The 144179-nt window shown below is 37.3% G+C and overlaps 3 protein-coding genes and 2 pseudogenes across 5 annotated transcripts in view; 4 read left to right on the forward strand and 1 right to left on the reverse strand.

Moving 5' to 3' along the window:
• Window positions 1-14723: 14723 nt before the first annotated feature.
• On the reverse strand, window positions 14724-82675 carry GMPS (guanine monophosphate synthase). Of its 2 annotated transcripts, none has more exons than XM_020285642.2 (16): window positions 82537-82675; window positions 59107-59288; window positions 55091-55205; window positions 50035-50132; window positions 46652-46755; window positions 42994-43187; window positions 42568-42733; window positions 39083-39234; window positions 37703-37876; window positions 35552-35657; window positions 31109-31224; window positions 29220-29345; window positions 25820-25935; window positions 22705-22835; window positions 21567-21739; window positions 14724-20151 (listed from the first exon to the last, which is right to left on the reverse strand). In XM_020285642.2, exons 1-16 carry the CDS (start codon window positions 82579-82581, stop codon window positions 20050-20052), a joined length of 2100 nt encoding a protein of 699 aa, XP_020141231.1. In that variant the 5' UTR covers window positions 82582-82675; the 3' UTR covers window positions 14724-20049. The 2 variants fall into 2 exon arrangements, with proteins under 2 accessions (XP_020141231.1, XP_020141227.2); XM_020285638.2 differs by lacking the exon at window positions 82537-82675 and adding an exon at window positions 80670-80953.
• A 13630-nt stretch (window positions 82676-96305) lies between these two features.
• Window positions 96306-97279, forward strand: LOC105876676 (large ribosomal subunit protein mL50 pseudogene; annotated as a pseudogene).
• Window positions 97280-99569: 2290 nt separating this feature from the next.
• On the forward strand, window positions 99570-117062 carry SLC33A1 (solute carrier family 33 member 1). Of its 2 annotated transcripts, XM_012774358.2 has the most exons (6): window positions 99576-100852; window positions 108016-108206; window positions 111662-111846; window positions 112119-112236; window positions 113821-114036; window positions 115958-117062. In XM_012774358.2, the coding sequence occupies exons 1-6, from the start codon at window positions 100078-100080 to the stop codon at window positions 116123-116125; spliced, it is 1653 nt and encodes a 550-aa protein (XP_012629812.1). In that variant the 5' UTR covers window positions 99576-100077; the 3' UTR covers window positions 116126-117062. The 2 variants fall into 2 exon arrangements, with proteins under 2 accessions (XP_075860587.1, XP_012629812.1); XM_076004472.1 differs by lacking the exons at window positions 108016-108206; window positions 112119-112236 and having other exon boundaries at window positions 99570-100852.
• Window positions 117063-120668: 3606 nt separating this feature from the next.
• Window positions 120669-125022, forward strand: LOC105876657 (large ribosomal subunit protein eL34-like; annotated as a pseudogene).
• A 9917-nt stretch (window positions 125023-134939) lies between these two features.
• C1H3orf33 (chromosome 1 C3orf33 homolog) overlaps window positions 134940-144179 on the forward strand; it is a 15142-nt gene continuing 5902 nt past the window's right edge. The window contains exons 1-4 of the mRNA XM_076004477.1: window positions 134940-135106; window positions 137140-137199; window positions 140697-140844; window positions 143972-144132. Coding sequence (XP_075860592.1) covers window positions 134993-135106; window positions 137140-137199; window positions 140697-140844; window positions 143972-144132 — 483 coding nt within the window. The 5' untranslated portion in view covers window positions 134940-134992. The remainder of the gene's footprint in view (window positions 135107-137139; window positions 137200-140696; window positions 140845-143971; window positions 144133-144179) is intronic.

Genomic DNA, 144179 nt, shown 5'->3' on the forward strand with positions numbered 1-144179 from the left:
CTTCCCAAAGTGTTAGGATTATAGGCATGAGCCATGGTGCCTGGCCCTGAACTGTAATTATTGAAATGCTGGAGGCTCAGTGTAGACAAATCTGAGGTTAAAAACTTTAGGAGGGTCTCAGAGTTTTGTGAGTTTTAGATCCTGGAGCTCTACAAGTTTCTTACAGTGAATATCAAAGAAAAATCTCCTTGTGCTTCCAGCAAGGGGAGGGGAAAAGTAACCATCTTGAGAAATGCCAGAGCATTCTGTTCTTTTTAATAAGACCTACCCTCAGGAAAAACTATTTCATCAGAGCCTGACCTACTGGAGTTTGATCAGAGCCTAACCAACATGAGGGAAGGGAACTACCCAACTTCAGCTTCCTCTAGCCATCTTGTTCCACCTAAGATAAGGAGAGTGGGGCTGAGAAACAAGTGTTACATTCACAGTCCAGAGGTAAAGGGTCCCTGAAAGACTAAGCCCTAATCATAGGCCTATGGAAGGGCTCCCCTCCCCAACACTTTACTACCATATCACTAAAGGCCTAGTTACTGAAGTTTCTTTCACTCAGTCTATCATGTCTGGCTTCGACAAAAAATTACAAGGCATACTAAAAGGCAAAAAACACAGTTCGAAGAGACAGAGCAAGCATCAGAGCCAGACTCAGATATAGCAGGTATATTGGAATTATCAGACTGTAAATTTAAAACAACTGTGATTAATATGCTGAGCTAGTCTAATAGGAGAGTAGATAACATGTAAGAACAGTCAGGTAATGAAAGCAGAGAGATGGGAATTCTAAGAAAGAATTTTTGTAAACTGCTGGAGATCAAAAACTAACAAATGAAGAAAGTCTTTGGTAGGTTCATTAGTAGACCAGACACAGCTGAGGAAAGAATTTCTGAGCTTGAGGCTATAATAAAAGTTCTATTATTTGGAGCTTTTAAATATAAAAATATAAATATATAAGACAGAAACATTTTCATTTGGAATGAGTAGAACCTGGCTATTTAAAAGTTTATACATAAATTACTTTTTATAGTGTTTAACTTAATAGACTGCATCATATGGGTATTTCTGAAAAGGAATTTGAGTTTGGGTAGTACAGACCCACTGGCCTCATCCCACGTTATTCTTACTGTACTTGGGAATTACAGCTACGTGACCCAGCCACACACAACTCTAATTGAACAAAGTTGGGTTTAATGGTTTATCCATAAGAGCAGAACGCTGTGAGACCTATTAGTAAGAGTTCCCTAGCAAGTGCTTACTTTACAATGTGGGCTCATGTTTGATGGATTGTGTTGGAGATTTGATGAAGCATGGTTTTGTTCTGGATTTGGGTGCTCTCACATAATGGGGGCAGTTCTATATCTGGATATCTTGATAATTTTTATGTAGCAGGCTGGAATTAATGCCATAATTGACAGAGAAGCAGTGGTCACTCATGTGAGCCAGGTGAGGGGATGTTTAATATTTTTGCATTTTGCATAATGTTGTTTGTCTGTGCTCAGACATATTTACAGAGTGGTCTCATTTTTGTCTCTCTCCATCATGGACACAGAATGACTTTGTCAGATGTTGGTGTTCTGTGAAATTGCTTACATTCAACAGGAGAACACGAGGCCAGCTCCCAGCTGACAGATATCAGGGGCTGCTTTCTTCTTTCTCACTTAGCTGGGGCTCAACTTCATATCTTCTGATGCCAGGCCCTGTGCTCTTCCTACTTCATGGCTCTGTCCCCCAGTCTCTGGGATCTGTAGAGCTGCAGTGGTTAAAAGACATCACCTGACAGTACCAACCTCTTTTTCCTTCTGTTGTAATTCCTTCTCTCACATATTTTCATTTTATTTTCTGATTATGTTGTATATAGTTCCTTATGATGAAAAATCATAATTTCAAAAGGAAAACACAATTCGTACAATATAATCACTCATAAAACCACCTTCCTAATACACCCCCTGCTTCAGTTTTATACTCCCTTCGAGATCTGGTTCACCAGCCTCCATATTTTTCTCCAGACATGATGATTGAGTAAATATAATTGGGTTTTTTTTCATTTTGTGCTATATAATAACTTTCTTTTCACTCTATAAGAAAATGACGGCTGGGCGTGGTGGCTCACGCCTGTAATCCTAGCACTCTGGGAGGCCGAGGCGGGCGAATTGCTTGAGGTCGGTAGTTCCAAACCAGCCTGAGCGAGACCCCGTCTCTACTAAAAAAAAAATAGAAAGAAATTAATTGACCAACTAAAAATATATATACAAAAAATTAGCCGGGCATGGTGGCGCATGCCTGTAGTCCCAGCTACTTGGGAGGCTGAGGCAGAAGGATCGCTTGAGCTCAGGAGTTTGAGGTTGCTGTGAGCTAGGCTGACACCACGGTACTCACTCTACCCTGGGCAACAAAGTGAGACTCTGTCTCAAAAAAAAAAAAAAAGAAAAGAAAATGACATAGCATAATGAATAACAGCTTTGAATAACGAAGTGTATCCTTTTTTTTTTTTTTTTTTTGCACTTTTTATTTCGGCATATTATGGGGGTACAGATTTTAAGGTTTCAATAAATGCCCATTCCTCCCCTCCCCCCACAAGTCTGAGTCTCCAGCATGACCATCCCCCAGATGGTGCACATCTTACTCATTATGTATGTATATACCTGCCCCCCTCCCACATGCCCAATACCCTATTACTGTAGTACCTATGTGTCCACTTAGGTGCTGCTCAGTTAATACCAATTTGCTGGTGAGTATATGTGGTGCTTGTTTTTCCATTCTTGGGAAACTTCACTTAGTAGTATGGGTTCCAGCTCTAACCAGGAAAATATAAGATGTGCTATATCACCATTGTTTCTTAGAGCTGAATAGTACTCCATGGTATACATATACCACATTTTATTAATCCATTCTTGGATTGATGGACACTTGGGCTGTTTCCACAGCCTTGCAATTATGAATTGTGCTGCTATAAACATTCGAGTGCAGGTGTCTTTTTTGTAGAGTGTCATTGGATCATTTGGGTAGATGCCCAGCAATGGGATTGCTGGATCAAATGGTAGATTCAGTTGTATCGCTTTAAGGTATCTCCATATTGCTTTCCACAGAGGTTGAACTAGTTTGCAGTCCCACCAGCAGTGTAGGAGTGTTCCTCTCTCTCCGCATCCACGCCAGCATCTATTGTTTGGAGACTTTTTGATAAAGGCCATTCTCACTGGAGTTAAGTGATATCTCATTGTGGTTTTGATTTGCATTTCCCTGATGATTAGAGATGTTGAGCATTTTTTCATATGTTTGTTGGCCATTCTTCTGTCTTCTTTAGAAAAGTTTCTGTTCAAGTCCTTTGCCCACTTTTTAATAGGGTTATTTGATTTTTTCTTGGTGATTTTCGTTGAGTTCTAAGTATATTCTAGTTATCAGCCCCTTATCGGATGCGTAGGATGCAAAAATTTTCTCCCATTCTGTAGGTTGTCTGTTTACTTTCATGACTATTTCTTTGGCTGTGCAGAAGCTTTGAAGTGTATCCTTTTAAAGGATTTTCTCTTTTTGGGTGTTTGTCAGTGGGATTCTATGCCCAAGATGAAAAAAAATGAGATGGAAAGTAAACAGACCTAGTGGACCTAGTGGGTAGGGCTGAGTAGAGTTGGTGATTGGCTGAATGACCTCCAAATTCCCACACTTTGGAGATCACTGTAGATCCCAGTATTCCGTAATTGTTTTCTTGAGCTCTATCTACCCTATGGACCCTGGAGCAGATCTGTAGGGATCTGAGAGTTCAGCAGAGGCAAGGATAACCTGGGGATCTTTTCTCCTGGCTCAGACAACATCAAAAGGAAAACTTAAGAGATGATTGCTCCCCTAACACCAATCCAGAAGAGACTGAATAAACTGAGTGAGCTTAGACTAGGACCACTGCTGGGAAACCTGATAAGAATTGGCCTTGCCCATATGAGTATAAAAATGGAATACAGAGTCATGGGATCTACTAGAATCCAGTAGCCAGAAAAACTATGCACCCTGGGAACTGAAAACAGGACCATGTGTTGAAAACCAACTTTTCTAGGAGAGAGTCCTCTCAGAGGGGTAAGCATGTCCCATAGTCATCTTCTGGAAATGTGCCTGGCACTACAAGCTTGGGACTGAAGCAGTGGTCTTGGTATCTCTGCTTAGCTTCCTAGCTATCTTTCCTATTGGGATAACAGAACCGATAAAGACTGATTTCTTTTTAATCAACAATTAATGGAGGGGGCAGCATATCTAGCTAAGAAACATTATGGGGTTTGGATTGATAAGGATGGTTGAAACCAGATTCAGTGTGGCTAGCCCAGAGCCACAATCCTCATGAAGACTGCTCCAGAGGAAGGGAATTCATGGAAAATATTGGACTCATTGCAAAATATTCTAATTTCAATTCACTTCATAATCTGGATGTGTGTATATAGTGGTTTATATACTTAATGACTACTTTAGCTCTGACTGATGTAGAAGATCTTTAACTTATGAGAGCTGAGATTTCTAGGTGCCTCTTCTCTATAGAAGGAAGAAAAATTCAGAGGCTTGAGCTGAGTATTGAGACATAAAGAAACATGAGACACTGCATATGGTATAGTTAAGGAGCTCTCCTCTCTACAGAAGGAAAAGCGTTACCAGCCTTGGGACAGGGCCTGGGGACTGGAGCTCCAGAATCTTAGGATTTCCCAAAAGAAGGCAGAGCATGCCACTGCCAAAGGTAGATTTGTGGAATGGCAGGGCCACAGGGTAATTTCAGACTCGGCAGCAGTAGGCTGGGTCCACGGTGGGGGGATGGAGTGTCTGAGTTTTTTCTTTGCTCATTTGATAAAAGAGAAGGTAAAAGGGTGGCAGAGGGGGGTGAAATGTGGTTGTCATAGAACCACATGAAACAGCTGAAGCATGCACTTTTGGAGAGCTGGTCATTTTCTTTTAAGGCTGGGATCAGAACATCAGGAACTGTTCTGTTGAATTTGAGAAAACTGGCACTCTTTTCACTCTAATGGAGTGATTCTCCGGTGTCACTTCAGAAAACCATGTAGACAAAGAGAAGGAAAGATATAGGAGTGTCATAAAGCAACAAGATAAGAAAGTATGAGGAAAGGGAGAAGCTGTCAGACAATGGGTATATAAGAGGGGTTCTAGTTTTACCTCTTATTGAGTAACACCTTTGGGAATACTGACAGGATACCTAGAAGATAGGAATCATCTGGGAACATTGAGCTGATAAGTGTCAACACTGGTGGGTTGATTTCTGAGCACGAGTAGGAATATAAGGACAAAAGCTGCGGTGTTCGACAGGGAGTCCTCTTCAGTTTACAGGGAAAGAGTTTCTTAATTGGGCTAAGAATTGGGTCCTGGGATTGCCTCTTTAAAATAGTATCCTTTAGTCCAAAGAGCCAGGTGGGGCCAACATTGGTGAGAACTAAACCCTGAGAAGTGTTGGCCCTCATACTACTGATAACAGCAGTAGTGTAAAGAAACTACTGAGTAATGTAGAGTCAAAGTGTGGTAAGACAAAATGTGGGTGACCAATCTTAGTTAACAGGAACAAGCCAGAAAATGTTGGTTCCTTTGTTGATGATAATTGGAAGTGATTTAGGTAACTATGGAGGGGCCTACAATGAAATATTTGGTAAGATAAAACTAGACAACCTTTATCCATAGGGAATAGCCTAGTTGTGTCCACATCAAATGAGCAACAGGGTGTGAGAAAAAGGTTGGTCCCTTTGTTGATGATAAATGGAAGAGCTTTAAGGCAACTAATGAGATTGGAATCAAATAGTAGGCAAAACTTGGGTGGCCAGTTATTCATAGGAACCAGCTAGTATGCACACAGGGTAAGGGTCTTCGACCCTGAAAACGTTAGTTCCTTTGTTGATGGTAATAGGAAAAGCTTTATGGTGACTACAGAAGAAGCTAAATTGGGTTAGGAAAAATCTAGATGGCCCATTTGGATTCAGAAGGACAAGGTCGGAAAAGAACTAATTTCTTCAACCTATTGAGCCAGTGGGCCCTACCCCTGCCCCTGCCGTTGGTCAAATGATGTTTTCCATGTGGTCTGATTCTTATAGTTAAAAAAAATTTTTTTAAGATAATAGGTTGAGACATACCATGAGTTCATCATACAGAAAGAAGCTTCAAACAAATGGAGTTGATATTGAAAATAAAAAAGAAACGGAGATGTAGGGAGAAAAAAGAAAAAGTAAGATTAGTGGTATTGAAAATGAAATGAGAAAGGGCAAGGAGACAAGAGAAAACGAGTGTCAGACATGGAAGAGAGCCAAAGAAATAAAAATAAATTTCTTTTTCATTAACTCCTGCCTGCCTTTCTTTTTTCCCTCTTTTCACAATCATGGAATGCCTGCCATGTGTCAAACTAAGTATTGGAGATAAACTATAAATAAGACTCACTGTTTGCTCTGTGGGTCACTGCTTGGGACTAACGCTTGGAGAGTACAACAGTAAACTGCTAGTCAGAGGGACATTGAACTTCTGAGAGGAATTAAGAAGGGATGGCAGGCCCAGCACGGTGGCTCATGCCTGTAATCCCAGCATTCTGGGAGGCTGAGGCAGGTGGATCGCTCAAGGTCAGGAGTTCAAAACCAGCTTGAGCAAGAGCGAGACCCGGTCTCTACTAAAAATAGAAAGAAATTAATTGGCCAACTAAAAATATATAGAGAAAAATTTAGCCAGACATGGTGGCGCATGCCTATAGTCCCAGCTACTCGGGAGGCTGAGGCAGAAGGATCACTTGAGCCCAGGAGCTTGAGGTTGCTGTGAGCTAGGCTGATGCCACGGCACTCACTCTAGCCTGGACTCTGTCTCAAAAAAAAAAAGAAGGAATGCCAGAGAGTGAGGAGCAATCATACAGCCAAGGATTTAACTATCAGGGATTTCATCCCTGATGAAGATGGGAAAGTGAGCCTGATAAGTAGAAGTGTCAAGGTGAGCAGGGCAGATGGGCAGCTATGAGAGCCACATCCCAGGCCCTAGAGGCTCTGAAGGGCCAGTCTTGATTCCTACCACACACCCTGAGGTCAACTTGCCAGTAGCTGCCATTCCTAGGGTAAAAATGCTGAACTGCCTGTGCTCAAAGACCTGGCCATTAACCTTCCAGGCATTACAACTGCAAATGACTCAGGTCATCCCACATCTAGTGGCTTGGGAGGCCCAGGAAGCCTTTACACATGGGGAAGTTCAAGAGGATCACTGGGACACCATAGGGTGTAGGTGTCAGGACAGAGATTCCATACCCATACTTAAGTTTGGGTTTAGACTAGGCCAGCTGGAGCATCACCAAACCCCAGCCTGGAACAAAGTGAAGCAGGTACACATATTATATGGAATTTTCAAATGGGTTGAAAAAAGTCCATTTTTTTAAGCATTACCAGATCAGATAAAGTTATTCTTTACTATATTATTCATTGATGTTCTGCTTCCAAAAGGCTTTTAAAGTAGCTTTTTATTGTTCTCATTTTCATTTAATAGGGAGGAAAGCTCCAGGAGAAAGAGAGAGGGGCAAGTAAATTTTGATGGGAGAAAATGCAGCAATAAATCTGAAGTATTAACATACAATGGAAGACCTTCATAAGTTACAAGCCACTGGAGAAGAGAAGCGTGTGTACCAGAACACTGCTCAGATGGAGGAGTGGGAAAAAGATCTTCAAGAGGAAGACATTTTTTCTTCAGTTTTGCAATATTCTATCCACCTACACAAAAGCCAAGAAACATTGCATGCCTAGTGTGGACTTCAAAAATAATATAGAAATGGAAATAATAATTCTCTTAAAAGCTCCATTATACAGAATACAGAGTAAAATGTTCATGCTCAATTCCTCTCCCCTTTCCACTCACCTACCCCAAAGATAACTACTTTAGAAAGTTTATAGTTTTTCTATGTATTTACATATTTTTCAAATATAAATGATTACATATTTACATTATCAGCCCATAAAGCTTTTTTTCTCTTTAAACAGCTACATGTATACTAGATTATACATGAACCCTATTTGGCCACCCTCCTTTGGATGGACAATGGAGGTTTGCTATCTGTATTATTAAAAACATTCTTCCATGATCATCCTTTTTTAAGTCAAAGCCCTGTATGTCCATGAATCACTACATAAACTTAAGAAAGGAAGACAAATAATTAAAGTTAACTTAATGAATAGTTTTCCTTTATAAAGAGAATTGTGAAATGTACCAATGGAATTAAGACCGAATTAAAACACACTTTTCAATAAATATATGAAAGTATTTTTCAAAGTAGACATCACTTCTCTAATATGCATAAGGAAGACAGTTTATAAAGGGAGAAATACTCTGATCTTGAACCTGGATCAAAAAAAAAAAAAAGAAAGAAAGAAAGGGAGAAATAGGAAAGAGACAGATAAAATCTTTATGCTTTCCGAAGCTCAGTAACACAGTATTAATACATTTGTCAATACATTTTCTAAAACAAAGCATCTCAGCTTTTGAAAGTTCAAAAATTATTGATTTGGGTAAATTTGCCAAGTTTAAGAATTTGCCAAGTTTAAGAATTATTACTTAAAATATAGTGGCAGAAACTTTCTTCAGATCCTCTAATTTCTTAATTTCCAGCGAAAAAAATATTAGCTCTGTAGACTACACAGATTTTAGGAACCAGAAGTTAAATTTCATAGAATAATACCCTTGTCCTACAATCCCCTAACTTCTAGAATATTGTTACAAAATACTTTTGAAAGTACATTACATTTTTTATCCATATATATGTGGGTCAACTTATATTAAGTCAAGGCAGAGATCAGATATAGGGGATAGTTCATCTTCTTTTCCCTGCTCCTACAGTAAAAGTCGCCAAACTTGCAATTCTTTTAAGACTCTATGAAAAATGTGCAGTATCCAGTGATCAAGGAGCTGAGGATCTGAATTTAATTATTAATCTGGAAAATAACTTGACATTAACAACCATCTTCACTCCTCAGATGCTGAAAGACTCAGAAGCATGGTTTCAAAGCACAGAAAAGGTCGCAGACACAGTATGGCCTCAATTAGCTTGTTAAATCTTTCAGTCCTTTTTATGTATATTTATTTAACCAATACTTATAACTTTCTATAGCTCAGGCTTGATTCTAAAGGCTTTGCACTTAGTGCCTGTTTCTTGTCTGCAAACTGAAGATAATAATAATGATATCCAATTCATAGAGTTGTGAGGTTATATGAGGTTAAGTAAATTTGCCCGAGGCCATATGTCAACCAGATGGTAGAGTCATTTAGCCATGCTTCAGCTCTGTTACAGCTGGTTTCACCCTATTTCCCTTAACTACTGGTGCACTCAGTCTCACAAGTTTACTGCAGTGCATCATAGAGGTGAGATGGGACCTAAAAGCCCTATCCTATCCCATCTTTACTAGCCTTCAATTTTCTAGCATTTGTTCTTCAAGAGCGCTCAGTTGCAATTTTTGATTTAGAAAAATATTTTAAATATTCACTTAAATATTGATTTAAAATCTCATCATGAATACCAAACCTAAAAGAGTTAGTAGGGCCAGAAGAAGAAACTAAGGAATTTTAATAATTGAGAAATTATAAGAGTTTCTTCTCCTTAACTTTCATTTGACAGCAAAATTTGACATTTGGGATAGAAAAAAGTTTCACCAAGCTTAGGTTGATTTGGATGAATTGTAAGCCAGTTTGTGTTTTTTATAAATAAATTTTCCCAACTGCGTAACTATTAACATGTTAATTAGTAACAGTGACCCAATATTAAAGTCAAGAAACTAACCAAAGATAAAACATGTCAGAACATGTCTTTACGTATATACCTCCCCTACACACACACCCATTCCTCCTCATGTGCACCTTTCAAGAGTCACTGTTTGCTTTCTATGGAATGGACATTCATTGTGGATAAACCATGAAAACATCATGCTTGGTGAAAGCAGTCACAAAAGACTACATATTGTCCAATTCCGTTTACGTGAAATGTCCAGAATAGACAAATCCACAGAGAAAGAAAGCAGATTAGTGGTTGCCTAGGGAAGGGGAATTTGTGGGGGGAAATTGGGAGTGACCACCAATGGGTACAGAGTTTCTTTTTTGGGGTGATGAAAATGTCCTACAGTTGTGACAATGGTTATACAACTCTGAATATACTTGAAACCACTGAATTGTACACTCTAAATGAGTGGGTTCTATGATATATGAATTCTATCATAAAACTATTAAAAAGAAAAAAAATGAATTGAGGTACATTCAACAAAATACCTGACCAGTATGCTCAAAACTGTCAAAAGTAATCAAAAACAAGTCTTAAAAATTGTCACAGACAAGAAGAGGCTGAGGAGACATAACAACTAAATGTAATTTGGTAACCTGGATGAGATCCTGGAACAGAAAAAGGACATTAGGGAAAATCTAGTGAACTATGAATAAGATGTGCTTACTTTACTCATGCACCAATGTTGTTGGTTCCTTAGTTGTGATAAATGTACCAAATAGTAATGCACCAGGTCTGTCTGACTCCACAGTTCATGTTTTTAACCACCAAACCACCCTGCCTCTCTGTAATCCTAATTATGGGAGCTTATCCTTGTTCCTGCTTGGATGCTGCTTCAGTCTGGGATCACCTCTTATACTGAAGTTTGGATTCATGGACATTTTGGGCTAGGGATAGTCTAAAGCCAAGTTAGGTAACCTCACCCTGGCACTCATGTTGGAGGCTTATCGCTGTTTTATTCTGGCCTCTCACAGAGATCCCAGGATGCTTCATCAAAAAGCCACATGAGTTAAAAAAAAGAGACATCACTTCCTTCATAGCTCTGCCAAGAGATAGATTAAAATATAAAGCAGAATCAAAGTACCTGCGAACCATGTTATGATTCTCTTCTGTTTGACTATTATGAGATGACTGAATATGCGAGTGGGCATTCAAATGTTGATTAAATAAACATTTTGAAGGTATTAAATTTGTCTTTGCTTCACACACTGTAAGATTGAAAAATCAGTCACTATGATCTGATACCGGTTAGCTTGAAGGATGAAGAAAAGCTCTTGCATGTGGTGGTTTTCTCAATAAAAACTCTGGTCTTGCTTTCTAAGACAGCAGAATGGATTTCTTATTTTTAAACTAAACTTGACAGGGGGCAGGGGCACATAAATGACACTGCAATGACCCAAGACATAGGCAAGCATGACCAGTGGGAAGAGGCACCTGCTTTCAAGCATGGCGGGAGGGGCCTGGCTCTGTCTTACAATTAGGGTCTTCAGGGCAGACAGGTAGTCTGATGTAGTGGGAAGTGCGCCCAAACAGGAGTCCCAGCATGGGAGTTCTCCAGGCAGCTCCAGCTTTAACCTGCTTTGCAACCTTTCCACTACTGGAGTCTTTGTTGCCCAATGGGATAAAATAAAACTTTTTTCCAGGGTCCTTACCCATTCTCATCTTCTAGAAATCTGAACGAACTAGATAGAGATCAGCCTCAAATAGCCTTGAGGCCAATAGTATTTCCTCCTCCACTCAACCTCTCTCTAGGCTGAAGTTTTCAAGAAATAAAATTACCTACAGTCATTCTTCGGTATACAGGGGGTGTTGGTTCCAGGACCCCCATATATACCAAAATCCGTGAATGAAGAGTTTTGTGCCTCACTGAGGTGCTGGGAGGAGAGAGAAGCTGAAGATCTGGGAAGTGTTTAGCCCCTGTTGTGTAAAGACGACTCTTACGTAAACCTTATTTCTGAACAATTAGGCCAGGATGATGGATTTTAGTAGCTCAGGGTTCCACTGCCTAAACTGCAAAACTGAACTAAGAGTTTTCCCTCTGTCACTCAACTTTAACACTTGAAGCCTCATTTTGTTCATTTATTGTCAACTATAAATTGCATAATCTGTGGATCTCTCGTTGCCTTCTGGCTTGGTTCTTTTGGGTACTAATGCCAAGTTCCTGCCCATCAAAGGAGTCATGATTAGGATCCACCAGCCCCACACCCTGTACTCTAGTGCCCCAAGTGATTATGTTTGAGCCTCCCAGGGAGAACATTGCTCCTACCATTCCTCTTTGGTGCTAAAAGGACCTAGAGAAAATTTTTACATTTTATACAACAGTCTTCTTCTGAGATTCTGGGTAGAGAAATGATACAAAGGTGAAAATACAAAGAGCTATGCTTCTTTAGGAAGTTTTTTATTGTAAGTTCAACTTAGTTCCAAACTACTGTGAGCAGTGCTGATTCCCTCTGCCTTACTGAACATCTCTAAACTCTAAAAACAAAGGATGGCCATCACTATGTACTTAACAGAAAAAAATTTTTAAAAACCATATGCAGTGACCATTCCCCCTTGTTTTACATAGAAAAATCAATATAGTAACAAATCTGAAATTGCACCTTTGGCATTTTCTAAATCCAGTAACTTAAAATATTTGCTTCTATTATATAGTATAAAAAGTATAAGATTGTTTTAAGTCTCTGTAGTAACAGCAGTTACCTGATAAAGTAGGCTTCAAAGTAAGTATGCATCAAACTTGGCTCTAGGCACATTCTATACATGTTATGTAATATATGGTATGTCTGTTTCTCTACTTCTAGGAAGATGCAACAAGAGTCTTCAATATATTTTTGTAAAATATTCCAACTCTTAAATGCCAAAAGAAAAGATAACTCGATATTAAGGACACAAATGATATACCCCTCAAAGTTAAGAAAAACTAAGAAAAAAAAAACTTAATACTCAGACATCATGGTTCTCAAAGTACGCAGCAAGGCACCCCAAGCCACTGCAAGAAATTCACAGAAACAAGCTGAACTACTAGCTCAAAGGAAGTCAGTTTCAACACAGGATCACGTTCCATTACTTTCAATGATGTCATATCTTTGCGAAGGTGAGTTTTCCGTGGCACTGTGATAAAACATCAAGTACTGTGCAAAACTCAGCATGGAACATGAGGATGGCAATAGTTTGATAAGCTATACAGTATTAATCCATTAGTAGTTAACCTTAGTTTTTAAAAAATCAAAAGCAATTTCTTTCACCTATGTATAATCTTTTTTCAAACAGCTACTATGTTGTTAGAACATACTTTTTAAGTTGTTTGAACATAACTAGTATCTAATAAATGCAACTATTAGTTATTTTGGCTTAATGGAGCTATAAAAAAATTACAAAGAGAATTGTAAAAGCTGAAAGTTTGGGAACCTGTGTACTAAATTCGCATCAAGTTCTTTAAAAGCCTGACCAGAAAATGGAAAAAAAGTAAAAAAGATAATTCAAAACGTTTCTTAACTCAAGGTGAATTCTTAAATTTCTCTTTAAGCAAAAATCTGATAGAAAATAGGCTAGGAAAGCAGCATAAGTATTGGATTATTTTAGAATATAAATACTCCAAGCTATCTCATTTATTTAAAAATCTCTGGGTACTTATTACCAACTTTTGGGAAATCTCAATGTGTTATATGGTTAACTCAGTCATTAAAGAATCATTCTAATTCTTGAATCTCAGTAACAGGAACATTGGGAGTGCTAATGGCACTATTCTGTGTATGCTTGAAATTTTTCACAATTTTTAAGAGCACTGAACACACAATAGTCATATATATATATAATTCTTGGTACTCACCCAACCCCAAAATAAGCACTATAAATTAGTTCACTTAATTACATCCTCACCACCCACAACGAAATAGAAAATGCAGAAGATGAAATTTTCTTGTACACTTTTTAGTCCACTGAAATGTTTTCCTTAGAGCAAATATGTTAATGCACTTAACATCTTGACAAAAGACTATTTTCCATCATTTTATTTAGACACATCAAGTGGGAATGTTAAAAAAAAAAAATTGTCAGCGAAAACTTTTAAAGACTGGGTCTCACTCTGTTGCCTAAGCTAAAGTGCAGTGGTGTGATCATAGTTCACTGTGACTTCAAACTTCTGGGGCTCGACATCCTCCTGCTTCAGCCTCCCTAGTAGCTGCAACTACAGGCTCATGCCAACACACCCAGCTAATTTTTTTGTGGGGGGGGGTTATAGAAACATGGTCTCACATGTTGCCCAGGCTGGTCTTGAACTCCTAGTCTCATGTGATCTTCCCAGCTCAGCCTCCCAAAGTGCTAGGATTACAGGTATTAGCCACTAAGCCCAGTCATTTTTTTTTTTAAGAATACATTTTAGCAGGTTACATATTGTCAATATGTATATGCATATGAACAATAATATATGCATGTGGACTAGCATTCTGAAATACGAAAAAAGCATTCATAATTAAAATTTGACACATTATGTGATAACAGTGTAGTTAACGTGGGATTCTTAGCTGTTTTTCTTAGCATCTAATTCACTAATAATTTACAAAAAATTACTTAACTGTGGTGTTAAATATAGCTTTTGATAAAAGGAATATTCTAAAAGGTAGAATAGTTTCAAAGATAAATATTTTTATGTGTTAAAACAGTAAAGTTTTCACAATACAGTTGAATTAAATACAGTCTCAGCAGAAGGCCAAATCAGGGCACTGATCCAAAAGGAAACAGATCAGAGCAAAGCAGCTACCTGAAAGTAATTACAGAATTTAGTTTATAAACATTATTTCCTCTACTCTTCATACCGGTGACTAAACATTTACTTTGATGGGTTTGATCAACTCTGATAACATAGTTCCAAACAATTAAAAGGAACTGACCTATATATGAAATAAAGGTTAATTTATGTTTTGAGAAACTGATAAAAGATTTGATCAAATATAAATGAATATGCAAGAAGTCACATAAGTCTGTATGTATATATGAAACTTTAATTTTGGAAACACGTGTACACACACACACACACCTTTAGCTGACCATTTAAAAAGCTGCCCAATGTTTTATTTCCATCATGCCTACTGTTAACACTCTAGGTAAAATACCAACACCCTCCTATAAATGGAAGGGAAGTAGATTAAGTTTATTATCCAGAAACCCCTGGCACTACACACAATTTTTATTTCCCATATCCTGATAATGCCTATCCTCTTCACGCTTGCTTCTTGGACTGTCTCATAAACCCTGAAGCCTCATGACAAATTAGGAAAATAATCATTTCTTCCTTTATGAAGTATACTGAAGACAAAAGGGATTAAAGTCACTTCACATTAACTTAGCAAAGCGATTTTATGCCAACATTGTTACAACACAAAATAGACACTGTAATATACAATGAACAATTACATAGTGTTTCAAAACAACTATACTACTTAGTCCAATTAACAAAATATTTCTCTATAAAAAATATGTTCAAAAGGAAGTTTATATTCACTTCATTTAATATCAGGTTTATAATAATGGCCATACTAGATGCAAAGACAGAAAATTATTTACCTTAAAAATCTGTATTCTCCAAAGGCATATATATACTCTACTTGGATTATTCAAGGTTTAAGATTCCTGGACAACAGACTTTGGAGCTACGAAACGAAATATACCCAAGAAACAGCCAAAGTTTCATGATTTTGCTAACCAAGGGCCCTTAATAAAGTCAAAAGATGCCACAGGCTTCATCACTGAACAAAGATCCTAATGAGTAAATTAAGATGGTGCTGCTCAAATGATTCTAATTCAAGAAACTTAGGTTGCAGATAGGTAATTTCTAGTTCTCTAAAGAATGACACCCAAGGACACAACTGCAGAAGAATTTCTATACTGGTGCAATAATAGCTGTTTCATAACCTAGCTAGAGTCAGAATTGGAGAATTGGCTGCAACATAGAGGTGGATTTCTCCTCTTAGAAAAACAAAACAAGCAGGAAGAAAGGATGAAAGGGAAGCCTGTATAGCTGTAGTGCAGATCTTGATATAAGCAACAATTATATCAGCTGCCCTAAATATTACCAAACATGCCCTTGGAGTATCTGACTTACAACATAGTATAGACCGAATAAGTTCCAGAATTTGGTCCTTAGCTCTGAGAACTTCAGCAAGGCAGTCTCTATGGCCTGTTTGTCACTTGTAGGTCTAAGATTTTAAGCCATAACTAGATAGGCCAGGTATGTCCCTCCATAGCAGTTTATTATGGCTGGGAGATTTGAAACTGTAAATGCTTGGGTTCCACCCCAAATTCTAATTTTATTTAACTGGCAGTTTGGTCATTGTATTTTTTTTTTTTTAACTCCTCAGGTTGTATAATAATAGATATCCAGGGTTGAAAAACACTGACAAAAAGGTTAGAGTTTCATGGAATCTGGGCCTCTTCAACTAGGGTTGGGAGCTGCCATCTTAACACTCTGTGGGGGAGTCCATCCACATCCCTTCACTTGTCATTAATGTAATGTTCAGGTTCCTGGTTCCCTCTCTCACCTGGTGTGGTTAAACTACCTCAATAAGGACAAACCAGGTGCTTTCTAAAGGTTGGAGACATCCAACCATATTCATTTCCCCACTACACTCTGGATTTGGGCCAATAAAAGGCATCCAATGAGCTAAGGCATGTCCTTGCCACATAACAATGAGAATTCTAGAGAGCCAGGAAGAGCGTGGGGAGTAGTATAGAAAGGTATGAAGAAGGCTGTAACACTGGGCATGAGGATGTCAGAGAATTTCTGAAAGAGAGTGCTATCTCCAGAAACTTGTGTATTTTAAATAACAAGATAATTAACACTTTGGAAGTATGTTTTTTTCCCATGATAGTCAATTATATGCTGAGAACTTCCCTTTTTTAAGCTTTACCTTGAAGGGTCTTAGAACATTACCTCTTCAATGTAGAGAATCAGAAAGCCTGAATTCTAGCTCCAGCTCTGCCAACAATTAGCTGTACATAACTGACAGGAAACTTTTCAATAGTCTTAAAGCCAAAACATATTTTCTGTCAGCTTTTTCAAAAACACACAGTAAAGAGATTCCTACCAGGAACACTGTAATGGGTATATTTCAAGTGTCATCTCATAAGAGGATTCTCAAGTGGTCAAACCTCATTGATATACCACAGCTTCACAAAAAGGTAATCAGTATTTGATTTTATAATGCATTGTGACGTTTACCTTTGATTAGGCCATATCTGATGCTAAAAGAACTTTAAAAGAAAAAAAACTATCCAGTTTCTCCATTCTATCTCCTTCTGTGATTTTTTTTTGTTATTTATAAAATAAGAGTTTAAATTTCTAAATCAAATCCAGCCCTAGTCTAGTAGCCACATCTTACAGATAAAGAAACAGAAATGACATGACCAAGTTCACATAGCTGTTCAATGGCAAGGCAAAGCACTAAAGATGGACAGTGCTGCCTATCATAATCTGAAAGCCCTCATTCCCTAAAGGTTAGGGTCAAGTTATTCAATAAAATAAGATGTTGGGAGGTAAGCACACAGTGAGAAAACAAAGTTTGGCTACATGTATGCAGCTATCTCAAGATTAAGAGGCAAAAAAAAAAAAAAAAAGATTGGGAAACAGTGTTACTCCAGTAACAGTGTAGATTTATCTCCTGGATAAATCTACAGACCTGTCCTTAGAGATTATGCCAGGCCATGTTATTTCTAACAGAACTGATGATCATAGATGGGGCAAAGGCAGAATTGGGTATTTGGTTCTTGAGAATTTTGTGCCTGCCAATCTTATAAATCAATGACACCTTCACTGATATGTTTTCCTCCTTCTACCTAATAGGTACAAAGAAACAAAATATACCTAATCAGAGAGCTGTCCCAGGTAGTTGGTAAGCAATGGGAATGAAGTCACAATCTGCCCAGGATAACCAATGACAGTTATTAGCCAGGTAGCCATTATTCTAATCTTGGTCAAAAATAACCATCCCATAAGTTTATGTAATTTTAGGTGTTAGAATATATTTAATGAGACAGTTGGGACTAAGGAAACCTGAAATTTAATTCTGAAACTCATTAGGCAACCATTCCTAAGCTGAGCTTGTTTACCTATAATGTGGAAGTGCAACCTTCACGTTCTCAGCAGCGCAGATGATACTATGAAAGTATAATGTTATATGGTACAAAAAAAAAGTGCTGTCCAAAGGAAGACAGTACTAAATATTAGGAAATTTCTGAATTCCATACATTTTAGATTTTTAAAAAGTCTGTACCATCTAAAGGTATGTTTGGAGAAATCATTTTCCTACTATATTACAAAGTATATATTAAAAAGGACTATGTAAAAAGGTGTTTAACTGACAAGTATCAGGAAAACACTAAATTAAACAGTGTTTGTTTTTAATTTCAAAATTTCTCAGAGCTTTGAATATCATGTATATCACACATCTCCAAAATGGAAGGACAATGGAACAGCAGTTTCCCAAACTAACATGACCATCTTACTCTTTTTTACGTGGACCATCTCAGAGCAGCTATATTCCAAAGGACACACCTTCAGGGAAGAAACATTACTCTCAATTTTTCCTAGATTCCTACTGTTTGCTTGAATACAAAATCATAAGACATTCTGGCTAGAAATATTTTCATATGAACATAAATGTGTACTGATACACATGGTAGGCATTTCATAGGCTATCTATTCTAGCTCTAAAACAACATGACTCTAAATCTGTTATGACCAGATTACTAACATATTCTCTTTCCAGAAGGCCATTTTGAGTATCTCCTTATCAGGGCAAAGAATGAACAATCCAAGTTTTGTACAAGTCCAATAGTCCTTTGTCTTGGGTACAATTATCTGTTCAATAGACAGAAGCTCTTTCCTTGCTGGTCCAGCAGCAGTTTTCTTGTCCTCTGGACCAGCCAAAATGAAAAAATGACTTCTGCCATGCATCATTTTATTTATCTAACACTGAATCCCAAACAAAATTTTCTATCTAATTAACAGAAAAGACCATTTAAACAAGGAAACAGGCAGCAATCTGAGATGGAATTGGTAAGAGAAAAACATACCACACTTTGCTAAAATATTAAGAGAAATGGCTACCGAATTTAAGTCTACTACTACTATTTTTATAGTTCTCACGTGAATGTTATAAAAGATCTGTTAGAAACTGGTGGCAATGGCAACAAGTCCTGCACCAGTCTTTAAGTCCTCTATTACAGTTGGTAGAAAGGATTCCAAGGTTTGGCAAATACTCTGCATGCAGCAAGACTGGTCATAGACTTTTGAGCAGCAAGTAATAAATCTGTCTACAGATTAGATTTAAGAGTTCAATTTACAACTCTTTACTAGATGATATAAGCACTTTTCCTCTCCCATTTGTAAGCTGTAGACACGCATCACGGCTTCCATGATCTCAGAGCTGTTCCTCTGACCAGCCAACAAGAGATTAACACTCTCCTCTTAAACTCTATCTGCACTACACCAGAGACATCACTGAGCCAGTTTCTTCTGGGGAGAGAACAGAAACTTTCTATGCAAGGCTGTGGAAGCTGGTAATATAAGGCCAGGAAGATAAAGCTCCTTTACTAATGAACAAGCTGACAATGAGTAACAGAGCATCTACACAGAACATGGTTTGAGAACATTTTAAGACTATTTATAGAAATTTGAGACCATTCACAGTTTCTTCCTCCCATGGCTGTGATACTATAAAATTCTAAAGAACTTCAACAAATTCCTGGTGCTTTTCCATTTTAAGGTAGCGTACGTTTTATAGCCCCAGTGTCCTGCAAAAGCGGCTCAACAGCCAACCTATACCTTCATCTGATATGGTCTTTTCCTCACCCTTTGGAGAAATGATTACAGGAAAATTCAGATTCTCCAAAAGGTAGACAGACATAGCAAGTCATACTATTAAATAATGGGTGTTTCTAACAGTTCTTAGAAACTGCCAAAGAAACCAAAGCCCATTACTACCTCTAAATTCACCCATCTTCATACATCTTCATAGACAGAGACATCAATAGCAACAGTGAGTTTATACATAAAGAATAAGTGAGGCAAAGGCAAAAGCATATCAATCCGTCTGTGTAGGCAATGGTGCTTTGATTATTTACCCGTACAAACTCTTCAGTCCCTTTTTATTATCCTAACTTAGCTTTTAAGCTGTAGATTTTTGCTGTAGAAAACTCAGATGTGATGCAGCTGATCCAGTAATTCTTTTCACAGTACTGCATGTCAATAATGGGAATGATTTCTAATCAATTTAAACTGCACACGGTACTTTAATAGAAGAAGTTTATTACTCCCACTCAGTTGTTCCTGGGGGCTTTGATGTTAAGTCATACATAATTCGAGAAATACCAGGAATCTTCTTAATCTCAGTGACCATCTTTAACACCACCTGTTATAAAAAGAAAAATTATGTATAGATGAGCCAGCATCCAATGCATGTCCAACAGTCCTTACATTTGTAATTCAAAATTAAAATGTGCTCTATTTACACTATTGTCCTCCATATATATGGGATGGTCTCCAACTAATCTTACATAGTGAATTTATTTTCCTCTATAATAGATATTAGTAACTTAAACTCAAATACTACTCAAAGTCTGATCCACAAACAGGTACTAGTCTACAAGTTGTGTTTGTTACTGGTCTACAAGTGCCTCAGAACACTTATAGCAATTTGACATTGCTGTGGCATCCAAATGTGATTTTATATATTTTAACCAATCCTTTGCAAATTATCTGTGGCTTAAACATCCAACTCTGAGGCCACCAAGGTGGTATACAGTGCACTATAGTAATCACTGTCAAGTATATAAGAGGAGAGAATGGCCTGGTCACTTGACTAGCCAAAGGTATGGCAAATTTGAGTCTTTAGGGAAAACAGACTCTAAGCCATATTCCCCAACCCAGCTAGCTACAGTGAAACAGTGGTACAAACTAATAAAGTCTCACTTTGATTTTCATGTGCTATTATGTAAATAGATCATTTGGAACATTCTGGTGGAGGTACAGAAGAATAGAGAAAAGGTAATCAAAAACGAAACAGGAATTGTTAGTAGGAGGAACATAAAACAATTCTTGAGGGCATGGCTGTAAAGCCATCAAATATCATCCTTATTTCTAACTCTTCTTCATTCCTAGAGTTTTCTTCTGGGGAATACTATTTATAAAGTAGAGGCTGGCAAGATTAGATAAAATTATAGATTACAACTGGTTACTCTCTACATAGTAATCAGACAGTTGGAGGATATATTAAACTTAGGGGCCGGATGCGGTGGTTCACGCCTGTAATCTTAGCACTCTGGGAGGCCGAGGCGGGCAGATTGCTCAAGGTCAGGAGTTCGAAACCAGCCTGAGGAAGAGCGAGACCCCGTCTCTACTATAAATAGAAAGAAATTAATTGGCCAACTAATATATATATAGAAAAAACTAGCCAGGCATGGTGGTGCATGCCTGTAGTCCCAGCTACTTGGGAGGCTGAGGCAGCAGGATTGCTTGAGCTCAGGAGTGTGAGGTTGCTGTGAGCTAGGCTGATGCCACGGCACTCACTCTGTCCTGGGCAACAAAGCGAGACTCTGTCTCAAAAAAAAAAAAAAAAAAAAAACAAAAACAAAAAAAACAACTTAGGGACTTCTTCTGTTGCAGTGTATTAAATAGTCAAATGTGTGCAGATTAAAAAAAAGCCTACCTTATGAACAGAAAACCAACCCCAGAAATATCAACATTGTCATTGCCTATTCCATTTGCCATATTGTAAAATATAAGAGGTATTGAAAATGTACATTAGAAAAAATACATATAAATCACCTCTACAGGGATCTCATTGCCAGGTGTTGCAGGTATACCAGTCATGAAGTCACTAGTAATAAAGGTTCGAATAACCACAGATCTCTGACATGAAGGCTGCTTCTGAAGTGGGTCCCGATCAAAATGTAATGGTGTCAAAATCACTGGCATCTGGCTGATTTTCCCAGCATAACCTAGAGAAAAGAGAACATGAAGAACCAATCACCACACCATGGTAAATCCTCCCAGACAATATCTAAAATCACATATACGAGGCTGTCCGGAAAATACACAGCCATAATTTTCATCATTTTTCACATTACATGGCTGGATATATTCTAGACAGCCCATGTATACAAACACACCACAGTTAAGACTGTTGTCATGCATCAATTTCAGCTACTCCCATAGCATTACAACTTGATCACTGCAGTGATGTCACAGAGATGTGCTCTAAAGAGAAAGAGTCAATTCTCATGATTCTCAGTAGTTATATTGCAATTAGTGAATCAGCAAATATAGGGTTAGGTTCCTGGCAAGCCTCTGGTTGAAATATTTTCATCAACAGATCAATAGTTCAATACCTAACTTTGTTTTATGTGCACTTCTGTTTAAACACATCTTATTTAATATTTATTACAGATTCATCAACACTGAACTCACAACCAATAATATTATAATTCATGCCTGAATAAAACTTATCTCACACACAGATATTTTCCTGTAAGGTACTTCACAGCCTTCTTGTGCTTAGGAACTCAGACAGCACTTCAGCACTATGTTTGAGGGCCATAATTTTAAACAGCAAAATCACCAACAAAAAGCATAAAAATACAAGAAATATGGCACCAAGTTCATCACGAAAAGGACACTTGTTTATATTATGAGAGGAAAAAGGCAGAGTGTCAATCTGTTCAACTTCATCTGGAAACATGTGAGTCTTGCAACTCAAATTTTTTGCCACTCTGCACATGTCCACAAATAGCCACAAGGTGAATAAATCTTATTTAGAAGGCAACATCACAGAACCATCCATAGAATTAAATAATAAAAACATCTCAAAATTAAATCAAAAGCCACATCCTCCTGCTAGAAATATTAATGCCAAGCTTCCAAAGCTAGTTACAGCATGCAGTGATAAACAAAATGAGCAACTTACCAGACTCCCTGAGAATGTTATGGGCCTCAAAATCAGCTTGGCGTAAAGTACTGAGCACCCCTGTTGTCAAGAAAGTGGGAGTGACATCTGTAGGAGGTTCTTTAACTGGTGGACCAAATATATAGACAACTCTAGAAGGAAAGAGGTAAGAATTATAAAGAAAATACATTTTAGTATGAGAAGCAAGGCACATAGAATAACATTCTTTCCATTTATTTTTAGGCTCTTCTCCTACCCACGTCAACTCCCCAAATAAGTAGGACAGGATATAAGATTATAAGAAGGTCTATCTTCTATGTACCTTCCACAAAGTGCATTCTCTGGAATACCAAATCGTAGAATGTCAAAGATAATGTGATTATTACAATCTTCTTTTCACCTAATGTACTGGACTGAAGAATGTCTCCAAAAATTTACGTCCACCCAGAATCTAAAAAGGGCTTTGTAGATATAATCAAGTTTAAATGACGTTATACTGGATTAGGGTGGGCTCTAACCCAATGACTAATGTTCTTCCTAGAGCAAGAAAATTTGGGAACACAGACACATACAGGAAAGAAATCCATGTGAACATGGAGACAGAGATTAGAGTTATGCAGTCACAAGCCAAGAATTGCCAGCAACCACTAGCCATTAGGAAGAAGCAAGCAAGGATCCTCCCCTAGAGCCTTCAGAAAGAACATGGCCCTGTTGACACACTGACTTCAGACTTCTGGTCTCCTGAACTGTAAAAGAATAAATTTATGTTGTTGTCACAGCCTCCCAGTTTATGGCAATTTATTATGGGTAGCCCTAGGAAACTAATAAACATAGTTAAATAAAAAAATAGGTGTCTTTTTGATAAGACTTTAGAAACTGTAATATGCTGACATGACCTAGAAATATCTAAGATGAAATTAGTGAATTTCCTAAAGTTGGTTGACCACTCAATATTTTTTTTTCCATTCTGAGAAATAGTGATCCTAGAGAGAGAGATTCTCATTTATAATTCATTAAAAAGATCACTGAAATAGTACTTGGTATCCTACTATTTCCTTCTTAAACAAATGAATTGCTACTACTTTAAGTAAATGCAAGTTTGAAAGACAAGAAGATACAATGTTAAGTGTTAATAAAGTAGGGTTTAGAACATAACTTGAAGCAACTAGAATCAGACAATTGTAACTTGAAGTGTATCTTGCCACTGGTTTGAATAAATCTATTTCACAACCCTCATCTAGAAAACAAGAGGGAGTCAGGTAGAAATATGAATGCTATCTAGCGAGCTCTCCCTACTCCAACCTCAGCCAGTAGACAACTGTTCCTTTTCCTTAGCCCTATCTTTAGCAAAGAAAGTAAGTCTTCCCTGGCGACTACCACAGTGAAGTTTAATAAAGTTTTTTCCCCCTTAATATGTATGTGGGAGTAAAATACCCAAAACAGTATTTAGAGAAAAACCACTACTACCACCAACTTCTTCATTGCTTCCTTTCTAACATACTGTACCAGAAGGTTTTTGTCCCACATATAAAAAGTATGCCATACTTCTCAACAATATAGTCCCCTAGAGCTCATAAAAGATCTTTAGAGGAGAAAGTGACTAGTTAAGCGAATGCCGTGAACCTGCCCTTTTCATCTTCTCATTTCTTGTGAGAGTAACCACTACATTATACAGGGACAGGTAGTCATTCACATTGTGCAGAATAGTAAAACTGGAAGAGTCCCTTCCTGTACAAAGATTCCCTCATCCAAATTAAGGGGGAAAAAATGGAAAAATATTTTTAAATTCCAATACCCAAAAAGGACCCCGACGAATCTGAAGTCCACCAAGATTCTTTTAAGGGATTAAGTCCATATTTTAAAACTGGTTTTCTGTTTGCTGGTTATTAGGCTTTTGATTTTTTCTTTTTTGAGGAGTGAGGTAGGGGTAAGGAAGGAGACAAAAATGGGGACAAAAAAAGAGAAAAAACAGCTTAAAGTTTAAACAAGGGTGTGTGTCCTTTGGCAAAAAGAAAAAGAAAAAAGAGAAAACTAAGGATGCTGTGAAATGAAAAACATACTAATCATGGAGAAGAAGTAGTGGAGTTAAATTTAGGGAAAGGGAATTTTCTGTATGACATATAGTTTTAGTTAGGTATTAGCATTTCTTAGAAGATGAATTATGAACAATTGTTCTAACCAATATAATTATCTCCATTCAAAATAGGCAATTACAAATTTATCTTTGTTTAAGATACTAATAATTTCTTTTTTCAGTATATTAAAGGTACTTAGGTATTTGGGGGCCTTCAGTCATCTGAGTAAGCTTTTCAATGGACATGTTTCCATTATTAAAAACTTGGCTTCCCTGTGACACCTTATCTCCAACTATCCACTCTGCTAGGTTAACACTAACAGGCAGGTTTCTAATTTCTGTATAACTGAGTAAAATGAAACCTCAAGTAATTCTTTTCAGTTAACTGCCTAATACCCTTGAAGAAAACTGAAGAAGGTGAACAACTGTGAAATAAGAACATTTAATTAGCAGTCTGATACAAAACAAGTGAGATTTTTGAACTGTATATGGGACAATGAAACTGACTACTAGAAATAGATTATAAATCAACTGTTGATATAGCTAACATGAGCAATTAATAAGCAAATCAAAGGAAAATTAGATCTAAAAATGTAAACTATACATTTAAACATACCTATTTTAATGATATTTGACATATGCCAATTTCTTTCATTTTTCTTGGAATTACTATTACCAAGTCTCGAATATTTGTAATTTTATAACCTGTACATATATTTTTCAATCCTTCTGGAATAAAACATGTTACCATAAAACCAATGGCTAGTATAATCTGCTAATTTGGAAGAAATGTTTTATAGCTGCTTTTAATATTTTACACTAAAATAAAAATCTTATTTCTCCTTTAAACAAATTTTTTTAAAACAAACAGATGACTACATTGTGATAAAGGGTCAAAACACAAAATTAAGTCAGCTTAACTGTGACCTAAGTACATATTTGAACCATAAACACAGCCATTCCCTCCTATCTTCTATCACCTACCTACATTACACTTCAGCCTTTAAAAAACACATCCTCTTCCATCATATGCACCCCTGCCCTGCATCCCACAGAACATACCTGTTAATGTTATGACACATGCGAGGTATAAGCCTAGCCAGGAAAATGAGAGATTCCCAATCAGGTTCATCTTTACTGGAGATTCCACACACGTAACTGTAGGAACGACAGTCACCCTAAAAAGAGAAATACAATTAATAATTTCTAATAATAGTTTTATAGAAGTCAAAAGAAGTACTGAAAAATATTTTACAAATGGTGATGTTATTAATAGCAATTCTGGGGTTTTTTTAAACAAGAATATATTGTTTGAATAAAAGTATACATTAGTTCTCTAATGATATAAATAAATTTCCAATTAAAATCCCATATTAAATTCTACCCTAATCAGTTCAAATATAAAGTGTCACAGTAATTTTAAGAATTTATTCAACATACGTCAGAGAGGTCTACTGGGATTTCATCCCAAATACCTGCTGAACTGTGGATAACCAGCATACTTATATGGCAGACAAGATCTGCTCATATTTACTGGGTGGATAAAGGATCCTAAAGCAGAAGACAAAACAACTCATACACATTCACTTATCAATATGTTTAAACATGAGCTAAAATGGTTAATTTAAAAATAAGTAAATAAAAATAGTAATTGATTCCATTTTCCTTTGTCCTGTTTAATCAAAATAATTTGCTTTTTTAAAAAAGCAAATTTAAAAAGTTAACAGATTGATTAGATAACTACTTAATACCCAGAATATCAGGTACTGAAAATATGAAAATTCAAAGTATTTGATAGCATCTATAGAAGTTTAAAAAGTATTTGATGGTGTGATAATTTGATGGTATCTATAAAGTATAAAATATACATGGCTCTATAATCCAAAAAATGATCCTACGTAAATACATGAGTAACTGCTAAAATGACTACAATAAAAATTTAAACAATCATTAGTAGAAGAATAGTTAAATAAATTACAGTATATATGGGATATGAGGGAGCAGTTAAGAAGAATAATGTAATTGGAAAGACAAGTTCATGATGTTCAGTTAAAAGAAAAAAATTTATGAACAATGTTCATAATCACCTCTTTTCTTTTTAAAATAAGTGTTTCCTTAAAGATACAAACAAACTTACTAAAAGAGTAGGAATAAGAATTATTTTTTTCATGTATTTTGATTTTTTACAAGTATGGTTTACTTTGGTATTTAGAAAATAAACCTCATTGCTATACTAACCATGAATTATTTTTACCTGGGCAAAGGTCTCAGCTCCAAAGGCCTAAAGACTAAAGTTAGGTATCTAATAACAAAAAAACCTTTTTTTTGGTGAGAAGGGTAATAGAGCCTGATTAAGTTGATTTCCAAAAAGGAAATCACTCATCTAACAAATTACATTATCTCAAACATCTATTCATCTGTAATAGATGCATCATTAGTATCTATAACACTTCCCTAAAATTTCATTTCAACTCCCTGTTAGCATACAATGGTGGAAGTTTTCTATAACAAATCTACTTAGGGCTGGAAAAACTCTGAAGAATTAAATAACTTGCCTACACTTCTATCTTTATATAGTAGGGTAATATCTGCCTGCAAATATCATAGTAAATTTCAAAAATGAATTTGTGTATGACAAATTAGACAATCCATAAACCACTAAAAGAAAATTATTTCTACAATTCCAAGAAAGCTTATTTCAATAGTAATTTTAAAACAATATAGGCAAGCCAGGCGCGGTGGCTCACGCCTGTAATCCTAGCACTCTGAGAGGCTGAGGTGGGTGGATTGCTCGAGGCCAGGAGTTCGAAACCAGCCTGAACAAGAGCGAGACCCTGTTTCTACTATAAATAGAAAGAAATTAATTGGCCAACTAATATATATAGAAAAAGAAAATTAGCCGAGCATGGTGGTGCATGCCTGTAGTCACAGCTACTTAGGAGGCTGAGGCAGGAGGACTGCTTGAGCCCAGGAGTTTGAGGTTGCTGTAAGCTAGGCTGACGCCACGGCACTCACTCTAGCCTGGGCAACAAAGCGAGACTCTGTCTCAAAAAAAAAAAAAAAAAAAACCAATATAAACAGTTTACACATGTGGCTTTTTAAAACGTGAGTAAAGACAGGGCAAAATAGCTAGCTTTACCATTTCCATGAATATTTTAGTTTAATTTAAAAGTAACAATGAGTTTTTACACTTTGTTTTGTTTACAGACCAAACTAGACAAAAATCAGATCAAGGAGAAAATTAAACTGATAAATTCCTATATTTGCAAAATGAGTATGCTTATTAAGTTTTAGATAAATCTCTAAAAACACTTTCTACACATAATTCTATAAGAGGACATTAAAAATATATGAACCCAATAAGCGGCCCAATTACGATTTTGAGTTAAATTATTGATATCTTTCCTAGTTTCCATTTAACCACAAACTCTACATAACAGAAAAGAAACCTTCTCCCCTAAAATCCCAAGCTTTTGTTCCCCCAGAAAATCATCTGAAGATCAATCATATAAATAAAGGAGAAACAAAATCATTTTATGAATAGCATTTTGTTTTATTTATTACTTTTTTTGAGACAGAGTCTCACTCTGTTGCCTGGGCTAGAGTGCTATGGCGTCAGCCTAGCTCACAGCAACCTCACACTCCTGGGCTCAAGCAATCCTACTGCCTCAGCCTCCAGAGTAGCTGGGACTACAGGTATGTGCCACCATGCCCAGCTAATTTTTTCTATATATTTTTAGTTGGCCAATTAATTTCTTTCTATTAGTAGAGACAGGGTCTTGGCTCTTGCTCAGGTTGGTTTCAAATTCCTGACCTTAAGAGATCCGCCTACCTCGGCCTCCCAGAGTGCTAGGATTACAGGCATGAGCCACCTCACCCAGCCTATGAATAGCATTTTAAAATAGAGAATTATATTATTTTCACATGCTTTTACAACTAGAAAGGCAAAATAACAAACACAAAAAACATTAGCTGTATACCACAGTTAAGGAGGAGAGAGATGTTGAAGAGGCAGAGAACACTCGTTCAGGGAATATGCAAGCTGATAACGAGAGAACTAAATGGTGTAATATATTCTTCTGGATGCCTTACTGCAGTTAAAGACTTCTAAAGCAACAGTATATTTCACACATGAAGGATAAATGACATGACCTCTTCATACCTGCCCCTCAAGACAGAAGTAAGCCAGCCAGCCAATCCTACAGCAAATGGTTCTTTTAATTTTTACTTTTGGTTAGAGCTGACAGATATTCCAAAACTACAAAATCTAAGCCCTAATACTTAGTTCCTGTAACTACTAACTCCATAAATATTCTATAAGATATTGCCTTTTTACTTTTCTAAACTTAGTATATATACTTTCATATTTCACTTTCCTAAGTAATTTCTATCTCAATATTGGTGAAAAAAGCACACTTTTTTCAGAAAGTATGTCACAGCTCAATAAATTCACACAACTCACCTGTACACCTACAGTTTTAATTGGCAGCAAGAAGGCATTCAGTGAATGTAGACTTGTAATTTGCATCAGTTTCTCCTGATCCTCTTCTGTCGTGCAGGCTTTGACTCTTTGTAAGAGGGTATGTGGCTAAGAAAACCAATGAGACATTTTTTTCAGGTTTCAAGAAATCAAGTATTCACTCGTTTGGTATTCACTACTATCTTATGTATCTACATTTACTAGTTTACAGCAGATCATATTTGGTATCTCCTTCACTTGTGTGTGCTATACACTATGCCAGAAATTCATTCCTGCAGACTAAAGCTATGAAGAAGTTAAATCTCAGGATAAGAAATAAGATTAGATTTACATACATCAAGGCTTTAATTCCCTGTCACCACCAAGTGACAAAACTTACCTGAGTCAAATCTTACCTCTAATACTTTTTGCCATAAAGTCAGTTTTGTCTGAAATTAATACAGATCCACCAATTTCCTTTATTTGGTTTATTTGGTACATGTTTTTCCATTCTTTACCTTTCACGCTTCTTATCCCCAGGTATTAGTAATATCTCTTGTAAACAAACTATACTTTTCAGATTTACTGTTCTATACTAAATAGATTTAGTCTTTAACCTAGTTTGCTTTCAGTATAATTGTCTTTCCTTTGTAGGTAATCAATCTTTTTCTGCAGCTGCTTTGTCTTTGGCAGTCCATATAAATTTCACTGAGACATACCTAGAAGCTGTCAAATTCTTTTCCCTCATCCTGCTTAGGATATATCATATTTCCTGAACCTGAAGCATCATGTCTTTCACCAGTGTGGAGGAATTAATATATTTTTGTTTATTATCTCTTTCTGGACATATGTTAGCACTGACCTTCTCATTCTATCTTAACCCCCTCTACTCATATTTTATAATTTGTATTGATTTCTAGATAATTTCTAAACATCCATCTTTGAGTTCGCTATCTCTCTTTAGCTGTTTTTAATTTCGGTTTTTATTTTCATTTCTAGAGCTTAGATTTTTTTTCAAAGCTATCTAGTCATTTTTAGTAGCCTTACCCTTGTCCTTATTATCAATAGCATCTTTTATTTCTATTTACTTTATATATCAGTACTTGAAGTTTTTGATGGTCTTATTCTGTTTCCGCTCTCATTCATGGTGCCTTACTTCTGTATGTGTTTTGTCTCTTTTATTGTAAGCTCATATTTGTTAAAATTCTGTCTATGAAAATTCTTTGGGACCTAAAGAAGATATTCCAAAGAGAATTCACACTGCCTCTTGACTGACTCCTGGAGGCACTACCAACACAGGTCCACTTTAAATTATTAAATAAAACTCTTAGTTTACAGTTTTTAGGCCATACAGATCATACAAATTAAAACTTCAAATCTGTAGAAACACTAGGAGACTTTTCCATTCATCTCCAATTTGGAGCTAAAGTGTTTCTCAGGGTGGAGATTTCTGATCAAATTCCCGGCCCTTTCTGGACCCAAAGTCTCATATTCAAACACTATGTATGAACAGTGGTTAATGTTAAAACCAAAGCCCTAGACTACATGAGATTAGTAACCACCCTCAGAGGAGCAGACACAACTTTGGCTTCTTGAACTGTGTACAATACATTCCTGACTCAAAGGATTTCCTTCACTTTCTTGTAATACATATGAAAGTGTTTTAAAATACTTTATCTAGCATTTTTAGGGATTTAGAGTATGCAGTCTTACTTGGCTGGAAAGAGAAATCTGTATCCAAGAGTCTCTATAAAATACTTTCTTCACTGTCATTTGAAAAGTTATATTAATCTAAATTTTCAAATAATAAAATCCTAATAAATTTATTGTAAATACTGGAGTACAGGAAAAATCCATTCAATTCCTTATAATTACCTGTGTCAAATTATTACCTTTTTAACACTTGCAGAAAAATCAGCTACTATTTTCAAAATATTGTTGGTTTCAGGAAAGTCCTTACAAATATAAGGTTCTTCAGCACATATTACTCTGATTGCCAGGCCAGGACCTAAAGATAAGAGTAACAACAGTATTTAATATAAATTTTGTATTTAATATAAAACATTACTATTTTCAAAATATAAAATCCTTCCAAAATTAAAATCCATCCACTATCATAAGGTCTTTAAAGTATTTAATCTCAGGCCAGGCGAGGTGGCTCATGCCTGTAATCCTAGCACTCTGGGAGGCCGAGGCGGGCGGATTGCTCGAGGTCAGGAGTTTGAAACCAGCCTGAGCAAGAGCGAGACCCCGTCTCTACCATAAATAGAAAGAAATTAATTGGCCAACTAATATATATAGAAAAAATTAGCCGGGCATGGTGGCGCATGCCTGTAGTCCCAGCTACTTGGGAGACTAAGGTAGGAGGATCACTTGGGCCCAGGAGTTTGAGGTTGCTGTGAGCTAGGCTGACGCCACGTCACTCACTCTAGCCTGGGCAACAAAGTGAGACTCTGTCTCAAAATAAATAAATAAATAAAATAAAATAAAGTATTTAATTTCAAATGTAGCCATTGGTTTCCCATTCAAATCATTTTTTTAGAATGCTTAAATTTTCTCCATACCAATGACTTCTATCTTTTCAGTGTGTATCACAAAATTCTCCAATAAGTATCTGTAATTCATATGATAGGTGCCAATCTATTTAAAAATTTTTATTATTAAAGGGCCAGGCATGGTGGCTGAAGCCTGTAATCCCAGAACTTCAGGAGGTGAAGGAAGGAGGGATCACCTGAGGTCAGGAGTTCAAGACCAGCCTACAAAACACAAAAAGACTCCACTGCTACAAAAAATAACATGCAAGACCTCATCTCCACAAAAAATAACATACTAAAATTAGGCAGGTGTGATGGCATGTGCCTATAGTCCCAGCTACTCAGGAGGCTGAGCAGAAAGATCACTTGAACCCAGGAGTCTGAAGGTGCAGTGAGCTATGATTGTGCCACTGCACTCCAGCCTGGGCGAGACTCTGTCTCAAAAAAAAAAAAAAAAATTAAGGAAATTTCCCAACATACATAAAAGTAAACAGAACAGTATAATGAACTACCTTATATCCATTATCCTTCTTCAACTATCAATATAATTTTAGGAACAGTACTATGCTATTAATATATCTTAAATAATGAATGTTTAATTCCAAAAACTGTGAACTGGTATTTCCATTTTACCAAATATTCAGAAGTTGATAAAAACAAAGGTATGCATGGTTCTAACATTAATAAAAATTGGCTTTGCTGCTTTACTACAACAGACATCACTTGAGATTTCTGGTTATAGCAAAACCTTTGCCATGCCTATTAATTCTTCATTTTTAGAATAAGTAGCTTATTTAAGGTAAGTTGTTTTTAAAGCAGCAAAACTCTTCTTGCCAATAAAGTCATGAATAACAGAAAACCTGACATATACAATAGACTTTAAAAATATTAAGTGAGTCTGACTGCAATAATGACCAAGGACAAAGGACCACTTGGCCTCCCTTTATTACATTCACAGACCATCCTTTACCAGCATGCAGGTTAGAAGCTAAAGTTCTTAAATTAGCTGGTCTGATTACCAGCTTTGATAACAAGTACTAATCACCCCCTAGGTTATACTTTTGTAACACTCTTTATGGAGGCAGTAAGATGGTTAAAAGAATAAACTCTAAGGTAATGATTAATGGGGGCGCAGGGTGGGAAGGGCTGGGAGTGGTGGCACATGCCTGTAATCCTAGCAATCTAGGAGGCTGAGGCAGGAGGATCACTTGAACCCAGGAGTTTGAGGTTGCAGTGAGCCATGATAATGCCACTGCATCTAGCTGGGGTGGCACAGTGAGCCCCTGTCTCAAAAAAAGAAAAGAAAAAGACTACTACGGATATAATCCTGGTTCCATACTTTCTAATTGTGTAACTTTTTTTTTTTTTTTTTTTTTGAGACAGAGTCTCGCTTTGTTGCCCAGGCTAGAGTGAGTGCCGTAGCGTCAGCCTAGCTCACAGCAACCTCAAACTCCTGGGCTCGAGCGATCCTTCTGCCTCAGCCTCCCGAGTAGCTGGGACTACAGGCATGCGCCACCATGCCCGGCTAATTTTTTTTATATATATATATCAGTTGGCCAATTAATTTATTTCTATTTATAGTAGAGACGGGGTCTCACTCTTGCTCAGGCTGGTTTTGAACTCCTAACCTTGAGCAATCCGCCCGCCTCGGCCTCCCAAGAGCTAGGATTACAGGCGTGAGCCACCGCGCCCGGCCCTAATTGTGTAACTTTTAGTAAATTAGCCTCTCTCCTTAAGTTTCTTCATCTGTAAAATAAGACAATACTAGTTTCTATTGTGAGGATCAAATAAGACAGTATGTTGAAAGTATTAGCAGAGTGCCTAATATGTAGCAAGTACTTAAGAAATGTTAGATATTACTATGTTTTTTAATGTAATTAGACAATTCTTCCTATCTCATCACCTAATCACTATTATAAAGAGCTAAAAACCGAGGTACAAGACTTACCCATGCACAGCTAGTAACAAAAATGAGTAAAGACATTTGGTTCTAACTTTAAATATCACCTCTAAATAATTTATTTCTATATGACAGCAATGACTTTTAAAAATTGAGTATTTTTTATTTGTTCATGAATGAGTTACATAAAGCATCGTGCAAAGAATTCTCTGCACATGAAAGAAATGGTGCATCCATTCAAAGAAGTCAGACACAGGATAACGATTTTGAAAAGCCAAATTTTAACTGCCACTTCTTCCTTGGAATGCATCATGGTATAGCACAAGAACACAAATCCTAGCTGTACCACTAAGAATTGTGTGGCAACGTTACTAAAATATCTCTATACCTTGCTTTTCTCATCTGATAGCAACATTATATGCCAGACTACCAAGGATCATGTGATATTTAAATAATACAATGGAAAGTGAGTATCTAATAAAATGTAGTTAATACAAAGAAATGTTTGGTCATTAAATATGAAATGTCCGATTTCAAAACAAGAGTTTAGTGTATTGTATTTCAAACAAGAAGCAATATAATTAATCAAAGTATGCATCCAAACTATCAACACAGTTTTGTCATATTAATGGTAGCTTGTTTATGCCAGCAGCGAAGAAGCCTGGACAGCAAGTGGCAATGCGATAGTTAAAGGCATTTTCCACACCTTGTTGAGAATTGAGTATTTTTCCTTGCAAGTGGTCCAAAGCCTGCAACAAGTGGTAGTCAGTCAGTGCAAGGTCTGGTCAATAGAGTGGATGACAGAAAATTTCCAAGTCCAGATGCTGTAGTTTAAACAGCATTGTTTGTGCAACATGTGATAGAGCGGTGTCTTCCAAGAAGATTGGCCTGTCTCTATTGACCAATCTTGTCTGCTTAATCTCAAGCACTCTCATCATTTTGTCCAACTGGTTGCAGTAGACATCCACTGTAATGGACTGACAAGGTTTCATGAAGCTGTAGTGGATAATAATCAGCACTGTATCACCAGATACCATCAGCTTTTTTTTTAATGAAAATGTGGTTTTAGACTGTTTCAGCACTTCATCTTTATCCAATCATTATGCCTAACGCTTGTTACTGTCAAAAAGAATCCACTTCTCATCACACATAACAGTATGATGTAGAAATGGTTCACCTTTATGCCATGACAGCAAAGGAAGGCAAACTTCAAGATGAATTCTCTTCTGATGTTCCTTTAATTCATGCGGTACCCATCTATCCAGCTTCTCTACCTTGCCGATTTGTTTCAAATGTTCCATTATTGTTGGAATAGTAACATTGAACCTTGCTGCTAATTCATGCATAGGTTGAGATGGATTCGCTTCCACTGCAGCTTTTAGCTCATCATTATCCACCTTGGTCTCAGGTCACCCATGTGGCTCATTTTCAAGATTAAAATCACCAGAACTTCTCAAGCCATCAATGTACTGGGCATTCATCAGCCACATCATTCCCAAATACTTGGCTGACACTTCAAGCTGCCTACACTACATTGGCTCCCTGATGGCGCTTGTATTAGAAAATAACACACATTTTTTATTTATTCATGGTTTCAAAAAAATTGCTCTAAAAAAAAAATCTGAGAGATAATCATAAGCCAAAACATGTGTTTGAAAGACAGAGGATGTACCTTCACAAAAATAAGACAAGAAGTATCAAAGTGAAATGTCAGAGATATCAACTAACTCAGTACTTAAGGAAATTGGACATTTCATACTTAAAAACCTAATATTTGTTCCCTATTCATCCTTTCCATTCTCTCATGTTATATATTCCGAGATGACAAATTATTTCAGAATTGTTTGAATTGGTTTTTCTTTAACATGTAGGTCCTAAAGACAAAATTAAATATTTTTTACCTGGAAATGGATGCCTGGAAACTAACTCTTCTGGAAGTCCAAGTTCTCTACCTAAAATTCTCACTTCATCTTTATGAAAATCTTTCAGAGGTTCTATTACTTTTCCCTATAGGAAAGAAAAAAGCCAATCAACATGATTTAGTTACCAAAATGACATGGAAAAAAAAACAAAGGGTAAAAAATTGGCTTTTTTATTGTCATTTTTCTTAAATTAAAAAGTTGTTTTTAAAAATGCATGTTTTAAACTAAAGTATTTCCTTCTCTATGTTTATAAGGAATTAGATAAATATTTTAGTAGTATTCTTATTTTTCCTTAAAACACATTTTAAACATAAACTTTCTAACTATAAATAAATCAGGGTAATCCAACCCACTTTTTCTGATCTAGTTTTCATTAGGAAAAATAAAGCATTTAGAAAATATGATATTAGTGTTTCAAAATTAAAACTCTTTAAATATCATTAAGTGAAAAGACAACAAAAAGAAAAGGAGAAAATATTCACAAATCATATCTGATAAAAGATTTGTAACCAGAATATATAAAGAACATTTACAACTCAATAACAAAAAGATAAATAAGCCAATTAAAAAAGGAGCAAAGGATATGAGCAGACATTTCCCCAACATACAGAAGTGGTCAATAAGTGCATGAAAAGATGCTCAACATTACTAGCTATTAGGGAAATGCAAAGCAAACCCATAATGAGATACACTATTTCACATCCACTAGAATAAAATCAAAAGAGAAACATAATTCACACCCAACAACAACAACAAAAAATAACCAATGCTAGTAAGAAATGGAACCCTCGTGTACTTTTGGCTGAACAAAAAGTGCAAGTGCTATGGAAAACAGTGTAAAGATTTCTGAAATAAATTAAAAACAGAACTACCATATGATCCAACAATCCCACTTCTGGATATATATCCAAAAGAACTGAAAGGAGGGTCTTGAAGAGACACTTGCATTACACATATTCATAGAATCACTATTCATAATATCCAAAAGGTGGAAGCAACCCAAAAGTCCAAAGAAAAAATGGATAAACAAAAAGGTAGTGTATACATACATGGTATATTTATTCATCCTAAGATAAAGAAATAATTCTGCCACATGCTACAATATGAATGAAGCTTGAGGACATTATGCTAAGTGAAATAAACCAGTAACAAAAAGAGATTAACTATGATTCCACTTATGAAGTAGTCAAATACATAGAAAAAGAAAATAGAATGGTGATTAGGAGGGGAGGGAGAAAAGAAGAACTATTTAATGGGTATACAATTTCAGTTTTGCAGGATGAAAATGTTCTGGCAATCTTTTTCACAACAATATGCATATATATACTTAACATTACTGAACTGTATACTTAAAAATGATTAAAATAATAAATTTTATGTGATGTGGTTTTTACCACAATTAAAAAAAAAACAGTAACAAGTCTTGGTAAGAATGAGGAAAACCTGGAACCCTCGTACATTGCTGGTAGGAATGTCAAATGGTATAGTCATTTTGATAACAGTCTGGCAATTTGCCAAAATGTTAAACAGAGAGTTACCGTCAGACCTAACAAGTCTACTCCTAGATATATACCAAAATAAATAAGAACACACATCCACAAAAACTTGTAGCCAGTGATCATAGCAGCATTACTTATAATAGTGTAAAAGTAGAAGCAAACCAAATGTCCATCATGGATAAATAAAATGTGGTATATCCATACAATAAAATATTATTTGGCAATAATAAGGAATAAAGTTCTGATACATGCTACACGATGGAAAAACCTTGAAAACATTATGGTAAGTAAAAGAAGCCAGTTATAAAAGACCACAAAATTGTGTGACTCTATTTATATGAATTATCCAGAATAAGCAAGTCGATAGCAACAGAAAATAAATTAGTGGTTAGTGGTTGCCTAGAGCTGGCAGGAGAGGGGTGGGGCTTGGGAAAGGGGTGAGATGACAACAGGTAGAATGAGTAACTGCTAACAGGTATGAGATTACTTTTGGGAGTAATGAAAATGTTCTAAACTTAGACTGTGGTGATGACTATAAAACCCTATGAATATTGGGAGGGAAAAAGATGGGAACAAGGGTGTGAGAATCTTCATGTATCTGTTTGATGGAAAAGTTCTCATAAGCTTTTACCTCTTCTCTCAGCTTTCTGATAAGCTCTGTGTCATTGTGATGGGTTTTGATGAGTTCAGCTTTGCCGCTTGCAACAAGGGATGCACTTTCAATTAGATCAGGCCGTAAAGTACCTTGGGCAAGGAAAACCTCTTCTGGTTTCAGGTTCATTTCTCCAATTACTTCATTGGCAATCTATAATCAACAGGAGTAAAAGAGCCTTATAAGAGATGAATTTTTTTTAAGAAGACAGCAAAATTTTATACTTTCAGCTAAATTTTTTTTTTTTTTTTTTTTGAGACAGAGTCTCGCTTTGTTGCCCAGGCTAAAGTGAGTGCCATGGTGTCAGCCTAGCTCACAGCAACCTCAAACTCCTGGACTCAAGCAATCCTGCTGCCTCAGCCTCCCGAGTAGCTGCGACTATAGGCATGCACCACCATGCCAGGCTTATTTTTCTATATATTAGTTGGCCAATTAATTTCTTTCTATTTATAGTAGAGACAGGGTCTCGCTCTTACTCAGGCTGGTTTTGAACTCCTGACCTCGAGCAATCCGCCCACTGCCTCGGTCTCCCAGAGTGCTAGGATTACAGGCGAGAGCCACCACGCCCGGCCCTCAGCTAAATTTCTCACAGTCCTTTTACATTACTGATCAGGATATAAAATCCATCAACCTCCAAAATAAACCCCGTTAAGAATATGTGCTTTTAACATGATTCAAAAAGTACGCAAATATTTCCCTCAAGAACTTGAAATCTAGCCTTTGAGATACCCAATAAATTAAATTAAGACCCAAAACTCAACTAAAAACATTTACTCTTAAATAGTTACAACAGACTGGCAACATGAAGTATATATGTGTTTTTCTGTTTGTTTGTTTTTTGAGACAGAGTCTCACTTTGTTGCCCAGGCCAGAGTGAGTGCCATGGCGTTAGCCTAGCTCACAACAACCTCAAACTCCTGGGCTCAAGCAATCCTACTGCCCTCAGGCTCCCGAGTAGCTGGGACTACAGGCATGAGCTACCATGCCTGGCTAGTTTTTTCTATATATATATATTAGTTAGCCAATTAATTTCTTTCTATTTATAGTAGAGATGGGGTCTCGCTCTTGCTCAGGCTAGTTTCAAACTCCTGACCTCGAGCAATCCGCCCGCCTCGGCCTCCCAGAGTGTTAGGATTACCGGCGTGAGCCACCGCACCTGGCCGACATGAAGTATGTTTTTTAAAACAAGTTTCTAGTGGTTAGTATAACAACAATATACACTAGAACTCCTAGCCACAAAATAAAAAAAATAAAAAAAAAATCAAAATTAGCAAATTTGGCTACTTGATATAAAGATAAAAAAATACTAATATTTACATCAAAAATAATACACTTTGAAGACATTAAAAAGAAAGGTACCTTAACAAAAGTATCTCCAATGATTTTTCTTTTCTCTTCAGGACTTGTAGTCATATTTAAAGTTTTGCTAATTCTTTTTCGTGGGGTCCTGTCTTCGTCTGATATTGGTAGAGTTGTTGTTCCATTGTAGAAAGAATGAGCAGCATTTATCACTAAGGGAGAGGAAACAAGTGTTTTAAACTAATAGTTCTTTTTTTAATCATAATTAAGTCAAACTATAGAAAGAAAAACTAGGTAGATACTTTGATCTCCCCTAAATTTGCCTACATATTCAAAAACTAACAATAAACCATTACCGTGTTTCCCTGAAAATAAGACAGGGTCTATATTTATTTTTCCTTAAGAAGACACCCTAGGGTTTATTTTCAGGGGATGTGTTATTTTTTTAAGTATGGTACAACAATCTACATTTATTCAAATATAGTTAAGTTGTCTTCTTCTGGAACATCATCATAACTCTCCAAACCCCGAATTCCATCCTGAATTTCTTACAACTCTATTTCCTTTAGAACCATTGGCCCCAGTCTCTCATGTTGAGCAATAGAGCTCTCATGGGGCAGATGAGAAGGGCTGCTCGTCTTCTTTACCGCTCCGAGACAAAATGCATGGGTTGTACAGATATACTGCGTACCCACGCCCAACACTAGGTCTTATTTTCGGGGTAGGGCTTATATTGTGCAAATGCTTAGAAATCCTGCTAGGGCTTATTTTATGGGTAGGTCTTATTTTCAGGGAAACATGGTAGTAACAGTTCAGATACGGGCATTCATTATATTTTGTTCCTATGAGAATCCCATGGCATTTAATGATCTAGGGCCATGATAATCACAAATTATGGTGGTTACTTTCCCTCTGTTCAGCGCACTACCAGAGCAACAAGCAAAAGCCACAGAAAGCAGCACAGTCAAGAGAGTCAAAAGCAATAGTTCATATACACAGAGAATCAAAATCCTTAGAACTGTACATTGACTAGTCTCTTGTAAAACTGATATTTATGAACATACATCTAGTGATCGTTGGTTGTCTTTTTTATATTTAAGAGTAAGAAACTAAAAAATGACTAGATCTTTAATTGGCAATAAAGCTTAACTACTAGTGGGCTTCACCATAAGATGACAAGACAGCAGGCTATTTCACTGGGGGACTGCCACTGAATTTGTAGGTCTTTCCTTAACATGGTCAATTACTCCAAAGAAAACACCTCCAATCTCCTATCATCTTTCTGGTAGTTGAACAGAAGAAGTGGTGGGAAGAAGGAGTCACCACTCAGTATATAGATTTTTACTTAATCCTCTTCTAGATGTAGAATCTTATTTATCTCCAACCCTGAACTGTGGCTCCTATTGGTATGCCCAAATCTAGAGCCTCTTTTGTTTAGCCTCTCTACAGAGAATTTACCCACAGACTTCTGATGGGGAGGGATAGCAGCAGTTTGCTCCCATGTTAAGGAAAAGGACCTACACCTCAGGTTTTCAACCAATCCCTTTTTTCGGCTCACCCACAGACCCATGCTCCAAAAGGAGCCCAGTGTCTCCAATTCCTAAGCCTCCCCAGAAGTCTGTAGCATAAATCAGCTAACTTTTTGTTGGCTTTCTTCCCACTTCCACCCCAAGGTTGTGAATTTCTCCATTCTACTGTCAATTACCAGGGATAGATCCAAGTTTTTGTGAGTCTGAAACTTTTCCACTTCAAGAAACAACAACAAATAAGATATTTTAAAAGTCGTAGGTGGAATAGCTAACAAGAACTTAACTATACACAGAAATTATTGCAAATCACATATATACACTAAATGCAAACTAAATGTATCCCCAGCTCAATTTTTTCTTAGCCTGATCCAAGAATGCCCATAGCCATTCCAACACCACCAAATAGAGCAAGTTAAGAGTGGAAAGAGAAAATAAACTTAACTATAAATTATTAAAATATCTTACTTGCGAATTTCACAAAAATATATGATCACATAAAGATACCACTAGGGTTCCTCCTAGGACTCTGGAAGAAATCTGGCTAGTGAGGGATCCTAAAGCTTATCAAAGAAATTTCACCAGCTTTTCGAAGAAAATCCACCTTATCCATCAGCTTTCCATCTTCCAACATTTTGTTGAAACCATTTTTCTGGTATCATTTCCTCTATTCTTTATGGCATTACACTTGCTTTATGCCTTTACTCTTTAGTGAGGTTTTCAAAGAAGAAAACAACTAGACTCATGTTCATTTCATGTTTACCTGCAAGTCTTCATCTTATATTCAAGTCTTTTGATATCAATTTCAATTAACTCAATAATATGTACAATTTGTATCACTTGACTTGAACTACTGATCACACTTTGTATAAAATATAAAAGATATCTACAAATGTGAATAACATTAAGGACTAAGAAGTTTACTAGTGGCCTTTAAAAAAAAAAAGTAACTGAGGCCAGGCGTGGTGGCTCACGCCTGTAATCCTAGCACTCTGGGAGGTCGAGGTGAGTGGATCGCTCAAGGTCAGGAGTTCAAAACCAGCCTGAGCAAGAGCGAGACCCCATCTCTACTAAAAATAGAAAGAAATTATCTGGACAACTAAAAATATATAGAAAAAATTAGCCAGGCATGGGGTGCATGCCTGTAGTCCCAGCTACTCGGGAGGCTGAGGCAGAAGGATTGCTTGAGCCCAGGACTTTGAGGTTGCTGTGAGCTAGGCTTACTCCATGGCACTCTAGCCCAGGCAACAGAGTGGGACTGTGTCTCAAAAAAAAAAAAAAACTATACACTTTTCACTCCCCTACCCTCATAGAAGCCTTTCTGTTTGCAAAAACAATCTGGATATCCTTATCTGTTGGAGGATGGCTTGGGTGTCTCATGTATAAATATTATAAAAGTGTGGGGAAAAAAATAATTTTGAAAGACAATGATGAGAACAGAATGGTAGCTGGAAAATGGTCATTTAATCTAAGTATAATATTAGTAATAATCAAGTTTTAAAATTTATACTGGGACCCCTCTTGAACAAGAACTAATTATTATTTTTTTTTTTTTTGAGACAGAGTCTCACTTTTGTTGCCCAGGCTAGAGTGAGTGCCGTGGCATCAGCCTAGCTCACAGCAACCTCAAACTCCTGGGCTCAAGCGATCCTCCTGCCTCAGCCTCCCGAGTAGCTGGGACTACAGGCATGCACCATCATGCCTGGCTAATTTTTTGTATATATGCTTTTAGTTGGTCAATTAATTTCTTTCTATTTTTAGTAGAGACGGGGTCTCGCTCAGGCTGGTTTCGAACTCCCGACCTTGAGCAATCCGCCCGCCTCGGCCTCCCAGAGTGCTAGGATTGGCATAGGCGTGAGCCACTGCGCCCAGCCTAGAACTAATTATAATGTGCAAATTTTTAAAATTTTCAACCTTGAGCTTATTGGGAAATCTGTCATTATGCTCATTTAAACCATACGATTAGATTTGATTGTAAGTCTTGGCATGTAAGTTAACTTTTCGGGGGTTCCTCAATACCTTTGACCTGAATTCCAAGCTTTTTGAGGGCCTCTTCGACAGACTGGCTTTCTCGTTTTCTCATAAAGCCATTATCAATGTGTACAGCAATGACTTGATCTTGGTTCAAAGCCCGATTTAGCAAAGCTGTACAAACTGTTGAGTCTACACCACCACTGAGTAAAACCTACAGGGTAAAATGAAAAGAAAAATCATTTTGAGCAGAACAAAAAGAAAATAAATACTATCATTACCTAACTCACTCATTACCTACAGGTACTGTTTGTATCAGAAATATGCATGGTAACTGAAAAAGTACTTTGAAACAGTACAACACATAAAGCATGTTTACTCCATCAACATTTAAGGGCTGTTAAGGAATTCAGCTCCTAGATTTCAATATTAATTGATGTAAATTTGCAAACTTCCAGATGATAAAGTGCTTACCAAAACTTTTGATGTGCCTACTCTTTCTTTGATGTCTCGAATACATTCACGTTCTCTGTTCTGCACAGTGAAGGTCCCACTGCACCCAGCTATATCATAAAGGAAATTCTTCAATATTACTTTTCCATTTTCTGTAAGGCCAACTTCAGGGTGGAATTGTGTTCCATATAATTTTTTAGATTCATTTGCTATGCCTTTATAGAGAAAATAATCACAAATTAAATTTTTTTCATGTTGAAAAAAATTCAACCAATACCCACAATTAATTCTTCAGTTTCTTCCTCTATAAATGTTAAAATTGAAATGGCTTGTTGGATTTTTAGCTACAATGAAAATACAAACAAAAACTACATTGCTACAGTCTTTCTTTCTTAAGGTCTTTCAAGATACAGTAACTAATGAGTTACTTTCTGGACAGTACAATAAGTCCTCCACAGAGATTATTTCATAGCACTCTGACTTCTTCACCCAAGTTACTTCAATTATCTATTTAGTGCAATGGTAACTCAATTTTCGTTCTTGGTTCCAGATGGCTTTCAAATGCAACACACAGCTACCAATTTTCTATATTAAAAGAATCTCAGTTTCTTTCTTAAATACTATTAACTGCAAACATAACTTTACCTACTTGACTAATAATATGTTTCTGACAAATATTATTAAGCAGCAGACGTTAGTTAGGCTAGATGTTTTACACGCACATGTATTACCCCTATTTTATGGCCCTGAGATATCAAGAAACTTGTCTGAACCCTTGGCTAATTAACTAAATCAGGCCTGGAAGACTCCCAAACTCATACTCTTTCTATATACCAAGGTACATCACACTTTCTTTATTTGACTTTCAGAATGCCACTCTCTTGGTTCTTATTTCACTATCTACTCCTCTTTGTTTGTTCCTTTTCAGCTTACTCATCTCTATATAGGGAAGTCACTCAGTACTCAGCCCTTAAATCTCTTTTCTATACATGAGTGATCTCATACTCTCACAACTTTAAAATTCCACCCATATGCTGGTAAAGCCCCAAATTCATACCTCCAGCCCAAGTTTTCTCCTCTAAAGTTCAGGCTCATATATACAACTGCCTATTCAACATCTTCACTTTGATGTTTAATAAAGCATCTTGAATTTAATATGCAAACCCAAACTCCTGAGGTCCTTCCCATCAGGTAAATAGAAACTTCATCCTTCTGGTTCCTCAAGCCAAAAAACTTGGAATTTAAAACTTGATCCTACCTTCTCTTCTCCACTCAGGATCCAATCTAATACCGAATCCTTTGTCTTTTCCTTCATATCATGTCAGAATCCAATCATTACTGACAATGTTCACTTCTACTACCCTGCTCCTGACAACATTTCCTCTCTCTTGATTACTACAACAGATTCCTAGCTGGTCTTCCTGCTTCTATCTTTGGCCCTATTTTCTCCTATAATCTAACGCTGATATTAGATCATGCCTCTCCTTTGTTCAAAACTCCACCTCACTATGGAGTAAACTCAAAGTTTTACAATGGCTAAAAGATCTTGCATTCTAGCCCCTAACTACCTCTCTAACTTCATCTTCTACCATTCTCCCCCATGCTTATTCTGCTCCAATCATGTGGTCTCCTTGCTGTTCCTCAAATATGGCCCCATCTCAGGACATCTGTACTGCTATTTCCTCTTCTCTCAAATATCCAGAGAGATCAGAACTTACTTTCTTCAGATCCAATGTCATCTAATAGGAATACCTTCCCTGAATATCCTAAAAAAGTAACTAATCACACACTCCACAACACCCTTTCCCCTCCACTTATTTTTTCAATGTAAACACTATCTGACATATGACATATTCTGTATTTCAGTATTGTCTACCTTCCCTTTCCCTGATGTTAAAAAGAGATTTTTGTCTATTTTGTTCATTACTGTATCCTTGACATCTACAATTGTGCCTGACAAATACTCAAATATTTAATGAATGAATAAAAATATGTAAGCCCATCTACCACTGTTCATCTTTCATGTGAAGCAAAAACCTTTCAGTATAAAAAACCATTTTGGGCCAGGCACAGTGCCTCACGCCTGTATTCCTAGCATTCTGTGAGGCAAAGGCAGGAGGATTGCTCGAGGTCAGGAGTATGAGACCAGCCTGAGCAAGAACGAGACCCTGTCTCTACTAAAAATAGAAAGAAATTATCTGGCTGACTAAAAATATACAGAAAAAATTAGCTGAGCATGATAGTGCATGCCTATAGTCCTAGCCACCATGTTTCCCCAAAAATAAGACAGGGTATTATATTTATCTTTCCTCAAGAAGACACCCTAGGGCTTATTTTCAGGGGATGTGTTGTTTTCCCCTCAAAGCCTCAGCTTGCAGTACGCACAGAATGGCTGGGACCTGACAGAGGGAGCCAACCTTGTTGGTGGGGCTGCCCGCACCTTTCCAGTCACCTCTGGGTATAGTAGCTATCACAATGGAGCAGATGAGAAGGGCTGCTCGTCTTCTCCCGCTCCTCGACAAAATGCATGGGTTGTGCAGATACGCTGTGTAGCCACGCCCATCACTAGGTCTTATTTTCTGGGTAGGGTTTATATTGCGCAAATGCTTAGAAATCCTGCTAGGGCTTATTTTATGGGTAGGTCTTATTTTGTGGAAAAATGGTACTCGGGAGGCTGAGGCAGAAGAACTGCTTCTAGCCCAGGAGTTAGAGGTTGCTGTGAGCTAGGCTGACGCCACAGCACTCGAGCCCAGGCAACAGAGCGCAAGACTCTGTATCAATAAAAAAAAACAAAAAACACCATTCTTGATAATTCCTATGCCAATGTATTAGTCTGTTAAGTAACTGTAGGCAGATTACTCAATTTGGTTTATCCATGACAAATCTATTTTTCAACTTACTTAGGTGTGGCATCTCAAACAAAAAGAACTTTATTGACTAAACCCACTTTTCTCTTTTACTGATTTCCAGGACTGTTAGTGATTATTTATATTACATCTACTCAAGCAAGCAAGTCAAAACCCCAAACTGCCAAAAAAATTAATTCCTCTTCCTAAAAAAGTAGAGAACAAATATGGTTTAAAGCATGGGTCAGCAAATTTTGTGCAAAGGGCTAGACAGTAAATATCATAGGCTTTGTGGGATATATATGGTTCCTGTGTTTTATTATAACCCTTTAATAATGTAAAAACCATTCTTAAAAACCTGGACATAAGCAGGCAATAAGCTAGCTTATTGCTAGACTTGACCCACAGGTCATAAATTTGCCAACCCTAGTTGGAGAAACATCCTGAATACCTAGTCTACTGTTTTGTAGACACCTAAGACACATGGCTATACATGCCTAACAAAGGCATAAAAAACAGTTAACTATGAATATAGCATGATAGGAAGATAGACAATTCTCAAATTTTCCTGGGTTGTAAAAGTGTAACATTTTGTTTGAACAGCTTATTTTAGGGTGAACATTTCTAAAAAGTTGAAATACTTTTTAAGAAAACCAATAAGTGAGTGATTTAAGGATATTCTTTATTAAATTCTCTTAATCAACAGTTGATCCTGCCACATTTATAGTATCATTAAAAAAATAAGAAAATCAATGAGCACTTCATACAGAAACATGCTTACTCTTCAGATAAATATTTTTAAATGAAATCTGCAAAATTTTTAGAATTTTTACCTGCTACAATGTTCCCAGAACGTGCCACAACTTTGAATCCATCAGCTACTTTGTCTACACTATCTCCATGTGTAAGTAAGACAATTTCTTCCTTCTGAAGGCCCCTAAATATACAAAAAATAAAACACAAATATCTTAATATCATAATTAATGGGTTTTTTTACATTTAGAAATACAAGCTTGTCATATATAATAAGAAAATAGAAAAAGTATGTGACAGTGAAACACCACTAGAATTTAAATATTTTGTTTATTATAAAGCCAATAAAAGAATATTAAACCTCAAAGTTATCTATAAAAATTAAAAACTAAAACTAATAAACATATGAAGTTGGCAGTATAATCACACAATTTCAAGAGACTATAAAACAATAATAATTTCAACATTATATATCAATCAGAATTTATCTTAAGAACAGAGACATTTCAAAGACCTTAACATTTCATTCAGTAGTTTTAATGTCAATAATCATATCCATAGTAATAGTATTAGTAGTGATATTGTTATTCTGCAGCTATATATACAGATATATATGTACTGTAAGCTAAAATAAATAATTAAAGTTATTAGAAATTAAGATTTTTCAGTTTAAGAGTAAGGAGACACAAAAATCAAAGGAATTAATTAGGTAAAAACTATAATCTTTCATTTTAACTGGAAATAACAGTGTACACTAATGATTTTGTTTTCTAATTTTAACAGAACAGGGCCAGGTTCAGTGGTGCACACCTATAATCCCAGCTACTTGGGAGGATGAAGCAGGAGGATCCCTTGAACTCAGGGGAGGGAGGAATGGAAGAAGGGAGGAAGGAAGAAAGCAGGGAAGGGAGAGGAGGGGATGACACTACCTGATTGTTTACTGAAAGTCCAAGAAAAAATGACAATCTAATAGCAATGTGGACCTCTAATGCTAAAAAAAAATTAATACTGTTTAGTTAAGAAATGGAGAGGGGGAGCTATTATGTATTAAAAGCTTTAACAATAATCAAATATAATAAGCAGACTTTCTCTAGACTCTAAACAAATCAACCATAAAAAATATACTGTTTACACTATGGGAAAATCTGGATGAGAATTTGATATTAAATAATATTAAGGAAAAATAAGTAAATTTAAGGGCCGGGCGAGGTGGCTCACGCCTGTAATCCTAACACTCTGGGAGGCCAAGGCGGGCGAATTACTCGAGGTCAGGAGTTCAAAACCAGCCTGAGCAAGAGCCAGACCACGTCTCTACTATAAATAAAAAGAAATTAATTGGCCAACTAATATATTTAGAAAAAATCAGCCAGGCATGGTGGTGCATGCCTATAGTCCCAGCTACTAGGGAGGCTGAGGCAAGAGGATCGCTTGAGCCCAGGAATTTGAGGTTGCTGTGAGCTAGGCTGACACCACGGCACTCACTCTAGCCTGGGCAACAAACCAAGACTCTGTCTCAAAAAATAACAATAATAATAATAATAATATTAAGGAATAAAAAAGTAAATTTAAGGGCCGGGTGAGGTGGCTCATGCCTGTAATCCTAGCACTCTGGGAGACCGAGGCGGGCGGATTGCTCAAGGTCAGGAGTTCAAAAGCAGCCTGAGCAAGAGTGAGACCCTGTCTCTACTATAAACAGAAAGAAATTAATTGGCCAACTAATATAAATAAGGAAAAAAAAATTAGCAGGAAATGGCAGCGCATGCCTATAGTCCCAGCTACTCGGGAGGCTGAGGCAGCAGGATTGCTTGAACCCAGGAGTTTGAGGTTGCTGTGAGCCAGGCTGACACCACAGCACTCACTCTAGCCTGGGCAACAAAGCGAGACTCTGTTTCAAATAAATAAATAAATAAAGTAAATTTAAAATAAAGCAAGAAGATAAAGTACAGTAATGCAAAAAGGATGTTTTGGGGCTTTGTTGTCACTATGGTTTAGGAATAGCACAGGTTGTGATGGAGCCCCTGAATTTTAGAAATGGAAAGACAGACAAAAAATGTTAAATCTTAATCAGATCTTTATGTTTAAAGATTCCTATAGTATGTCACATATTAAGATTCCTGAAATAGTTCTCAAGACTAGTCACTTGAAATAAGGACAAATGTAACCACCAACACCTCTCCATTATGAAGTGGAACAAGCACCGTATTTCAAATGTACTTTGGCAATGAATAGCTTCAGTTTATAAAGTAACTTTGAGCAACTTGGCTTTTTTATTAATCTTCCTTTGAAAAATAAGAATCCTTGAAAACAGATCATCTATTTATTTTTGCCCTTACTCAACACTAATGAAAAGCCAGTCCATTGTCAGTTTTGACTAAAATCTAGGATTATATCTCCATTTCAGGTAAAAATAAGTTCATGACTTGAATTTTAAAATTCTGATCTATCCAATTTGGAATAAACTGATTAAGAATTAAATTAGGCACAAGTCAATGGAGCCTTTAAAAATATATGCTAATAAAATAAATCTATAACTAAAAATAAAAAGCACAGTTAAAAAATAATAATGAAAAGTACCCTCACTAATTGACATCAGCTTATATTTAAGGATTTAATGAAGTTAGGGGTAAATTTAGTTTAAAAAAAAAATAAAATTTAGGTCAAAATGAAGCAAGCGAGTAACTCTACCAACAGTCCACCAAATGGGCTTTCCACAAAGCACAGAAAATACCCCAGAAAGAAAGTAACAAAAACATAAATTTTCTGGTCTTTGAGAAAACCTAATGAAAACTCAGATTTTTATTTATTTAGCAAAGCAGAAGATCAATGATGCTAGGAAGATAGTGAACAGCTCATTCAATTTTTAAATAGATTTGAGCTACATTATCTGTATCACTTAGCAATAAAATCAAATAATACATTCATTATATTAAAAAGATCATATGCCAAGGTACAGTTCTGCCTCAATGCAGAGAAAGGTAGAAGGAGGGAACTAAAACATATTTAGTAACGAGTCTAGCAAATGGATGGCTTATTAAGTACCTAACAAAAAGAAGTGGTTGGGAAAGAGGTATGCACATGCATACAGCAGACGCACAACAGCTTAAAACATTACCCATTTGCCACATCTGGCACACTAAGGTATAGACTCACACTCCACGACAGAGTGGAAAGGGAGAAGTACAAATGTCAGCATCACAATACACAATTCAAAACAGGGTTCCAAGACTGCATGAGTGCTTTCATAAGGCTTTTTAAGTGTCTGCTTTATTGCCTATCAGCATCACCACCATCCTCTCTCTCTCTTCACACTCAACTAGAAGGCAAATATGACAATTAATTATACCTGCAGCCACTACTATGTCTTTAATTTTGTTTATGAATTGCAGAATCTCCAATTTTGAAAAATAACAGTACCAACTTTAAAGTAGATAATCTACTGTTGTTCTTATTCATCTAAAAATACCTGAATAACGAACATGTATTATCCACACTAATGTTGAAAACTCCATCTTCTCTAACACTTTTCTTGTGCACAGAACCTCCAAATACCTTATTCATCATCTGTTCCAAGAGAAAACAAATTAATGTTAAGATAAGTCAAAAGAAAAACATCTAGTCATTTTATTATGCTGATTTAACAATTTATATTTGTTTTCAAAATAATTGTTTGTACCCAAAAAATAAAGGGAGTTTGATAAATATAGATAACTTGGTGTTATATATAAAGTTACTAAGAGGCATGGTTATAAAACAAAATTGGATTAGAAATTCGACCTGAGGTTAATTTCTGTTAAACACTGGCAGATTTTCCATTTAGTGTACTTTAATTAACTCACCTGTTAAAAATGGAAATTTCTTTAATATTTATACCTGAGTTTAATTTAAAAGCATTTTAAAAGGTACTTTGAGCTTAGAAAAAGCTAGAGCAGACAAGAAAAACAACTGTGGTGCCAAAACAGGAATTTAAATAGGTATAAATTCCTCCAAGCTGTTTAATCTTTGGTTCCAAAAGAACCATCTAAAAGCCTAGAGAAGGCTGTACTTTATCCCTATAAAGAAAAGTAAAGTTCAGGAAAAGCAGTTACCTCTGATGGAAATGTGAATGGAGAAAAATAAAAAGGAGGTTTCAAAAGCTGGGTGAGGAAAGAGGGAAAGTCAATGCGAAATAGGTATAAAGGAAGCAATAGGCAGTACAGACTTTTTTCTTCTAAGCAAATAATTACCAGGAACCAATTAGACTGACAGAAGAGTCCAGTTAATGGGAGAGGGCACATAAGATACTAACATTACTAGAATTTCAGAATGCCATGGGGAGGCAAAGGTACACACTTTGCTGCTAAAATTACCCAACATAGTCACTAAGAAGTAGCAGTCCTTTACAAGCAACATATTAGCGAGACGGCATGACTTACACAAATATTTTATAGAAGGACAATTTCTGCATAAAGGACCAAGATCAGCCTATTCCATTACCTACTATGAAAGTTCAGATGATAATAAAGGCAAATTTTTTTATGCATCAGCAGGCCTCGCTTTGGCTATAGTAAGATATCCTATGAATATGGCCTTATATAGGGAACTAACAAAATGGGGAAATAATAAACCACTATCTTTTAAATTAAGAGAGCATTTTCCAGAAATATTTCACTGTAAGTGGGCCTAAAAAATATCTTTTGAGATTCTTCCTTACAGAATGCCTTTCAATATACTAACAGCCATTTAATTTAATTATTAATTATAAGTTATGCTATATGATTAACATTGGCTACCCTGGCAAGGGAGATCAATTGATTATGTCAATACATTACATCCTGGGACAAAAATATGAAGCCAACCAATTTCCAATATTCAACTCAATTAGGATGCAGGCTCTTCTAATATTATGAGATGGAAAAATCATTTTTTTCCAAGTCAAATTCATAATTACCACTTAGGCTTTTCAGAGAATGATGAAAAGGAAAATAAGAACCTTTTACTATAAAATGCTTATTGCCTATAGAAGAAAACATACATTGATGTAGACTTTTTACATATTTTTAGTGACCCATATTTTCTTTAAATCAAAATGGAAAACTATAGCGAACAATTAGAAGAAACCTAATCTGGTATAGCTGTTTTACTGGTCAGCTTCTTTCTAACATTCTGTACTTGTATCAAGTACAAATAATAAAAAAAAATTCAATATTCTTATGTGAACACTGATTTATTTTATTTTATTTTATTTTATTTTATTTTATTTTATTTTATTTTATTTTATTTTAGACAGAGTCTCACTTTGTTGTCCAGGCTAGAGTGAGTGCCGTGACATCAGCCTAGCTCACAGCAACCTCAAACTCCTGGGCTCAAGCAATCCTCCTGCCTCAGCCTCCCAAGTAGCTGTGACTACAGGCATGCACCACCATGCCCGGCTAATTTTCTCTCTATATATATATTAGTTGGCCAATTAATTACTTTCTATTTATAGTAGAGACGGGGGTCTCACTCTTGCTCAGGCTGGTTTTGAACTCCTGACCTCGAGCAATCTGCCCGCCTGGGCCTCCCAGAGTGCTAGGATTACAGGCGTGAGCCACCGCACCTGGCCTGAACACCCATTTATATTTCCTTCCTTCACTGAAAGCTCAAGAGCCAGCTAGGATATACTGATCTGTTTGTTCACCTTCTCCTTTATAAACAGCTTCCCTTTGTGCAATATTCATATTAAAGTATAATAATTCATACTGCTAAAAAAAAAAAAAAAGATGCATACTGTAAAAAAAAAAAAAAAAAAAGATGCACACCTGTAACTCCCAGCTACTCAGGAAGCTTAGGGGGATGGATGGCTCAACCCCAGGAGTTTGTGTCTAGCCTGGGCAACATAGTTAGACCCAGTATCTTACAAAAAAAAAAAAAAGCAACAACTCCCTCTGTCTTGCCCGCTTAACTAAAACTTCAAATTATCCTCAAAGACTTAACTGAATCACTGGAAGAAATAAATACAACATCTATATTTTAAACCATATGTGAAAGAAACTGAAAATCAAAGTGATCCTCAATAATTAATTAGGGAGAATCAGAATATCAAGACGAAAATTAGGAACTTGATATTTTAATTAACACCAATTCCTTTATGGTCAGTTAGCATGTCACAACTAGACTAATTTCACTTTTATTCTGACCCTGTCTTCACATCCACTTTAGTATTTGCTAATGCCAAAAGGCAGGCAAAATGGAACGGACATCAAGACAACTCACAAACTAAAGAATTTAATTGATAGTCATCTATATTCACTTAGCTGTTCTTAGCACAACAGAAAATCCTGAGTTTCAAAAAAAAAAGTAACTTGCTTCTGACACTAGAAAAAGGCAAAATACCATATGAACTAATAATATATTAATCAGCAATAGTTTTCTTAATCATTTTGCTTACAATCACAAGTGATAAAGTTTCTTAAATGTATTTATTTACATTTCTATCTCCTTAGTATATAGATCTTACTGAATAGGGTCATTCTTTAATGAGTGAGAATTTAGCATGTTACTGGCTCGGTATTATCTTTCTATCATCTTATTCAATGACACTCTATTTGTCTGGTAAACCTATGCTACTTAAAAATTAAAGTAAGCTAGAATGGCCAAAATCCAGAACACGGACAATATGAAATGCTGGACAAGGATGCAGAACAACATGAATTCTCATTCTCTGCTGGTGGGAATACAAAATGGTACAGCAACTCTGGAAAACAATTTGGCAGTTTCTTACAAAATTAAACACAACAAAACATACTCTTATCATATGATTCAGTAATTGCTCTCCTTAGAGTTTACCCAAGGTACCCAAAAGTACTCAAGGACTTGAGTACTTTTGTTCATACAAGAATCCACACACAGACGTTTATAGCAGCTTTTTATTCATAACTGCTAAAACTCGGATGCAACCAAGATGTCTTTTATTAGGTGAATGAATAAACTGTGGTATAACCACACAATGGAGTATTATTTGATGCCACAAAGAAATGTGGTATTAAGGTTTGAAAGACATGGAGGAACGTTAAAGGAACTAAGTGAAAGATGACAATGTGAAAAGGCTACATACTGTATGATTAAAATTATATGACATTCTGGAAAAGGGAAAAAGTATGGGGACAATAAAAAGACCAGCAATTGCCAGAATTTGGGGTGGGGAAGATAAACAGAACACAGGATATTTAGGTCAGTGAAAGCACTATTAATATGTATGATACTATACTGGTGGATATATGTCATTATACATTTGTCCAAACCCACATAAGGTACAACACCAAGAGTAAACCCTAATGTCAGCTATGGACCTTGGGTGATAATGATGCATCAATGGAGGTTCATCAGTCATAACAAACGTGCCACTCCGGTGTAGGATGTTGATAATGGGAGAGGCTATGCACCTGTAGGGGCAAGGGATAATATGAGATATCTACGTACCTTCCTTTCAATATTGCTATGAATGTAACTGCTCTAAAAAACTAAAATCTTTTAAAAAATAAAGACAGAAAAAAAAATAAAGCAAAAATGGTATCAAAGCAGCCAAAATAGACTTCTAAACATTAGAAGAGCATCTTATCTCAAGGCCTTAGTAAATCCCTATTTATGCTTGTTTCTGATAGAACACCAATGTACATATACTAATTGATGTTACAATGGAGACACCTGTAAGACAACATCTTAACCAACTAATCCAAGCTAACAACACCTGTCATGGCACAAATCAAAATTGTGTGTCTTTAGATAAGATTCTCTGAGAAATAGCACAGTACCGCTTTTGTGGTACTCTTGCCAAAAATGCATAACCTATATCTAACCATGCAGAAATATCAAAGAAACCAAAATTGAGGGATATTGTACAAAATAACTAGTACATACTTTTAAAAAAAATAACCGTCAAGGTCATGAAAGAAAACTCTGAAGAACTGCTCTATACTGAAGGAGTCTAAAAGAGACATGACAACTCAATTTAATGCAAAGTCCTGGATTGGATCTGTGACCTATAAGGGATGTTTATGAAACAAACTGTAAAAGTGAATGGAGTCTGTGGATTAGATACTAACACTGAATCAATATTAACTTTCTGATTTGGATAGTTGTACTGTTGTTACAGAGAAGAAGATATTAGCACTTAGGAAATACCAGAAACAGGGCATCACATCTGCAATTTACTCTCAAATCATTCAAAAATGTCAACAATTGGAGAATTAGGTAAAGGTATACTGGAGCTGTAAGTACTATATCTGCAACTTTTACGTAAATTTGCAAGCACACTATTTTTTTAAAAAATGGATAGTATTTTGTTACATGAAGTAGCATTACTTTCCTCAAAATAAATTCCCTATCAGGTCAATTCTGCTTGATTGCTACTAGTTAGCAATTTATACACAGTTGTAGCATGTAGGAATTATCTTATCCAATTGAGTATCCTAAATATTGTAAAGAAAGAAAATACCAATATGTGTTATTCTGTTTGTGACTCATACTGTAAGTAAACACTCAGAGCAAATTTACAGATGTACCTGCATGCCATAGCAAATTCCAAGAACAGGCTTGCCAATAGTGAATATTGCTGGATCAAACCAAGGAGCATCTTCTGCATACACAGAATTAGGTCCTCCAGAGATGATAATAGCACTGTGGATTTAAGGAACAGAGTCAGTAAAAAAATCTCTAATTGCTAATTTTTATACACGGTATATGCCCTCTCTCCCTTGTACTGCTGAGGGAGACAACACAGATTCAGAGATTTTCTTATATTTTTGGTACAGTGTAGCAGATTCAGATTATATCACAGACCATATTGTCCTACACAGCTTATTTTTACTGTACTTTACTACAATATTTTAGAAATCTAGTCTATCAATTTAGCATTCACTTGTGAGTAAGCACAAACTTCTAAATAGATAAATACAAATGTTCCCATCTGTGAAAGTTACCACAGATTTGCTTTAATGTTTCCTCATCAATGAAAGAAGTAAATGAGAATTCTGGAAATGGAGAAAATATAGGTCTTCTGAGATCCTAGGAATAAAGCAGGTCACAGAAGAAGTGAAAGTATTATGAAGGCCCTGGATGGCTCGGAGCAAAATTCTCTACAACTGGGGCCCCCATCCCAGGGGCCACAGGGATACCAGTCCATGGCCTATTAGGAACCAGGACGCACAGCAAGAAGTGACCAGTGGCCAAAGCACAGCCACTCCCTATCACTAGCATCACTGCATAAGACCCGACTCCTATTAGATCAACAGTGGCATTAGTCTCATAGAAGCACGAACCCTACTGTAAACTGCACATGCGGCAGGATCTAGGTTGCACACTCCCTGTGAGAATCTAATGCCTGATCATCTGAGGTGGAGCTGAGGTGGTGATAACAGCCCTGGGGAGTGGCAGCAAATACCAATTATCATTAGCATAGAGGTCTGACTGCACAATATATGTAATGTGCTAAATTACCCCAAAACTATCCCTCTCCCCCTCACCCTGGTCCGTGGAGAAATTGTCTTCCAATAAACTGGTCCCTGGTGCAGAAAAGGTCTGGGGACTGCTGCTCTACAACAAACGATGGCAGAATGTAAAGCATTGACTGCTTAACTTTACCTGTTTAAAATGTCCAGCATACTCAACAGTTTTCCCTGAGACCCAGGAAAGGGAGCTAACATCAATTTTGCCTTATATGTTCTGCTCTCAGAACTCAGGCCTATACTATAATTTAGCTACATGACAATTTGCAAAGCATGAGTTAACTTGGGAGTCGAACTAGTATTTAATATTATAAAGGAGAGCTGCAAACTGAGGCCTGTGTTTTTCTCCTGGCCACGGATACATCTAAATGGCCCTCAGCACTCAAAAAATTTAAAACATTTTAGTATTTACTATGAATTTCACATAAAAATTCAGACTTCCGGATTTTATTTAGGAAAAAAATATCTAGCAACCCTGGGCCTTCACTCCATAGCAACAACCAACTCAAGTCATAGGGAGGCTTGCAGCTTCAGACTGTACATGCTCTCCAGTTTGCTACACGCCCACTCACATAAAGGCACATTTGTGTGCTTTACTCAATTTAAGGTACACTCAAACTCATTGAGTTTGCAGATAAACCTAATTTATCTATAATTCTAAGGAAAATACATTCCAAGATCTAATCAAAATCTAGTTACAAACAAATTCATGTTACAATTCACTTTTTAATTAGTGGCTACCTGTCATGTAGAAATATACAAAGTATATCCCTAGGCTTATAATACAACCAGAAGAACAATATAACAAAAGTCAAATTTATAAAAACTGCTCAGCAAACTAGGGTATTTTTTTAAAATGTAACAATTCTATTGAGCTCAAAAGCACCCTTTTAACTTTTATGGATAACATGAGATATGGCACACAATGTTTGCTACCAGATCTGCTGTAAAAGAGATGGAAGACAGCCTACTCAGATGATAAATGAACATCTTAAAGATACAATTCTAAAGGGGTATGGGGTTAGCCCTAAGGGTAGATCTGTAATCTACTGCCTTAAAAATACAGAAGCTAAAATTCTATAATTGCACTTAATAATCAAGACCTCTAGAATCTGTGTGTTATATTTAGTTTTACAAAGAATACCCACCATGGGACTGCCCTACATCCGTCATTAATCTGCGAAACAACTCAAGGCTATTAAGATTCTTAGTATTATGAAAAAAAAAATGTGATAGACTTAGTCAAGGATAAAGCTCAAGCACAACTTAAACCAATTATGAAAAGTTTTATCTCAATAAATCTTAAGAGCTAATCACTCTTTGGGTCTTCTATTTCTACCCTGCTATTCTGAAATTAACTTGCAATTACAAGGCCCCATAAACTATAATTAATTCCAAATGCTAATTTTATATCTGAGGCAGATCAAGGTTCTAAAAACAGGTGGGTTAACATGTCTCTCATATCGTAAATCTCTTATTTTAGAAAAAGGGTAGTCAAATAGATATTTCTGCAGAAAGGATTACAGTAATAGAAACCAGTGGCCCGTGGTAGCTCACGCCTGTAATCCTAGCACTCTGGGGAGGCCGAGGCTGGTGGATCATGTGAGCTCAGGAGTTCGAGACCAGCCTGAGCAAGAGCGAGACCCCATCTCTACTAAAAAAAAAATAGAAATTAGCTGGACAACTAAAAATGTCTAGAAAAAAATTAGTTGGGCATGGTGGTACATGCCTATAAGTCCCAGCTACTTGGGAAGCTAAGGCAGGAGGATTGTTTGAGCCGAGTAGTTTGAGGTTGCTGTGAACTAGCCTGATGCCACTGCACTCTAGCCCAGGCAACAGAGTGAGACTCTGTCTTTGGAAAAAAAAAAAAAAAAGTGCTATAATTTCTATTCCCCTACTACAGAATAAAGGTTTAGGCATAAGCTGGACCTAGAAACTGTTTATGATTGAGTGATAGAAAACATTTTAGATTTCTGTTGCCAAGTATTTCACTTTCCTATTCTAAATTATTTAGTCTGGGTTAGTTTGCTGGAGATTTTTTGTTTTGGGTAGAGGAAATGATGAAGCTTTGATCTGACAGAGAGCTATTCAGGTTTCTCACACAGTTTTTTAATCTCTCTAAAACTAGTCCTTAATGGCAAATCAAGTCAGCTGGATTAGATAAACTCAACGGTCCCTTATTACTCTAAAACTCCACAGTTTAAAAAAGAGCCATTTTTTAATCTACATCCTATGGCTAGAACAGAGTTAAATTTAAACCTGCCTTTTCTGATTTTCAATTCACTCCATCTCAGAAGCAATAAATTACCATATAATGTACACATGTCTGTGAAGTCTTTAAAAGTTCTTTTAACCATTTTTGCATTGGAAAAAATGTTTTTAAGAAAAATAAAACATTTTGGGAGAAGCAGAGCACATTTTTTTAATATTAAGGTTTAAAAGCCAATTAAAGACAAACTGCAGTTGCCTGCTTCTGGATAATATTCTTTATAAAGAAAGAACATTAGTTCCATGAGAAAAGGCATGGCAATAACTGCAAAATGTTGTTAAAGGATGAACTATATTTAAGTTGGTTGTTGTTTTGACTAGTTCTAAGGATTCAAGGTGTTGGAATTAGCCTTCACATTAAAGAAATCGTTTTCATACTTTAGAACCTAGTCTCTTGGGATAGGAAGCAAAGGAGATTTATCACACACAGATTTCTTCTCTTTGGGATATTCTAGGCAACTTCCTGTGTATTTTCCTTTCGTTAAATGCTTTAGGATGAATGAATAAATGGCCATAATAGCTACATCTAACTCTGACCCACAAATCCTATAAAATATAAAATATTCAAATGATAAAATATAAAATATTCTTTTAACTGTGCAATTAAAATTTAGGCAATTTTTTTAAACTGAAGGCTTAAATTTTTCCTTTTCTTCCTCTTTCCAAATCAGAGGCATGGGAAATTTCTTGTAAAGCCATTCCACATCTTATTTTCATAGAAAAATTCAGCACTCAAGCAAATTAATAATAAAATACTCAACACTCTAAGCTCAATCTCCTCATAAAAACATTAGTGAAAAGTCTACCGAAATCCTTGTTCTTTTATAGCAAATGCTGGTGTTTCCAAGGGGAAGATTTCAGACTGCACGAAGAGTTCCCTCACTCTTCGGTCTATGACTTTCCCATACTGAGCACCAGCATCCAGAATGACAACAGCTCCTTCACAGTGGTGGCGGCCATCCTTGAGGTCCCCTCCAGCATTCTCCAGCTGTGAATATTAACACAAATATTAATACAAATACAAATTCTTAATTATAAAAATTACAGCTACTATACTTAAAAAAAATAGATCACTGTCAGCTTCAAAAACACATAGAAATGAAAACCTAGGATTTTCTGAGTTGCCAATTCAAAATACCCTTCTTAAAGGAAAAATTTTAATATCTACCCATACATGGGCATACATAAACACTTAAATTTGACTGTATATAGTCATGTTATGTATACATCTCATGTGCATGGTCCTAGTTTATGCCTGTTATACTGACAGTATTAATAGTGCCTCCTTTTAATCTCAAAAGTGTTCCAGTTTGACCAATACATTTTATGGTTACTTTACCTAATAGTAATAGCATTCCTATGAAGAATGTACTAATGAGGAAACCAAAAGTTTGATGCTAGAATAGAAGTATGGTCAAATTCATTTTATTAAGAGTTTTTGTATTATCTGAGGAAAATGTTTTATATGCATCTAACCCATAACAACCTTGAGGTTATCTTATTTTTGTCAAAGTGTATATTAACAACACTTTTCCAGACAGCAATTTGGCAAAATGTCAAATTGTTGACTTTGTGTACAGAAATATTTACCTGGAATTGGCTTCAAAATAATGCAAAAGTAGATGGATATGAATGAAAAAAGACTGCCCATGTACTATAATCACTGAAGTTGGGTGACAGGTACATTAAGATTATTGTATTAGTCTGGTCTCTACCTTTTTATATGTATTTATATGTAATTCTTTATGTAAACATAAGAAAAAGCCTTAAAATGTGTATTTACCCCAGAAGTCCACTGAAAGAAATAATATGCAATATGATCCCACATTAATATAATTTGTATAAAAGTGTAAGTATGTATGTATAAAAAGTATGAATAGATACACACCCAAATATTAACAGAGTGATGAAACAAGAGCTTCATCTGAGTGATGGAACTAGAAGGGATTTTAAATTTTTCTTTATACCCTTCAATATGTTCTAAATATTTACAATAAACATATTTTGGGACACTCCCACCCTCATTGTAAAATTTGTACATAAAAAGCTTAAGGTAGTCCTTTACCAACTTGTGTAACCCTTTCCACCCTCCCTTCTCCATTTATCTGTAAAAAATAATTGTAGACCTCACAATAGCACTGAACCTTCTGCTATAGTAATCAAAAAGCAACAGTCACAGTCATCCACAGACAAGGACTGGTAAATTACTCGTGTCACAGAAATGAAGATTTTAGTGATACAAATATTGAACAATGTAGAAAAGTTAAGATTACAGAAACAAGTGAATACTTTCTCCTTTCAGATCTTTACCCTTAGTCTTAGTATACATGTACACACACACGGAATTTCTCTAAAATTCCTTATTTTTAAAAAATAAAATTATTTTTGAAAGACCACTATGCTACTGCATAAATTCCTTGAGACTCAGTCCCATTACCATCTTACAATTTTTGCCAAATCTAAGTACAGCCTGTTTTTTCACATCACAAGGGGAGTTCTTGCCTGCATGATCCTGATATGCGTAAATTTCAATTACCATGGTTTATACCAAGGTTTAGTTAATTAACACCAGTCCCCAACACACTACCCCGAGTGAAAAGAAACTGTTAGTCGAGATGTGGAGACAAATGAAAGTCAGTATCACAAGATGGAAAAATCTATTACATCTATCTATAAAATATATATACTTTAAGTGATGGGCTGATCTCACTCTGTCACCCAGGCTGGAATACATTGGCTTATTATAATTTACTGCAGCTTAAACTCCTGGCCTCAAGAAATCCTCCCACCTCAGCCTCCAGAGTGGCAGGGATTACAGAATGAGCCAAAGATGGACCTATAAAATCCATTAAAAAGACATAAGCCTAAAGGCTTAAGGTGAACACTCTTCAACTGCGTGCCCTGAAGTCATCGTAACAAAGTAAATAATGTTCATAAGATATCTTTTAAGATCAAGAAAAAAACTAAATCACATTCAGGTACTAAAGCACAGCAGCCAATTAAAGAACAGTAGATACAATGGGAGTAGATTAGGCCATGCTAACAATATACAGGTGGCAAAGAACCCAAGCTAAGACCTAAAGGGGCCAGATGAGTTTAATCCTCACGAACTGTCAAAACTAACTAGCCAGGGATCCCTTCTAGGACAGGGCCTACTATGAAGAGAAACTGCTGGGAGATGAATCAAAATTAAGCAGGACAGGAACAAGGGAGTGGGAAAAGACAAGGACCAGACTAAAGTGGAGGAAGGGTACAGAGCCAGGAATCCTTAAAAAACAAGCTGCCAGAGATCAGGAGCAAGATAGCGGACGAATAACACCGCCAGACAGAGTGTCTCTGCAGAAAAGACAGATTCTAGCAGAAATTAGAGGAAAGAAGCTAAAAGACGAGCATACAGCGGACGAGGGCCGGAAGGAGGGGTACCTGAGACCCCGGGAGACTCCACGGGAGGAGGCTTCGGAGGAGAACTGGAGGCTGAGACCACGGGAGCAGCCCGGAGACCAGCGGCAAGGGTAGGTGGATTTGCTGTTTCCCCTCCCCTGCATTTGGGACTGCTGGTGGGCTTCCCAGCGGGTGGAGAGACCTCCGGACATCAGCCCAGAGACGGCCGCCGCCAGCCAGTGGTGAGCCTGTAGCAGACGTGGCACCAGGTTCCCAACTTCCTCCGGGCACCTCCGTGTGCACAGACCCGAGCCGCGCGGCAGGCGCCATATTGCCTCCTCCTCACCTCCGCCGACCCTACCCGCGGCTGCCCAGAGAGACAATACAGCCACCAGCCAGAGGCACCTCCAGGGAACGGGACCTTCCCTTTTGGGACCCTACAGCTGACTCAGGGGAACTCAGACTGCGAGCTCCCTACCCGCCCGCCCTCCCAGGTGCTGCTGACACGGTGTTCCCAGGAGAAAGGTGCCCACTCAGAGGCTGAGAGACATAGACCCAGCTTGGGCTCCCTGTGGGTGAATTGGGACCAGAAATCCTCTCCCTGGTGGGGATACAGTTTGAACTCTGGGACCCAGAGGTTGGACCTGCAAACCAGATCCCCTGCACCGAGGGCTAGCATTGCCCGGGGCACAGAAGGGTTATACGTGAACAGCCTACTGAGGTGTGTGTGCCTCCAGGGGCGGATCGGCCTCCTAGAGGGCAACCCTCATCCCAGGAGGAGGCCGTGCGCCCAACCCAGGTGGCGTTCCTGTGCAGGGAACCTCCCCGTCGGCATCACAGTCCAGGGAGGCCTGGTGGCTTGTGGTCTGGCCTGCTGGCAGAGGCCCAGGAGTAGCTGCGGAGTTGGGGAGGGTGGAAGGAAGCAAGGCCCGCTCCAGACTGCGGGTCCCAGACAGCCCCACCCCCACACACAGACTTTCTGGCTGAGCGGGACCATTCCAGCCCCGCCCTGACAGCTTTCCCTGGAAGCAGAGCACAGAACTTTGACCCCTGATAACAGCCTGAGGACAGGCTTACCCAACCCAGCTCCGCCCAGAACAAGAGCTGATAACAGGACACAAAATCAACAGCATAGCCTGTTCCTCCAAGCAAACGCCACCTACTGACAGGGACGGCATCTTGCACAGCCTTTCCACGGCACCCACTGACTCAATATACAGGGAGTGGTCCAATTTCACCCACAGACACCACCTAACGCCTCAGAAACTAAACAAGGTGTGTGAATACCCAAACAATAACTTAAGGAAAGAAACAACAACTGATCGACATGGGAAGAAATCAGCGAAAGAACTCAGGAAATATGAAGAACCAAACGGAAAACACACCCCCAAAGAGGAGCACCAGCCCCCTAGAAACGGACACCAACCAAAATCAGGCAACCAATATGACAGAAGAGGAATTTCGTATGTGGATCATAAGAACACTCACCGAGCTGAAACAACAACTCAATAACCAACATAAAGAAACCACAAAAAGCCTCCAGGATATGGAAAAAGAAATAGACACAATGAAGAAAAGTGTAACCGAACTCTTGGAAATGAAGAATCAATTCAAGGAACTACAAAATACAGTGGAAAGTCTCAAGAACAGGGTAGATCAAACAGAAGAAAGAATCTCAGAGCTTGAAGATAACACCCTCCAATTAAATAAATCAGTCACAGAAATAGAGCAGAGAAACAAGAGAAAAGAGCAAAGCCTACAAGAGCTGTGGGATTATGTGAAGAAACCTAATGTGAGGGTCATAGGCTTACCAGAAGGGGAAGAAGACAACACTCAAGGGTTGGACAAGCTGTTTGAAGATATAATAGAGGAAAATTTCCCAGGCCTTGCTCAAAATCTTGATATACAAGTTCAAGAAGCTCAGAGGACCCCTGGGAGATTCAATGCAAACAGGAAGACGTCACGACATGCAGTCATCAGACTGACCACAGTATCAACTAAAGAGGCCCTTCTAAGAGCTGTAAGACAAAAGAAGCAAGTAACATACAAGGGAAAGCCAATTCGAACAACATCAGACTTCTCTAATGAGACTTTACAAGCAAGGAGAGACTGGGGCCCCATTCTCACTCTTTTGAAACAAAACAATGCCCAGCCTAGAATATTATTCCCTGCAAAACTAAGCTTTGTATATGAAGGAGAAATAAAAACATTCTCAGACAAGGAAAGGCTCAGAGAATTCACCAAGACAAGACCAGCCCTACAAGAAGTACTTAAAACAGCGTTACGCACGGAACATCATAATAATAACCCACAAATATAAAAATAACCAAAACCCAAAGATATTAAAGGCCAGATATTACAATGGCTCAAGACAGAAATCATAGCAACAACATCCAACCCAACAGAATGATCAGTAATCTACCTTACCTATCAGTTCTCTCAATAAATGTGAATGGCTTAAACTCTCCACTCAAGAGACATAGGCTGGCTGAATGGATAAGAAAATACAGGCCAAGTATATGCTGTCTTCAGGAAACACATCTAACCTGCAAGGATGCATATAGACTAAAAATAAAACGATGGAGATCAATATTCCAAGCAAACAGAAGCCAAAAGAAGGCTGGTGTGGCAGTTCTAATTTCAGACGATTTAGTTTTTAAACCAACAAAAGTAGTGAAAGACAAAGAGGGTCATTATATAATGGTGAAGGGCACAGTCCAACAAGAAGAGATAACAATTTTAAATATATATGCACCCAACTTAGGTGCACCCAGATTCATGAAGCAAACCTTACTGGAGCTAAGCAAATGGATTAATAGCAACTCCATAATCGCCAGAGATTTCAACACCCCACTGACGGCACGAGACAGATCCTCCAAACAGAAAATTAATAAAGAAATAATGGACTTAAACAAAACTCTAGAACAATTGGGTCTGACTGACATTTACAGAACATTCTACCCAAAATCCACTGAATACACGTTCTTCTCATCAGCTCACGGGACATTCTCTAAGACTGACCATATCCTAGGACACAAAGAAAATCTCAAGAAATTTAAAAAAATAGAAATCATACCATGTACCTTCTCAGATCACAGTGGAATAAAACTAGAAATCAACCCTAACAGAAACTCACATTTTTACACAAAAATGTGGAAATTAAACAACCTCCTACTAAATGATTACTTCATAAATGAAGAACTCAAGACGGAAATAAAAAAATTCTATGAAGAAAACAACAATGGAGAGACAAGTTATCAACTCCTCTGGACACAGCTAAAGCAGTTGAGAGGAAAGTTTATCTCCATAAGTGCCTATAACCAAAAGACAAGAACATCACAAATAGATAATCTAATGAAACGACTCAAAGAGCTGGAAAAAGAACAGACCAACCCCAAACCCAGCAGAAAAGTGAAATCAACAAGATCAAATCAGAACTAAATGAAACTGAAAACAGAGAAGCTATTCAGGAGATTAATAAAACAAAAAGTTGGTTCTTTGAAAAAATAAACAAAATTGACACACCATTGGCTAAGCTAACGAAAAGCAGAAAAGAGAAATCTCTAATAAGCTCCATCAGGAATAAAAAAGGAGATATCACAACTGATCCCAAAGAGATACAAGATACAATTTATGAATACTACAAAAATCTTCATGCACACAAACTGGAAAATGTGGAGGAAATGGACAAATTTCTAGAAACACACAGCCTCCCTAGGCTCAACCAGGAAGAAATAGATTCCCTGAACAGACCAATCTCAACAGCTGAAATAGAAACAGCAATTAAAAATCTCCCTAAAAAGAAAAGTCCCGGTCCAGATGGCTTCACACCTGAATTTTACCACACTTACAAAGAAGAACTAGTACCTATCTTGCAGAAACTATTCCACAACATCGAGAAGAACGGAAACCTCCCTGACACCTTTTATGAAGCGAATATTACTCTGATACCAAAACCAGGAAAGGATGCAACAAAAAAAGAAAACTACAGACCAATATCCCTAATGAATATAGATGCAAAAATTTTCAACAAAATCTTAGCTAACCGAATCCAGACACTTATCAAAAAAATAATCCACCACGACCAAGTGGGCTTCATCCCAGGGATGCAGGGATGGTTCAACATATGTAAATCTATAAATGCAATTCACCACATAAACAGAAGCAAAAACAAAGACGACATGATTCTTTCAATAGATGCAGAAAAAGCTTTTGACAAAATTCAACACCCTTTCATGATACGAACACTTAAGAAAATACGCATAGAAGGGACATACCTAAAAATGATACAAGCCATATATGACAGACCCATAGCCAACATCATACTGAATGGGGAAAAACTGAAATCATTCCCACTTAGAACTGGAACCAGACAAGGCTGCCCACTATCTCCACTTCTGTTCAACATAGTGCTGGAAGTCTTGGCTACAGCAATCAGACAGGAAAATGGAATCAAAGGTATCCAAATAGGGGCAGAAGAGATCAAACTTTCACTGTTTGCTGATGATATGATATTGTATCTAGAAAACCCCAAAGATTCAACCAAGAAACTCCTGGAACTGATCAATGAATTTAGTAAAGTCTCAGGATACAAAATCAATACACAGAAATCAGAGGCATTCATATACGCCAACAACAATCTAATTGAGAACCAAATCAAAGACTCAATTCCCTTCACAATAGCAACAAAGAAATTAAAGTACCTAGGAATATACTTAACCAAGGACGTAAAAGACCTCTACAGGGAGAACTATGAAACACTGAGGAAGGAAATAGCAGAGGATGTAAACAGATGGAAATCCATACCATGCTCGTGGATCGGCAGACTCAATATCATCAAAATGTCTATACTACCCAAACTGATCTACAGATTCAATGCAATACCTATTAAAATCCCATCAGCATTCTTCACAGATATAGAAAAAATAATTTTACGCTTCGTATGGAACCAAAGAAGACCCCGAATATCAAGAGCAATTCTAGGCAACAAAAACAAAATGGGAGGCATTAATAGGCCAGATATCAAACTATACTACAAAGCTGTAGTAATTAAATCAATATGGTATTGGCACAAAAACAGGAATATTGACCAGTGGAACAGATGTGAGAATCCTGATATAAAACCATCCTCATATAGCCATCTAATCTTTGACAAAGCAGACAAAAACATACGCTGGGGAAAAGAGTCCCTTTTCGATAAATGGTGCTGGGAAAACTGGATAGCCACTTGTAGAAGGCTAAAGCAGGACCCACACCTTTCACTTATCACAGAAACCAACTCACGCTGGATAACAGACTTAATCCTAAGGTATGAAACTATTAGAACTCTAGAGGAAAAAGTTGGAAACACTCTCTTAGACATCGGCCTGGGCAAAGAGTTTATGAAGAAGTCCCCAAAGGCAATCACAGCAGCAACAAAAATAAATAAATGGGACATGATCAAACTACAAAACTTCTGCACAGCCAAAGAAGCAGTCATGAAAGTAAACAGACAACCTACAGAAAGGGAGAAAATTTTTGCATCCTATGCATCCGATAAGGGACTGATAACTAGAATATACTTAGAACTCACGAAAATCAGGAAGAAAAAACCAAATAACCCCATTAAAAAGTGGGCAAAGGACTTGAACAGAAACTTTTCTAAAGAAGACAGAAGAATGGCCAACAAACATATGAAAAAATGCTCAACATCTCTAATCATCAGGGAAATGCAAATCAAAACCACAATGAGGGCCGGGCGCGGTGGCTCACGCCTGTAATCCTAGCTCTCTGGGAGGCTGAGGCGGGTGGATTGCTCGAGGTTGGGAGTTTGAAACCATCCTGAGCGAGACCCTGTCTCTGCTAAAAATAGAAAGAAATTAATTGACCAACTAAAAAATATATATATAGAAAAAATTAGCCGGGCATGGTGGCGCATGCCTGTAGTCCCAGCTACTTGGAAGGCTGAGGCAGGAGGATCACTTGAGCCCAGGAGTTTGAGGTTGCTGTGAGCTAGGCTGACGCCACGGCACTCACTCTAGCCAGGGCAACAAAAGTGAGACTCTGTCTCAAAAAAAAAAAAAAAAAAAAAAAAAAAAACCATAATGAGATATCACTTAACCCCAGTGAGAATGGCCTTTATCAAAAAATCTCCAAACAATAAATGCTGGCGTGGTTTCAGAGAGAGAGGAACACTCCTACACTGCTGGTGGGACTGCACACTAGTTTAACCTCTGTGGAAAGCAATATGGAGATACCTTAAAGTGATACAAGTGAATCTACCATTTGATCCAGCAATCCCATTGCTGGGCATCTACCCAAATGATCCAATGACACTCTACAAAAAAGACACCTGCACTCGAATGTTTATAGCAGCACAATTCATAATTGCAAGGCTGTGGAAACAGCCCAAGTGCCCATCAATCCAAGAATGGATTAATAAAATGTGGTATATGTATACCATGGAGTACTATTCAGCTCTAAGAAACAATGGTGATATAGCACATCTTATATTTTCCTGGTTAGAGCTGGAACCCATACTACTAAGTGAAGTATTCCAAGAATGGAAAAACAAGCACCAGATATATTCTCCAGCAAACTGGTATTAACTGAGTAGCACCTAAGTGGACACATAGGTACTACAGTAATAGGGTATTGGGCAGGGGGGAGGGGGGAGGGGGCGGGTATATACATACATAATGAGTGAGATGTGCACCATCTGGGGGATGGTCATGCTGGAGACTCAGACTTTTGGGGGGAGGGGGGAAATGGGCATTTATTGAAACCTTAAAATCTGTACCCCCATAATATGCCGAAAAAAAAAAAATCAATAAAAAAAAACAAAAAAAAACAAAAACAAGCTGCCATAATTTTAACAACAGTAGAGGGAGCTCTATAAATTTATAAAAGTTATCTGAACCAAACTTCCTTCTAAAATATTAGGAAAACTACATTCACATAAAAAGGAAACAAGGAGTAAAGATGTCAAACCCCATATAAAGTTACTAAAAGTAAAAAAGAGGGGCTAGGGAACAGAATATGTCTACATGAGAGCAAGCCAGAGAGACATATTCAAACAGATCAAAACTATAATGTAGTATTTCCATTGGAGTTAAAAGATACTAAGAAAATTATGTAAGGCCTAAAAGAACATGAATCAAAATTATACTATGAACCCAGAATGATCAACCCTAAGACATTCCAATAAAATTGAGATTTAAAAAAAAAATAAACTTTGGATATTTTAGATAAAATGAACATGATGTAAATTCACTCAACTATAGCCAGGCACGGTGGTACATGTTTGTAGTCCAACCTATTCGGGAGGCTAAGGCAGAAGGATTGCTTGAGCCCAGGAGTTTGAGGTTGCTGTGAGCTAGGCTGACGCTATGACACTCTAGCCCGGGCAACAGAGTGAGACTCTGTCTCCAAAAAAAAAAAAAAAAAAAAAATTCACTCAACTATACATATCCTTTGTAGTTTCCTGTTTCTGTGTTTTATCTTATGATAAAAAGATTTTTAAAATAAGGCAAGGGAACTAACATTAATTTTGCACTGGTTATTTCAGGTGCTTCACATATTCTTTTATTAATAACAATGTGGATTTCTGTGTTCAGATGAAGAAAATGCAACTCAGATACTGTAATACTTGCCCTGGGACACAATGGCAAAAGCAGGATGTAAACCTAGGTCTTTACAAACCCTAGAAATAATTAGCACTACAGAAGAAAAGTAGGTTAATCAACATTACATTTTTGCGAGACTACCTTTGGAATTATTTTATTTTAAATACTTTGGTACTTAAAAGGAAAGTTTGCTTATGTAAGTGAAACAATGTTCTATTGATGTATAAGTACTACTATACTATATAAATGACATTCAAAATTAAATTTCATTAATACTAAACTTAGACAGTTGCCCTTTTTAAAAAATCCTTTTACTTTAGAAATCTTCAGTTGTTAGAGCGTGGGTGCAATGGCTCAAGCCTGTAATCCTAGCACTCTGGGAGGCTGAGGTGGGAGGATCCCTTGATGTCAGGAGTTCAAGACCAGCCTGAGCAAGAGTGAGACACCATCTCTACAAAAAATAGAAAAATTAGCCAGGCATGGTGGTGCACGCTCATATTCCCAGCTACTTGGAAGGCTGAGGCAGGAAGATCCCTTGAGCCGGGAAGTTGAGGTTGCAATGATCTAGGATGACACCACTGCACTCTAGCTGGAGTGACAGAATGAGACTATCGTCTCTAAAAAAAGAAAACAAAGAAGTTGCCAAAATTAAGTTTTACAGTTAAAAGATATTTTTTATTTGTAAGTTTTTGTTTGTTTGTTTGTTTTTTTGAGACAGAGTCTCACTTTGTTGCCCAAGCTAGAGTGAGTGCCGTAGCATCAGCCTAGCCCACAGCAACCTCAAACTCCTGGGCTCAAGCAATCCTGCTGCCTCAGCCTCCTGAGTAGCTGGGACTACAGGCATGTGCCACCATGACCGGCTAATTTTTTATATATTTCTAGTTGGCCAATTAATTTCTTTCTATTTATAGTAGAGACAGGGGTCTCACTCTTGCTCAGGCTGGTTTCGAACTCCTGACCTCGAGCAATCCACCCGTCTCGGCCTCCCACAGTGCTAGGATTACAGGCGTGAGCCACTGTGCCCGGCCTTAAAAGAGATTTTTTAAAACACCCACACATTTTAGTGATTGGGATATTCAAGTACTCAAAAGTCTTTTCATTACTAGAAGACTAGAAGTTTGACCATATTTACTGATCTAATCTCATCACACCTACAATTATATGAAAAAGTACATTTTCTTCACAAAATTATACAACACCTCAGCTACTTTAGAAATGCTGATCAATTTCACCGAGGTTTTACATAAGAGACCATAGTTGTATGAAGTTTGAGCCTACAATAAAGGGTTAAGTCAAAAACTTAGATTCTCTAGTTCTGTTACTCTACCATATGTTTTACCACCCTATAAAGACATGATGTCATTTTGTTCCACTACTGATGTTACTAAATTTGATCACTGAAAATTTTTAGACACCAACATGATCAAATGAAGTACACATTGGAGCATTTCAGATTTCTAGATTAGGGATGCTCAAATGGTAAATATAAGACAAATATTCCAAAATAAATTTTTAAAAAATCCAAAATCTGAAACACTTCTGGTCCCAAGCATTTCAGGTAAGAGATACTCAACCTGTATATGTAAAAAAAAAAATTCTAGGTATAGTTGATAGTTATATAGTTATCCATTTATGTAATAAATGTATAAAATGCCTTTAGGAAATGGTGTTTATACTTGAGAAAAATCTAGAAGTCATGAGATATCCCAATGCAACAATGTACAATTTTGGATCTACATTGGCTTGTATAAGCAATGCTTACTAATCATCAACTGTTCCATGTTGCCTAAATTATAATCACTGACTTTTTTTCCATTTGTCTTATAATTTCAACACATTTGTAGACATTAAATATAAACAAACATTTTAATCTCTTAATTCATCTGAGTTCATTTTTCCCTATCTCCTGTAATCTGAGTATACAACTCATAGAGGCATCTAATGGAATTCCTTTAACAAATTACTATGTTTTACATTTTCAGTGTTCAATATGTTTGGGAAATACAAGTCTCTCATGACATGGTGTTGTCTTGGCCTTTCACTGCTCTTGGTTTGTTAGTAACTTCACACATTGAGAAAATTCTTTTCCCTAATGAGATTTCAAGCTAGTAGGTATTCCATTAAAGGCTCCTACTTGGTTTCTACATGTATGTGGGACCAACTTGCCAATCTCCATAGTTTCCAATTCAGTTATTTTTCTTCCTTAACTGAACTAATTTGTACTTCCAATTAGAGCTTCATTTTCTTTTAACTAACCACCAACTATGTTTCTTAGTTTTTCCAAAGTCATCCCAACCCTCTTCTACCCTCTCTACAAGGTGCCAACAACAGTTCCTTTCAAGTTCATATGGGCTCCATTCCTAAGTATAATGAGCACAATCTGAATGTACTATCTAAATCAAAGAATTAAAAAGCAGTTTAGCTTTCTAGTTCACTCGGATTTAATTTTAGAATTTAATATTTAACTGATTCAGATACTGCTTTTAACACCCACTTAAAGACAGCCAGATCCCCATACATATACCCTAACCATGAAATTGGTTGAAGAATTCCATCTTCTCAGGTAAACTAACTATAGTTCTAATGTATGTAATCTATACATTATGAATACCGAGTAAGAAAATAAAGCTACAACTCTGTGTTATCCTTCTCTCTTAATTTGAGGGGAAATCAAAAGGTAGCCCAGGATTCTAATTTCTAAAAGTATTAAACCTTTTGAAATCAATACCAATTTTCTCCTTGAGTTTCAATTATCCTAAAACTTCTCTTTCCATAAAGTTAAGCAATTATTTTGTTGACATAATATACTTATGTAGCCAGTTTTGGCACTGTTGGCTACAATTATATTGTTTTTTGTCTCATGATTTTTCAATCTCTGAAAGTTTTACTATAGCTAGTTTTTCTATTCAATAATAAGCATTTGCCAACTGAAAAACAAGGTTATTTCTAGGTAAATTTAAATCAGTATCAATCTGCTCTTTTCTAAAAGCATACACAAAAAAAGGCTGAATATTCAGTAAAAACTGTTGTCACACTATTAAAATATTGGAAGGAAAAGTTCTGAACTATGTTCTGTCTCATCAGTTCTGTTCAGTTAAACCCCTCAGGTTTTTTCTTATGTTGATCTTTAGTTGTCCTGACTGATTCCGCAATCCTACTGTGACTGAGATCTACTGTGACTGAGATCTACTATTTTAACAAAAAAATGTTTTTTTTTTTGTTTGTTTTGTTTTTTTTGAGACAGAGTCTCGCTTTGTTGCCCAAGCTAGAGTGAGTGCCGTGGCTTCAGCCTAGCTCACAGCAACCTCAAACTCCTGGGCTCAGGCGATCCTCCTGCCTCAGCCTCCCGAGTAGCTGGGACTACAGGCATGTGCCACCATGCCCAGCTAATTTTTCTATATATATTAGTTGGCCAATTAGTTTCTTTCTATTTATAGTAGAGACGGGGTCTCGCTCTTGCTCAGGCTGGTTTCGAACTCCTGACCTCAAGCAATCCGCCCTTCTCGGCCTCCCAGAGTGCTAGGATTACAGGCGTGAGCCACAGCGCCCGGCCAAAAAATATGTTTTGTTTTTGTTTTTGAGACAGGGAATTGCTTCACTGCCAGAGCTAGAGCACAATGGCATCATCATAGCTCACCTGCAACAACCTCAGACTCCTGGCCTGAAGCAATCCTCCCACCTTGGCCTCCCAAAGTCCTAGGATTACAGGCGTGAGCCACCATGCCCCACCAAAAAATACTTTTGAGGGTGTTTCAAGTGTGCACATGTGTGTAGCCTGTTTACATGAATAAGAACCAAAGGTTCTTTGCAAAGAAACAAAGAAATGGCAATAATCCAGATTTATACCCGGACTTTCACTTGTTCTCTTCAGTTCATCTTTCCATACTTAACAGTGTACTAAAGACAACCTCAATATACAAGACACTTTTCATGCTAAAAGACAATCAAAAGCTTATCTCTTCCTATATACTGAGTTTATGAACAGTTTCAATTTCACCTCTCTGATTACTATTCCTAAAATACTTTTAAGATATAATTTTAGCTTATTAAATAACCTCTAGAGAGCCAGGCCTGTTGAAACCAAGATAAGCCACATTAGACAGGATAATATGCCTAACAGACAAACTTATGAGAATTTTCTTACTACCTAAAAATAGATTGTATTTGAAAATACTACACCAATACCATGTTTTGCATTTTTTAAAAACCCAATCTTGTTAAATTCAGGGTGCTTCTGATTCTGCTTATTTTTAAAGGAACATTGGAAGTAATGGAAATGTTTTATATTTTGATCAGGGTAGTCATTACATGGGGACACCTTTGTCAAAACTCAAACTATATATTTAAAGATCTGTGCACTTCACTACATGTGCATTTTATCACAATGAAAACAGGTAAAATTAAACACCTATTTTGTGAGCTTTTTCAAACTACCATCTCTCCCCACAAACTGAAAGATACTGCCACTGTTACCCTCAGCCTTCAGGGGCATTGGAAGGTCAAGCTCTGCCATGGTGTCAATAATAAGACCAACACTCACTCAAATCAAAGAGCCAGAGTGTTACAAATGTAACCACAAATGTATCAGATTAAATCCACCTTACAAAAAAAAAAAAAAAAAATCCACCTTACAGCAAATAAAAAAAAAATTATCTCAAAATGGAACAAAAACCTAAATATAAATAAGAGCTATAAAACTCTTGTAAGAAAACAGGCAATTACACAAATCTTTGATTTTGAATTAGGCAATGGTTTCTTAGACATGACACCAAAAGCACAAGTAACAAAAGATGAAATAGATAAACTGAACATCAAAATTAAAGGTTTTTGTGCTTCAAAGGACACCATTAGGAAAGTGAAAGACAGGCCTGTTGCAGTGGCTCATGCACTGTAATCCCAGTACTTTGAGAGACCAAGGAGGGCCAGAAGTTTGAGACCAGCCTGGGCAACACAGCAAGATCCTATCTCTACCAAAAAAAAAAAACAAAAATTAAGTGAAAAAGACAATCCACAAAATGGCAGGAAATAACCACAAATCATATATCCGACTTGTCTCTAAATTCTTAAAACTCAACAAAAAGACAAACAACTTAACTTAAAATTGGGCAAAAGATCTGAACAGACATTTCAGCAAAGGAAATATACAAATGGTCAAAAAGCACATGAAAAGATGCACATCAGTCATTATGGAAACACAAAAGATACCACTTCACACCTACTACAATGGCTATAATCAAAAACACAAATACTGACAATAATGTGGAAAAATGGGAGCCTCATTGTGATGGTTAATTTCATGTGTAAACTTGACTTGATTAAGGGATACCAAGATAGTTGGAAAAATTTTACCTCTGCATATGTCTTTGAGGGTGTTACCAGAAGAGATTGGCATCTCAATTAGTGGACTGAGAAAGGAAGATCCACCCTCATTCAATGTATGTGGGTACCATCCCATAGGCTGAGGCCAGGGCAGAACAAAAAGGCAGATTCTCTCTCTTTTCTGAAGCTAGGACACCCTTCTTCTCCTGCCCTTAAACATAAGAACTCCAGGCCCTCCCAGCCTCTGGACTCCAGGACTTGAACCAGCAGCCCCCAGGTTCTCAGGCCTTCAGACTTGGACTGAGCCATGCTACCAGCTTCCCTAGTTCTCCAGCCTGCTGATAGCCTCCATAATTGCATGAGCCAATTCCCCTATTAAATCCCCTCTCATATATCTATCTATACCCATGTCTATCTATATATGTGTATATATCTATTCTGTTTCTCTGGAGAACTCTAATACATTCATACACAGCTGACAAATGTTAAAATGTGGCACTGCTTTGGAAATCAGTCTGACAGTTCACCAAAAGACTAAACTATAACAACCTAGCAATTTCATTCTTAGGTGCACACCCAAGAGAAATGAAAACTATGTCTAGATAAAAATTTACACAAAAATGTTCATAGTAGCATTATTCATATTCAAAAAGTAAAAACAACCCAATGGCCACCAACTGATGAATGGATAAATAAAAAAGGTGGTATACATACAATTGGATACTAGTAACAAAAAGGAATAAAGAACTTATACATACTATAAGACAGATGAAGTTTGAAGGCATTATGCTAAGTTAAAGAAATCAGTCACAAAAGATTACAAATTGTAAGAGTCTAGTCATGAAATGTCCAAAATAGGTACTATGGTCTGAATATGTATGTCCCTTGCAAAATTCATATGTTGAAACCTAATCACCCCAATGTGGTGATAGAAGGTAGAGTCTTTGGGAGGTGATTAGATCATAAGGGCACAGATCACACGGATAGGATTAGTGCTCTTATAAAAGAGGCCCCAACAGCTGCCTTGTTCTTTCTACTATGATGAGGACACAGCAAGAAGCAGTTTTGTGAACCAGGAGGTAGGACCTTACCAGACATCTAATCTGCTGGTGCCCTGATTTTGAACTTCACGGCCTACAGAATTGTAATACATTTTGTTGTTCATAAACCACCCAGTTTATAGTATTTTGTTATAGGCCTAACAAACTGAGGCAACAGACAAATCTACAGAGACAGAAAATAGATTTGTGATTGTCTAGCGTGGTTAGGAGAATATGGGGACTGATTGTTAAAGGGTACAGAGTTTCTTTTTAGGGTGATAAGAATGTTCAAAAATAACTGTGGTGATGGCTGTACAAACTTGTGAATATACTAAGAACCACTGAATTATATACTTAAAATGGGCAAAGTGTGTGGTATATGAATTATTTCTCAACAAAGCTATTGTAAACTTTTTTAAGGAAAGTGAATGGCAGAATCTAGATTGTGGACATGAGTATTGAATAAAACTTTTAATATGCTTGTTAAAAAAAAATCATGGCATAACAAAATTCCACTATTGGCAATAACATTAAAACAATGATGTAACTGCAAATATTTTTGTTCATCTAAAATTTCCCAAATTAATTAAGGATTGCTCATCTAAATTGTCTAAAGCAGAATTTTAGAAATCTGCAGTTCTAAATTTATATTCATAATGAGACTCAAGAGAATTACTGAGACTAATTCTCCAAATTACACATGAGGTGGAAGCAAATTAAATTTTCATGGATCTCTGTGAGTTCTGAGAGAGAAAAAGGATTCTGTTTTCCTAGTGACAAACAGGAGTAACAGAACTTTACATGCCCATGCAGCTTTAATGGTTTGGGAAACATCCCTTGCAAATGTTACAACAGATTAGAGCGGATTATTTTGCCTTTTGGTCAGGTTCAATATTGCTGGTTCTTGACTTCTAAGAGTAAGTAATTTATGACACTCAAATTTCAAGAATGTTAGAATAACACTATTACTGGCATATTTATTAACTCAAAAATAATTCAAAAGTATACAGATCAGACTGAATTTTAGTCAAATTTTAAATACACATCACTAAGAGAAATCAGAGCCAAACTAGGAACAATATGTGCTCTGTAATTGGAGTGACCATATGGCCCTGTTTGCCCAGGACTATCCTGATTTCCATTTGTTGTTCTGGTAGCCCACCCAGCTTAACATTTATCTTAGGTTTTTCTTTTTAACAATATATTATGGGCCGGGCGAGGTGGCTCACGCCTGTAATCCTAGCACTCTGGGAGGCCGAGGCAGGCTGACTGCTCAAGGTCAGGAGTTCGAAACCAGCCTGAGCAAGAGAGAGACCCCGTCTCTACTATAAACAGAAAGAAATTAATTGGCCAACATATATATATATATATATATATATATATATATATATATATATATATATATATATATATATGGAAAAATTAGCCGGGCATGGTGGCACATGCCTATAGTCCCAGCTACTTGGGAGGCTGAGGCAGGAGGACTGCTTGAGCCCAGGAGATTGAGGTTGCTGTGGGCTAAGCCGATGCCACGGCACTCACTCTTGCCAGGGCAACAAAGTGGGACTCTGTCTCAAAAAAAAAAAAGCAATATATTATGAATAATTACACTAAAGTAAGATAGGATCAGTTTGTTAGACTTTCACTTTCTGCCATGACTTTATCTAGTGCTGTGTGGGTTGCAGGTGCAGTGAACAGAGTTCTCTTTCTGACTTTAACTTCTGGTTCAATCTGAAAGCCAAATACTAATAACACATCTCTTTTCTGGCCTTTTCCTGATAAAATGAAGTACACCTGGACCCTGGCAACTAAAAGTAGTTAACGCTATCCAGTCTTAGGTGATGATGGGAGAAATATTAATAACTGAAGTTGCTGTTCCTCCCAGCCACCTGGTCTACCTGCCACTTGTAGCCCAGCCATTCTTCAGCTTGCAAGATGCACAAAGCATCCAGGCCACTGTAAGCTGAGTCAGTAAGAAACACAAAGTATTTGTGAAATACATACAGGAAAGACACATGCCTCCATAATTGCATGAGCCAATTCCTCTATTAAATCCCCTCTCGTATATCTATCTATACTCATATCTATCTATATATGTGTATGTATCTATTCTGTTTCTCTGGGGAACTCTAATACATTCATACACAGCTGACAAATGTTAAAATGTGGCACTGCTTTGGAAATCAGTCTGACAGTTCACCAAAAGGCTAAACTATATAATCTAGCAATTGTTGTTCCTATGCATAATGTACAGAAGAGAGAAATCTGAACACTTTGCCTTAATAAAAGTGAAAAAGTTACTATGTCAAATACTATTATCCCATAGTTGAAAAAAGGTTTTAAAGAACAGCTCTGACCACCTATGCTCTAGTTTATATTAAATAAGATCCTTATCTAAATAACACAGTATCAGCTCCTTAACTAAGAAAACAGTCTCTGTCTTGGATGGTTAACCAAAATAGCCCAGAAGGAGGAAAAAAAAAAAAAAAAAAAAGCTAAATTCTAATCCCAGCTGTTTCAGTTTAGGAAGCTAGAACACATAAAGTCCCTTTCCAGTTCTAAAATGCTGTGTATATCTGAGACAGTTCAATCTTAAAAAAATAAAATAAAATGCTGTGTATAGAACTAGTGAATATAGCCCAAATGCTTTTATAGCTTTTAGGTCCCTCCCTAATTTCTATAATGCAAAGACAAAATTTAGAAAATACTGATAACTGAAATGTACCAGAACTAGAAATCAAAACCAGCTTTTTCCCAACTTTCGATTTATGAACTAGGATATAAACAGAGGCCCAATCAATATACAAAGTAAGCCTGGTATAGCACTTGTACTTTACTCCTGAGAGAAGGTGGTTCAGTGGTAGACTATGGAAAATAAGATTCCTACTCAAGATTTCCAGGTGGACCTCTTGTAAAGATCTTATTTCCCCATTTTTAAACATCTCTTTACTTTAAATGTTTCTTATGATAAATGGCATGTCATGGTTTAATTGTCAAGATTCCCTCCCTATTGGAATACAAAAAATAATCATAGATTTGATGAAGTAAATTAATTCCCTGGATCGTTCCTCTTGAAAATGCTTATAATTCAGTCCATATGTAGTTGTTAACAAAGTTTTTAAGAAAAATGTTTAATTATACTATAAAACATAAAGGACCTTGAAATAAAATCAATTAATTCACCATAGGCTCAGATATAGCAAACTGATCAAAATTCTCTTTAAAATTCCAAGTAGAGCAAAACAAAACAATATTCGTATACTAGCTAAGAAAAAAAATCAAATCTTACATACTCATAAGACAGAAAGTAATTTGGAAACTGAATCTTGTACTTCTGCTGTCACTTAATGTGAAAATACTCTTCTCAAATGCATTATGTATCTTTCAATGCCTGTAAATTAGGTATGAGTCCTAATATCACAGTTGTTTCATCTACCAGCATTAAGATGAATATTTCCAACGAGTTGGAAGACTCAAAATTATTGAGAGAGAAGAAAAGTGCTTTGCTAGTTAACCAGTGTACGAGGAAAAGCTGTACAATGAGGTTTACATTTGCTTCTCATGTCGAAAACTAAAGGTGTGAGTGTCTCATTCAGCTTCATAATCCTGAGAAAGAGCTCCAGCTATTTAAGCACCACAGATGCTTAGGTTTAAGAAAGTTTATCAGCTACTTTATAATCTTTATACATTTGTTCGACAAATACTTCTTGAATAATTACTGGGTACTAAGCAACTATTCATGGAGAGGACCCACTAAAAAGTGACACTTAGGCACCACTCTCGTTAGAGAAAATTAAAATTTTGCCTGAATAAGGCACTACTACTTGATGTAGAATACCAAATCCCACCCGAAGTTTAGAATTCCACTACCCCAATTTCCTAAAGCTAGGCCATAAACAGAATATAAGAGAAGGTACATCTTCTTAAGTAAATCTCAATTTAAAACTGTGCGGTTTCCCGCTGGCAAAACCGACCTTATGAAGGTAGGAAAGAACTCCAGGCCAATGAAAACTTTTAACACAAAAGTGAAAAGTGAAGGTGCCCAATTCAGAAACGGGACGAAAAAAGAGAGAGAGGGGATCTAAAGAGTTGGAGGCGGGCAGAAGCGCAGCAGCGGCCAAGCGCGCTCTCCCCGCTCTGTACATCAAGGTGGCAACTTTTCCAGCACCCCGGAACTTCCGAATCTCAAGCCCTCCTGCGTGCTGGCAGCGGCTAGCGTCCCAGGGAGAGACCCCAAAGACGGAGAAGCGGGTTCCCCCACAAACCAGCAAGTAAAACAGAGAGCAAGCTTGTAGGGGCGGGACCTAAACACACACGCTTCCCCTCCCAAAAGGATGGGGGGAGGGGGACAGAATGAGCTACCCGGGGACTGCCGGCCTCGACCAGAGTCTGACCTGGGCGGGAAGGAAGGGGACTAGAGGGGTGCAGCCACCCGAGAACCGGCCTCGCCACCGCAGACCCCAACGCTGGCGTGGGGAAATGGACCGGGCCTCACCGGGGGCCAGCGGGAAACCGGGTGGCGGGAAGACAAGAGGCCGGCCCAGCTGGAACGCAGCACGGGAGGCCCCGACCTGCCCTGCCTTCAGCGCGCCCCGGGGTGTCCACAACAGGCCCCTAACCTCCCGAAGGGAAGAGATGAGGGCTGAGGAAGCCCTCACACCACACGCGCACACACACACTCGCCTCCCTACCCCCACCCTCCGGCCGCGCTCTGCGGGCTCTGCGCCCCACAGCGGCGCGGGGGAGGCGGGAGCCAGCGACGCGGGCACTGGGAGCTGATGCCCTCCCCGACGCCCGGACCTCAACGCACAGACAAAAATCAACAAAGCACCACCAATCCCGAGGAGAAAACACGTCACAGGCCCCGACCGGGGGCTCTCCGACGCGCCGCTGCCTGGGCCGCAGGGCTGCGCGGACGTGCTGGGGAAGGGGGCGGGGAAGAGCCCCGCGCGGCGGCTCCTCTGCCCAGGAGCCTCACCTCAGCCAGGAGGTGGTGAGGCAGGGACCCCCACGCCAGAGACTGACCTTGGAGTCTCCGTTGCACAGAGCCATCGGGGCCGGGACCGCGGCGGTGGCGGCGAGAGGACGAGACGGGGCGGGAGGGTACCGGAAGGGTCGGCGCCGCGGGCCGAGGCAGAGAGGGAGGCCTGGTCGAGAAGCAGCCCGGCGCGAAGCGGAGTCAGCCTCCTGAGAACCGCCGAATGGAGCAGTAGCCGCAAAGCGCGGGCCCCGGCGCCGCGGGAGAGGAGACCAGCAGCGCGCACGCTACCCCCGCCTCCTGCTTCCGCCCCTGCCGGCCACTGGGAGGAGCCAGAGCCCGTTCCTCTTGGCAGCCGAGCCGCAGATAACCCCCGCGGTCGCCACCACGCCAGCCCGCCCTCGAGAGGAGGGGCCCGCAGCTCCCGGCCCCGCCCCCGTGCCCGCCCCCGCCCGCAAAGCCCGCCCCTGGAGGAAGAACCCGCCCCCGGGAGGAGGGGCCGGCGGCGCTAGGCCCCGCCCCCGAGTAAGGCCTGCCCTCGGGAGAAGGAGCCAGCCTCGCGCCGGGCTGTATGGACCCTTGCTACGGGGGAGGAGCTCGCGGAGGCCAGCCCAGCTCTGCCCGTCCCAGGAGCGGTCCGTGGCACCCTGACCCGACCCCGCATGGAGAAAAACCGAAGCCCGCGCCAACTTGTGGTTAGCCAGTTTTCGTGCTGCCTTTGAGGGCTGGGAGAGGCTGGTGGCACCCAGGAGGAGGCGTCCCGAGAGCAGGACCCTTGAGGGAACGCTTTCCTGGCGGCGTCGCCTTATCTCAGGTTGCCAGACACTGGGGAGGCCAAGGCTGTTTTTGATAGTTTCTGGTCACATCTCAAGGGACGCCAACGTGAGATTTGATCACTTAGGTCCCTCAAAAGTTATACAACTAATACATCTTGTATTAACCTGGATGGAACTGGAGACCATTCTTCTAAGTGAAGTATCGCAAGAATGGAAAAACAAACACCACATGTACTCGCCATTAAATTGGAAGTCATCGATCGACAGCTATGCGCACATATGGTCATAACATTCATTGGAAATCAAGCAGGTGGGAGGGGAGAGGAAGGGATAGGTAAGTTCACACCTAAGGGGTACAGTACACACTATCTGGGGGATGGGCACACTTACAACTTTGACTCAAACGGTAAGAAAGCAATTTATGTCAGCAAAACGTTTGTACCCCCTGTAATACTCTGAAATAATAAATTAAAAAAGAGAGATGCCAATCATTCACTGAATAGATATTTAATGAAAGCACACCAAAAAAAAAAAATTCTGGAGTGGGTGCAGCATTTACAAAAAGAAGGGGGTTTAGGAGTGACAATCTGGTGAGAAGCTGGGCCAGGACTGGTCATGAAGCTCCATTTACACAGCAAACAATGTTTTTATGTGGATTGTTTGTGGAGATGGGGCTGCAGTCCCTCTAGCAGTCCCTTCAGCTACCCCTTGGCCACCTTGAAGAGTACTTTGAATTTGATTACCTGGGGGCTTAAATCAGGATTGGGGAATAAGTAATACTTGGAACAGCTTCTGGTTACAAAGTCTTTCAAATTCAGTTATTACAATGCAGCCAACATTTGCTGTACTCATGCTACATGTCAGGCTCTAGTTCATGTATTAAGGAGCCAAAGTCAGACAACCCTGACTTTCAAAACTTGCCTTATTCTAACCAATCCTATGACAGTGGTGATGTTCTTATCCACTTTTTACAAATGAGGAAATTGTAATAAAGGCTCATTAAAATAATGTGCTTCTCAGTATAGAAGGTAAGGGCTCCCTAAACTGGGAAGGAACAGACAGTTTACTAGTAAAATATTTACAGAAACAAAAGGTCCAAGGTCCTAGTGGGCCTCAGACTCAAAAGTATTTTACTTACATTTTTTTGAGCTGGAAATTGAATACTTGAACTTTCTAAATCCATGGATACTGGGTTCTCTGGGTAGATCTGTATGAACAATCCAGAAAAAAATGTAGTAACCAATAGGAAAGCCTCAGCCTACAAAAACATCCACCCCTAATAGAATAGAATGTGATATGATGTACCGGCATTAAGGATTGGCTAAATCCCATCTATAATAGATAATGCCTAATTTAAATATATTCTAATGGTCACTTCTGTTTATGGCTAAGCATGCACCAGGATCTTATATTTTAAGTTGCTTTTCAACTTTTTACTATATGGACCCCTCCCTCTTTCTTATAACTGGATTTTTCCTTACAGTGTTTCACAGAGTTGCCTTTTTATCTCTATAATTGCTCTTAATGGCCTTTGCTTGCTCCTCTTCCTATGTCTATCCTTCAGCAGTTTTAACTGTTGGATTTCTTTAGCATTTCCATTCCTAATCCTCCTCTTATTCTTCACCTTTGTTTCTCTGGGGTACTTGTTTAAATATATAGACTTGTTTTTTAAAAAAAATACCTTTATTAGTCTCTGTTTTGACAGCTCTCTTCTGAGTTCCAGATCCATATAGCTATGTATATCCCCAGTAAGATGTTTAATATCATGTTGGGTTCCAAACTCAAGTCTGAAACAAAACAACTTTCCCTCCCAAATTTCTGTGCCCACTCTCATTGGCACCATGATATTAGGGGGGAAACAATTAGCCTTTCACCAATAACCTGTAGGTTTTTCACAAATGCCCTTTATCAAATTGAGAAAGTTCCTTTCTATTCCTATTTTGCTGAGAGCTTTTTAACAAGAATGGATTCTGCTAAATGCTTTTTCTGTGGCTATTGAGACTGTTAGAGTAGGAGACTAAGAGACAAGGCTTAGACAGGATGCAGGGGCTTACAGATTGGGTGAAGGTGTTAAAGTAAACCCTCAAGCAGAAGCTAACTAGAGGGGCTGATATCCACAGGCAAGAACCAGCTTCAGCTGGTTTGTAAGCTATCTGTTACCTTACATGAACCTCAGATAATTAAAGTGTCATTTACATTGCAGTTTTAAAATTACTCTGCCCTTGAAATCACCATATCAGTTCCAAGACAGCCATATAAAAAGTATGAAAATGGGAGGGACCCTAATTCTAGGAATTACTACCTAAATTCTTAATAAAAGCCAATCCCTTGGTCTGAATATTCCTCCCCTAAATTAGTAAAACTACAAAAGGTCTACAAACACTTCCTCCCAGTGTAGCTTCTATTTTAAAAGCCTGTTCACTCTCTCTCCTGAGAGTACACTTTTCCTTTCAATAAAAAGCTGTTACTTACTTGCTTGGCCTGTGTGGTACATCCTGAAATTCTTTTCCGGAGGATCATCAACAACTTGAAAAAACCTCCACTTAGAGGCTGGTAACAAGATGACTATATATTTTTTTTCCAGTTTGTTAATGTAAATTACATTGATTTCTGAGTGTTAAATTAGCCCTCCATTCTTGGGACAAATCTCAAGTAATCATGATGTACTTTCCTTTTTATATATCAGATTCTATTTGCTAAAATTCTGGTTTTGAATTTTTGCATCTATGTTCATGAGGAATATTAGTTTGTAGTTTTCTTGCAATGTCTTTGATTGGTTTTGGTATCAGGGTAATGCTACCCTCAAAGAATAAATTGAGAGTCTATATAAAATGGTTACTATTTCTGGAAAGATTTATATAGAATTTGGTTTATTTCTTCCTTAAATGCTTGGTAGAATTCACCAGTGTGGCCATCTGAGCCTGGAGTTTTCTTTATGCTAAGGTTTTAACTAAAAATTTCATTTTCAAAAATAGATATAGGGCTATCCAAGTTATCTCTTTTTAGCATTGGCAATTTGTCTTTTAAGACATTTGTCCATTTCACCTAAGTTTTCAAATTCATAGGCATAAAGTTGTTCGTGATATTCCCTTATCATTCTTTTAACATTTAGAACCTGAAGTTATGTCAACTTTCTCATTCCTGATATTATTGGTAATTTCTGTTTTTCTCTCTTCTTCCTCATCAGCATGGCTGGACACTCACCAATTTTATTGATATTCTCAAAGAACCAGCTCTTAGTTTCATTTACTTTCTCTATTTTTCTGCTTTCTATTTGATTTCCACTTTGATCTTTATTATTTCCTCTCTTCTTTCTTTGTGTCTAATTTGCTTTTCTTTTTCTAGTTTCTTAAATTGGATTCTGAGATCATTAATTTAAAACTTTTCTTCTTTTCTAATGTAAGTATTTACATCTATAAATTTCCCTATAAATACTACCTAGCAATGTCCCATAAATTCTGATGTATTGTATTATACTTTCATTTTCACTCCGTTCAAAATAGCGTCTGATTTCCCATTTGATTTCTTTGACCCTTGGGTTACCTGCAAACATGTTATTTCATCTTCAAATATTTGTGGATTTTCCAGAGATATTTCTATTATTGGTTTCTAATTTGATTTCACTATGGTCAGATAATATATGAATATTTAGTATGACTTGAATACTTTTAAATTCACTAAGATTTATTTTAAGGCTCAGAATATAATCTATCATGATAAATGTTCTGTGTGCATTTGAGAAGAATATCTATTTTGCTTTTGTTGTGTAGAATGTTCTATAAATGGCAAAGATCAAGTTGGTCACTAGTGTTGCTCAAAGTCTATTATATTGCTGATTTTCTGTTTACCTGTTCCACCACAGAGGGGATATTGAACCTTCAGCTATACAATTATGACTTTTCTCCTTATACTTCTATAAATTTTGGTTTCATATATTTTAAAGTTTTAATTAGGGTCATGAATGTTTATAATTATTATTGATCATATTTACCATTATGAAATGATATGAATATGAAATTGACTGGTCACTTTATCATCATGAAGTGACAACTTTATCCTTGGTAATATTATTTACTCTAAAATCTACTATTAATATAGCCATGCATTCTTTCTTGACTAGTGTTGGCATGGCCTATCTTTTGCATCCCATTAACCTGTTTGTGTCTTTATATTTCAAGTATATCTTGTATGCAGATTATTGTTGAGTCTGGCTTTTTTGTCTAATCTGCCAATTTCTGTCTTTTAATTGGCATGTTTAGACCATCTACATTTAATGTGATTATTGATTCAGTTAGGTTTATGTCTATAATCTAGAGACTCTCAAGGCAGTAAGCTGAAGCAATTAAGAGGCTCACCTGTTTGTTTTTTGTCTGTCAAGGCTCACTGTCTTTAAAACAAACAAACAAACAAACAAACAAACAAACAAACAAACAAACAAAACGAGAGAGAGAGAGAGAGAGAGAGAGAGAGAGAGAGAGAGAGAGAGAGAGATAGGTCTCTCTCTGTTGTCCAGGCTAGAGTGCAGTGGCATAATAATAAGCTCCCTGCAGCCTTGAAGAACAGGGCTCAAGCAATCCTCTCATCTCAGCCTCTGGAGTAGCTAGGACTACCAGCACACACCACCATGCCTGGCTAACAGGCTTGAGCCACCGTGCCCAGCCATGATTCTTTTAAATATAATTATTATGATTTCTGGGACCAACAATTTTTCAAGATAAACACATTTTTCAACACATTTTTCAAGATTTGATAAAACCCACAGATAGAAATTTCACATGACTTTTCAGATTTGGTATGTATCATATCATAAAATATTTATTTCAAGTAAGATCCATGGTCATCTTATTTTATCTTTCAAAATATTTAATTTCAACCTCCCATAAACAAAAAATTAATGTTTTTTATTTTTTTTATTTTTTAAAATTTTAGTTGGCCAATTAATTTCTTTCTATTTTTAGTAGAGAATGGGTCTAGCTCTTGCTCAGGCTGGTTTCGAACTCCTGACCTTGAGCGATCTGCCCACCTCGGCCTCCCAGAGTGCTAGGATTATAGGCGTGAGCCACCATGCCCAGCCAAAAATTAACTTTTAAACATATGAAAAATATTAGCTGTTAATATGTGGAAGGTGGTATACTTTTCAAAATTCTTTTAGAATGATATGTGAGTATTTTAAAAAATTAAAGACAACTGTGCTAAAATATAAATAAGATCATATATCCCCTGCTCAGAATATTTTACTAGCTCCCATTGCTCTCAGAATAAATTCCAAACTTCTAACATTGTTTATTGGGTACTTGGAGATTTGGCTAGCAACTGTTTAGCTTGCAGCCTGCTCTCTTACCACTGCCCCCTCACTCTACTCCCTAGCTTTATTAAACTGCTTCCGTTTCTTAAACATGGCATTATCCCTTGTTTCAGTCCTTTTGCACAGAAATATCTTACCATTTCCCTCCCCACAACTCTGAAGTCTTGGGTTATATGTTTCTTCCCCTTAGGATCCCATAGTCCTTTTCCTGTCATTAATACTTACCAATCTTCTACTGTATTTACATGTTTACTTGTCTCTATCCACAGGGAGGCCCTGGAAGCAGTACACCTTAGTAGCAACAAGAAAACCCAGGACCCTGATTTCGGTTTCTAAATACTATTGTCCAGTAAGAGGAACCAGGGCTTCTTGGAGAAATGGCTGCTTTCAGGACCAAGGCAAAACAAAGGTGACTAGAATATCTTTTTGTACCAGAAGTAAGGAAGTACTCAAAGAACGATGGAAACATGTCAGAAGGCCTGAGAAGTCATATTGAAAGACCTTTTACTGGCCAAATCACAGACAATATATTAAAATAAACAGTGATAGTAAACATTATATCCACTGAATCAATTAGGAATCCATTAGTCTATGCCAGTATAAATAAATGATTAAATGGAAAGAAGAGAAAGTTCTTTCTTATAAGGGAATGTCAATTAGTAAATTTAGAACAAATAATTGAATTAAAAAATCATTATTTTGCAACCATCATGAAAATAATAAATTCAGGCAAGAAACATCAACGGATGGTGAAATTAGTGAAAGTTGGATGAGAAACAGGTTTTATTTGCATTGTCTCAAAGTATCTCTCCACAGAATAATTATTACTTATACCAGAAAAAAAGAGTAAGTTAACAGTGGAGAAACCTGAAGACATGTCCTTATTCCTGTGATCAAAGTTAACATCAACAGTAATGGAATAAATCAACATCATTTGTCACCTGATGGATATAGTGAGATGAGCACAGTGTTACTTTGTGTCCTGTCTAAAGTGCATAACCTGAATCCAATTATGAACAAACATCAGACAAACCCAAATGAGGCACATTTCACAAAATACCTGGTATGTAATTGTTCCAGTTATCTATGTAACAAATACCCCTAAACTCAATGACTTAAACAGCCTTTTTTATTTTGCTACAGTTTGGACAGGGTTCAGCAGGGACAGCTTTTCTTTGCTTTGTTGTGCCAACTGGCACAGTCCAAAGCCTACCCCATTAGGCCTCAGCTAGAGTGGCTCAAAGATTGGGAGTTGGAAGCATCTGAATGTTTTCTTGCTCACATCTCTGACACCTGGGCTGGGAGATTCAAATAGCTGAGGGCTGGAACAGATGTGGCCTTTCCAATGTCTCTACCTCCCTGTGGTCTCTTTATCACACAGCTGCTTCAGCATAATTGGATTTCCTATATGTCAGCTCAGGACTCCAGGGAGGAGGAGGTAGAGGGGGAGGGGAAGAGGGGGAGAAGGGGAGAGGGAGAGAGGGAAAGAGAATGGGAGGTGGGGCATGAGATATCAAACACCAGGTAGAAGCTGTTTGGTCACTTTCCTAATCTAGCCTTAGAAATCACACAGGTTTACTTCCCTGCATTCTATTCCTTGAATGAACCACAAGACTCACCTAGATTAAAGAAAAGTATTCTGGAAGAACATGTGGAACTTGAAATGTGTTGCAATGCTTAAAAAATAAAAGTAGCCTGGGAGGCCGAGGTGGGTGGATTGCTCAAGGTCAGGAGTTCAAAACCAGCCTGGGCAAGAGCGAGACCCCATCTCTACTATAAATAGAAATTAATTGGCCAACTAATACATATATAGAAAAAATTAGCCAGGCATGGTGGCGCATGCCTATAGTCCCGGCTACTTGGGAGGCTGAGGCAGAAAGATTGCTTGAGCCCAGGAGTTTGAGGTTGCTGTGAGCTAGGCTGATGCCATGGCACTCACTCCAGCCTGGGCACTCACTCTAGCCTGGAGAGACTCACTCTCTCTCAAAAAAAAATAAAAATAAAAGTAGCCACAGTAATCTTAAAAAATGAATGTCAAGGGAAGACTGTGGAACTATTCCAAATTGAAAGAGACTAGAGACATGATAACTGGGTGAAATACATGATCTTTTGGCTACAAGGGATATTATTGGGGGATTAACAAAAATGGCCTTTCTAGGTGAAGAGTATGTGAGAGTTCTTTGTACTGTTATTGCAACTTTGCTATAATTTTGAAATCACTTCAAAATTTAAAAAATAAACTTAAAAGCTCTTTGTTTAACAACTGTATGGTGAATCCCTTCAGAAAGCAATAGATGGTTGTATAAAAAAATGAACACCCAAGTTCCCCACATGATACAGTCATATATTTAATATCATGTTTTATTAAAGCAGAAAATCATTGAATGTCATTATAATTATTATATTTTCATTGATCATCCCTGCTATATTTTCTGTCTCAACTATGTCTTCCAATTTTGGTCACCTTCTCTTAGAGCCAAACTAACATCCTCTTGGTGAAAAATGATTCAGCCAGGCCAGACGCAGTGGCTCACGCCTGTAATCCTAGAACTCTGGGAGGCCGAGGCAGGCAGATCGTTTGAGCTCAGGAGTTTGAGACCAGCCTGAGCAAGAGCGAGACCCTGTCTCTACTAAAAATAGAAAGAAATTAGCTGGACAACTAAAAATATATAGAAAAATTAGCGGGGCATGGTGGCGCATGCCTGCAGTCAGTCCCAGCCACTTGGGAGGCTGAGGCAGAAGGATTGCTTGAGCCCAGGAGTTTGAGGTTGCTGTGAACTAGGCTGATGCCATAGCATTCTAGCCCAGGCAACAGAGTGAGACTCTGTCTCAAACAAACAAACAAAAAAATGATCCAGCCAAATTCATTCCAATCTCCATCTCTAGGAAAAAGAGGGATATAACTTCTGGTGTCTTGCCTATGAAAAGTTTCTAAACCTGGTGATACATAAATTCCTTAATAATAATAGTGGTGGTGGTAGTGGAGAAGGTGGTGGTAGCAGTTGTAGCAATAGTAGTAGTGGTAATAGTGGTAGCAGTAGCAGACCTTATATAGCACTATATGCAGCAAGGTACTATTCTAAATTCTTTACACATATTAACTCATATGAACCTCTCAACAGTCCTGTGAGATGGGTGGTATTATTATCCTCTTATCTCCTTTTATGATTGAGAAAACTGAGAGAGAGAAATTCAGTAACCTAAGGTCATATAGCCAACAAACCACAGAACTGAGATTCAAACGAGGCCAACTCACTGCAGCCTTTTTTATTATTTGTTAAACAATCAAACATACTTTACCAAACAATCTCCAAAGGCATAGGTATCACTGGGCACATTTTAAAGCAGAGCGTTTTTCCTGTTACCACCATCTCTTTGAATTGGTTATCCTTAACAAAATCCATGACACAAATTCACTGATATGAATACCCAGTAATTGTGGTTAAAAAAATAATATAAAATTTACTATCTTGTTCAAGACCAACTTGAGCAAGAGCAGGCGCCATCTCTACAAAAAACAGAAAAATTAGCTGGGCATGGTGGTGTGTACCTTAAGTCCCAGCCACTCAGAAGGATAAGGCAAGAGGATCACTTGAGCTCAGGAGTTTGAGGTTGCAGTGAGCTACGATGATATCACTGCACTCTACTGGCAACAGAGCAAGGCTCTATCTCAAAAAAAAAAAAATTACTATCTTAATCATTTTAAGTGTACAGTTAAGTAGTCTTAAGTATATTCACATTGTTGTGCAACAGATATCCATAACTTTTTTATTTTATAAAACTAAAACTTGAGCCACTGAATTCCCCATTTGCCCTTTCCTCTTATCTACTGGTAACCACCATTCTATTTTCTTTTTCTATTCACTTGACTATTTTCAACACCTTAGATAAATGGAATCATACAGTATTCCCCTTGTTTGTGATGACTAGCTATTTTACTTAGCATAATGTCCTCAAGCCTCATCCATCCATATTATTGCATGTGGCAGGATTTCCTTCCTTTTTAAGGCTGAATAATATTCCATTACACACACACACACACACACACGTACATACACAGACACTCACACCATACCACACCACATTTAGTTTATTCATCTGTCAATGGACATTTGGATTGCTTCTATCTCATTGAGTATAATGCTGCTATTGAAATGTTCATATATTAAAAACAGAAAATATAAGAATGAAAATAGCTTACAGCAAGGTGAAGAAAACAAAGCTCTGCAGGTTTTAAAATGTAGTATGCTTTCTATTTTTGTGTAATGATAATACTTTATATGGAATTTTATAACTTAGGAATTTAGGCTGTTTTCATATATTAAAATCACTTATCTTTACATAATGCCCATGAATTTAACATTCTGGCAATAGGCATCATAATAATTATACAAGTACAGGGTTCCATTTGTAACCTATAACTTGATGTTTTTAAATTTCAACATCTTCCTAGAAATGAGCTCTATCTTCAGAGAGCCTTAATTCAATCAAAATGCCATGAATTTGAGCTGGCTAGCAAAGAGCAACATGACCCAACTTTACTATAAAACTGGATGCTTTTCCTCAATGGAGAAATTTCACAAAGTGCCTTTCCAAACTTACTCCCATTTTATCTAAGATTTTTTTGCCTAGTTACTTAAAGGAAAATTCCTTCCCTGTAAACAATTGGTTGGAGGAGGTAGGCAACCAGTTAGTCAGCATTTCAAAAGGCTACTAAAAAAATATGAAAGTACATTATAAAGATACCCAAGGGAATTTTAGGGGAGAACAAACCTAATATTCATTGAATGCCCTTCCTTTCTCTACTCCTCTGCCTTCCACTCACACATTTGTTACTTTTCTCCATCTCTTAGCAACTTAACACATCTTTTGTCCATCTGTCACTCATCCTCATATTTCTCCCTGCCACTTAATTGTCTACAACATACATATCAAAAGAGTATTTAGATATGGGTAGTTGTGTGTGTGTGTTTAATGTATAATGAACCAAATAATATATGAGAAAACACTTTGTAAAGTACTATACAATCTTGGTGATTTTCAAAATATTATCCAGTGCCCAGCATATTGTTGGTACCCAAAGATGGTTGTCAAATGATTTAGTAAAGCATATGAACTGTACCCTTATTTTTATTTATTTGTTTATTTATTTGAGAGACAGGGTCTTCCTCTGTGGCCTAGGCTGGAATGCAGTGGCATGATCATAGCTGACTGCAACTTCAAACTTCTGGGCTCAGGTGATTCTCCTACGTCAGCCTCCCAAGTAGCTAGGACTACAGGCATGCACCACCACACTCAGCTAATTTTTAAGTTTTTTTTAATAGAGAAAAGGTTTTACTATGTTGCCCAGGTTGGTCTTGGCCTCAATTGATTCTCCTGCCTAAGCCTCCCAAAGTGCTGGAATGACAGGTGTGAGCCATTGCACCTGGTTGTGTCTTTATTTTTAAAACCATGTACATAGAACATAACAAGAGATGAAGACATTTTTACAGCAAAAGGGTAAGTATGTTAATCTTCAAAACATGTGGAACACATAATAATAATAATAATAATAATAATAATAAATCACCAAGACTCCAATAGAGAAAGGGGGAGATAAAATTCACAAATTAGGCAATACAAATCATTACTAAATGTGATATATTGGTTAAAATATTTTGGTGTCATTTTCTCAACCTTTGGAAATCCTATAAAATGACAGAAAAAAAATTAAAAAGTAAAATATGGCAATATTGGAAAACTAGGTAGGATGTCATTAGCAGAGAAAAATGCTGCTAGTGGGAGTATGAAATAGTACAACCACTTTAGAAAACATTTTGGCAGTTTCTTATAAAGTTTAATATACACATACCATAGGACCTAACAATCCTATTCCTAGGTATTTGCCCAATAGATGAAAAGTTATGTTTTTACAAAAACCTGTATGCAAATGTTTACAGTGGCATTATTTACAACTGCCAACAACTAGAAACAATCCAAATGTCCTTCAACTAGCGAGTAGCTAAGCACACCCTGGTACATTCAATGGAATACTACTCTGGAAAAAAAAGGTGAAGGGGGGGTACAACAACATAGACAAATCTACATGTATTACATTGACTGAAAGAAGCTACAATCAAAGGTCGCATTTACATGGCATTTTGGAAAAGGTAAAGTTATATACAGAGAGAAAACAGATCAGCGGCTGCCAGAGGCTAAGGGGTAGGTGGGGCGGTTAACTTCAAATGGGCACAAGAAAATTTTTTGGAGTGGGAGAACTATTCCATATCTTGATTGTGGTTACACAACTGAGCATTTTTTAAAACTCATAGACCTATATACCAAAAAGGGACAATTTTACCAGATATAAATTATACCTCAATATACCTGATTCTCCCCTCAAAAATACAAATTGAAACTTCTCAGGAATTTATAGACCATACAGTTCCGACGATAGTGAACAAACTGGACAGTGAAGAAATTTATAATCAGACATAAGTACAGGAAAGCCCCACTAGATGGTGGTATTAATTTTTGAAATAGAGCTCAGGAAAAACCTGAAGCTCAGAGATTACTGGCATGGCAGTGGAGTAGTGTTTTGGAAAAATGTTTAAAAGTCAATTGCTGTAACTCCTGCTGTCTCGCATTGAGCCACTTTAATTTTTGTGTTTTTGCTAAGCCAGGTGTCCTAGCCTTCCACTGATTCTGAAAGGCCATAAATATCCTTCCAGCAAAATTTTCTCTCTCTGTTTTGTTTTGTTTCTGAAACAGACTGAATAACAGCACTAATAGCGGCTGTTAACCAATTTGGGTTTTTTTTGGGGGGGGGGTTGTTTTTGTTCTTATATTCCATTATGGAGAATTTTGAACATGTACAAACATAAACAGAATTATATAATGATCCTCCAATGTATCCATCACCTAGCTTCAACAGTCTTTGATGATTTGCTATTTTAAACCTCCATGACCTCCAACCCCCATGCAAATAGTTTTTATAGTCCTTTTTTTAAAGATAAAACTCTTACATATTTTGAAATGCACAAATTTTAAGTGTTCAATTCCAATTTGTTTTTGAAGAACCTATTTTAGAAGTTTCCAAGGACACAGAGCAAAATGAAAAAGGACAATTATGAGAGAAAACTTAAGGATTAAATCCAGTAAACAAAGTATAAGTTTAGTAGGATTTTCAGGAGGAGTTAGTGAAGAGGATAAAAAGAAAAATCAAAGATATTATAAAAAAATTTCCTAAATTCGAGAAAGATTTGGAACTTTGTTCAAAAAGGCCAGTAACTGTTGAACAAGATTAGTAGAAAAATATACATGTACTGTACATACCTTCATACATCCTGGTAACAATTCTGAACTCAAGGATAAAGCAAAATTCTACAGGCTTGTAAATGGAAGACAGGATACCTACAAAAGAACAAAAATTGGACTGATATTAAAGCAACCGTATTATAATAATATAAGTAACTTTCTTTGATGTAATTCATATCTTGTTTTGAGAGCTACAGCCTCAAGTCGCAAGAAAAAAATTATGTATCATTAACATGAATACATATCATTAAAGGAATATAAATTAAAATAACATTGTATTTCTTACCTGTCATATTGGTGTAGATTAACAAGTCTGGTATAATACAAAGGGTTAATGAGGGGAAAGCAGATGTAATTAATCACAATTAAAGAGAGTATAAATTGGTGCAAACCTTTCTGAAGAGCTATTTGACCATATTATCATATTTTAAATGTACATATTTACCCAGAAATTCCACATATATATACACAGACATATACATATACACACACACATATATATATTGGGTAATGGCAAAACAAACCATCAAACCATAAAGAACCGTAATGGTCACCAGTATGGGACTAGCTGGTAAATTTTAGCAAATCCTTTCTGATAGGCCTAGTGTGGACCCTGTGTTCACTTTGTGGTCATTCAGGCACGGGCGATAGAGAATAGGGAGAGTAGGGAGTTGAAAAGCAAGAAGGGATCATGACTAACACCAGGAGGGTTTCATGTTTGGCCGTCTAACTAGCTTCACTAAAACACATGAATCAGGGAAGAACAGTTTCCCAAAGGAAAGGGAGAGAGATATTAACCCAAGAAGTGAATAAGGGGCACTGAGAATGCAAAAAGGACAGCTGTTCATGACAGTACTGGCTGAAGGTCCCATGCAGTTATTAGTCTTGTTTTCATAGTGGTAGTGACAGTTGTTCCACATTTGCTGAGGGACACTGAGGGCCTAGTGGGGATGGACTCCCAGATTTGAAGGCAAATGTCTCAGTCTATCTCAGAAGATGACTACTATGAGGTCTTCTGAGGAAGCAAAAGATTTGCTCCTGTTCTTCATGCAACATCAATGAGCACAGCTCAGCTTGGGGCTGGAGCATTCACTTCCAAGATAGCTCACACATGGCTGACAATTTGGTGCTGTCAACTGGGAGCTCAGCCAGTGCTGAAAGCCACAGGCCTTAGTTCATTTCCAGAAAGTCCTTCCCTAGTGTACGGGATTCAGTTCCAAGAGTGGTGTCTCAAGAAACATGATGTGGAAATTGCCAATATCTTAAGACCTGGCCTGGAAAGTAGCCTAGCATCACCTCAGTTGTATTCTATTGGTCAGCCATAAAGCCTAGATTCAAGGGAAGGGGCATGGACTCCACTTCTTAAAAGGAGAAGTGATAAACAATTTGGGGGCTATGTTTTAAAATTGCCACACCAGGCTCAGAGAAAACTATTTCAGTTACTTGTGGATTCTCTAAAAAGCCTTAAGAGTTTAGATGTTGAATGTACATTATGTATGACTGGCTGGCTCACTGTGTGTAATGTCTAGCATCACATTACGTTGCCAGCTACAACTTAGTTAAACCAAGATTGTACCATATTCCACATCAGAATTTCCTGACCCCTAACTTCCAGTCTGCTTTTGGTCAAAATTAACTCCTAAAGAAGACCTGACCACAAGGGATTTGGTCTCTTTTTGGTGCAGTATTAACAGTTGAATGTCAGCTCTGGATAGCCATGTAGTCAAGAAAGGTACAAAGAATTAAAACAATCATAAATTATCTTAAGAGATATTTGAGACGACCTGCTTCTGGGTTGGGGTTTCGTACGTAGTAGAGCAGCTCCCTCCTGCGATCTATTGAAAGTCAGCCCTGGACACAAGAGTTTGTAAAATAAATAAATAAATAAATAAATAAAAAGAGATATTTGGAAACTGTTTTGTATTTAATCTCTTAGTCAGCTTAGGCCTATCTAACTATGAGAATAAAACTTAGGGATCAGTTTGGTCTTTAACATTACAAATAATGCTATTCCCTAAGGTTAGTAATGCATACACATTGAATTGGGTTAACAGGAAACGATATTTTAAGAACATTTGGCTCCAGTAAATTTTCCTATTGCTTGTAAATATTTCCTACATGGATCCAGAGATTTATCATTTGATAGGAAGATAATTTAACAACTAAATGGGAATCACTATTTTATGTAAGGAGAAATCAGTATTTGGGAAAAGAAAGTCCTTATCTAAAACACCGACGTGACCTTCATACAATGTAATACTACTCTGCAATAAAAAGGAACAAACAGAGCACAGGCCGGTGGCTTCCATCGAAAATGCCGGCGCTGCCTGTGTCCCGCATTACCAGAAGAGGCTTCTTGTGGATAGTCTCAGGGGCGCCACGCAGAGAATTTTGGTCTCGATCCAGAAAGGAGAAAGAGCCAGTGGTAGCTGAGACAGTAGAAAAGGTAAAAAAGGAACCTATCCTGGTGTGTCCACCCTTACGAAGCCGAACATACATAGCACCTGAAGATCTCCAGAGTCGTTTGGAATCTTATGTTAAAGAAGTTTTTGGTTCAACTCTGCCTAGTAATTGGCAGGATATCTCCCTGGAAGATGGTCGTCTGAAGTTCAATCTCTTAGCACATTTAGCTGATGACTTGGGCCATGCAGTCCCTAACTCCAGGCTTCACCAGATGTGCAGGGTCAGAGATGTTCTTGATTTCTATAATGTCCCTGTTCAAGATAGATCTAAATTTGATGAACTTAATGCCAGTAATCTGCCTCCTAATTTGAAAATCACTTGGAGTTATTGAGCAGAAGGGGAGCACATTGAAATCATTTTCCCCTTGAGGAAGGGGGTTGCTTATTAGACCTCTTAGTATATAAAATGCCATTTTGAACTATTCTCTAAACCACTTTTTCTGTAGAAGAATACATCATCTCTTTTTTTGTCTCATATCATGAATCAACAAAGAAATAACAGGATTTTTTATCTTCACATTTGCCAAAGCCATTTTTTTAAATGGAATCGAGTCATTAATAATTTATGAAAAATTTCTTCTTGAGAAAACACTGAAATTAACTTGATCTTAATACAGAAGGACATTACAAGTTTAGACCCTTCATTGGCATAAAGTAATAGTTGCATGAAAATGTTTTAATTCTGTTAGGACTCTAAAATCCAAGATAGAATTATTATATCTAGCACATATACAATTAAAGAAACTTGTATTAGATTAAGTATTTATAAGAGAAACATAAACATCTGTATTGTTTATTACTGTCCATTCTGGATTAATTTCTTTTAGAATTAAAGTAGATTTATTAAAAAAAAAAGGAACAAACAATTGACATCTATTGATATTGATATATTAACATCTTAAATGGATCTCAAGGACATTAGTCTGGGTGAAAAAAACTGATCCCAAAGGTTACTTACATACTATATGATTCCATTTATACAACATTTTTGAAATAACATAAGTGTAGCCCTGAAGAACAGATTAGTGATTGCCAGAGAATAAGGAAGAGGAAGAGGAGTTGGTTCATCTATAAAAGTGTAGTATTATAAAGGGATAACACTATAAAAGGGTAACACACATGCACACAAAACCAGTGCATGTAAAAAATTGTGAAATCTGAGTAAGGCCTGTAGTCAATAATACTTTATAGATGTCAATTTCCTGGTTTTGATATTGTACTACAGTTATATAAGATGTTACCATTGAGGAAAGCTGGGTGACGGGTACATTACTATATTTGCAATTTCCTGTAAGTCTATCTTTTTTTAAAAAAAAAAAAAATCAAACAGAAGAAATACAAACTCATTATTTTCATTATTGGGGGGAAATACACTAACTAAATATGGCTTTATATGTTACTTCCTTTAACTTTCCAACTCTCTGAAATAAATGTTATGAACTCTATTTTATATTTATCAAAATTGGGGCTTCGGTTAAGTAATTTGTCAAAGGCACAACTGCTGGTAGAGCAGGGTTTGAATCCAGAACAAGTTAACCGACACTCATGGGTCTTTTGGTTGCATCCTGATTGGTCTTATTTAAATGACACTGTTATTTCCTGTAAGCTATGCTCTTTAACAAAAGTTAGAGGACTTTACAGTTGCCATTTTCTATTCAAAAAAATTAATCAGACTCAAATTCCTGTGGAGGAAATGAGTAATCAGCTGTAGAAGGAAGTATAAATGTAAGAGCACCCTATAGAATAACAATCATTAAGGCAAATTTTAAAGCATTTTTTAAAATGGAGGAAAAATAGGTTAACATTACTGCTATAACATGTTAGCCGTGATGTTTGAAAACTACTACACAATCTCAGATTCAGTAAAATTCTTGCAAATCCTGTCTCTTGGGCAGCACTTTAATATTGTATCTGATTTCTCAGCATTTCCAGCTCCAAGAATTTGCAATACTTTGCCAAGAACCCTAAGAAAGGAGAGCCACTTAAAATGCATCAACGATGATGACAGCTGAGAGGTGGCTCACAAGACCTTTTATAGTAAGCACAAAACTAGAGAGATGTAATGAGTCTTAGAATTTATCCAACCAGCCAATGTAACTAGAGTTGGTTACCAAGTTCCCCTAGCTTCTTCCACCACATTCAAAAAAAGGACTGCAGAGAAACTTATCACCTCTTGAGCAATTTCATTCCTCCATAAATATGTAGGCACTATAAAGTACGCACTTCTCCAGTTAGCCAGGCCTTTTTCTACCCTTTCTTAACCCTCGGGTCACATTTGACATTAAGTACGCTTCCAGATTTATCTGCCTTGGGGAGATTTTGTTACCAGATGGTAACATTCTGTCTCTAAGTAAAGAATCTTAAGTTCCTCAAACTGTTGATGTACTGATCAATGTACAACCTGAAGATATTAAATATGATGAATTTAAGATTGCACGAAGTTCTACAGACTGTATTGCACAAATACGTCATTAAAGTGGATGATGTAATCTGTAATCAATGATTGTAACTTCAGTCTTATACCCACCAATGAAAAGAGGGCAACTCTGACATAAGGATATCCCCATCCTTCTTCTAAACTTTCCTATTAAAACCTTTCACCTGTGACAGACTCCGGAACAAGCCCAACTCTGTTGATCACTACATCTGGTTTTCAGTAAACCCTTATCAAATTATGCCTCAACAGCCTTAATTTTAGGGAGCACAAAGCGACCTTGCCCTTGCCTCCAAGATACAAAAACGTCGTAAATCTCAATCCTTCCCGTTTATGCCCGGCGCACGAAAGCACCAGGATCACACAATTCCTAGTCTAGAGCATGCGCTTTGCTCTTCACTAGCACAACCACCAAAATCTAACCACTGGGGCTTCCCAAGCCGCACTGAATAGTCTCGACCGCCTGCGCAAGCCTGGCGCCGCCCGCCGTCACGTGGCCACTCGCGCCCAATGACAGAGGCCCACGCTTTCCAGACGGCCGCATGCGCTCACAGAGCCAGAGTTCGCGGAGCGCTCCGCCCCGGCCGCACGGTGCGCCGCTGTTAAGCCTCCCCGAAGGCCCCGGCGGCCAGAATTGCAGGTTCCCAGCAAGCGTTGTTTCCGAACTCCGCCTCGGGAGCCTGTCCTGATTGGCTTTCTATGGAGGCGGGGAAGGGATCTATTTGAGACTGGGACCACTTCCTGAAGCGCGGGGCAGGAAGTTATTCGGTACTTCTGGAGTCCTGTGAAGAAAGTGCTCTCTGCCGCATTGGTGGCGGCAAGAGCTGGAGGTGGTTGAGGAGGTGGGCCGGTCGGTCTCTCAAGGAGCTGATTTCCACCGCAGCACCACGGCCCCCTCCTCCAGCTTCGAGCCCAGCGCGGCTGCCCGGGGGGCTCCTGCAGGCTCCTTGTCGCCGCTACAAGGGGCACCTACCGAGGCATCGCCTGGGCCTCCAGCCAGAGGACTGGCTCCAGGCTTCAGCACTTTGGGCTGCAGTAAGAAGTGCCCTTATCGCCCTTCTTGCCTCCCTCCCTGAGCCACCGAAACCCTGGTCCAGAGCGACAGCCTTGGACCTGGGACTAGAGGAAGCCAAAACGCTCAGCCCCGGTCCCCCACAGACGGGGCTCTGCATTGTCTCTGATATGTCACCCACCGTCTCCCATAAGGACAACAGTCGGCAACGGCGGCCAGGGACTTTCAACCACTCTCTGGATTTGAAGAGCGGTCCTCTGCCGCCGGGCAGCTGGGATGACACTCATCCGGACTTTGTGGGCGGGGAAGGGGACAGAGAAGCTCTTCTGAGGGATACCGGCACTGGTGACTTCTCAAAAACCCCACGGAGCTTCCGAGCCGAACTAAGCAGTATTTTGCTACTGCTCTTTCTTTACGTGCTTCAGGGCATTCCCTTGGGCTTGGCGGGAAGCATCCCATTCATTTTGCAAAGCAAAAATGTTAGCTATACAGACCAAGCTTTCTTCAGTTTTGTCTTTTGGCCCTTCAGTCTGAAATTGCTCTGGGCCCCGTTGGTTGATGCGGTTTACTTTAAGAACTTTGGTCGTCGCAAATCTTGGCTTGTCCCTACACAGTATATACTAGGACTCTTCATGATATATTTATCCACTCAAGTGGACCTTTTGCTCGGGAATACCGATGGCAGAACACCTGATGTGGTTGCTCTCACTATGACATTCTTTTTGTTTGAATTCCTGGCTGCCACTCAGGACATCGCTGTGGATGGTTGGGCGTTAACTATGTTATCACGGGAAAACGTGGGTTATGCTTCTACCTGCAATTCGGTGGGCCAAACAGCAGGCTACTTTTTGGGCAATGTTTTGTTTTTGGCCCTTGAATCGGCCGACTTTTGTAACAAATATTTGCGGTTTCAGCCTCAACCCAGGGGAATCGTTACTCTTTCAGGTAGTATATTTAAACTACTATGCTGTTAGGTTTGTTTTACGTTTATGAATCCTTTTGACAGAGTGTGTGACGTTTGAGGGAAGTTCATTATTTAATTTACTGGAAATCATTTTATGGGAGATGACTGAAGGTAGGTTTTCTGTTTTGTTAAAATGGGCTTCTTTGAAGTGTATTAAAACCAGGATGAATGACATTAGAGCAATCATAATTGATCATTGCTCTTCAGTGAACAGGGAGAGACAACCCATCAAATAACAAAACTGAGTCTAGGAATCTATCGGCACTTGCTTAAGACATAAATGCACATTTTTAAAAAGTCTGGCGCCATATTTTTCTTTTGTTTTCAGTTTTCCTTTTCTCTTGTTGGATTGAGATTTCTAGCTCCAAACTCTGATCCATTTCTACCCCTGTTCTTGTACCAAGAATCCTCATCTAGCCTTCTGGTGAGTGGAACAGGGTTATTCAAATATTCAAACATTATTTAGCCAGGTAAGGGACAAGATATTAAGGGCCTTCTATGAATAAGGCAGAGTCCCACCCCCAAGGAATAGGGAGATGAACATTTTAGGGGAGCTCAGAGTTGCCAGCCATTAACTACTTGTGGGAGTCCAGCTTCACTCTGCAGATAACATTGTACTTTGTTCCATGAAGCGGAGAAATAGCGCACCATAATGCACAACATGAAGTGCAAATGTACTGAGGCAGGAAAGTACAGAAAGGTATGGGATGTTGCCTGTAGTATTCAAAGTGCCTGAGGTAGCCGTTGTGGAACTGGTTGGGAACTGGTGCTGAAAGAATGGTTAGGACCAAATTAGTAATATTTAATTGCTATGGGAACAAGTTTAAAGTTTATAGTGTAAGAAAATGGGTATAAATTCTACTGAATTTCCTCTTTTCTCTGCATGAGTAAAATACACAAAGTTCCTGAGGGCTTTTTAAATGTTTGTTTGTTTTTTTAACTTTCTTAACTAGGAAACAAGTAAAATGACCAGTATTAGTAATAACATCATCAGAAATAAAATAGAACTCTTCATTTGTTAGTGATGATGAATTTAGGTGATTCTGTTTTGAAATTTATGCAGCTAAACTTCCTCTCAGCTTCCATACTAGCTTGAAAATTCCCAGTATGGCCAATGTCAGGGGTATGTGGGTGTTATGATAGGTTGTCACAACTGTACTACCCATGTCCTGGAATCTTATACATTCTCACACATGCCTAACCGCATGTCCACCTCCTCAAACTGCTAGTGAGTTACTGTTATTGATGAAATGATGATCATAGTACTATGATGATCATAGTACTTGGTTGAAAGATAATCGCTTTGTACTTAGGCAGATTTGTCTCTGAATGTTCTGGGGTTCCACTCATGCTCTATGGATAATTCTCTCTGCCTAGAAATACTTTGTGAATGCATACTATGGGGAGCTTGTTGCTTTTTATGTGTCTGCTTTTCATTTTATCCTGGGACTGCTGTTCATATCACCAAGGAGGATTAATGAGATGATGTGTTACTTAAGATGAGAGTCTTAGAGAAATCAAAACATAAGAGGCTATGGAAACTAAATTGCTAATTAGGTAAATTACAGCTTTCTCTCAAGTATAATATAAAAGTGATTGGTTAAAATCATTCTGGAAGAGCTATTATAATTTTATCTGTAGTCCCTTAGCCACAACTGATCCCCAATGGATCAAAATTATGCCATTGGATTTTTGTTTAGACTGACTTGTTATTTTGAATAGCTGTTGTATGGAATTTGAATTTTGTTGTCCATGACATTCTAAAAATAGCTGACTTTATAATTTAACTTTTTATATGTGTAGTGGACTGCTGTTTTTGTTTCAAACATTTTAGTTGAGAGTTAAAGAGTACCTGTGTTTTCATTCTCATTTTTATGACTGCACATACCATTTATAGCCTTGTAATTTCTGTAACTTAATAATAGGATAACCAGTGGTTCTGAGGAATTTAAAGAGTGCAGAAAGAATCATATGAAAGAAATACAGTTGCTTAGGTAATTAAGAGGAGCTAAAAACTGAGGCGATGGTTAGAAAATCAGAGTATTAAAAGGAGGATTTTTTTTCTCTTATATATATTTTTTGAGACAGAATCTCACTTTGTTGCCCGGGCTAGAGTGCCATGGCATCAGCCTAGCTCACAGCAACCTCAAACTCCTGGGCTCAACTGATCCTCCTGCCTCAGCCTCCTGAGTAGGTGGGGCTACGGGCTCAGGCCACCATGCCTGGCTAATTTTTCTGTTTTTAGTAGAGACCGGCTCTCACTCTGGCTCAGGCTGGTCTCCAACTCTTGACCTCAAGTGATCCTCTTGCCTTGGCCTCCCAGAGACCTACAGGATTACAGGCCTAAGCCACCGTGCCTGGCCTTTTTAAAAAAATTCTAATGTATGTTCTGTAGTTAACACTGGTTGGTTTTTTTGTTTTTGTTTTTTTGAGACAGAGTCTCACTCTTTCCCGGGCTAGAGTGCAGTGGTGTCAGCCTAGCTCACAGCAACCTCAAACTCCTAGGCTCAAGCAATCCTTCTGCCTCAGCCACCCGAGTAGCTGGGACTACAGGCATGTGCCACCATGCCTAGCTAATTTTTTCTATATATTTTTAGTTGGCCAATTAATTTCTTTCTATTTTTAGTAGAGATGCTCAGGCAGGTTTCGAACTCCTGACCTTGAGTGATCCGCCTGCCTCAGCCTCCTAAAGTCCTAGGATTACAGGCGTGAGCCACCTTGCCCTGCCAGTTAAGGCTGTTTTGAGTGTTATAGCTGAGTGGAGATGGAATATATTGAGTGGATGGATATTGTAAACAAGTCAACTGAGTTGGTTCAAAACTGTAGGAATTGGAGGGGACAGTGATAATCTGAGAAATCCATGCCTCCAAAGGCAAGGATGCTCCTCAGGCAAGCAGTTGATACTCCGATAAATTGTCTGTGACAGTAGGATCCAGGATTGTCAGATCTTGTGAGTATCCAAGAGAAGGTGGAAGTTCCTTTTTTATTTCCTAATTTTAAAAAACACTTGTTAGGATCACTTAAAATATGTCTTTAACTGGCGCAGTGTCATACGCCTGTAGTCCCATCTACATGGGAAGGCTGAGGCAGGAGGATTGTTTGAGGCCGTAGTGCACTGTGATCAGGTGCCTGTGAAGAGCTACTGCATTCCAGCCTGGGTAACAGCCCCATCTTAAAACATACATCTATGATACAAAACTGTATGGATGGAAAACAGATCTGTAGTTGCTAGGAGTGGTAGGTAAGGAGAAGGTAGATGAATATAAATGGATAGCAAGAGAAAGTTTTGGGGGGTGATGAAACTGTTCTGTATCTTAATTATGGTGGTGGTGGTTTGAAATTTATTCATGTATTAAAATTCATACAACTGAAAACCAAAAAAAAATAAGTTTTACTGCATGACTATTTAAAAGTAAAACTTATTTTAAAATCTTTTAAAAAACCTAATCCATTACCTTAAAAGTTAATCCCTATCATTCAAAGTGTATGATATGAAATCCTTGACTTTAGCTCGCTTTTTGTCTTGACTAGAACAAGTTGTTAAATCTGGTGGGTCTTACATATCAATATAGACAAATGGAATAAATTTGAACTTATTTCAAATGTGGGAGCCCTAGTAATAAATGGAGAAATACTGGGGCTAGTAGATTCACAGGGAATTAAATATTAAAAACCAGAGGCCCACAACCCAGAAGGGAGATCTTAAAAACTTTTTTTTTTTTTTTTCTGAGACAGAGTGCCGTGGAGTCAGCCTAGCTCACAGCAACCTCAAACTCCTGAGCTCAAGCAATCCTGCATCAGCCTCCCAAGTAGCTGGGACGACAGGCATGCACCACCATGCCTGGCTAATTTTTTCTATATATTTTTAGTTGGCCAATTAATTTCTTTCTATTTTTAGTAGAGATAGGGTCTTGCTCTTGCTCAGGCTGGTTTTCACCTCCTGACCTTGAGTAATCCGCCTGCCTCGGCCTCCCAGAGTGCTAGGATTACAGGCATGAGCCACTGTGCCCGGCCCAGCTTTGACATGTTGATCATACATTTATATACCATAATGCTTTTGCAAATAAAATATGTAAATCAAAATTAACCAAAATGAAATGTTAAATATGAAATATTTAGGTATTTTTGGTAATAATGTGTGTTTATAGTGGTTGGTATATCAGACTATGAATGACTCTAGCATCAAAGCAATGTTAATAAATGATAGCCAATAGTCTTACAGTCAGTATTTATGATAATTGTGTTCATAAAACTTCTTAATATATTTCCTGAAAGTTACTAAGCTTTTCTCAGCTGTTGGCATCTTTAATTCTTCTGTACATGTGAGACATGAAAAGCCTTTGAATTGGGACTCTATGAATGACCCATTGTCATTACTTTCTTCTTTTATAGGTACCATTAGTTTTTTCAAAGCACAAAGAAATTAGAAATTATTTTATCTGAAAATATTACTGAAACCTGTTTTAACTATTCTTACTCTTTCTTTTGGTGTTGGTATTAAGGAATTTTAATTCTGGATGAAGATTTTGTTCATTAACATTGGGGGACTATACTAAGTAATTAAAAATATTTTTTGCTTAAAGAAATGGAACTCATAGTATAGTATAGTATAGTAGTATGTAACTGTAAAACTATTAATCTTCACTTAATACCTATATAAAGACCATCAATTGGAAATTCTGGTGGCAGCTTCTGGTGGCAGTATTACTTCTGCTGAAGTAATACAGTTTTTTTTCAGAGCTGCTTATACAACTGATTTAAACCAAATGAACAAAAACTTGCTCAATGAGAATGATATTATATATGAAATCTGTAAACATGTTATTATTCATGTCATTTTACAGATGAAATTAAGAATGCAAAAATAAGGACATTAGCCCCACTTATGGGAAAAATGTTAAATGTTATTCATGCCTTTTGAACCAGATTCCAAAGTGCTAGAAATCATGTTATGGTGTTACTTTGATAAAGTTTAATCATAGACTTTTACATATGTATTTTATGTTTCTCTTCAGATTATCTAACATTAATTAGAAATTTCCCATGGTAGAGAAAAGAATTTATCCCAGAATCAAATTTTCCATGTGTGTTTAAAACTTTTTAGCTTTTTTGATTTGCATAATTTGAATAGCAGAGCCTTAGTTTTTGGTTAGGCTTTTAGAGACTAGGCAATTCTAGGAGATTATTCAATATTAATTTTTTTAAAAAAAAATATGTAAGCAGTGTGAAATAATGGAAAAAGTATAAGACTACTATTTAGGAGACTGAGATCCAAGTTCTGTCTCTGCCTCTTAAGAGTTTTACCTTTGGCAAAGATTTAAGTATTCTGATTTCCTTTTTTTTTTTTAGACAGAGTTTCACTCTGTTGCCTGAACTAGAGTGCTATGGCATCAGCTTAGCTCACAGCAACCTTAAACTCCTGGGCTCAAGCGATCCTCCTGCCTCAGCCTCCTAAGTAGCTGGGACTACGGGCATGCATCACCATGCCCGGCTAATTTTTTCTATATATTTTTAGTTGTACAGCTAATTTCTTTCTCTGTTTTTAGTAGAGACAGGGTCTCGCTCTTGCTCAGGCTGGTCTTGAAATCCTGAGCTCAAATGATCCACCTGCCTCGGCCTCCCAGAGTGCTAGGATTACAGACGTGAGCCACCACGCCCAGCCAGTATTCTAATTTCTTTTCCTCATCTGTGCATAGTAATAACACCTGCTTTGCCTATCTAACATGTTTGCTATGAGAATCAAACAACATAACATATAAGAAAGGAGCATTTAAGTACTAAGGTGACAAATAATGCTGTATGCCTCCATCATAAATAAGGTTCAAGCTGTAGTGATCACCTTTAGCTAGCATAGCAGCAGGAGCAAGATTCAATCTAAGGAACAACACTGATGGGAGAATGCTCCAGTTGTTTTTGAAAAGAGGACTAGGATCCTTGAACAGTTAGTTATGCTACATAAGCAATAAAATAAAAAGTAAACACATCTAAAAATGACTACAGTTCTAGAATGCTAGTGCTAGAAAGCTTCTTTAGGATTTTCTTACGAAGTCCTCTTATTTTACAGATGAAGAAACTGAGATAGGGTTATCCAATAAGTTTTTGTAGTGGCAAACTAAAATGTAGTTCTCAGGGTGGTTAATGAGATACAGAGTTTGATATTAGTTGTACTTATAAGGCATCAAATCACCATTTTACTACTGACTTAGAATGTAATCATGGGCAACTTATTCTCTAATCCTCAGTTTTTAATCTATTAATATAAATTGGGGCTAGTGATAACCTTATCTATGGGGCTGTTTTAGTAAAAGAGATGATATATGTAAAATGCTTAGTACATTTATGGCACATAGTATGCCCTCAGTAAATGGTGCTTCTTATTACTGTTATTTTTAGCTGTTAAGCAGAATCTTCCAGACCAATTCACTCCTTCCACTAAATTTGTTCAAGGTAATAGTTAATGGACCAGTTATCTTTCACTGAAACAACCCAGGCAGTACTCATCATGTGTCCCCATTCTGCAGCTACAAGGATGAGCAAATTGCTTCTGTATCACAATATTGAAAAGAGAAAGTTATCTTTAAACAGATTAAAAACATTAGAAAGTTTAAAATACAAAGTGGAAAATCTGATGTAAATAATCATCTGTTGTCTAAGTTGTCATAATAACTGAAATGCCCTTGGGTATGTAAGAAGTATAACTTATAGATCTTCTGGAATATGAAAATCATCTCCCGCCCATAGCGCTTTCCTTGAATAAAATGACACGATAGGCTTTTGTTTCATTCAACTTAATTGTACACTAAATGTCTATAACCCCTTTTTTCCCCTTGTTAAGGGTCAGTATGAAAAAGCATGTAATACTTTCAATGCCTTTTCATATTGAAAGTGTCACTGTATTTTGTATCTATGTATGTTTAAGAGTCAAGATTGTATCTGGAGGCTTTGTTGGGACAAAAAATAAGTCAAGATTGTTCATCTGCTGTGCCTGGTACAGTGCCTTAAACATAATAAACAGGCCTCTAAATATTGATTTTTTTAAAAAATAGATTTTAGTTCACAATTATTGTATATAGAATTATTTAGTATCAATGAAGTTATGTCATTTCAAAAGTTAATTATAGATTTAAAACATTCTTAATTTCAGATTTCCTTTTTTTCTGGGGAACTATATTTTTAATAACAACAACCTTAGTTGCTCTTCTGAAAAAAGAAAACAAAGAAATATCAGTAGTAAAAGAAGAAACACAAGGGATCACAGATACTTATAAGCTGCTTTTTGCAATTATAAAAATGCCAGCAGTTCTGACATTTTGCCTTCTGATTCTAACTGCAAAGGTAAGATATTTATACATCAAATTTACCATTTTGTTATAAGTCCCAATATCATGTAATACTTTCAATGCCTTTTCCTACCATAGGTTCCTTTCCACTAACATTAGAATTTAACAATGGAAAACAATGTTTTCTGTTCATTAATGTATTTGAAAAGATACGATGATACCAAATATAATTTTAAAGTAAGCTTATTCTTGAAAAGAATTGTGTCAATTTGAAGAACTACTAATAAATGAACTTTTATTAAATTAATGGTATTAATGCTTAGAATGGAAATGAATACCTTGAAAAACCAGTAGCTCTCTACTGTTATAATGAGTATATATTTAATGTTGGGGTAATAAAATTATTTTCTTAGAATGTGGTTTACATAGATATATATGAGTATTAGAAGTCTCGTTAAAAATCCATTGAATTATTTTTTTAAATACTGAAAGGAAAATTATGCTATAAGAAAAATGGGGATTACTGTTGAATATTATTCTGTATTAAGATGTCTTAATTTATAGTTCTAAAACATTTTTAAAATGTTATCCTAGAATAAAGGTAAATATATTTTGTTATAATGAGATATTGCTAGTGTTGGAGTTAATATTCCTAAAATCTAGAATCTTATAGGATTTTCATTTTATACATTTAAATCTATCTACATAACAGTTTGTAGTTATCTTTTGACAGTTCTGGAGGAAATATAATAGCCTCATGGTTTTCATTTTATATAATCAGCTTTTCCACCTCTTAATAATAGGAAGGGAAAGTTCAGAAAATGTTGAAAGTTTCAAGGAACATAATATTTTCTAATTATATCATTTAGAAGTAAACATTATTGGAATTTTTGGTATGTTTCTTCAAGCCCTCCTTTTTTCCTATATATGTATGTGTGTATATACATACTTCATTTATTTACACATGTACTTTATTTATTTATTTTTGAGACAGAGTCTCTGTTGCCCGGGCTAGAGTGCCAAGGCGTCAGCCTAACTCACAGCAACCTCAAACTCCTGGGCTCAAGCAATCCTTCTGCCTCAGCCTCTCAAGTAGCTGGGACTATAGGCATGTGCCACCATGCCAGGCTAATTTTTTCTATATATTTTTAGTTGGCCAATTAATTTCTTTCTATTTTTAGTAGAGACAGGGTCTTGCTCTTGCTCAGACTGGTGTCGAACTCCTGACCTCAAGCGATCCGCCCGCCTTGGCCTTCCAGAGTGCTAGGATTACAGGTGTGAGCCACTGTGCCTGGCCTACACATATACTTTAAAAGTAGAATTGGATCATACTGTATATAATTTTTTATCTTGTTTTTGTCTTATTATCCCAAACATATTTCTATAGTATTAAATAATATTTGAAAGCATACTTTTTAATAGTTAAATAATATAGTCATAGTGTGTAAATTTGCCATAATCTATGTAGTCATTTTGTTATTGTATATTGAATTTGCTTATGTTCTTTAATTATAAAGATGCACAAGTGATAAGTCTTTCTTTGGTGTTCTGAGTATTTCCTTCCATTTTTTTTTTTTTTTTTTTTTTTGAGACAGTCTTTCTCTGTTGCCTGGGCTAGAGTGCCGTAGCATCAGCCTAGCTCGCAGCAATCTCAAACTCCTGGGCTCAAGCAATCCTTCTGGCTCAACCTCCTGAGTAGCTGGGACTACAGGCATGCACCACCATGCCCTACTAATTTTTTCTATGTATTTTTAGTTGTCCAACTAATTTCTTTCTATATTTTTAGTAGACATGAGGGTCTTGCTCTTGCTCAGGCTGGTCTTGAACTCCTGAGCTCAAACAATCTGCCCACCTTGTCCTCCCAGAGTGCTAGGATTACAGGCATGAGCCACTGCCGCCCAGCCAATATATGTATATATATGTATATATATATATTTTAGAGGCAATATCTCACTCTGTCATCCAGACTGAAATGCAGTGGCATGGTCATAGCTCACTGTAACCTCTAATTTATGGGTTCAAGCAATCTTCCTACCTCAGCCTCCTGGAGTCGTTGGGACTACAGAAGCACACCATACCTGGCTAAATTTTCATTTTTTTGTAGAGACAAGACATTGCTTTGTTGCCCAAACACCAGGCCTCAAGTGGCCCTCCCACCTCAGCTCCCCAAAGTGTTGGGATTATAGGCGCGAGCCACTGTGCCTGGCCTATAATATGTACTCTTATGTTTGATGCATGTACTCTTTTCACTCAACATTATATGTGTGTGATTTACCCATGTTATTATCTATAGCAAGCAGTTTATTTCATTGATGTATAATATTCCATTTTACAAATATACCATAATTTATCCATTCTAGCCACAGATTGTTTAGAGTTATTATTGAATAGTAGCATTTCTGCTAAACAGTTTTCCAAAGTGGTCGTTTTCCAGTTTTCCCTACCACAAGCAGTAGTAGGGTTCTAATTACTTCACATCCTTGAAAACACACATATATTGTCATTTTAATTTCAGCCTTTCTGATGGGTGTGTAATGGCACCTTATTATGGTTATAATTTGAATTTTCCTGAAGATGAAAGAAATTCAGCATCATTTCATATGTTTATTGGCCATTTGAATATCCAGAGTTTCCCTTTTCTTTAAATTTGTAAAACTTTTGTTTTTCATACATTCTGGATTGTTTTCTTATATATACATATTACAAATATCTCCTACTGTGTAACTTTTAAGACAGTAAATTATGAAGTCAATTTATGTATCTCATTTTTACAAAAAGAATTGATAAAATGTAAGTGAAATTCTTTTCTGGACTTAAGTGAAATATATTTGACCTTTAATTTTTTGTGGTGAAATTTGCTCTTTGGCTACATTCCGAGAAGTTAAAGTATGTACTATTTATCATTTCTTTTAAAAAATTTTGTGATACAGTTTCACACATTTTATAGATTTATTACTAGAAAGAACTATGTCCTTTGTGTCCTTTGTCCAGATTCTCTAATTGTTAACATTTAGCTCTACTTTCTTTATTCTGTATGTTTGTTCTTTCTATATATATCTCTATTATATATTTCTTCTGAAATATTTGAGAGTAATTTGTACATATGCGTGGCAAGGATGCTTCATTTTAACCATACTTACTATATTTAGGGTTAATTGAAGATTTAAGATCTTTTAAACTTAAATCATACAAATCAGTAAGTTTGGATTTTTGACACTGTTTATTATAACAGATTGGACTCTTTTGAAGTGGAAATTTAGTTGTACTTAGAGCCATCTACATTTCCTACAAGTACTGAATTTTTCAGTTGTTTTCACTAAATATTGTTAGTACACCATAGGGCAATGTGGGTCTTCTATAACTTGATTGTTATACCAGCTATAATAGTATGATACTTGTAACTGTCATGGGTCAGTAATGAAATTGAGGCTTTTGAGGAACTTACATATGCCTGAAGGAAAATATTTCATAAGTCACAAATTAAAATACTTTTTTGTTTTTATATTGCAGATTGGTTTTTCAGCAGCAGATGCAGTAACAGGACTGAAATTGGTAGAAGAGGGAGTACCCAAAGAACATTTAGCCTTATTGGCAGTTCCAATGGTTCCTTTGCAGATAATATTGCCTCTGATTATCAGCAAATACACTGCAGGTCCCCAGCCACTAAACATATTTTACAAAGCCATGCCCTACAGGTAAAAATGAAATAAAACCTTACTAAGTAAGAAAGGTTAAAATGAGGAACATTCATCAGTATCACTAATATCTGAGTATAGAGTATATATGAAAAAAGTCTTGAAAAGCAGCTTTAATTTCAATGTCATTTGTATGTACTTTTATATCTTTTTAACCTCGTAACAGGCTTTAGATACAGGTTTCTTTCATATGGTGGGTATACAGATTTCTGTTTTTGTTGTTGCTTAACCTAAAAGGGAAGTCAACTTAATGTTCCTTTCTTTTCCTACAGGTTATTGCTTGGATTAGAATATGCCCTACTTGTTTGGTGGACTCCTAAAGTAGAACATCAAGGGGGATTCCCTATATATTACTATATCTTAGTGCTGCTGAGTTATGCATTACATCAGGTAAGCTTGCTGTGGTTTTCTTAGGAAGTAAACTATTTTGTGTAAAATAAAAAGGAAAATTTTCTATAGTTACCTTAAAATAATGTTAATATATTTTAAGATGTAAGCATGAATCTGACAATGAAGAAATTATTTGATGGTGAACTTTAAATCTTATGGTTTTTGATTTAATGAGTTCTGTTCTCTTTCTCTGAAAAGGAGAGCTCCTTACTCATTTGTTCATTTTTTAAAATTCATTCAATAATTATTCGTTACATTTCAGAATTGATTCCAAACCCACCTATTTCTACTCTTGCTAAGCATCCCTCAGTTTATTCCTAGATTTGGGTTCTTTGTTTCTTCTTTCTGAAAGTACTGAGAAATAATGATGGCTACTGGATTAGAGGTCCCAGGTTTCTGGCTTAACTTCCATATTAAGATTATGATGTACTCTGATTTTGAAAGCTGTGTGGTAAGCTGCTATTTCTTTCTTTGTTAAATATATTTATAATCTCTAGAAAAAGTAATTCCTTCTTTACTCTAGCCTCACATAAGCTGCTCTTGGAGAATGAGGTTTTTTGTTCTCACAGCAAGTGACTCAAGTAAATGGCAGTGACCCAGCAGTAACCTTTGAAACTTGACAGTTTTTGCTAATGCACCTTTCAGAGTCACTTTGGATTTTTTTGTCCAACATACTCTAAACCCTTTGAAAGTTATATTTACTAACTTTTACTTAGTTTTTAACTGAAACCTGAAAATATGACTTCCTGGTAACCTCAGAGAATTCCATAATGGATCATGTCTGACTAAACTGTATGTTTATAAAATCATTGAGGCCAGGCTGTCAAATTTTTTTCTGTTTTGCACATGTTTGGTTAATACTAGGCACATAACTGAAGTTAAAAGAAGTGCTTTAGCTTATTCAGTGCTTTACTGTCTGTCTGTATGATGTTATAGTCCAAAAATTACTTGTTTGGCTTTGGATTTTATTTGAGAATTTGCTAAAGTATAGTCAGTGAAATTCAGACAACCAGATGCTTTTTGGGAAAAAAGGGTACAAGGCTAAGTAAATTTGAGAAATAATGCATAACATAACTCCTCTATAAGTAGCATCTAATCATTCCTTCAACAAATATTAAGTGAACACCTATTCCTTGCCAGAAACCATTCTGAGTACTGAAATATAACTGAATAAATCATACCAAAATCCGTGCCCTCATGGAGTTTATATCCTAAATATTTTCAGAAGGCCTGCAGTGAAAAGAACCTTTTAAATTTTGTATGATCTAACATCTCTCAGTCTTAATTGACTTTGTAACTCTTCTTTGTATGAACACCCCATGGAACAATATTCAAAGGAATACTGTTTTGGAAACATGGTTTGTATGCATTTTCCTAAATAAAGAGTTAATTTTTTCCTCTTAAGCATTTCTCTTCAGTTTGTCACATAAATTTTGGACTATTATTTTTCTTGTGTATATATAGGAGAAAAATATAATTTTATATTCATATTTCTTTGAATATTTTGGGTGTTTAAATGTATAATAGGTATATACATATGTATACAGTATATGATACTAACGATGTTTTACGTTTTCCCTGTAGGTTACGTTGTACAGTATGTATGTTTCTATAATGGCTTTCAATGCAAAAGTTAGTGATCCACTTATTGGAGGAACATACATGACCCTTTTAAATACTGTGTCCAACCTAGGGGGAAACTGGCCTTCTACAGTAGCTCTTTGGCTGGTGGATCCCCTCACAGTGAAAGAGTGTGTAGGAGCATCAAACCAGAATTGTCGAACACCTGATTCTGTTGAGGTAAGTATGTTTTAATTTTAGATAACATTATGCTAATATTAAGATATTAGAACCAGGCTTGATGGCTCATGCCTATAATCACAGCCATTTGGGCTGTGGCAGGAGGATCACTTGAGCCCAGGGGTTCAAGGCTGCAGTGAGCTATGATTGTGCCACTGCACTTCAGCTTGGGTGACAGGAGACCTTGTCTTTTAAAATAAAATAAAAACAAGGCCGGGCGCGGTGGCTCACGCCTGTAATCCTAGCACTCTGGGAGGCCGAGGCGGGCGGATTGCTTGAGGTCAGGAGTTCGAAACCAGCCTGAGCGAGACCCCGTCTCTACTAAAAATAGAAAGAAATTAATTGACCAACTAAAAATATATATACAAAAAATTAGCCGGGCATGGTGGCACATGCCTGTAGTCCCAGCTACTTGGGAGGCTGAGGCAGGAGGATCGCTTGAGCCCAGGAGTTTGAGGTTGCTGTGAGCTAGGCTGACGCCACGGCACTCACTCTAGCCTGGGCAACAAAGTGAGACTCTGTCTCAAAAAAAAATAAATAAATAAAAATAAAATAAAATAAAAACAAAAACTGGAAAGGGTCTTAACTTCCTTATTGGAACTCCTGACCTTGAGCAATCAGCTCACCTCGGCCTCCCAGAGTGGTAGGATTACAGGCGTGAGCCATGGGGCACGGCCTAACTTCCTTATTTTGCCTCTAGAAATACTATAGCTTTTCTTAATATCATAACTGTCCATAGTTTCTAGTGTATAAATATACTTATATTTTTTCTTTCCTATCATAACTGGGGGTGATAACACATTCAAATCAGCAAGACTAGCTCACTTTATTTATTTATTTTTTTTTTGAGACAGAGTTTTGCTTTTTTGCCCAGGCTAGAGTGAGTGCCATGGCGTCAGCCTAGCTCACAGCAACCTCAAACTGCTGGGCTCAAGCAATCCTTCTGCCTCAGCCTCCCGAGTAGCTGGGACTACAAGCATGCACCACCATGCCTGGCTGATTTTTTCTATGTATATTAGTTGGCCAATTAATTTCTTTCTATTTATAGTAGAGACGGGTCTCGCTCTTGCTTAGGCTGGTTTTGAACTCATGACCTCTAGCAATCTGCCTGCCTCGGCCTCCCAGAGTGCTAGGATTACAGGCGTGAGCCATCACGCCTGGCCATGACTAGCTCACTTTAAAGGTGCTTCTCAGCAATGGAAAGGCAATCTCTCCCCCACCTTGAGGAATCACTGTCCTACACAGTAGGCACTAGATAAATGCATAATTAATAGCTAAGTTTTTTAATGTTGGAAAAGGGGAACTTCCATTGGCTATTCATACAACAATTATAGCTAAAACTGAATGGTGAATAGTTTATTATTTCAAAGTAATATTATTCTTTTCTAGAGTATATTCATTCTAAATTTCTTCACATTTTCAAATATGAAGAGCTGCATCTTGTTTACAGCAAGAGCTAAAAATTTTTAATCTTGTTAGTGGCATTAGAGAGATTAACATATTTTGCCATTTGAATTAATTGAAATATTGAAATGTTATGTGGGTATCTATGCCCACAAGTATTGTTAACAGTACCTGTCATTGAGCTGTGTTTAAATTTGGGGTACAATATATTAAATGGAAAAGAGCTCGATAGTCAGGTACTAACTATAACTAGTCTGACCTTGTTGGCAGTTAAAATCTTATTTTGAATTGTAAATTGGTTAAATTTTATGTGGAATTTGTTGAGAACAGAATGTAGACTAGTGAAATGTCATTTTAGTTATTTTTCTGATCATAACCACATTGTACAAATGAATCTGTGTTTAAAAGACTAAGAAAATATATTTTGATTAATCCTTTAAATTATAAAGTAGAAACATGGTAATTGCTGGATATTTTCATTTTGTAATTGTAGGATATTATAATTTTCTTTTTACAGCTTTGCAAAAAACTTGGTGGCTCATGTGTTACAGCACTGGATGGTTATTATGTGGAGTCAGTTATTTGTGTTTTTATTGGATTTGGTTGGTGGTTCTTTCTTGGTCCAAAATTTAAAAAGTTACAGGATGAAGAACCATCTTCATGGAAGTGCAAAAGGAGTAATTAATGCATATACTACTGGACATTCTAGAAAGGTAATTGTAGTTTAGTTTTAATTCAGAGAGCTACGAAAATCAGTGTATAGGGTATAAAATATTATTTTAAACAAGGAAATTATTAATATGAAATGCCAAATGGTTGAAAGATAGAGACCTCTCTGTATATTTGATCTTGCTTTTCCTTGCCGTGTCAATGTATTTAAAGTTTACTTAAGTCAGGAAATCAGTTCTAAAACAACTTTTTTGGCTTTATTATTTGATTTGTATCTATTTTATTAGTTCTAAAACAAATTTTTTGGCCTTGTTATTTGATTTATTTCTTTTTAATTTACTGACCAAAGCATGTTTTAAGCTGCAGTGTAGTAGTCATGGGTGGTAACCATGCCCATAAGTATTGTTACCAGTACCTATCATTGAGCTGTGTTTAAATTTGGGGTACAATATATTAAATGGAAAAGAGCTTGATAGTCAGGTACTAACTATATCTAGTCTGACCTTGTTGGCAGTTAAAATCTTATTTTGAATTGTAAATTGGTTAAATTTTATGTGGAATTTGCTGAGAAGAGAATATAGACTACTGAAATGTCATTTTAGTTATTTTTCTGATCATAACCACATTGTACAAATGAATCTGTGTTTAAAAGACTATTTTAAATGTATTTCCTGCTTTTGTAAGCATTAGAGATTTATAAGAAGATTATTCAAATTATTTTTTATAAAATGAAAGCTATGGTTTTTTTAATTTATTGATTCCCCCTGCCCCCACCCCACCCCCTCTTTTTGGAAGATATTTTGATTCCTTGTTAACTTTTACCCTAAATTTTATGTATGTTTTTTGTCACAAGTGCTTCCTGGCACACAGACAGCTAATGAGGGGATCAAATTTAGTGTTATATGTATGTTCACAGCAAAGTTTTAAAATAAAAATTAAATGTTATTCTTCAAGCAGTTTTTTTTAATTAACAAGAGAAAAGAAAAGTAAAGCTTTCCGATTAAGTAAAATTTCATTGAATAATTCCATAATTTTAAAAACTAATATTTTAAAGAGAGAGACAAAGACATTTGGTGCCTTTAACAAATAAATTATGTGGTGGAAGAATGTTCTTAATTAAGCACTTTACTAGTGAAAAAGAGCTCACAGTTACTTTATGCCAAATCAGGTACTGTATTTTCATTTATTAAAACACAATCTTTTGTTTGTAAAGTATAATTTCCAGAGGACAATTGCTATTCCAGAATTAAGCTTCTGAGTACTTTAGCAATTTCCAACATATTATGTACACCCAGTGATAAGGTTCTTTGCATATTTTGTGTTATGTATTACTCTGATGCATTTTAGATCATACAAACCCTTCACAAATTAGAGAAAATAGAGATTAAGTTGTGAGTCTTCATAATTTTATATTTGTAGGGAAATATATACTAACTCCTGATTTTGTTAACTTTATAACATAGGTTGAATTTTAGAATGGGGTTTTTATAAATGATGGAGAATAAAATGGGTGGGAGAAAATGGCACACAGCATCTAAAGAAAGATAGAGGGCAGTGGCCTCTAGAACTCCATGCACTGCCATTGGAAAGCCTGTGTTGGGCATCGATGTCAGATCCTGAAGAATCACATGGAAAATAATTCATCCTAGAGGCAAGGAGGCCACACCAAACCATAGACTACAGTACTTTGTCACATGGTTGTCCATTATGTATTATAATCAAAATGTTTACTTGAATAAAGAAAAGAGCCCATTTAACTCTCACATATGAAATGTATTTTGATTTTTAATTTTTGGATTAAGAAGTTCAGATTGCCATAACAGCTTTTTATTTCTTCCCATTTATATTATTACAAATTATACATACTTTCAAACATAATTTTAAGTCTATACATCTTTCATGACTTGAAGTGTTAAAACATATTTTAAGCCTTTAACTATAAGGTGAAAGCCATTAATTACATCTGCTCTAGAAATAAAAAATTATTTTGAATTATATTTCATTGGTAATTTGGGTACAGTTTGTAATGCATGCCAGAAAAACTTCTTCATAGCTATGTGCAACTATGTTGCACACATTGATCACTATGGCATTTAAAAATGATCTACCTGAATCTGAGGATCTGTTTATTATAAATTATTAGTACTAAAAAATATTACCCTATTTTTGTAAGTGAGTTTTTTTCTTGAATGATTGGTCCTGATAAACTCTACTCTCAAGTATGGATATCAACTCCTCCTGTTAATGCATTACATATTTATTGGCTAATATTAGATTGAGCATGTATCTTTTTATATTAGTATCTCTATCGGTGCATTGGTTGCAACATGTATATATCTGAGTTTGAAAAGTTCTTATAAGATTAGCTAAAACTAAAACCACAAAATCTCTCCATTGTGAATGTTTTAATTTTGCTTGATCAATCATAAGTTTGTTAATGTCTTAAGTAGATTTTTTTCTAATTTTTTGTTATCCCTTTAAAATCTAAACCTACAATCTAAAGTTATTGTTGGGTTTCATCCCTTTATTGCAAGGATTTTTTTTTTTTTTTTTTTGAGACAGAGTCTTGCCTTGTTGCCTAGGCTAGAGTGAGTGCCATGGCGTCAGCCTAGCTCACAACAACCTCAAACTCCTGGGCTCAAGCAATCCTACTGCCTCAGCCTCCCAAGTAGCTGGGACTACAGGCATGCGCCACCATGCCTGGCTGATTTTTTCTATATATATTAGTTGGCCAATTAATTTCTTTCTATTTTTAGTAGAGACGGGGTCTCGTTCTTGCTCAGGCTAGTTTTGAACTCCTGACCTCGAGCAATCCGCCCGTCTTGGCCTCCCAGAATATTGGGATTACAGGCGTGAGCCAGTGCGCCCGGCCTATTGCAAGGATTTTTATCCAAAACAGATGTCAGTGGGGCTGGGACCCTAAACCCCTGAATTGCTTTCAAAACTCTGGATATATAATTTTTTGTTTTTCTGGACAGAGTAAAATCTTGAATGGGCTGTGATCCAAAAATCGTGGTTTTTAAAGTGGGCTACATTATGACTCATAATCACAAATCTGAAATAATAGTTATGAAATTGTTTAAAGATTTCTGAGAAGAATGTTGGAAAAAAATCAATGATGAAAACTGGAAAATCTCTGCCTTTGTAATACTGTTTTTTTTTTTTTTTTTTTTTTTGAGACAAGAGTCTCACTCTGTTGCCTGGGCCATGCTGTGGCATCAGCCTCGCTCACAGCAAGCTCAAACTTCTGGACTTAACCAATCCTTTTGCCTCAGCCTCCCGAGTAGCTGGGACTACAGGCATACACCACTATACCTGGCTAATTTTTTCTATATATATTTTTAGTTGTCCAGATGATTTTCTATTTTTAGTAGAGATGGGGTCTTTCTCTTGGTCAGGCTGGTCTGGAACGCTTGACCTTGAGCAATCCTCCTACCAAGGCCTCCCAGAGTGCTAGGATTACAGGCGTGAGCTACCAAGCCCGGACTGTATTGAACTTGAAACCTTGAAGGAGTAGATAAGACATTATGGTAAAAGTGAGACCATAAGGATGAATTATATCCTACAAAAGACTTATCTTAGTCATTGAACTCTTTTTTTCCCAATGATTACTTTTATTTTGCCTTGTTAACAGAAACCCAAAAAAGTATGTTGCTTTATATTAAATGGTTGAGATCATTATTTAATATAAAAGATGACTAAATTTGTTTTTGTATTTTGGAAGATTATGTTTTTCCTAGTAGTTGAAAGAATGACTAAAGCTATATAACACAGACCCTACTAAAAATAAATAAACAACTTAGTGGGAACATTCCATGCCGATTTCTAAAATGTATTTTACCTTAGTATTAGAGAAAGAAAATAAACCTTTAAAATAATTCCATTAAAACTAGGATTAAGATACTTACTTAATAAGAACCATTTTAGTTATAGAAGGGAAGGTGATATTGTAACTGCTTAGACTTTTTTTAACCAATGTCTTTGTTAGATAACAAGGCATAATTATTTTATTTTCCTTTAGAGAAGATTTAAAATACCTATTACAGGCCATGTTCTTTTCTACTTCAGCTTGTATCTGCCTGATTTGACAGTGCCAAATTTTTAATGTAATCACTATTTGGTTTAGGACTGAGAGCTCTTCTATTTACTATTAGTCAAAACCACCATATTACAGTTTTCATTTTATTCCCCCAGTTTGTTAGCAAGGTAGAATTAGAATCAGCATGGAGAGCTAATTTTCCTTCCTGAAATTCTGTTTTGTTGGAGACAGGTCCCATTTCAGGGCAGCCTAATTAATGTACAGGATTCATACCCTCTCCCTTTAAGTGAATAAAAGCTTTTATCTGACCATTGGATTATAAAGATTGCTTTTAAAGATGTTTGTTTGTTTTATTATATGTTTGTTTACTTTTGACCATTGGATTATAAAGATTGCTTTTAAAGATGTTTGTTTGTTTTATTGTGGGAAAGGGAAACGGGCATTTTATAGGAGAAAATAGTTTTATGAAGCAGACCGAAAATACTATGATTAATCATAACTTTAAAAAATTTTTTAAAATTTTACCCGTGTATCATTAAAGAGATCATATTAAAATGCCCACAATATTAATTTGCATAGCTCATATGAAGTCTTGAATCATTTAGAAAAAAGTTGCTATAGATTAATAGTTTTTTATTGTCAATATAGATAATACAACTTTATAACACTTCTGTGTGAAGAGTAATGATTAAGTAGCAGGACTGAAATAAACAAGGTACTGGTATAATTCATAGGGAATGATCATAAGTCTCTAAAATTTAGTACCCTAGTCAGTGAATAATTAGTCACTAGTATAAAATATAAATACTAAAGCCTATTCTTACTTTCCTTGAAATGACCTAAATGTTGGAAAAATTTAATTTTATAGTCATAGTTAATGTGAAATTTTTTATCACATGTACCTATAAAGCTAGGAAAATATAACATTGAAACAAAATTTGATATTTTAAAAAGTTAGTTTGGTATATTTGATACATTGACAAATTACCACTTTCAAATTATATTGATGAGTCTATTGTCCTTTGATATTGCATTTCAAAAATTAGTGTCAATTGAAAAAAATACTAAATGTTGAAAGTTGTCATTGTAATTTTTACAAAATTGTGCCCATGTACAGGTTTGAATTAAGAATATACAGTACACAATCATTTCTGTTATCGTTTTTAGAAGATCTAGCTCTAGCCTTGCTAGTTTTGCATTAAGTGTTTTGAGTATATGTGAAATATTTAGTTATATTTGGTTAATTTATTAAAAGAGTGCATTAAACCTTAATATTTATGAAATGTTTAAGTATTTGGAATATATTTGAAATAAATTCTCCAGATTTTTACATAAAGTATTACTTAAATGCTCAAAATGATTGTTACACAATCGATCTCTAAAAAATAAAACATTAATGAAATATTTTGTTTTCATTTTTGTTAACAGCTAAATTTACTTTCAAATCAATCATGTTAAAATTACAGTAGATTGGCATACTTAGTACCAACTCTAGTAATTTCAAGTCACATATACTTACCACCAAAACTTTTTTCTTTTTTTTTTTTTTCTAATAAAGCCAGCATCAATTATTGTTTGTATCTTTCTTTTTAGAGAGACAGTCTTGCTCTGTTGCCCAGGCAGGAGTGCAGTGGCACAATCAGAGCTTACTGCGACCTTCAACTCCCAAGTTTGAGTGATCCTCCTGCCTCAGCCTCCTAAGCAGCTACGGTTATAGGCAGGGGTCACTGCGCCCCACTAATTTTTATTGTTTTTTTTAGAGATGGGGCTCCCAAAGTGGTGAGATTACAGGTGAGAGCCACCATGTCTGGCGTGTTTGTATCTTTAACTAATAACCTGAGCAAAAGGAAGGGCAGATAGCAGCATGACATTTTCCCTTTAAGAAGATATAATATTTGGATAGTTTGGGATTATTAAGAATTTCACAGCTGTCATCACATCACTGCACTTCAGCCTAGCAACAAAGTGAGGCTCTAAATAAATAATAAAGAATTTCAGCTTTTTTTTTCTCTTCTGGAGTCGCTGTCTGTAGGCACTCAAAATGGTCCAACGTTTGACATATCGCTGTAGGCTTTCCTACAACACAGCCTCTAACAAAACTAGGCTGTCCCGAACCCCTGGTGATAGAATTGTTTACCTTTATACCAAGAAGGTTGGGAAAGCACCAAAAGCTGCATGTGGTGTGTGCCCAGGTAGACTTTGAGGGGTTCATGTTGTGAGACCTAAAGTTCTTATGAGGTTGTCTAAAACAAAAAAACATGTCAGCAGGGCCTATGGTGGTTCCATGTATGCTAAATGTGTTCGTGACAGGATCAAGTGTGCTTTCCTTATCGAGGAGCAGAAAATAGTTGTGAAGGTGTTGAAGGCACAAGCAGAGCCAGAAAGCTAAATAAGAAAATGAACCTTTTTTGAGGAATAAAAATTAAAAGGCTTGTTCTGTGGGGAAAAAAAAAAAGAATTTCACTGGGAAATTTTATTACAAAATCTGTTGTTTTTAAAACATTTGTATTTGGGTATAGGCTTCTTTAGTGGTTACAATTTTGAAGAGTTCCTTTAAAAGACAATATGAAACCGTAGAGAAAATATTTTATGTTTCTGTACAGTTAGAGCTCTCTGAGCAAATTTTACTGAAATTTGGGACCTGTGCTGAAAGAGAAGCCTTTGAAGTTAAATTATGACTAAATAGATCGTGAGAAACCATCCAGAGTTTATTAGTTTGCTAGGACTGCCATAACAAAATACCACAGACTGGGTGGCTTTAACAGTGGAAACTTACTTTCTCACAATTCTGGAGGCTGGAAGTCTAAAATCAAGGTGTCAGCAGGTTGGGTTTCTCCTGAAGCTTCTCTTCTTGCTTTGGAGACAACCACCTTCTTGCTGTGTCCTCACATGACCCTTCCTCTGTGCACATCTATCCCTAGTATCTCTTCCTCTTCTAAGGACACCAGTCCTGTCAGCTTAAGGCCCCATCCTTATGATCTCACTTAGCCTTAAAAACTCTATCTCCAAATACAGTCATTGAGGTGTGGGGCTTCAACCTACCAATTTTGAGGAGGCACAATTCAGTCCATAACACAGAGAAACTTCTTCAGTATGCACATTTAAGGAGGGGATGAGACCTGAGACCATGAAGACATCTCCAGTTGTTAATCTAGAGACACTAGTCTTGTCTTGCCCTTGAGAACATACATTTATATTCCAAAGGGTAGAATTTGTTTACACTAAGAAAGTAAGATTTCTCTTCCCCTCTCTGGAGGAGAGGAGGCCTTCTGTACAGCTGTCCTGTATTACCAGCCAGATTCATATTTAGGGCTTCCTCACCTACAGTACAAACTCCAGTATATGTAGGCTGTAATCAATCTGAGAGGCTCTTTTTGGTCTGGCTCACCTCATAGGTGAGAACCGGGGTGTGGGAAACTGGTGTGGTTATTATATGTAAGAAATGATTAAATCTGTTCCTGCTTTCAGGACAACATGAATATAGACATTTTATCTGTTGTTTCTTGGAATTGTAACTATTTGTTGATTATATTATGGTCAGAGGACTGGGATATTGAAAATATGGATCTTAGAATCAAGAGTTCAGTCTCTTGGCCAGGAGCAATGGCACATGCCTGTAATCCTAGTACTTGGGGACGCCGAGGTGGGCAGATCGTTTGAACTCAGGAGTTTGAGACCAGCATGAGCAAAATCGAGACCCCATCTCTACTAAAAATAGAAAGAAATTAATTGGCCAACTAAAAATATATAGAAAACATTAGCTGGGCATGGTGGCGCATGCCTGTAGTCCCAGCTACTCAGGAGGCTGAGGCAGTAGGATTGCTTGAGCCCAGGAGTTTGAGGTTGTTGTGAGCTAGGCTGACGCCACAGCACTCTAGCCCAGGCAAGAGTGAGACTCTGTCTCAAAAAAAAAAAAAAAGTTCAGTCTCAAGTGTTTAGATGTCTCATTTATATTTTGTCCTAGCCTAAATGGGGCAGATTACCTAAGTAGTGTAAGTTAAAGTGAGAATTTTAAAAAGTCTACTTCTGTGGGTAGAAGAAATTGTAAATCTAACATTTTAGTAGTGAGCTGTAAACTGAAGCAAAAATTGGATGTTTAGGTGAAGAAATCACACCCTGTAAGTCAGGAAATGTTAATTATTACAAAAGAAGAAAGCAACCAGTTGGGTTTTTTTAATAAATGAAGAAATGGTAAAACCATTTCAAAATAACACTTTTACAGTTTTTTGAATATTTGCCTTTATCAAGTTAATAACTTCTGATGAAAGAAAAGGTCAAGTTTTTGTTTTTTAAATTCATTTATTTCCAATCGTAACTCTTAAGTTTTTTCTATTGTTGATCAAATACTACCTGCACTGAGATTGACTTATAAGTGGATCATTATATATTGTCAGTGTATGCAAAAGCTTGTAAAATTTGCATTTTATGAATACAAGTATATATATTTATATATAATATATAAAATATATTTTTATATATATAAAATATATATATATATATTTTTTTTTAGAGAGGGTCTTGCTCTGTTGCCCAGGCTGGAGTACTGAGTAAAGTGGTGCAATGGCATGCTCATAGCCCACTAAAACCTTGAACTCCCAGGACTCCCAGGCTCAAGTGATCCTCCTACCTCAGCCTCCTACGTAGCTAGGACTACAGGTATATACCACAATACCCAAGTAATTTTTTTATTTTTTTACAGAGATGGGGATCTCACTATGTTGCCCAGGCTAATCTTGAACCTGGCCTCAAGCAATCCTTCCATCTCAGCCCCCAAAGTGCTGGGATTACAGGCATGAGCTACTGTGCGTAGCCTCTATTGCCAATTTCTAATAAAATGAAATTGGAGGCAGGAGGTCAGTTAGAAGGCCCTCACAGTAAGCAAAGACTAAACTAGAATGGTAGCATTGGAAAAGGAAAAGAAGAAATAAATTCCAGAGATTGTGAATGTTAATTTTAAGGACAATTGGTTACCTGTAGGAAGCATGAGCTTTTAGTGTAACTGATTGTAGGAAATTATGGGCAGAGTAGCTTTGAAAGGGAAGATAGTTTTAATCAGAAGATAGTAGTATGAGTGTGAATAGGGACTTTTTTCAAAAAATTTTTTTTCTGAGAAGTTGAGACTTGGACATTCTTTTTAGTTCAGTGAGTGAACCAGGAAAATAAAGCCAGTAGGATTGCAAAAGAGAAAGGGGGCAATTTGTAGGGCAAAGTTCTATAGAAGACTGGATGAAGGTAATAGCATTTTTTTTTTTTAAATGTAACATTTGTCCCAGTAAAAAATTAAATGGCACACTCTTCATTATTTCAGTCCTGATAAAAATAAAATTGAAAATTAAGAGTTTTGTTATATAAACTCATATTCCTCACGGTTAATATCAACGTATTTTTTAAGGTGCAGATTGCTTCTCAATCTAGAATTGTGCAGTAGCCTTCTGATGAATCTTCCTTACTCTCAGTTCCTCTGACTTTTATCTATATTCCTCACTACAAGTATTACAGAGTTCTTCCAAAATGCCATCAGAAAATATGAACTCCTTTCTTTAGACCAAATTGTTTTTCCTAAGTGATAAATCAGTAATCTTCATGATCTAGTTATACATTTAAATACACTCTGTCCGTTGTATATTCTACATACCAGATGCAGTAAGTAGAGAATTCTAAATTTGAGAAGCACTGTTTGTACTAACCTCCCAAATTCAAGACCATGTCCGATGGCATTCCTCCTTTAAAATTAGCAGTGAGCTTTAGGGCACTCCCTTGTCCACAGTACTACAACAGTTTAAATAGAAAACAAAGGCTCTGCCTTGGATGATTACCAAAACCACTGCAATCCAGTGTCAAGATCATTATAGGCTCCTAGATTATTAATAATGGTAAAAGCGAACACTTATTCAGTACTTTCCTCATTCCAGATACTGTCCTAAACTCTTCATATAAATTATCTCATTTAATCTTCATGAAGATTCTTAATCTTAAACGGTAGGTATCATTGTAATTCCTATTTTATACAAGAATAGAGACAAGGAAAAGGTAAGAGATTTGTCCAAGGCCAGACTGCTAGTAGGCGGCTGTCAGAGTTCAACTAACATCCACACTCTTAAACCACTGAACTGCTAATGCTGTGTTGCCATGACCATCTCACTTATCCTGCCTTATAGCCAATGTTGTTCTATTCTGAATGTTTTGCACCGTCTAACTCCCAATGACAAAATTCCTCATGGGATAGTTGGAGCTCTCCTTAGACCAATACTGCAATTTTTTGTTTCTGTCCCTTGGTTCATGCCATGTCCTACACTTGAAATACTTTTTACTCTCAAAAGTGACTTTTTATTTAAGATAAGTGTTTGGTTAAGAGTTTTAATCAAAAAAGACCTAACTTCTGAACCTGGAGATGAGATTATGAGAGAGAATTTAAGAAAACGTTGAAAGAGATGGGAGAGAGGTTGAAATTAATTTTTGCCAGGTATTTTGCTATCAGTAAAATAGAAGGTCAAAAAGAAGCCAGGTGCGGTGGCTCACGCCTGTAATCCTAACACTCGGGGAGGCTGAGGTGGGCGGATTGCTCAAGGTCAGGAGTTCGAAACCAGCCTGAGCAAGAGTGAGACTCCATCTCTACTATAAAAATAGAAAGAAATTAATTGGCCAACTAATATATATAGAAAAAATTAGCCAGGCATGGTGGCGCATGCCTGTAGTCCCAGCTACTTGGGAGGCTGAGGCAGCAGGATTGCTTGAGCCCAGGAGATTGAGGTTGCTGTGAGCTAGGCTGACACCATGGCACTCACTCTAGCCTGGGCAACAAAGTGAGACTGTCTCAAAAAAAAAAAAGAAAAAAGAACGTCAAAAAGAAACTGAGGAATAAGATTCAACTGAAAAGACAGAAGAGATTTAAGATAGGGATAAATGGTAAGAAATCAATTAGAAATAAATCAAGACTAAGTTTAGAGTTTAGGTAGTATAATTTTGACATGAGACTAATTAGCCAGATTTTCTCACTTTCCTAGCAGTTCTTAGAATCTCAAGGGGGAAGTCTTAGCAGTGATGGGATTTAGCCATGGTGACTTGGCCTTATAGATACGGCAGAAGGATATGGGAGCAAGAGATTCTGGGACAGTAGCTCTCAAAGGTATTTCTGTGGTGATGAGACATGATGAGAGTCACTCCTAAAAGCATACCTAGTTATTTCTAATCCCTGAAGGTCTGGTTGTTTTATTATTTCCCACTCAAGAAAACAAATTTGGGTATAAGAGTAATACCTTATTTCTATCTGGAATAGTTTCTCAGTTCTTTGTATTTGATACCCTTTACACATGTGCAAGAAGGGGATCATGCACATATGTGCATATACACATATACACACCTCATTTGGACATGTAATTTTTGGAGAATAAAATTAAACTTCATAAGTGAGTCTGATAGGCCAATCTCATTCATATCGGTAAAAAAAAAAAAACCACTGATCTACAATATTATCATATATTTGAATTGACCTATAAGATAAGGGATATTTTAAAAAATTATTTGTTAACATTTTATTATGGAAAAATTTAAACATATAAAAGTAGACAGAGTACCATGCAGAGTTAAATGGAACAGTCTACAAGACTGCCAATACTTCTAACACCAACCACAGAGTTCAGGGGTTCCCAAAGCCATCCTGAGGTGTAATGATTTGCTAAAAAGACTTACAGAATTCACTTAAAGCTGTTATACTCATGGTTATGGTTGATTACAGGGAAAGAATACAGATTAAAATATGCAAAGAGAAGACACATGTGAGTGTCATGCATAAGCAGAGTCCAGGATGGTTCTCGAAGTAGAGATTCCAGTTGTCCTCTCCCTGTGTAGTTACGGACATTAACCATTCCCAGCAATGATGTGTGATGTGACAAGACAGACACATGGAGTAGTGCCAACCAGGAAAGCTCACCCAAGCTTTGGTGTCTGGAGTTTGTTGGGACATCATAGTTGACTGCCCATACAGATGTCCTCAGTCTTCACCCCTCTGGAGGTCAAACGAATACCAGGATACTCAAATCCTATACTATAAATGAGTTTGTGTGTTCCAAAGACTTCAGGTAAAAGACATACTTGTCAGGCTAAACAAGGTTTTAGAGACTACCAGAGGCAAAGAAAGGACAATAGCCAGACCTATCTTTGGACAGCATTAAATTCTTCATTACACAACCCATTACTCAGCTTCAGTAAGTACACCTCCAACAAACTTCCCTTACCATACTATTTTTTGCATTAAAAATATTTAGAGGCTGGGCATGGTGGCTTGCACCTGTAATCCTGTAACTCTGGGAGGCCGAGGCGGGAGTATCACTTGAGGCCAGGAGTTTGAGACCAGCCTAGGCAACAATGGAAGACCCTGTCTCTACTAAAAAAAAAAAAAAAATTAACCAGACGTGGTGGTGGTAGTCCCAGCTACTAGGAAGGCTGGAGGCTGAGGGGAGGAGGATCACTTGAGCCCAGAAGTTGAGATTGCAGTGAGCAACTGTTTGCTCAAATCTGTCTCCCTTAGCTTGAGGCTGGGGCATATTTTATAGCCAGTGGGTAATGAGGTGTGCTCTGATTGGCTGTTGGAATGGGGTGATGCTAGGAGGCATGTTCTGACTGGATCCTGCCATGGGGTAACACCACGGCTTGACCTGATTGGATCCTAATGCTGCCATGAGATGTCTGCTTCCTAATTCAGTCCCTGCTCCTGGGTCTGAGCACTGAGGTTCCATCTGTGGTTGCATGCTTGGTTCATCTCAGGTTAAGTGACCTTCAACCTGGGAGTCCATGGCAACTGAAAAACAACTCACAACTTTGTTACATAAAAACTGAACCACATTCCTCTGATGTGATTACACTAGCTACTAAGTAAAATCTTAAGGTTATAGCAGGCCATTTGGGCAGTTGGGCCTGTGAGACAGTTTCTGGAGCAGGTGCTTTGTGTCCTGAGTGCTTCTTCTCCTGGTCCTTCAATTCCAGTATAATTGAGTTATTCAATTCCCAGTTCATATGATAAGTTTTCACAGTAGTTTTTTAGGAGGTTGTGTGGGAGAGATACCATGTATGTGTTGGTAGCGGAAAGAGATTAAGAAATACTCAGTGAGGCAAAAATAGAGTTGCTAGAGATAGGTTAATAATAGTATTCATAGAATACTATCATAGTATTCATAGAAATCAATGAAGTTCTGCTCCATGAGGAAGGGAGCAGTGTTTGTGCCTTATTGCCTTCCTTTGTGTTAAAGAGATATTATCTAGTGTGACATTTTAATTCTCTTTCTCTTTCTTTTACTATAACTTTGTGAGTTATTTTCTTATTGGTTCCCATGGTGATTACAATTAACATCTTTTTTATTTTTTTTGAGACAGAGTCTCGCTTTGTTGCCCTGGCTAGCGTGAGTGCCGTGGCGTCAGCCTAGCTCACAGCAACCTCAAACTCCTGGGCTCAAGAAATGCTTCTGCCTCAGCCTCCCAAGTAGCTGGGACTATAGGCTCTAGCCACCACACCCAGCTAATTTTTTTTTTCTATTTTTAGTAGAGACGGGGTCTCACTCTTGCTCAGGTTGGTCTTGAACTCCTGAGCTAAGCAATCCTCCCGCCTTGGCCTCCCAGAGTTCTAGGATTACAGGCACGAGCCACTGTGCCCAGCCTACAATTAACATCTTAACTTAAAACAATCTAATTCAGATTAATAAAAACTTAATTTTATAGTGTACAAAAACCTTGTTCCAATATATCTGTTCCCTCTTCCATTATTGTGCTATTATTGTCATACAAATTATATCTTTATATATTATAAGCACATCAGCACAGTTTTATGATTATTGCTTTATCCAGTTGTCTTTTAGATCATATAGGAAAAGGAAAGTGTCATAAACAAAGATACATTTATACTGCTTTTTATATTTATCTGTTTAGTTACCTTTACCGGTACTCTTTTTTTTTTTTTTTTTTTTTTGAGACAGAATCTCACTTTGTTGCCCAGGCTAGAGTGAGTGCTGTGGCATCAGCCTAGCTCACAGCAACCTCAATCTCCTGGGCTCAAGCAATCCTACTGCCTCAGCCTCCCAAGTAGCTCGGATTACAGGCATGCACCACCATGCCTGGCTCATTTTTTCTAGATATTTTAGTTGGCCAATTAATTTCTTTCTATTTATAGTAGAGACGGGGTCTCGCTCTTGCTCAGGCTGGTTTCGAACTCCTGACCTCGAGCAATCCGCCCGCCTCAGCCTCCCAGAGTGCTAGGATTACAGGCGTGAGCCACCGCACCCGGCCTACCGGTACTCTTTAATTTTTCATGTGGTTTCAAGTTATCAGTTCTGGTCTCCTTAATGGTTGTAAGACTGAATTTGTCTGAAAAAGAATGGAAGGGAAGAGGATGAGGATAAAGATGAACTTATCTTAGAAGTTAGGATGGGTAGAGATTTGGCAGCATAGAAAATTGAAGAATCTCTCTCTCAGTCAGCTAATACTGAGGATTCTCTTAGGTATTGAGAACTATGCTTGCCACTGGCTATCCAGTCATAGACACAAAGACATAGTAAAGAGATAGTCTCTGTCCTACAGAGTAGTGGGGAAGAAAGGGAATAAAAAAGAAAGCCTGTCAGCCCAAAAATTATAAATTAAATTTTGTGTTGTGTATGATGAGAACTTACTTGAAATGAGTATTTAGGAAACCCCTCTTGTGGCTAAGATGTTTAAAATGAGACTTGAAGGATAACGAGCCACCTTGGTGATGGTGGTGGTAGAAGGGAGGTTGGCGGGCAAAGTGCAGAGGAATCAGGGCATTCTAGCAGAGGGAGCAGCAAGTGCAAAGGCTCTAAGGCAAGGATGAGCTGAGCACTGTGAAGAACAGAGAGAAGGTCAGTGTGTTTCAGACATAATGAAGTAGGGAGTAGGAAAGATGAGCTTGGAGAGATATGCAGGGCCTATCATGCAGGGCCTTGCATGTGAGCCTAAGGAGTTTTGATACTGCACAAAGAACGATGGAAAACCATTAAAGTATAGGTAAAAAACAAAGTATGTAATTTCTGCCTCAAGGTATATTCTATACCCAGCATAGTATGTTGCCAAAACTTAATTTTAATTTCAAAACAGGGAGATTTCATATAAAAATCTAGATTTCCAACTTTTTTTAAAAAAAGCTAAAGATCTCACCACCTCATAGTCCAACTGTTTGGTGGAGGTTGGGTATATATAGTACCATGTTGGAGTTTTGCCAGGCAATTGCAAAGGAGGCAGAGGAGGTTGGAAGTTGAGGATATTTTCAAGGGAGTGATTATAATGACAAACTATGGACTCTAAGCAGGATAATATGGGAACTAAAGTCTAGAGGAAGCTGTTGAATAGATGATGTGGTTCAGTGCACTGGCATCTTAATGAGCTCAAAGAATTGTTGTTATAAGGCAGTGGTCCCCAATCTTTCTGGCACCAGGGACCAGTTTCATGGAAGACAATTTTTCCACAGACCAGGGGATGGATTCGGGGTCATTCAAGCACATTACATTTATTGTGTACTTTATTTCTATTATTATTACATTGTAATATGTAATGAAATAATTATACAAACTGCTAATGATAATCTGTATTTGTAGCTGCTCCCCAGAGTTAGCATCACCACCTCAGCTCCATCTCAGATCATTAAGCATTAGCTTCTCATAAGGAGTGTGCAACCAAATCCCTCTCATGTGCAGTTTCCAGTAGGGTTTGCATTCGTATGAGAATCTAATGCCGCTGCTGATCTGACAGGAGGCAGAGCTGAGGCAGCGATGTGAGTGATGGAGAGCAGCTGTAAATATAGATGAAGCTATGCTGGCTCATTGACACTTACCTCCTGCTGTGCAGCCTGGTTCCTAAGGGGTCCACACACTAGTAATGGTCTACAGCCCAGGGGTTGGGAACCACAATTATAAAGGATATTTTCACAAGTGAGCCAGAACTGGAGGTTGTGGTGGGAGAGTGAGCTGTTGGGACTGTGCTTGTGGATGTGATGATTTCAGGTGAAGGCAAATTCCAGGGTGTGACCATGGGGAGGGATAGCTGAAGTGGGGTAGAAGGAAAGGTCACTGGGCATGAAACAGTCAAGCAACTGAGACATCAGTATGATGTAGGAATTAAGATGAAGAGAAAGTCTTTAAGTGGGATGTAAAATCGTCAATGAATAAGACAGAGTGAATAGGAGATCACAAGATTACAACTCTGATCACTCCTGGAAGTCCTGAAGAAAGTGAAAGAGAGATAACAATTTGGGGAGCAAGGAAGTTATGACCTCATCTCCTGATTTTGAGACATGTGAATGCATAAGAAAAATAGAATGGTTGACTTTGAAACTGGGAACCAAGGCTAGAAACTGGGATGTGTTTGTGTGAGAACCCCATTAGAAATTCAACTTTTTTTCTTTTTCTTTGGACTCTGGGAACATTTACATTAACATCCAGCCAATTTTTTTAAAAAATGATAATTCCACCTAGTTAATTTCAAACCTTCAATAAAAGTTTATTATAGACACAGCCTTTGTGTTCCTAGTATTATGAGAAATTAAGGGATGGGGCAGTGAATCTACGTGTGCTTTTCATGCATACCTGTCTGCTGAGGTCAGGTAATCATCATATCCAGTGAGTTCTCAGAGGTTACCGGCAGCAAAAGGAACACTGTTCCTTGGTGGAGCTAAGTCAGGAGGGTAAGTCTTTGATTAACCTGCAGAAATCCTGGAGTAGACACTATTCTTTTCACAGCAATGGTTAGTAAGGTGATGCTGAAATATTATAGAACAATACATCAAGAGAATGTAGAGATGCCCACATATCTGATACATATATATATATATATGTATATATATATATATATAAAGACTTCGGGATGGAAAGTAGGGAGAATGGACTAATCTGTCTTCAACTACAATTGTGAGAATGGTAGCAAAAAGGAGGTAAGAGATATAGGACATTGGAAATGCAAAAGGAACAGAAATTGGCAAATGATTGCCCATAAGGAAATCCATACTTTTTTCATGTATTAACTATATTTATTCAAAATCTATTAACAGAGATCTTTTGTTTTTATTTGAAATAGTGATTAAGGATTTTGGTTATAGTATATCTTTATAGTTGGATTTTCCCCAATATCATTTTTGTTCCATTCTCACTGGAAATTTATAGCGATTTTTGTGATTTGGCTGATCGCCTGTGTAAGAGGCTGTGTTGAGGTTAGGTGCACAGACTGATCTAACTGGCTGAGTTGAATCACAGCACAACATCCTAGTTTACCACTTCTTGTCTGGGTGACCTTGGCTACTGGTTTAAACACTCTATGCCTACTTCGTCTATAAAACAGTGATTAATAATATCTCATAAGGTAGCTGTAAGTATCAAGAGAGTTAATACATGAAAAGCACCCAGAACAATGCCTGGCATATAGTAAATGTTAGCTATTGTTATTATATTTACTTTCTATTGGCTACACTACTGAAATAATACATTCCTTGAAAGCCCCACTCATAATATATATTATGAGGAATACAACATATTCTATTTTGGCTTTTTTTTTTTTTTTTGAGACAGGCTCACTTTGTTGCCCAGGCTAGAGTGAGTGCCATGGCGTCAGCCTAGCTCACAGCAACCTCAAACTCCTGGGCTCAAGCAATCCTGCTGCCTCAGCCTCCCGAGTAGCTGGGACTACAGGCATGCACCACCATGCCTGGCTAATTTTTTCTATATATATTAGTTGGCCAATTAATTTCTTTCTATTTATAGTAGAGACGGGGTCTCGCTCTTGCTCAGGCTGGTTTCGAACTCCTGACCTCGAGCAATCCGCCCGCCTCGGCCTCCCAGAGTGTTAGGATTACAGGCGTGAGCCACCGCGCCCGGCCTCTATTTTGGCTTTTAAAAGTAATATTTGCTTAACACACACAAAAATTCCAATAGTATATCTGCACTGTACAATATATGGTAGCCACTAGCCATACGTGACTAATTAAAATTAATAAAGTTAAAAATTCAGCTCCTCAGTATCACTATTCACATCTCAAGTAGGCAACAGCCCCAGGAGGCTATTGGCCTCCTACTGAATTGGACAGTACAGCTACAGAATGTTTCTACTACTGCAAAATGTTCCACTAGACAGAGCAGGCAGATAGTGAAACCTTCCTTATCCTATCAGCAATCCTTCCCCCAGGGGCAATCACTGCTAGAGGTTTCTTGCATAGTCTTTCGTAGTTCAGACCCACACGAATACACACAGCATACATATATTTCTATTGCACAAAAATTACTATATCATTTGCACTGTCCAGCATCTTATTTTTTGTTTGTTTCATTTAAAATATATTGTTAATTTCTTAAATATGGCATCTCCTTATACTTAATAACAGTTCAGAGATTCAAAGCATCTGATACTGGGTTTACAGAGAAACTCTGAAAACTTTAAAGCACAATTCAAATATAAGAAATATGCATATGGTTATATTTGGGAGCAGGTGGACGGAATGAAGTACTCCAGTTTCCATTTTTGTGTGGCACCTGCGGAAACCGAACTACGGCTGGTTTAACAGAAGTCACAAACTGATAATGCCCCCACCAGCATGGCCGGGAATCCTCCAGCCCCGGTCGCTGCGGCATGCAGCGACTGTCTTTCCCGCGCTGTGGAAAATCTCTGCATGCATGCGGAGGGGGCCCTGTTAAAACGTCTGATACCTGGCCTGGGAGGCCCGTCCGCGGGCAGGCGATGGAAGGTCGCTGGGCCACCCCCAGGCCGCGCGCGGGGACGGGGACCCGCCGCCCGCCCGAGCAGCGCGGCGCCCCCTGCTGCCCGGCGGAGGAGCGCGGCGCGGGCTCGCGGGAGGCCGAGAACATGGCGGGGCGGCCCGCGGCCTCCGACCCGCAGGCCGGGGACCCCGACCGGGCAGCGCCCAATGTGGTGGCGCGGATCTCGCAGTGGGCGGACGACCACCTGCGCCTCGTCAGGGTACCGCAGCCGCGCCGCCCGGGCGGGTGGTGGGCGCGGAGCGAGCCTGACGGGGACGGTCCGAGCAGGCCTCAGGCAGTGGACCCCGCCTGGGCCGGGGAGGGACCGGGGGCCGCTGGGGAGTGAGTTCCCGAGGGCGGCTTCGCTAGGGTCGCGCGTTCGGGGCCGTGGAGGGCGCGAGGTGGACCAGGGGCCAGTTCTGTGCCGAGCTCTGGGGACACCTCAGAGAGCGAGTCTCAGCCCAGCTCGCGGGATGCCAGCGGGGTCATTAGAGCGGTCGGGCAGGCCCCGCTGCTGAGGATGACAAGGACGAGCAGGGGGTCCCATAGGCCTTGGGAGAGAGGATTTTTTTTTTTAATGTAGCCCAAGGCCACTGGAGTTGGAGCAAGGGAGGGACATCTTAGGCCACCAGGCGAGAGAGGATTGTGACTAAGACCGCGGTGGTGCTGTGGGTGGTTGGGTGTGGAATCAAGGGGCCTGCCACTGGGCGGATGGTGGTGATAGTTGCTGATATGGAGAAGGAGTTGAAGTAAATTATGTGTTGGGAAAATCTAGGAAACTCTTTGGGCATGTGAACATGGACATGTGTACACTTGAGATGATCATTAGACTTCTAGGCAGAGTTGTAGATGTTCTAGGCAACTGGACGTAGAGTCTGGTGTTGAAGGAAAGTCAGAGCTGGACATAGAACTTAGGAAATGAGATGAATAAACCTTAAGTAGTATTTACAGCCGTGGGCTTCAATGACATCTTGGAACAAGTGAGAAAAGCTACTGAAGAAGACCTATAACTGAGACCTGGGCGATTCCAACATTTAGAATCTGAGGAGTGAAGACGAGGTCAGCGAAGACTAAGAAGAAGCAGATAGTGAGACAGGAAGAAATTCAGGAGAGCCAGGTGCCCTAGAAGCCAAATGAAGAAAATGTTTTCAGAAGGAATGATTAACTTTAAAAATTCTGCTGAGAAGTTCAGTAAGATGAGCTTTGCAAACTCCTTGCAGCCGAGCAGCACAAGGGCCAAGGCCATGTCTGTTTTCACTCACCATTATAACCCAAGTCCTTAGAGTAATGTCTGCCACTTAGTAAGTGCTAGATGAATGTTTGTATCATTAATGAATAGTAGATAATATACATGTTAATTGATGAGAACTCATTTCTTCCAGTTAAGCAGTAATAGATGCATGAGTTATTTCAAATTAAAAAATGACCTTGGAAGGATTGTGAGAGGAAACTGTGTCTAAATTTGAACATGGATATAATGTTCCAAATAATCCAATCACAGAGCAGAATCAAAACAATGTACCTTTATTTTTTATTTTTTACTTTTTTTATTTATAATTTTTCTTTTTCTCTCTCTCTTTTTTTTTTTTAGTGAACCTGAGCAGTTCAAAACAATGTACCTTTGTGTGTGTTTTCAACCGCATTTCTTAAATACTTTGTTAGATTATCATTCTTTTTGAGGAAGTTGCAGGATTCTTAATTTTTCATTACTCTCCTTTAGGTCTTCTTAAGTTTAAATGAAGCACTTTAAAAACATCACTAAGTTATCCCCTAATCATTTACCCACATATATTTGTCAAAGTGCTATATTTTAAGGTCATAGTGGTAAGGTTTTTTACCAAATACTTAAATTCCCACCGTGAACATAAGGTTATACTAATTACTATGGGCACTATATAAGAAGTATTAGACTGGTTCAAGCATTCAAGGAATTCATAGTTAAAGTTGTGCAATCAATAGAGCACAATATATGTGTATATATAAGATAGAGTGTGTGCATGTGTATATATAAAAGAATTACTGTTCATGCCAGAATTTTTGGAAAAGATTTTGAGTACTATAAAAGTTGATAGAATGGTATATTAATGAGTAGGTAGACAAAGTTTTTGGAAGAAGTGGGCCTTCATTTGAAGGATGTGCATTCTTTAAACAGTTAGATACAGAGAGGACGGTATTCTTTTTTTCCTCTTTCTAATTAGTACATTCGGTACTGTGGATAACAATTAGAGTTAATCCTCAAATCTCTTTCTGTAGAGCATCAGCACTGGAATGGCCATAGCTGGAATAATGTTATTTATAAGAAGTGTTCGTCTGGTAAGTTAAATGGAAAAGACATTATGATAAGCAATAGATAATTTATTTCCATTTCAGACAGTTTTTATTTCAAGCAGTATATTATTTTGTTATTCATATTGGAAGCTTTTAAATAGTATTGTAGATTAATGAACATTTTAAGGTCTTGGTTTAAAAGTAACACATCCATAGAATTTTATGGAAGGTAATTGCACAGCCTATATTTCCATAATCACTTTTTTCATGCTTAAAGAAGAATCTGAAAATGACTTAGTTTGCTAGAATGTTATAATCACTAAAATTGCATTTCAAACATTGTGGGATTATCGCAAAAGAATTTTCTGTGGTGCTTTTAGATTTAGATCACAGTTGAATTATATATCCCTTAGCACTAAATAACATATGCTTTCAGTTAGCATATTTGGGGCCCTTTAAATTATGTTTTATTATTGACATAATGGACATATTATTCCATACCCATTAAACAATAATCCCACTCCTCCATCCCCCATCCCCAGGTAACCATCATTCCACTCTCTGTCTTTATGATTTGGAATACCCTAGGTACCTCATATATATGGAATTATACCATATTTTTTGGTGTGCCATGACTAGCTTATTTCACTTAGTCTAATGTTCTCAAGGTTCATCCATGTTGTAGCAGAATTTTCATCTTTTTAAAGATTGATAATATTCCATTGTAAGTATACATTACATTTTGCTTATCTACTCATCTGTTGATAGACAGTTGGGTTGCTTCCATGTTTTAGCCATTGTGAATAATGCTGCTATGAACATGGATGTACAAATATCTCTTCGAGACCCTGCTTTCAATTCTTTCAGGTATAGACCCAGAAGCGGAATTGCTGAATCATATGGTAATTGTATTTTTAATTTTTTGAGTAACTGCCATACTGTTTTCTAGTGGTCTTACCATTTTATATTCCCACTAACAGTGCACAAGGGTTCTAATTTCTCCACATCTTTACCAACACTTATTATCTTCTAGTTTTTTGATAGTAGCCATTCACATAGCTACTATCCTAATGAGTGTGAGGTGGTATTTCACTGTGGTTTTGATTTGCATTTCCCTAATGCTTAGTGATATTGACCATTTTTTCATATGCATATTGGCCTTTCATATCTCTTTTTTGGAGAAATGTTTATTCAACTCTTTTGCCCATTTTTGAATCAAGTTGCTTTTTGTTGTTGAATTTTAGGAGTTTATATATTCTGGATATTAATCCCTTATTAGATATTTGATTTGAAAATATTTTTTCTCATTCTATATGTTACCATTTCACTCTGCTGATAGTGTTCATTGATGTGCAAGTTTTTAATTTTCATGAAATCCAATTTGTCTATTTTTTTTCTTTTGTTGCCTGTGTCTTTGGTGTCACATTCAAGAAATCATTGCCAAATCTGATGTCCTGAAGCTTTTGCCCTATGTTTTCTTCTAACAGTTTTATAGTTTTACTTTTTTTTTTTTTTGAGACAGAGTCTCACTCTTTTGCCTGGACTAGAGTGCTGTGGCATCAGCCTAGCTCACAGCAACCTCAGACTCCTGGGCTCAAGCAATTCTTTTGCCTCAGCCTCTTGAGTAGCTGGGGCTACAGGCATGCATCACCATGCCTGGCTAATTTTTTTTATATATTTTTAGTTGTCCAGATAATTTATTTCTAGTTTTAGTTGAGACAAGGTCTCACTGTTGTTCAGGCTGGTCTCAAACTCCTGACCTCAAGCGATCCTCCTGCCTCAGCCTCCCAGAGTGCTAGGATTGCAGGCGTGAGCCACCACGCCGGGCCTGCAACTGATTTTTGTGTGTTGACTTTGTGTGCTGCTACTTTGCTGAATTTGTGTGTTCTCATAGGTTTTTTTTTTTTTTTAAGAAGTTTGTGTATATAAGATAATATAATCTGTGAAGAGAAATAATTTTACTTCTTCCATCTTAATTTAAATGCCTTTTATTTCTTTTACTTGCCTAAGTGCTCTGGCTAAGACTCCTAGGACTGTGTCCACGTGCTGAGAGTAGACATCTTTGCCTTGTTTCTGATCTTAGAGGAAAAGTCTTTTACCATTGAGTATAATGTTTGCTGTGTTTTTTGTTTCATGTATGGCTTTTATTATGTTGAAGTAGTTTCCTTCTATTCCTAGTGAGTATTGTTATCATAAAAGGATGTTGAATTTTGTTAAATGCTTTTTCTGCATCAATTAAGATAATCATGTGGGTTTTTTTGTTTATTCTGTTAATATGGTATATTATATTGATTTTTTTATATGTTGCATTCTAGGAATAAATACCACTTGGTTATGATATATAATCTTTATAATATGTGGGTGAATTTGGTTTGCTAGTATTTAGTTAAGGATTTTTGCATCAGTGTTTATAACAGATATTGATCTATAGTTTTCTTTTCTTGTAGTGTCTTTGTATAGCTTTATCAGGGGTAATGCTGGCCTCAGAGACTGAATTAGGAGCTGTTTTTTCTTCAGTTCTGGGGAAAAGTTTGAGAAGGATTGATGTTAGTTCTTCCTTAAATACTTTCTCAAATTCACCAGTGATACCATCAGCTACAGGGCTTTTCTTGGGGGCAAGATATTTGATTACTAATTTTAACTACCTCACCAGTTATTTAGGTTTTTTATTTCTTCATGATTCAGTCTTAGGAGGTTTTATGTTTCTAGAAATTTATCCATTTCATCTCCATTATCCAACTTATTGGAATATAATGGTTCATAGTACTCACAGTTTTTTTATTTCTGTAGAATTCGTAGTTATGTCCCCACTTAATGGTATCCTGTATGTCCCTTAGGCTCTATTCACTTTTTTTCCATCTTTTTTTCCTTCTGTTTCTCAGACTTAGTAACTTAAATTGTCCTATCTTTAAGTTTGTTGATTCCTTCTTCTGCATGTTCAAATATGCTTTCGAATTCCTCTAGTGAATTTTTTATTTGTTATTGTAATTTTCAGCTCTAGAATTTTTCCTTTTTTCAATTTTCTCTCATTATTGATATTTTTCATATCATTTGCATATCATTTTCTTTCTCTAACTTTGTTCCTATAAACACATTTGATTAAATTATATTAATAATATAAAATTAAGAACCAAACTTAAAAAATAATTTTTTTGGACATAGAGTCTTGCTCCATTGCTTTGGTAGAGTGCAGTGGCATCATCATAGCTCACTGTAACCTAAAACTCCTGGGCTCAAGCCTATCTCAGTGTCCCTAGTAGCTGGGACTACAGGTATCCGCCACCATACCCAGCTAATTTTTTCTGGTTTTGGTAGAGATGAGGTTTCATTCTTGCTTAGGCTGTTCTTAAACTTGACTTCAAACAATCTTCCTGCGTTGGCCACCCAGAGTGCTACGATTACATGGGCATGAGCCACCAGGCCCAGCCCCAATTAAAAATTTTTAATGGGTATGTTTTGTTAAATGTTTAGATAATAATTTGACATTTTAAATTTTGAAATGAAAATGATATGGTTATATTTTTCTCTTTGTAAATTAATAGACGTCAAAATTTACAAGCTCTTCAGATATTCCAGTAGAATTTATAAGAAGAAATGTTAAATTACGTGGACGATTACGACGAATAACTGAGGATGGTTTAGAAATTGAACATATTCCTATTACTTTACCTATTATATCTTCATTGAGAAGTAAGTAACGTGTGAAAATAAGACTAAATAAGAAAATAAGAATATAAGAAAAATAAGACTAAGTAACTATTGTATTGTTCTTTTATTAGATGTTATTTATAAAATAGCAAAAAATGTCATTTTAATTCCTAATAATCCTCCATTATCTATGAGAGAAAGTCTGAACTCTTGGCTTTATGTATAAGGAACTGTTTAATTTGGCTCCCAGCTTCCTTTCTCCCTTCTCTTCTTTTTAAAATTCACCTACTGAGTCTTTCATGCAGACATTCAGTCATTCATTTCCAAATATTGAGCACTCTTTATGGTCTAGGACCTAAGCTAACGGTAAAATGTTGGGTGAAACAAAGCCCCTTTGACCCTTGGAGCTCACGGTCTAGGTGGAAGGTAAACAACAAACAAATGAAAAACTGTGCTAAGAGCTACGAAAGAAGGAGCAGGGTTTTAGGATAGAGAATTATTGGGGGTCATGTGAGGGATAGGGGAATCTACGCATATAGAGTAATTAGAGAAGGCCTCATTGAGGAGTTGCTATCTCGTGAGAGACTTGATTGAGGGGACTAGCTTGGTAAAGCAAAGGTAGGAATGAGTTTGACTCTGTTGACAAGCTGTATGAAGGCTGGTGTGGCTGAGGCACTGGGAAGAAGTGGGTGAGATGCACCAAAGGAGTTTGGAGAGAGAGGAAGAAGCCAGTCTTTCCTGCTGCAATTCCTGTTTCTCCTTGCTTCACATCTAAGACCTCACTCAGCCACACAGACCTTGCTGCTGTTTGTATGCATTCTCATTGCTCAGTGTCTTGGCTCCTGAACTCCTATAGTTGATTCTGTAGGATCCAGCTCAACTGTCAGTTCTTTTTTGAAGCTTCTTTAACTCCAAAACCAAATTAACCTCTTTCTTTACTGTGTCTCACAGCAATTTATAACACACTGTGATTATAGTACTTATTGACCTTTCCCTATAATTATCATGTATTTAGGTTTATATCCTCCACTAAGCTGTGAGCCCCTGATAGGCAGGGACCTTTTCCTTTTTATCTTGATATTCACAGTCTTTAGAAAAATACTTATTAGCCAATAGAGACTTGGTAAAATTTGTCTAATGAATTAATTTAGTTCTATTTAAAGATATTTTTTTCCTCACTCTATTGTTCAGGCTGGAATGCAGTGGTGTCATCTTAACTCACAGCAACCTCAAACTCCTAGGCTCAGTCGAACCTCCTGACTAGCTGGAACTATAGGTGTGCACCACCATGCCTGGCTAATTTTTTTATTTTTTGTAGAGATGGGGTCTTGCTATTTGCCTAGGCTGGTCTCACGACCTTGGCCTCCCAAAGTGCTAGAATTACTACCATGCCTGGCTATTTAAAGATCTTCTTAACATTATTTTAATTTTATGAAGAAAAGGGTTCTTTCTTTTTTAATTTTACCCCCAGATGAATGAATATCACTGTTCAATGAGATATAAATGTAAAGGAATAAGATTGATGTTTTCCCCCCCAAAACATACCTGACATAATTGATTCTTTTAACAAACCAGAGAATTCATACAGTTTAAATGAGTGTTGTGCCCTAAAGAGCAAAATGAAGGATTAGGACACTAATACTTCAGGTTTATAGTGTTGAATTAGATTCATAGACCATCCACTTCAAGTTTTTGGCTTCAAAAACTTTGGTCTCAAAGACTATGGTGTATTTTATTGCAAAATGGTTGGTGGTGTTGGCAACATAAAAAGATTAGAGAGAAACCTCAGAATTCTCAGGCTTCCCTTCACTCATGTACCAATGATTTGAATTCATCTAATCTTTATTGTATGTTCTGCCTTCATCTAATTTGTGTATTTACTGTATCACAAAGTTTTTGCTAAAGCCATAATTCTCTTACTTACACTTTTTGATGCTTCTCAAACTGAAACCCTAGGATAAGTTTCAAGAAGCCCGTATCCTAAAGAAAATGTTTTTCTATTATCAAATAATATAACAGGACATCTTCTTGACCTAAAGTATTATTTCTTCCCTAGAGATGAACCTAAAAGTTAATGAACTTAACCTTATACTTTCAACCACTTCACAAGAGCTAACATATGTTAAATGTATAATTTCTTTTTTGAAAAAAGAAGACACTAGGGTTTTTTTTGTCAGCCATTATCCCTTTTCAGAAAGTTACAAACTTTTTATAAAATAAAATCCTGTTATTAAAATTAAATTTTTAAAAATTGTATCAAGAGTTTAGGTAAACAGATCTTCATACTATGTTACTTTAAATATAAATTGATAAAAATCCTATTTAGAAATCAGTTTTGCAAAATGTATAAAAAATAATGGTGTAGATCAATATTTGTTGAGATGGGAAGATATCCTCGATAAGTTGTTAAGTGAAAAAGCAGTTTCTATGGTTTTTTGGTGGTAACAGCCCATATTATTATTTTTTAATTATTTTTTTAGAGATGGGGTCTCATTCTATAACCCAGGCTAGAGTGCCATTGTACAGTCATAGCTCACTATAACCTTGAACTCCTATTTCTGGGCTCAAGCAATCTTCCCACCTTAGCCTCCTGTGTAGCTAGGGCTATAGGTGCTTAGCTGTAGTTTTTATATTTTTTTGTTTTTGTTTTTTGTAGCCAGGATCTTGCTATGTTGTACCACCACCTTTGCCTAATTCTTTATTTTTTATTTTATTTATTTTTTTAGATAGGGTCTTGCTATGTTGCTGGGGCTGGTCTCAAATGCTTGACCTCAAGTGATCCTTCTGCCTCAGCCTCCCAAAGTGCTGGGATTATAGGTGTGAGCTACCACGCCCAACAGCCCGTATTATTAAACTACATGTTTACAGCTTTATGGCATATGCTTCAAAATAAGTCTGGAAGAAATAAGTCTGGAAGTTTGAAACAAAAAGGTTAAATTGGTTAAATCTCCCCTTATTGAAAGGGGTTTTTGAAATTACTACATTTGTTATACCTTTGTATTGTTTTAAAGAAAACTTGAATATAGAAGTAAAGTGACCTACATTTAGATCCTAAGTATTTATAAAAAAATGTAATATATTCAGTTGTTTTTTGGAGGCCAAAAGACTTTGGAATTTGCTTTTACAATATGCTATTAAAGCTAAACTCTTTTCTACCTAACCTTTTTAGAAGAGCCATGTGGTGCTTTGCTGGTTAAGCTGGCTGGAGTAGAACTCAGTGAAACTGGGAAGGTATGGTTACAAAAAGAGCTAAAACCTTCCCAGCTACTATGGTTCCAACTTCTTGGAAAGGAGAATTCAGCACTCATTTGCTACCTTCTAGTGAATAAGGTAAGCAATATGAAGAATACATTACTCTTACTATTTATACATACATA

The sequence above is a fragment of the Microcebus murinus genome, chromosome 1, assembly GCF_040939455.1.
Source record: "Microcebus murinus isolate Inina chromosome 1, M.murinus_Inina_mat1.0, whole genome shotgun sequence".
Taxonomy (NCBI): Eukaryota; Metazoa; Chordata; class Mammalia; order Primates; family Cheirogaleidae; genus Microcebus; species Microcebus murinus.

Bases quoted from the DNA above. Each gene is read 5' to 3' on its own strand.
- GMPS (XM_020285642.2), bottom strand. From the start codon at position 82,581: ATGGATTTAGAAAGTTCAAGTATTCAATTTCCAGCTCAAAAAAAT. The intron at 50,133-55,090 runs GTACATCTGTAA...CTCTTGGAACAG, and splicing joins GAATTTGCTATGGCATGCAG to ATGATGAATAAGGTATTTGG. The intron at 22,836-25,819 runs GTATGTTCTGTG...CTTTCCTTCTAG, and splicing joins ATGTGTCATAACATTAACAG to AGTTGTCTATATATTTGGTC.
- SLC33A1 (XM_012774358.2), top strand. From the start codon at position 100,078: ATGTCACCCACCGTCTCCCATAAGGACAACAGTCGGCAACGGCGGCCA. The intron at 108,207-111,661 runs GTAAGATATTTA...TTTATATTGCAG, and splicing joins TTCTGATTCTAACTGCAAAG to ATTGGTTTTTCAGCAGCAGA. The intron at 114,037-115,957 runs GTAAGTATGTTT...TTCTTTTTACAG, and splicing joins GAACACCTGATTCTGTTGAG to CTTTGCAAAAAACTTGGTGG.